We start from the raw sequence: 139641 nt of genomic DNA, 5'->3' as shown, positions 1-139641 counted from the left end.
TAATTGTCTAATGAGGAATGAAAATTGTGAGAATATTGTAAACTGCAGCTCAAAGTAAAATATATGTCTTAGAACTTTCAGACACTAGTAGGTAATAGGTAATTATCATTCAGTAAGTCACAATAAATGTAGCATGTAATTTTTAAATGAAAATACAAAATCTTCCACGTAATTTCAAATAGCCAACAGAGGCTGTGAACATAATGATAAGACTATATAGGTATTATGTAGTATTTATAATGTTTAGTTATTAGGTGCCGATCGCTTGACTATGATTTACTTCTATGGAACAAAGTTTTTCCCTATTATAAGAAAAATGGCAAGGAGGCCTACCACGAAACCGTTTTGAGACTCAAACAATCGAACGAGAATGCCGCGTCCTGTTCTAACAACGTCGATTCGCGTTTTTTAGAGCAGGACGCGGCATTCTCGTTCGATTGTTTGAGTCTCAAAACGGTTTGGTGGTACGGGCCCTGATTTGCTATGACAATTTGCTATTGGTTGATTGTCGTGTTTCGATCGAGACGAGATGAAGATGAAAACAATATTGGCATTACAAATAGCGAGATGCCGCTTGACTAACTTAACTTTTCTGAACCACGAACGTGGTGCGCTTCGAATCAAACTCGATCGTGTGTTGCATGGTCCCCCCGTACGTTATTATTATTAATTACGGTAATAATAATAATTAAGTCCGACTGACTATGTAATACACGATCGAACTTGGTTCGAAGTGAAATGCGAACCACGTTCGTGGTCCATTTAATAATATGTGGCCAAGTCCGAAACCAAGTCCGATCGTCTGTTTGTATTATTATTTTGCTTGGATGTGAGCTAACCTGTTATGTTGGACACTAATTAGAATTAATATGTAAGATATGGCTGTGTAATTGTTGTTCTTATATTAAGTAATTTTTAATGTGCATTTCAAACTATTGTGTCAAATATACAATGAGTGTCAAAATTTTCTCTTGTAATGTATAATTGAATAAAATTAAAAATTATAATTGAGTGCTTATTATTTATTTTTAACCAATCCAATCAAAAAACATCAATCATTAATCTGTGCCCAAAATCTAGCCTAAATACCAATTAATTACGTCTAATAAATTGTGTCCGTGACAGATCACAGAGTTCTTTTAAATATTACTAGCGACCCGCCCCGGCGTCGCACGGGTATAAAATATATAGCCACTGAATTTTTTTTTTAAATCGATAGCCTATGATCCTTCACGTGGTCTACTTCTTATCTGTGCCAAATAACATAAAAATTGTTCCAGTAGTTCGCGAAATAAGCCCTTTCAAATAATTTCCCCCGTTTTTTCCACATTCTCCTATTAGTCTTACTGTGATAAAATAGAGCCTATAGCCTTTCTCAATAAATGGGCTATCTAACACTGAAATAATTTTTCAACTCGGACCAGTGGTTCTTGAGATTAGCGCGTTCAAGATAGCCCCTTCAAATAATTTTCCCCGTTTTTTCCACATTTTTCTCTAATTATTCGCTCTAAAATAAAATATAGCCTAATAATAGCCGTCCTCGATAAATGGGCTATCTAACACTGAAAGATCATCAAAATCCGTTACGTAGTTTTAAAGATTAAAAGGAACAAAGGGACATGAGGGAAAAAAAAGCGACTTTGTTTTTATAATATTATGTATACTGTATAGATGTTCACTGGCGGGCCCGGCAGACCTTCTTTTGCTATATTATACGTATGTCGGATATAAAAATAGATATTGGCCGATTCATGTCGGGCGACAAGCGCACTTTCATTAAACTCGGTCGGTCCAGCTGGATGAATTTGACGAATGATGATTTAACTTTAATTTAATTAAGAATTTGACAGATAATGCATGTATCAAAATCCTCGTTAAATTACCATTAAGGTGACGCCGTGTTAAAGTAAAAAACCGTGTTGGATATGTTTTAGATTGCTTGTTTTCTATGAGAGCCCGGCCCGGCCTCTCATAGAAAACAAGAAATGGAACAGAAAGAAATGGAAAGGGCCCAATCCCCTACCCTATTCCCTTCCCTACCCTCCCCTATTCCCTTCCCTTCCCTCCCCTATTACCCTATTCCCTTTTAAAAGGCCGGCAACGCACTTGCAGCTCTTCTGATGCTGCGAGTGTCCAAGGGCGACGGAAGTTTGCTTACCATCAGGTGACCCGTTTGCTCGTTTGCCCCCTTATTTCATTAAAAAAAAAAGGTATTTTTGCATAATTATTCTGTTTTATAAAAGTTGACCAATCGTGTTATGCTATGGGTAATTCAAAGACAAAGACATAATGAATACTGACAGTTAACTTTAATTTCTTAGCTTTAGTCATTGCTGAGAAAAATCGATATCGCTACAGCCAAATTATCAAGGCATCACCTTATGTAATTAATATTCGTCTTTGAGTACGGCAGTTACTCTTACAGTGCTGTCAAAACATCAACTCCAATCATCTTTATCCGGCTATAAAATAAGTAGAGAGCTTACTAAGCTCGTAAAGTCGCCTTAACCTTTGAATAATTTATGATGCAGTGACCAACTCCCAATAAAGGTAGTGACTTCAAAATAAGGAGATTAGCAATTTAATTAAGACCCCATAGTTTGTGATTAAGTGGACCTTCAAAATATTGGAGAGACAGCAGTTCCTATAAAGATGCAAATATATATTCAGATTGATTTAGACAAAGAAATATGAAACATTTTAATATAAAAAACTACATACAAAGAAAATAAACAAAGCAAGCGAAGTCAACTGTAAAAAAAAAGTAATTTAAAAAGATAAATATGACTTCAAAATAATTGTACGTATTTGAGTATTAAAATTCCCTATCCGAAAAACTACTGAACCGATTTTGATGGTTTACGGTATACCTTAAGTTGAACAATACTTAATACAACAAAATCAATTAAAGTAAATCGGATTTATATAATTATACACGTACACTTGAAATTTGGCACATTTGTTAAGGCGCTGATATAGACTAACATATTATACGAAAACTGAGCAGTTCTGGAAATATTACATACATACAGATCGAATTGATAACCTCCTTTTTATTGAATTCGGTTAAAAACACATTTACTATTTGGATATACATAGTTTTTAGTTCCTTTACAAGTACCCAAGGAGGTATATAATCCGACCAACTAGTATGTCCGTCATCTGCCTATATTATAATACTGCCTATATAACACTATACTACTGCGCGATGGACTAGCGGTAATCGTAATTATTATTATGAACTTATGAAGTGACCATTGTGCACCGAATTTTTTTGAGATAAAATATGTTATTGTAAAAAAATTAACACCCTTTTTTTGTTTAATGGACTCCCCTAATGATACCTAAGCCCAAAAAAAAATTTGGCAGGTAGGTTAAATTGTACCCTGTATATAATTATTATGAGGAACGTATCAAGGGAAAAGTTGTTAATATTACAGATACTCCGTAAACTTGGACCATTCATGTTGGGAAACTTCCAGATTTTCAATTGTTCCCCTCAAATGCAGAAACGTTTCTGTTACGACGTCAAGGAAATTGCTTTAGCGAATGTTTCTTTATCGAATTCCATTTTGATTAATTCAAAAGTTCGTTTAGGAAAGTATTTTGAATGGATCTCGGAAGACAAAATATAGTTATTATTTATTTTAACGCATATCTTCGAAGATGTTTTTTTTATAGAATTAGGAAGCAAACTTGCAAACGGCTCACTTGATGGAAAGCAAATACGACACCCATGGCCACTCGCAAGATCAGAAGAGTTGCCGGCCATTTAAGAGGGAATACGCTCTCTCGAAGGTTTGCAAGAAATGTTCCGGAAATACTGCTGACACTTTGTGGGTACGTAGGCAGAGAAATTCGATTCTAGAATCAACATTTTTCTTACAAGTTGTAAGATGTTTCCCACGACCTCATAGAATTGATCTCGAGGCAGCCGTGCCTTTTTCCACGACTTAAAGTAGCCTATATTCTTGCCTGTAGTTTACTATATAAGTTTACCTTTATACCTTTTATCCAAAGCGGTCATTCATGAAAATGCGTAGATATTTTGCTATCAGCCCGTATAGTAGGGAGCCCAAGACGTGATTTCGCAATATTCTCGAGCGTATAAAATTAAGCCAGTATTATAGACATCCCACATGATGTCCCACATCTTTTAAGACTTTTCATGTCAGACTCAACCATTCAGTTGAGTAGTAAATGGTTTAGTACTTCTTGTTTTAAGCTTGTGATAAATTACCTGCTTGAGCATATTTTAACTATATTTTATCTTCTTTAAGGGTGGGTTGCACCAGAGGTGTGGTTAGAGTTACAGTAATAGTCAAAGTTATGGTTATAGTTAAGGCTAACTTAACTTTAACCTTAACTTTGACCACAGAATTTGACAGGTGTCTGTTGCTGGTCCCACAAGGCTTTAAATGAACATGGGCGGGGGCGCTGCTGGTAAAGGAGAACTGTCAAATATTGCTTTTTTGTATGATGGCAGCGTTAGTTCCTTTTTGCGCCACTTCAATTTAAAGCCTTGTCGAGCTCTATGGTTATCGTGTAACGATAACCAATAGAGCTCGACAATGGCGTCCATTATTGACTTAAAGATTTGACATTTTGCATTGTAGCTATAGTTAAAGTTATAGTTAAAAATAAGTTGGTGCAACCCACTCTAAGTTTTATGGGTTACCTGTAATAGCTCTTCATCTTAACTAAAATAAAAATCGCTGACAGTATTTTTTGCACCGTATGACCATCACAAATTCTGCTAGGCCCGCATAAGAGGAGTAATATAGCATTCTGGGCTCCCCTACCGATTTCCTAAAGTACCAGGGCAACACGAAAGCCAATTTCGATTTACTTTGCATGAAGGAGTCCAAACCTCTTGATTTAAAAACGCCCTCGCCACGACATAAAAACCGCCGGGTCCAAACGATCTGGAATATTGCCAATTGCATGTACACTGGCAAACTGGGCACGACTTTTTAATAGTAGCTCTGGTGGCGACACATGATTGAGTGCCCCTAAACCTCAAATCTGCCTTGACTTTTATGAAGCTGGTAGAAATTGTTGGATAAAGCGCAGCGCAGGTAAAAATAGGGAAATTGATTAATCTAAATTGCTAACGAAATAAAAAAGGGAAGGGAAAAAGGGACTGATGTTACATGTAACATATTAGATGATACCCGCAACTCCGTTGCGCCATTTATTTATCTCACAGAAACTGTACACTTTGCCGGGATCCTATGTCCTTTCACGGGACTCAAAGTATCCCCATAGCAAATTCCAACAAAATCGGTTCAGCTGTTTGGGCGTGAAGAGGTAACAGACAGACAGACGGACAGACAGATACACTTTTGCATTTATAATCAGTATGGAAGTATGGATGGAAGTGTGATATTAATGTTAGGAGTATCTTATATCTTTAAACGAGCAATTCTTGTATATATATATATATATATATATATATATATATATATATATATATATATATATATATATATATATATATATATATATATATATATATATATATATATATATATATATATATATATATATATATATAAATATATATATATATATATACAGTGTGTAACAAAAATAAGTGATAATATTTTAGGGTGTGTACGTGTTCCTTGTAGAGAGTTCACTGTGAAAGTAGCAGCGCTGAAAGACCAAAATTTTTTTTCACTTTTGTATGGGAAAACTCGCCCTTGCCCGAGCGTCACGAGTTTTCCCATATATATATAATTGGAATCTCGGAATCGGCTCCAACGATTTTCATAAAATTTAGTATATAGGGGGTTTCGGGGGCGATAAATAGATCTAGCTAGGAATCATTTCTAGGAAATGTCATTTTCATCGGATACCGAGCAGAGCTCGGTCAAACAGCTAGTTATAATAGTACGAGATAAAACCCACTTTAACGACTTTACGATATTTGACATATTTGACACATTTACATCATGATATGCACGAAATTAGAGACAACAAAATTTAACGTGGGTACCAGGCATACCTTTTGTATATTTTGTTAAGGTCCATTACCTACTATCCACTACCCTCCCCTACCCTACGTCTGAATGAACTGAGAGGATGTTTCCACGATAAGTGTTCTACTTACAAAAGCCACGAGGAACATTTTTTTTTTATGAAATAAGGGGGCAAACGATCAAACGGGTCACCTGATGGAAAGCAACTTCCGTCGCCCATGGACACTCGCAGCATCAGAAGAGCTGCAGGTGCGTTGCCGGTGCGTTTTAAGAGGGAATAGAGTAATAGTGGAGGGTAGGGATGGGAAGGGAAGGGAAGGGAATAGGCGAGGGTAGGGAAGGGAATAGGGTAGGTGATTGGGCCTCTGGTAAACACACTCACTCGACGAAACACAGCGCAAGCGCTGTTTCACGCTGGTTTTCTGTGAGAACGTGGTATTTCTCCGGTCGAGCCGGCCCATTTGTGCCGAAGCATGGCTCTCCCACGTATCTAGTCATATGAAGCAAATCCCTGTCTACAACTAATTTGAAACTCGTGTTTTATTCAGAAAAATTTGAAATGGAAATTTATGTCTATCGGAGGAGGAAATTCAAACAAGTTGAACTAAAAAACTGAGTTAATGGAAGAGAATAAAGAAGCGCGTTTAAAAGTTGTCAGATCTGTGACATTACATTCAGACCACGTAGCGCAAAGATATCTTTAATGGAGGACTTAAGTAGCGGACCGCCTGAGACTGTAAATGTTTGGGAGAATTACAGATATTAAAACTATTTTTAGAGCGGTATTTGTTCTGGAATGTTTGGAGATTCCGCGTTGCTTCTGAACAGAACTAGGTTTTATAAATTGTAACTGTAAATTGGAAAAAAATATTCTAAATTATTTGGGGTTTTAAATTCCATAATATGAATTTTTCATCTTGTTTTCAAAATTAAGTAAACATATAATACGGAAATGTTTATTACACATAATAAAAGCTAGTACTTAATATAATATTATAATTATACACTCAAACAATATACAAAATTGTACAGAGAAGGTAACGTACATACCAAGTTACCAATTCAATTCCAGCATACAATAATGATCATTAACCTAAGGGCCTGTTTCACCACTTCCTGATAGGCTATCCACCACTCAACTTGACAGCTGATAGAGCATGGAGGATCTGTCAAAAAAGTCGTAGATAGCCTATCCGGTACTTTATCAGGAAGTGGTGAAATAGGCCCTAAAAGTTATAACGCGAGGCATCAAGTGCCCACTGCACAGCAATTTGCTGGGCATACATATATTCAATTTCACTACTACAAGCATACGCTTGTAGTAGTGAAATTGAAAATTTTTCTACACAGGATGTAACAAAAGTAAGCGATATTATAGCCCTTAAATTTGACCATACATTCATTAAGAGGATACGCTAACACTGTTTTTCCATACAAACGTATTCCCCTGTTTTCTCCCTGGATAATGCGTCTAGACAATATTGGGATCTGTTAAAGCTATGCCTCTACGTTAGATTTTTCTTAATTTACTAATAAATAAAAAATATGACCCTTTAAAAATCGCAAAAAATGAATGCCCCGTACCCCGCCAATCCACCGACCATAAAACAAATTTGAAAGATCTTTAAGATAAAATAAAAACGTAAAGGCATAGACTCACTCTTCCTAAAGATATTTAAAATATAATTAGTTAGGCTCTATTCTGAAGGACGAATCAGAGGACTACGTTACCTCGATTTACTGTATCTGTCTTTTTAATAATAATAATAATAATAAAACATTTATTCAACACACATTCACACCACACTAAACTTAAATACATAAAAATATATTTGACATTAAAAAACAAAGTAAACTACAAACACAAAAAGAAAAATAATAATAATAATAATAAGGACATAAAAACTAAAATTTACCTTGCTACACTATCACTAGGTCGTAGTAGTGAAAGGCAGTGCGATGCGAATATACCGTCGAAAGGGATTCCACTCAGGCTATGATCACGGTACAGGTTATAGTCCTGCACCGTGATCCCTGGTATTCTGTGGATCCTGAGTAGTTGTCAAGCGACTGACAGACAACAAGCAGTACCTATTAGAAATAAATAAGTAAATAAATACATCTCTCTCTCTCTCTCTCTCTATGACGGCTGGCAATGGTTTCTTCATTTAAATTCTTCTGCACCCGCGTGCCCTGTTAAAAAGTGATGAAAGAGCCACTTTAACAGTGAACTTGTATAGAAAAAAAATGACATATTTACAACCTAAAGTTGTATCACGTAGTTTTGTTACTAAATAAGTGACTACTTGACGCCCGCAACTCTGTTGCGCTAAAGTTTCCGGGATTAAAAGTATCCTAGAATTATTTTTTTCCAGGACTCAAATAATCTCCCTAGTCCCTACCCAGCAAAATCGGTTCAGGGTTTGGTACGTAACGAGGTAACAGATTCTACACTGTTTCGCATTTACAATATTCAGATTTAGTTCATTGTACATCTCTTCGTATCATCTAATCTGCGGAGACTATAATATAATTGGAGAGAGCCGGCTAGTCGTTCATCAAGTGTTATTAAATTTGTCCGCTGCGGGTTACTCGACGCTAATCTCCGCCTGACCGAAGTTAGCGATTTCACTGTTCGCTACAAGTTGGCGTCCTACGATCTAGACTTGTCGGACTTAAACTTGGATTAAATTTTATTGTCCTTCTTTTATTTAGAAGTCGAACATAATATTTCTTAATGTAAAACAAGTATGAAACGTGACACAAGACTGTCTTTTGTTTTATTAGGTCTGTGAGAAAGAAAACTAGCTCATACTAGACCGTAGGACTTTCGATACATGTGCTTATAAAATGTTGCTCTATAATAATATTCGATCTTTGATTTGGTCAAAACCAAGTTTTTTTAAGCTTGGTGGGCTTTGGTAAAAGTATTGTGTATGGCAAGCTTGTTACAAAATTTTATACTGACACGTCATCACAATATGGAGTTTTGTATTTCGCCTAAAGCACAAAGCTCGGCCTAAGGCGTGATGGACTTAAAGTAGATTTAGAGGAACCTTAAACTTGGAACGTTTACAAATTATACAAGAAAGTGACAAACAAAGAATAATATTATGAGCGAAAATCCCATAGACGACTTCAGTTGATTTTAATGAAAAAGGACCATTGAGGAGTTTAGATCATAATGATTATTACAATAGTAAAAGCTAGACGAGTCTATCTCGTAATCAAGTGATTAACTTCAACCAATATAAACACTGAGAAGTTGCTGAAATTAGCCAATTCAACACTATTGGAGTGTGAAGCGAGTTAAGGAATCTGTACGCTGAGTTTAGAGTTTCCATGTTCCTTATGTCGTTGGCATTAGAGTCTTATGCCAGGTACAATAATTCTGAATCTGTATGCCGATGATAACGCTAGTCCTGCAAATCTACAAAGTTCGCCTGCGATTTGCGATTCTAATATCGATTTTGGTGCTCTTAATTACTTAATATGAATGTTTCGTTTTATGTTTACCTTCAATAAGTTTTAAGTGTCTTTTGTTTAAAAATTATTTTGTTTCAGTATACCTCCAACTAGGTGGGATGACGATCTCCGTTTAGTTGCGAGCCCACGTTGGATGCGAGTAGCATAGGTCATCTTGGCGTTCTTTGAGAGAGGCCTATGTCTGACTCTATAGTCAGTAGTAGTAGCAAAACTTCAAGTATTTCTGTTCACAAAGTTCATAAATATTTATCATGATTCCTTAATTATCATCATAATATCAGCCTATGGTGATGTGAACAGAAATACTTGACGTTTTGCTACTACTTTTTTCACGTTGGTCATCAGGGGTAGATATTGGTAGGCAGCAGTACAATATCTAATAGTAGCATTATAGTATCTACTGAATTAATATAGCGAATTCAGCACAACTAACTGCAGACATAATGTTGAGATTGCTTGATGTAATAGTATTGCTTCGGCACGAATGGGCCGGCTCGACCGTATAAATACCACGTTCTCACAGAAAACCGGCGTGAAACAGCGCTTGCGCTGTGTTTCGCCGAGTGAGTGAGTTTACCGGAGGCCCAATCCCCTAACCCCTACCCTATTCCCTTACCTTCCCTCAACTATTCCCTTCCCTTCCCTACCCTCCCCTATTACCCTTTTCCCTCTTAAAAGGTCGGCAACGCACTTGCAGCTCTTCTGGTGCTGCGAGTGTCCATGGGCGACGGAAGTTGCTTTCCATCAGGTGACCCGTTTGCTCGTTTGCCCCCTTATTTCATTAAAAAAATAATAATAATCATAGTATTTAATGTGCAATACAGGATTATTATGATATAGGATCTTGTCAATCAATTTACAACCAAACTTCAAATCATTTTGTGTCATCCCTTTCAAATCAATCTAAGAAAAAAGGGATGACACAACGATACTGTAAAACTCTGGAACGAACTATCACCAGCAGTTTTTCCGAACCTATACGACCTGCAGACCTTCAAGAAGAGAGCGTATTCCTTCTTAAAAGGCCGGCAACGCACCTGCAGCTCTTCTGATGTTGCGAGTGTCCATGGGCGACGGTAGTTGCTTTCCATCAGGTGACCCGTTTGCTCGTTTGCCCCCTTATTTTATAAAAAAAGATGTTGCCACTTTTTAATTGCCTTTCACTTTCTTGACAGGCTATAATTAGCATTAATTTTGAAAAATATTTTTTCATTAACTCCATAATATTCTGTCAAACTTCTCATTATGTTAAAGTTAGCCAATAATTAAGTATCCCTATGCACCGTTAGGCTCACCTATTCCCGAACCAAATAGTTAAGCATTGTTACAAACTTACATCAGACAAGTTACACACGCCACGAAAGTTAACCCGCGTTTAGCAGAAAACCGCACATCAAAGGAATCTTAAATGGAATTCTGCTACTCTTTTGTTCTTTTAACAAAGTTATAGTTTGCTCTTAGTTTTTATATTAAATAGCTGCCATTAGTCGGGACAATGGCTTTTGTTAAGCATTTCCGGAATTTATGCTGCTTCATATCTTACGAGGCAAATTCGTTTGTGTCACAAAGTGAGTTCCGGCATTCTCATCATTCATGGCGTTGGCTGATGTATTTAGGGTCCGAGAGATATAACGCTTTTTAGAACCAAAATTCCATGAATTGATCTTGTTATCTTGTAAAAATGTGTGTTGTTTCATAGTTGTGTATCCGGTAGTTACAAAAAAAATGTAAGTATATTATTTTTGATAATAATTAAGAAGACCACTGGTCGAGATCAAACGAAAAAAATTTTACCCATAGTTACAAAGACGTATTTACAACGACTACAAAATATCTCGTCCCTAACCCATTTAACATCGTTTGATTTTGCACTAGAATACTTTAAAATAAATTTTAATGACTGCTGGATTACGTCTTAATAACATGTAAGCCTGATTCAATGCATCAAATCGTTTATCGTATGCATTTTTTGTGTAGCACAAAATCATAACCCTGGTCAAACAAGCGCTGAATTCACGTCGTTTTAATTTGCAATATCATCAGGCAATTATTGTGATTGGCGTGCTGGCTATTTACAAGCTAAAGCAAAATTAACCCGACGGACTCAAAGACGGAAGAGCTTTCGTGCTCGGTTTAAGAGATAAAGCTCTGTGTGCTTTTATCGCCCGTATAACGGCGCTTTGAGAACTATTTGATGAACTGACGTTCAATTAAATCGCCTAAGCTCCTCCATTTGTAATGTCGAATGGAAGGTGCATTTTATTTTCTAATTAATGTTTGTTTTCGAAATCGTAATTGTAAATGATAAAAAAAAATCGTGATATGCACAAAATCTGCTCTAGTTTAGCCCTAGCTATTTATTTATCAGGGCAAGCGAAGCGAGCCCTAGTATACCCCACAACCTGCGGGGCTAAATTAATGGTCACATTTTGCAATTCCTCTAAAATCAATTCAGAAACTGAATTGATTTTAGAGGAATGACAAATAAGTACGAATCATTAGACATGAATTGCAAGCAGAGTGACCATTTTGTGATTTTTAAAAAATGAATCATATTATGATTCATAAACTGATTTTCCAAAGCGACCATTTTAGCCCTGTAAACATTAATTTGTGGTACACTTTACGGAAAAACTATCACGCCTATTGATTTGTGCTTTAACATAGTATATACAATAATAATATGTAGACGTGTTATCATCAGTCAGTCAAGGTGTGACGATGCGAGCCCTCACAAAGCTCAGCTTTTAGCTAGTTTTATTTATTTATATAACACTTTATTGTACACATGAAACATTAAAAAAATACAACACAAAGAATCTGCTTATTTCTAAAATAGTATCTCTTACAGCAGCTCTACGAAGAGATACCAAAATCCTAATGTTGTTTGCTTATTACATTTTTAACTGACTTTGAATAAGATGAGGAGGTTCTACGTACCTACGGCTGTAGATCCTGTGTAGGTCTCATGATTTATTTAAGGCGACGCCTCGATAATTTGGCTGTAGCGATGTTGATTTTTCTCAGCAATGACTAAAGCTAAGAAATTAAAGTTCATTGTCAGTATTCATCAAGTCTTTGAATTACCCATAGCATAACACGATTGGTCAACTTTTACTACACAGAATAATTAATCAAAAAAACCTCTGTAAAAAAGGGGATTCGTATTTTGCCAACAGAGGAGAATGATTTAAACTTCAAAAATGTGTACATAAATTGATTCAACCATACACTTTAATTTGCCCATAGCTTATAAGAAATTTATTTATGATTTTTAAATTACGCGACAAAAACCATTTTGTCGCTTACGCCCTTTCCATTTGTTGCTGTTCCATTGCTTGTTTTCTTTGAGAGGCCGGCCCGGCCTTTCATAGAAAACAAGCAATCTAAAACATATCCAACACGGTTTTTTTACTTTAACGCGGCGTCACCGATACGGTCGCGCTATCATTCACAAACAACTGCTTGTGACCTCGCGGTGGAGTCAAGCCGCGCGTTCGGGCGGACGCATATATAAATCCAGCTTTAGAACCAACACCAAGAATAGCGCACAAATTACCGCCATGTTCAAGCTGTGTGTGACATTAGCAATTCAATTTAATTCTAACTTGAATTACCACTGCAACATTCCCGGTCATAAACCATGTCATGACAGTTTTATCCGACTGTACCCGGTTATTGTTTACTTCAACCATATTTGGCAAAACCTATGCAACATCTGAAGGATACTGCATAATGGGATATTAAATCATTACTGCTTAGCTTTCTGCGGCTTCCTCTGTCTCTGAAGGATTTATCTTTAAATCGACGGATCTTCATGTATATTTCCATGAGAATGATCCACAAAGAGCGTTTAATTAATATAGAATTAAGTACGTAAAAAGCAAAACAACGTTTGCTGTTAAGCTAGTAATATTTAGACGCAGCCCCAAAATTACTATAAGAACACTATAGTGATATTTGCTCTCAATTTAAATATCGTGTTAGTGAAAATTAATTTGAAATAACATCCAAAGGAAAGTGAAAGCAAATTAAAAATTCTTCGAGTGAAATGCCGAAAATTGCAACCGAAATCCACAGAGCAAAGATCACAATTCCGGCGCTGCCAAATAATAATCGGAATCGAAACAAACAGAAACTGAAACGGTCTGAAATCCCAAGGCTAATAAATATTCCAATAATTCGGCATCCAATCCGACCGACTCCGGAATCTTTCCGATGGGACTACTACATTAGCATATGATATAAATCCCAATTTTTATTTGGGTTCAATTCTAATCTCTATTCCGCGGAATTAAGGAATTAAGACGCTCCTTGCGGGAACTTTCCTTGATTGGCCGAGGACAAATAATCAAAAGAACCTCCTTGAATGAGTCTCGAGGTCGGAAGTTTGCCTAAGTCGTCTTAATTTATGCTTTACGTCTTTAATTTTGTTGGGGGCTCTGAATGAGTCGGATTTGATTAAAAATGCGAAGACAATGCAGCCCCGGCGCCTTCGGAGAACTATTCCGCTTTATCTTAAGAAACAGAATACGCTTAATTAATAATTGAATTGCCTCTATTTGTGCAGAAACTTGCCTCACTGTTTTCTCTTACATTCACATAATTGCTTTAATTTAGAGGTGCAACATCGAATTTTCAAGAAGTGAGATACTTGATGATCGATAATAATCAGGTAGAATGTAATCGATAGTTATAATTATTAAGTTTGAAAACGCTTATGATTACGTTAACTTTCGATCAAAAAACGAATTCATAATCGATTCGTCTATTTTAGAGCTATTTATTGCCATCAAAACACCTTTAATACTGCTTTCACTAGAGGTTAGTGTAATATGACAAAGTCCGATATTCCATGGAATTTCTGCTAAACAATAAGGATGCTAAATTACATGAAACTACAGCACAGTAACAGAATATTTATCAACTATATTATGCGGGGCACTCTGGAAATTTTGACATCAAAGACGCTAGCGTCTAACGTATTTAAGGTTCTGAACATTCCGAGAATAAACTAAATTTAGTAAATTTTGTTGAGCTCTTGTTGTGACTAGGAAGAGTTATACGATAGTAAAACGTTAGTTATGTATGTATGTTACTATATTTAAGTATAGTAGTCGTATTTATTATAATATGTTACTCTAATTTTATTTTGAAAAAGATAAAGACGTATCCCGCTAGAAGTTGCCCGTAATTTTGGTCATGCGGGACACCTTTTCGTTTACGTTTCATGAAACGAGATTCTTCGTAATACTTGTCGCTTATAAACCATTGTTTTTAAATGTCAAGAAGAAAAGTTTTTATGAAAACACTGATGACCCGGTGATCTTCGTTTCATTTTCCTCCTAATAAGGGGTTTCCCAATAAGGACTTGACAACTTTTTTCAAAATAAAATTAAAACCATTTGAGATTTTTCAAAAATTTTAGTATCGAATTGAAGTACAATAAAAACATTTTTTAATGGAACTTGACTTCGCTCATATGGTCACTGCAGGCCCGTTTGCAGCGATGATACTTTGAACCCAATTTTGTATGACTTTGCCACACATTTCGGCTATTTTGCGTTTAATTTTGGCTCTGAGCTCTTCAGACGGCGTAGACTTATCCAACGACTTGACGCAGCCCCTAAGAAAAAATCTAGAGGCGTTAAATCGCACGAAAGAGGCGGTTAATCGACTGGTCCATATTTTGAGATAACACGCTCATCAAACTTGCTCTTCAATAAATCGATTGTAACGTGTGATGTGTGGCTTGTGGTACCGTCCTGTTGAAACCTCATGCTGTCGAAGTCCATATCTTCTAATTCGGGCCAAAATAATCCATAATCATGGCCAACCTGTCTGTCTGCTTGGGCGAGAATTACGATCGAAAATCGGAGTTAGCACTCTTAAAGTAGCGGCCACCGACTCCGAATTTCTGTAGTAAGTAAATTTTTAAGATTTGCAGACGTTGTTCGTTCGTGTACTTCACCATGATAAAAATGTTATGTCTAATGAGTAAAATGAGAGTAACAGTTCGATGTTAAATGAAAGGGTGCGTCCACAAACTAAATTCAAAATTCTCAAGTCCCTATTGGAAAACCCTTTATAAACCTTCCCTGGACTTTCACAAATATATTTTCATGAGTAATCAGTTTCAGCGGGAGTAACAAAACCTTTAATTTATTTTTATTTATTTGGATTATGTATTTCATTTTCAGAAGATTATGTTCCGTAACTTACTTAACGATTTCCTTACTTTTAGATATTTTTCCTACACTCCGCGTCACAAAGTGAAGAATGGCACTAACTTTTCTGAAGCCCGTAATGTAATTCCAATAAATATCCTTAGCAAAATGGTGGAGCATAAATGTATTTTCGGTAAAACGAAGTGCCCTAAGGCCCTTCGCCGTACTTTATCAAAAGAGCTAATGAAGTCAATATCGGGAGAAAAAATTGATGCGAAGGTGAGGGGAACTTTTATTCGGGGCCAAGAAACAATGAACAAGAATACAATTTATGTGGTTCACTCAATGCGAGCTTACAGGAAAATATATCTATTTTGGCTTAGTTTTTGACAGAATATAATATTCTTCTTATATAATTTTTGATTGGTAAAATCAATAATGGTATGTTAGATTTTAGTCGTAAAACAATCATACTAATACTATGAAAGTAATTATTTTGTAGAATGTATAACGTGTATATAGATGTTGGTGCCATAAGAGAATAAAAATAATAGTAGCAGTGTATAAAAGTTTGTAACATCTTTTAGCTCAATATACTGAATGGATTTAGACGTCTTTATATTTTTTGTGCCGAAGAAACTGTGTTTAAGATGTAGGTAAGTATAGTTTGTAAGGATACAGGATACTTTAAACTAATGAGACAAAAGGCTGATTGGACCAAAAACTTCTATTTAAAATATAATTCTTTGAATCGGACGCTATTAAGCATTTTTTAAATTACGTATTGTGTTATGGGTGCAGTATTAGCTCATTTAGAACAAGACTACATTCAAAATTTAACAAAAAGAAAGGTTTCTTCGTTAGTATACAGCTTAACAGCGACCAATTTATTAATAGGTTTTCGTAAGTAAAGGGTAATATTTAGGTATTTTCGTTAAATATTTGCAACAATATTGTATCTTATGAAAAACTCGTGTCACAACTCACAATGAACGAGAATTCGAGGGTCTTAACTGAAGTTCAAACCTAACAAAAAGTTACGTGAACTGACTTGGCAAACTTTGCACCCACTCCAACTTTATACATGATGTCTTTTCGATTACGCTAAAATATAGTTAGATGTTTTGTCAATAAATATTATTATTTAAAAATAAGTTTAAATTCTTTAGAGTTTATCAAATTTTTATTTGGCTGTAGGTTAGGTTAGATAATTATTAACTTAGTCGAGTACTTAATAATTTCTAATTGGTAACTAATATTAATATACAATATATAATTATATATACTTACATAATATTATAAAGGTCGTTTTAGATTTTTATTCATTTTTATTTTTAGATTCATTTTTAAATAAAATATCGAGTAATAATAATTACATTGAGATGTTAACAAAATTACATTATAATTATTTTATTTTGAACTATTCCACAAGAAAAGCGCCATCTAGCAAACAATACTAGAACTGGTAACGCAACTCGCCAAACTGCTAAATATTGAATGTTCGGGGTTTTGACATAAGCCCCACACATTATTATCTGTAAAACTCTTCATTTAATTGAAGTTAAATCAACATTTAAAGCATAGACATAATATATAGGTATATATTATGTCTATGATTTAAAGCATAGACATAATATATACTGTCGATTTAAAGTGTCTCTGAGTGCGGCGCGGCGGTAATTGTACAAATAATATTATACTCAATGAATACAAGATATTATATACAAGAGAGACTAGATATTATAATATCTCTCTTATCCAAAAGCGCAAATATAATATATAAACGGGAAGCTAATTATTATTCCGTCTACTTAAGGCCATCCCCTGAGCAATCGACCTTGACCATACATTTGCCGCGTCGCCGAGATCACACCAAAATCCTATTTTTTTTACATACCTTAGTTCAAAATAATTGACCTTAAAAAATTCAAACGGCAAATACATATGTAGTTAATGAAATTGTCGATCTATTGGCGTATGTTTCAAATAAACGTAATTTGTAATTTGTAAATACTAGGGAGATACTGAATGTGTGCTTAAATTTAAATAAATTGGTATTACTTTGGAAGCTGATATCATGAGCATAATAAACGAAAATAGGAAATTAATAACGGAGAAAGGAATTTTCCTATTCTGAAGATTATTGCTGTATTTTTATTATAATTTTGTAGCTTTCAAATTATGAGTAAATAAGACTCTAAAAATGGTAAATCTCCGTAGGGGGAGCGCCTTAATATCAGTTTGCGAACGCTACACAAGTGCTAAATAAACATAAACAACCTCCAACTATACAGATATATTTTGGGCTCCACGTTTATAATCGGAGCCAAGAATTTCGTCGTAATATTCCTACCCAATATTACGGGCGGCGATGTACGAAACTTTAAACAATGTTAATGGATATCCTAAGAGTAAGAGGGGTTCCGTACCCAAAGGGTAAAAATGGGACCCTATTAGTAAGACTTCGTTGTCTGTCCGTCTGTCTATCTGTCTGTCTGTCTGTTACCACTTCACGCTCAAACTGCTGAACCAATTTTGCTGAAATTTTGTATGGATATACTTTGAGTCCCGGGAAAGGACAAAGTATACTTTTTATTCCGGGAAAATGTACGGTTCTCGCGCGATAAACGATTTTTGACGCAACGGAGTTGCGTTCGTCATCTAGTATTATCATAAAATATTTAAAATATTATAAAAAGTGTGCCCTTTCCCTGTTTACTCTATCAGTATATCTGTTACTTTTAAGGACACATAGTTACATTTGTATTTTTAACCGACTTCAAAAAAAGGAGGTTATCAATTCGATGCGTATGTTTGTGATATTTCCAGAACTGCCCAGTTTTTGTATATTTATTATTTAGTCTATTTCAGTGTCTGAACAAATGTGGCCAAAAGTGTATGTATGTATATGTATGGTTTTTTATTTGTGTTCGCATATCTCCGGAACTACAAGACCGATTTCAGTAATTCTTTTTTTGTTGTACTAGGTATTGTTCAAATTAGGGAACACTATAAGTTTCATAAAAATCGTTTCAGTAGTTTTTGAGATAACACAATTTTAATTCTCAATTACGTACGATTTTAAAGTCGGTTTAATCTTTTTAAAACAAAACTGTCTAATAATCGTTTACCACATCCGATACAACTCCGTGAGCCCCTAAGTATTTTGACGTAATAGTTTCCGAGTTATCGCGCGCTGTGACAAGTTCGTGTTTAGTCGGCTCTATTATGAGCCCCTCACAATACCAGAGTAGACAGAATTATAGAGTATGCCGACTTAGAACTAATGTTGAAATTTTTAAATTTGACGTATTATGACGAAAATCGTCGCTAGGGTTGTTAGCTTGTTACCTACGAATTTAAAACTATGACATATTCGCTGGACGTGTTCCTCTTTGGTCGTATTGTTGTTTGTGTTTTGGCACATGCGATTAATATTATCAGAATCAAATTTTGAAATCTTTATTTTAAATATTTAAAAATAAATTATATCAACCAGCGCGAGGCACAATCCGGTCATAATCCTAGTGAAACCCGACGAATTTGACAGATATTGAAACCTGTCCGTTTCTTTGCAGTCGAACTACCGGTAGTTATGTCTATTGTGACAATACTTCAACTTCTATATAATCATCATCATCATCATCTTTATCAATATCATTACTATCATGCTTCTTTACTCTAAGAGTCTAAGGTGTATATTATCCATATCCACATTATTATAAAATATGCGAAAGTATGTAATATGTCTATCTATTACCTTTACGTCCAAACCGCTGAACCAATTTCGATGAAAGGTACGGTGAAACTTTGAGTCCCGGGAAAGGACATAGGAAACGCCTAAACCGAGGAACCCCCTGGGGGTTTATCGGCTTGGGCGTATAGTATATATTTGGACGTGAAGAGGTAACTGACAGACAGACACACTTTCGCATTTATAATATTATACGGATTATATACCTATATCTGAATGAGTAATGCGCAGGTTTCCATTTCCTGTGTAGTATCACAGATTCAAATATAATGCCAGTCGTTTTCCTGGTGCTCAGACACAATGTTAGAATTTAATCTAATATTATTATTCTTGTGTGTGCTTATTTATATTACTGGTAAGTACACTTCTTCAATTTTTTTAACTTTTGGCATAATAATTTTATCATCACTGATTCTCCAACTAGTAAATGTCCAATGTTAATTTTTATGTACTATCAGAGAAGTTGATTTCTAGGCAGATGGGGGACCTACGTAGTTTGGTCGCGTTATATCAACCGGACAGATCACAATTAACATTGAATTGACTTGATCCGACCAAATGACGTTGGTCTATCAACTGCCTAGGAATCAATTTCCTCGATGGTACTTACCTTACTTTTTAAGTAAACGAATCTCACTGGAACATTGTCCTCAACTTCGTTTACATGGATACCGTACATTTTTCGTCCTATTTCTCTTCCCGGGGCGCAAGGCTTTCCAATCTCCGGACGTACTTTTATTGATTTCAGTTCAGCGGCAAGTTTTAACAGACAGACATATTTTAGAACTAGACGTTCCGCGCGGCTTCGCCCGCGTAAATTAGATATTTCACATACAAATTAGTCTACAAAAAATAGCCTATGATCTTTCACGTGGTCTATTTCTTATCTGTGCCGAATAACAGAAAAATGACTTCAGTAGTTCGTGAGATAAGCCCTTTCAAATAATTTCCCCCGTTTTTTCCACATGTTCCTCTATTTCTTCGCTCCTATTAGTCTTAGCGTGATAAAATATAGCCTTTAGCCATCCTTGATAAAGGGGCTATCTAACACTGTAAGACTTTTTCAAATCGGACCTGTAGCGCCTTTAAACAAACAAACAAACTCTTCCGCTTTATAATATTAGTATAGATAGAATTGTAATCATTATTTAAATTTAGGTATATCAGCACAATTATCAGAAGAGGATTTGGCAAAGTTTATATCAGAAGCTATGCAAGTGAGTTTATTACTTTATTTTTACTGGATTTTTTAAGCCGCGTTATAACTTGTTATACCATCGAATAAATTTATTCATAGGAAGATACATTATTTTGTCGGGTTACATAAACTGACATTGAAATGCAATGTCTTAAGAATTAAGATAATAATATGTCGGCTGGGTTTGACATAACGCAACCAAATTGCGCAGGTCCGCCATCTGCCCATGAATAAATTTCTCTAATAGTGCAAGTTGTTTTAGTCAAGACAGTAGAATAAAAAAATATATTTTTTTCAAATTTATTAAGTAACAAAAATCTATAAATTTCAGAGCAACCAGACATTGGATTATGATTTTGGGAATTCCACGGAGAAACCTTGTGAGCCGTACACTCCTGTCAAACCAGTTTTCACACAAAATGCTATAAGCGAAATTAGTGAGTATATTTAAATTATTATAAATATCAAGAAATATGTTGACAAATTTTAGAGCTGACCTGAAGGGGATTCCTAGTGTAGACCCCCCCCCCCACGGTCGAATTGACAAAAGATCTCGTCCTATGTGTTTCGGACGTCAAACAAAGAACGCAACCCCCAAAATATCAAGTTTGTACGATCAGCGGCTTGCACTGTATATAAAGACCACTTTATGTCATTTAAATTTTAAAGCATATCATAGGATCTTATGTACTACGAGAGAAGTTGATTATAGGCAGATGGCGAAACTACTTAATTTGGTTGCGTTATGTCAAACCCAGCCGACAGATCACAAACAACATGGAATTGACATGATCCGACCAAATGACGTGTCTGTCAACTGCTTATGAATAAAATTTCCTCGATGGTACAAAAGGTGATTGTAAATCAAAATATTCTAGAATGTATGGAGTATATATGGGAGATGGAAAACAGAGAAAAGGAAGCACAGTGGGCAGAACGGTGTAAGTTGAAATATTATTTACCAATTAACACATTATGCGTGATTTACTAATTTTAATTATTAAACTCATTTACTTCTTTACGTTACTTATTACGTTTACGTTTTCTTGAATCTTACATGAAAATATATTGTGTTACAAATTACCTACAATAATATATTTTTTTTATAATCTAAATTAGCAAATGTAAAATCAGTACCGACTGTCCCCACGAGACAGTACAGGCAATAAGCATAACTTTTTGGATAGTTAATATTTGTATTTTATATTTTAGGCCGCACATATTTGATTATTCAGATCAAGAAAGGATATTTTCCAGAAGCGTTCTTTTTTATAAAGCCTCCTTTTATATTTGGTGGAATCGGAGCCAAGCCTAAAGAATTCCCTCATATGGTAAGACTTAAGAGCTTATATCGATTTTGCAAAATAGTAATAAGTTGTAAGAAATGTTACTTTGGGGCATAGACAAAATCAATTAATTGAAGGTTATATGTAAAAGACCAACATTTTATTGATACAGAGTGTAACGGAACTTATAGTGATACTTAAGGGTTTGTATAATGTATGTGCCCCTTAAATGGTGATACTGTGAAAGCATCAGCGCTTTATAATATTATGAGTTATTATATATAATAAGTAACATATTGATACTTTAATAATACTAGGTACAAAATGTAATAATATCACCAACAATGATTATTATTATTGGTATACTTCAATTATTGTAATAATATTTCAGGGTGCAGTTGGATGGAGAGCTAAGAACACAACACAGAAATGGGTTTACAAGTGTGGGAGCACTCTTATAAGCGATAAATTCTTGTTAACAGCCGCTCATTGCTCGAAGCTAGTTTTGAGCAGAACCAAAGATGTCGTCAACAGCGTCCCCGAAGTTGTCATGCTGGGACTGGAAAATCTGGAAACAGATGAGGTATTACTCTTTTTCTTTCAATACATCTACGTATATATTATTATAGAGAACAACTACTGTCATAATGCTGCATCGCGCTATAGAAGGTTTCTGCCCAATGCCACTTTCGAAGATTTCGTTTTCGATTGAAATGTATGCCTGTTAACTCTTCCATTATCACTTCTGCTGGAACTTTTGGATCTATCATTTTGAGATCTGTCGGTACTAACCGACAGAGGGAATTTATACCTTGCGACAGCTTTGCAAAAACCAGCAGATTTTGCATAGTATAATATGCTGTCAAACGCCTATCGTTACCTACGTCAATACTTAAAAAGAAAGAAAGAAAGAAAAAGAGAAAGGGAGAAATAAAGTAAGAAACTTTTTTCCTTCATCATCTGCTGGTTTTTCCTCCAGTTTGACATACACGGTAAACCGATCCTGCAAGAAATCGAAAGAATAATCGTCCATCCGTTGTACGCGCCGCCTAAGAAGTATAATGACATCGCTCTCATCGAGATGAAGACTGCTGTGAGATTCGCTCCAGAAGTACAACCAGCTTGTCTCTGGTCGAGAGAGGATGTGGAGGTTCCTGGACAGAACGTCACCATAACGGGATGGGGAACGACTGAATCCGGTAATTCCAAAGATTGGTAGCTACCATCTGCTTGGTTGATCTAACTTTCGTTGTTTTTTTTAAAGAAACTGTACTAGTCAAACATGGTTAAGTCTACAGTTGAAATAGGTCACAATAATTGCTTATAAATTGGAATAACTACAGATATCTAATATAATATCTCTGTTTAATATACCTTTAGTTCCTTTTCTATTATTCATAAAAAGACGTTACCCTAATACTGTGCTGACTTTAGTTTCCTCAATACACAGGTGACCAGGCTCATTTGCTGCAGAAAGCAGTAGTAGATGTGCTGGAAAATCGTCAATGTGACCAGCTGCTCCAGGACACCCGAAATCGCAACTGGCACGGACTAGTCGAGAGTCAGCTGTGTGCGGGGAAATTGGAAGGCGGTGTTGATACGTGTCAGGTACATACAAGCACTGGAGAGTTGTTTTTTAAATTTGATTTTGATTCCATTTTGATTCGATTTTTATTCGACTTAAATTTGATTTCGATCGAAGTCTTTTACTATCAATGATGCCAAAATATTATGTTGTTAGTTTTCTGTACTATGCTCTCAGGGCATAATATGCAAATAATATATGTGAAGGTGTGGGAGGGATAATATATTACTATTCCATCCCTCCCCTTTTTTTTACTAAATTGGCGGATCAAGTTAAGTAAAACATGTATCTAATTTTTTTTCTGTCCCTCTAACTTCATTCGGGGTTGCTTTCCTTGTCAGATTCTCTTATTATTTTAATTTCTAAACTCAATATTACTTAGTAAGAATGGAGCGAAAAAAAAATCACTACTTTGGAAATCATAGTCAAAATAAATAACACTTTCAGGGTGACTCCGGAGGGCCTCTCCAGACGATCATACCGACTGAAACTGAAGGCAAGATTTATAGGATAATGGGCGTCACATCCTTCGGAATTAAATGCGGTGTACAGAAGAGGCCGGGAATATACACTCGAGTGTCCACTTATGTAGACTGGATAGAGGGGATCGTGTGGGCGAAAAATAATGTAAGTGTTACATATTGTTATCGTTAAATTGTAAATATAGTTAGATTGTGATACAACAAGCTTTATTACAAATCTGTCAAAAACTCGCAAAGCTGTAGGGTAATCTACAAAGTTTGAACGAAATCTGGCCGTTTAAAGTGGGTCAAAATCGCGCCCAAAGAAGTCGGTTACAAACAAACATACAGGTGAAGCTAATAAAAAGCGTATAAAAAAATGTATTCTGCTACCAACTGCTGCACTTAGAGACGAATATTAATTACTCAACTGTAAATAAATGAAGAATTTGACAGATAATGTATGGAGGCTTATGTCACAATCCTCATTTAATTAAGTACAGTTATTTATAGATTTTTTTAAGGATATCAGATGGGACTAAGAACTAGAAATATTTACAAAATATCTAGTCAATTGCCCAACATCCTATTGCGAATCCAACTCGCACTTTTACCACATGTTTTTTTTTTGTTTCAGATTGAGGATAGGAACTTTCCAGGAGTCAGGCTGTTCAAGCTAAAAGGCACAACAAGAAGTTCAGCACCTCGATCCTTTGTAGATCATAATATATATATTTTGTTTTTATTTTTTTCTTATTGTTACTGTATAGTATAAAGTGTTTTTAATTTATTTGATTGTCTCATTCGCGAGTTTAATCTAATAACCAAAAATTTATTAAAAATTGGAACAATATATCGCCAAATCCGGAAAGCAGAATGAAAAACAACTCAATAAATTCAAATATGTAGTGGGAAATTTTGGGAACATTTTGAAAAATATCAACATGCTTAGTTGAGTGTATAATATGCTAATTTTCATTTTAACTTTGCTTAAGATTTAAAGAGAAGAAGAAGACGAAGATGATTAATAGATTACGTTTTAAAAATTAACCTCTTAATGAGATAAATACAAAATGTTTTTTTTTATTTTTGCTAATTGCCGAACATTATGTGGAGTCTGTTTATGATTTTTATGATTTAGTCGTGTCGACGAGTCTGCGCTGAAGCGCAGACCTGAAGGGAGATCGGTAAATTTTCCTTCATCAGCGTCTTCATGGACCAGTAGCTCTTCCAGGCGATTTCGATTCGACGATCGACTTCCTTCCCTTGTCTATTTTTAAAAGAAACTAGTTTCTTTTAGATGTACTCGTCGATATATTGCATTTCTTGCTCGTCTACCTCGACCCTACGCTTCGTGCTATTGGTCATTATTTTGGTTTTGGACCTATCCATTGTTAGTCCCACCTCGAGGCTTGCAGTGCTCAGGACTTAGGACCGGTAGTATTAAGTTTTATATCAGCGGTGCTATATTGGCATAAATGATTCTGAGGAGTTCTATATATTTTGGATCTATGTTTTGATTATAAAGAGAATTAAATATAGCAGGGCGTTTAATGCTGTCAAAGGCTTTGGTGCAATCAATAAAGGCTAGGTATAGAGGCTTGTTGAATTACAGTACTTTTCGAGGAGTTGGTTGGTTGGTTGGTTTTTTTCTCATATTTTAAGAAAATACTAAGTTATTGAGTTGATGTGAATATCCCAAGGAAAACGAAACATTCAGTTTTCGAGTGTTTACTAGTTGGAGTTACGTCGTTTGGCATTAGATGTGGAGTTCGATACCAACCCGGCGTCTACACACGAGTGGCGAGCTACATCGACTGGATAGAACAGCATGTTTGGAAATAGTCGACAAGCTGTCTAAAACAGCAATAGCTTCTCTAGTACTAGCTACCCTAGCTAAAAGAGTAACGGCAGCACTCAGAGACATCAATGATGATTAAATTTCAATTACTTAATGAAGAGTTCGACAGATTATGTGTGTGACTTATGTTAAAACCTTCTTTTAATTGCCGATAAGTAATTTTTTTTTATGAAATAAGGGGGCAAACGAGCAAACGGGTCACCTGATGGAAAGCAACTTCCGTCGCCCATGGACACTCGCAGCATCAGAGGAGCTGCAGGTGCGTTGCCGGCCTTTTAGAGGGAATAGGGTAATAGGGGAGGGTAGGGATGGGAAGGGAAGGGAATAGGGGAGGGAAGGAAAGGGAATAGGGTAGGGAAGGAAAGGGAATAGTGCTGGGCCTCCGGTAAACTCACTCACTCGGCGAAATACAGCGCTTGGCTGTTTCACGCCGGTTTTCTGTGAGAACGTGGTATTTCTCCGGTCGAGCCGGCCCATTCTTGCCGAAGCATGGCTCTCCCACGTATGGATTTTTTTTATTTGTCGTGCGGTCGTACAGCTCTTCGATTCTAGTTTCGGCAGCTAATAGTGATTATTGAAGCACTTGTTAGGTACAAGCTGTTTACTTAACCTAACAAACCTAACCACCGAACACAAGTTTGCCATTATAAATAAATGGCATTATTTTTTTTTATGAAGTAGGCATATTGTATTAAGTATAACCAAATTTTTTTCCCGTGGTGCTTCCCCCTTTGTTCGGACATCAATGTCATTACAATTTGGCTGTCTCCCGCTTTGCTTGGGGAGGAAAATTGGTATCTCCTACTCCTCCTACATTTCTTCTGATTAATTTCGTTGCGGGTCCCAAGACAGATTTAGCTTGTCCCTCGGGCATCCCTGAGATCATATCAAAGGGTTTTCGTGGTTGGTTACCACTGTTGATCCTGGCGACACAGGAGTTGCAGTGGTGGGAATGTGTGGTGGGCCTTTTGCCCGTTAAAAAAAAAAAGCTGTTTACTTTGAGAGGGAATAAATTTTGAAATAATAAAAGAGAATTATTATTTCAAAGTCATCTTGTATGATTAATTTATTGATTGATTTATAATATATTTATTCTTTTTTACTTGAATAATATCTTTGATATAAAAAGTCAATGCGAAAGTTTAAATCACGTTGATTGAAAATAAAAAATATAAGTCTTAAAGTATAATAGCTTGCACACTGCGTATAAAGTGTATCTACAATATGGTGACTCGTAAAAAAGGATAATAAATACACAATTTACCAACCCATGATACTATCACCCCCACGCCGGTTTCAGTGACGGTGGCCGGTTTAATTGAAACCAGGCTATAGTAGATTTATTATAGTATTATTAAAATACTGCGACATCTTAAGTCATGTCTCAGTCTGGAACTTGTTTTTAGTTCTTGTGGTTGTATAAAATGGTTAAAATAATAATAGCAGTCTTTTTAACGTTTCTCGCAGGTAGGTATTGATAAAAATATTTTTAATTTTTTTAAATACGAAAGATACCGGCCACATGTAATATTACATTTTTTACAGATGCACATTCTATAAGAACTATTTTTGAAGATATCGAAGAATATAGAATAGAACTTTTTAAGGTAAAAATCTTTAAATAATTCGTTTAAGATAACCGAAGAGCTAGCCACAGCTATTTCGTCATTTTATAAAAGCTGAAAGTCCTGTTTATGGCCCAAATAGAGGTAAGGACGATCAGCAATTATTACTAGTTCTACCTGACCTTCCGTTCAGCGTTTATAAACTGACGGAAGTCTACCTATTGCTGGCTCTTGGGTTAAGTAAAATTATCGTAATTCGAATCCCTAAAGGGCGTTATTGCTAAAAATATATGCGAAACGAAAGGACGTGTTAAATACACACATACCATAAGAGTCCGGGTGCCATCGACATTCTCATACAAACATAATACCAAGATCATTTTCCATACGAGAATATTTACCATATTTGAGTTATTATTCAGCTTAAGATAGTAATTACCTAGGTTCCTGTACAAAGATTCACTGCAAAATATTTACATACTTACCAAAAAATGTGGACGATTACAATTTAGTATGTAAATATTTTAATACTCAAATATGGTAAATATTCTCGTATGGGAAAATATGATCTTGGTATTACGTTTGTATGTGAATTTCGATGGCCCCCGGACTCTTAAGAACGCTATTTGTACCTATATCGCTTGACTGCGATAATGTGTATGAATTATGATGCGTAAGTGCATGGAAAATGGAAATACGCGCTTTTTGGTTAAGATCCCATTTATTTTGCCTATGTCAATAATAATAATAATTTAAAAAAAAAACACGGCACTATAAAGTGCTATATTTACACACAAGGGCACTACAATTAAAATTTAAAGCTGATAATATGTTTTGATTTCGGACAGCTGTGTTGTGTGGAAAGGAAAGAAAAAACTCATAGGTGTCAAAGCAGACCTGAGAATTTAAAATAAGATGATTTGTATTATAGCGGTTTCTTTTATTAATAAAAAATGTGGATAAACATAACAATAAAATATGAGAACGTAAGAGGTTGAAGTTACTAATATTTTACAAAATAGGAGCAATTATTAATTTTTCCCATGATATCTGTGATTTTTCCCCTAATATAATTTGAACAAATCTTGTAACTTACCTGGGCATTTTCAAAAAAACGTGTACCCTTGCAAAAATATGTCTATATTTTTTAAGGTCATTTATTTACCTTTTTTTGAATGTCATATACAAGGAAAAATATTGAACTAATGGAATAAGTTAAAAAGAACGCTGAAAACGTTATATTATTCTGATATTATTGAAACAAAATCGAATTTTCGACGAAACAGATTCCGTTGTGCGACTAAATGTAAAATATAATTTAATACAAAAAAATACAACAATAAATGGATTTCTTCGTTAATTTAATCTAGTGAAATGCATATTTAATTGTTTATTAAAAAAAAATTAGATAATTTCAAGGATCAACAAGAGTAGCAATTATTTTTAATCCATAGTGTGACTATGTGACCCAACCACTAGGTTATTTTTCATTTTTTTACATGAGTAAGTAATATTTAACATATTTAAAGGAGTTTTTATAACACAAAAACCTTTTATTTAAACATTTTTATTGTTGCACTACTTATAAAAGTAAAAAATTCTTTGATTTCATAGATTTAACTTCAATAATTAGAGGGACGAACATCTCATAATCATAAAGATGTGTTCACATGTCTACGAATTCCTAAGTTATTAATGACATCGGATTGTATGCACGATCAAAGTGCCGAAATATCCATGCAAATATGCACGAAAAATGGTCGAAATATGCACAGTCAAAAGTCACTTAATATTAAAATTTATTATTTTTTTGAAGACTTTTCCGGTAGTGACATTAAAAAAAGCGCCAATTTTTATAATTTCATAAAATCTAGGATTTTTAATTTCTTGAAATAAAGACTTTTTATTTATTTATTATACGCCAATAATAATTTTCTACCAACATTTTCCGATTGCAATCTTAATGCCCATGGAAGTTAAACTACCGAAATATGCACTATCAACGAAAAATTGCCAAAATATGCACTATCGTCTAAAAAGTGACATTATATGCATTTGCATATGCAAGTATGCAAATGCATATAATCTGATGTCTAGTTATTATAAATCTGCAAATATCAACGACACAAAATGATTTTCAACTTTACTGATAGAAAAGTAGTGGAAATAAAATCAAAATTAAAAAAAAAAAACTTTTAGGTACTTAAATTTTAAATATTTGTTATTGTTAAGTAAAGGCGACGCCTTGATAATTTGGCTGTAGCGATATCGATTTTTCAATGACTAAAGCTAAGAAATTAAAGTTCATTGTCAGTATTTATCATGTCTTTGTCTTTGATTTACCCATAGCATAACACGATTGGTCAACTTTTATAACACAGAATAATCAATCAAATAGACCTGTGTAAAAAAAAAGGATTCCTATTTTTCCAACAGAGGAGAGTGATTTAAGCTTCCAAATTTGTACATGGCTTGGTTCAAGCATACACTTTAATTTGCCCATAGCTTATATGAAATGTATTTATGGTTTTTAAATTACGCGACAAAACTATTTTCCATTGCTTGTTTTCTGTGAAAGGCCGGGCCGGGCTTTCATAGAAAACTAGCAATCTAAAACATATCCAAAACGGTTTTTTACTTTAACGCGGCGTCACCTTAACACATAAGTAATAAAAAATATATTTGTACGTTAATCGTACCAGTTTAAAAATCTCCAATTTTCTTAATAAAATCTGTGAATAAAAAAATAATTTATTTAAAATGTGAACTAAGCCTTATGCTTTCCGCCTGTTGTGACTTGTCCGTTCCATTATATGTGACCATACGAAAAGTCACAAGTCGGAAGTCACGTAATATTACTTTCTTTTACTTTTAAAGTGTTTGTAAATAACCGATAATAGTTATCACAATTTCATTTTTTATACTAAATACTAAGCTAATTTTGCAACGTGTCAACAGTAGAAACAGTTGGAGAAAGTATAATAATGCTTACAAAATATGGTCACTTATCTGAACAAATAAACCGTTCCTGAAGAACCATCCAACCTGCGTCCGCGTCTTGTAGCAGATTTTTAACTACTAAATTCAAATTGAAGTTTCTCGATGTACAATGAAATATAGTGCTATCATTTAGTGCCGAAAATATTTTTGTAGTATGTTTATAAAACTAAAAAAAACGGTCACTAAACCGAACATTCCAGTCGGGTTGCTTTTTCATGATTATAATTTTAATTAATTTGTAGTTAAATTATGTTAGATTTTTCAATAACAAGACATTCAATTGATACATTAAGTATTTAGGAATCTAACTTATGTTTTTTAAGTAACTTACTTTAAGAAAAAAAATAGTTATTAAAGATTTTGTTACAACTTCTGGGAAGGGGACAGGTGAATTTAATAGGTTTCGGTACTTAAAAACCCTTATAAATCTCATACTAAATAAAATTTTATACAAACGTGAATGTATTTTAATAAAAGAAAACTTGTTTATGCCCCTACATTAAAATTACAAAATGTTAGTATGTAATTTTTTACAAATAATCTGTAGCGAAGTCAAGGGACAAGGTAAAAACCAGGGGTACACATTTTTTTGAAAATGCCCACCTACATCATCATGTAGCTGATATAAATCTAGCTATTTGGTGAATCCATATTTTTTGCTAAAACCATAGAGGCTGAAAAAAAAACATTTAAATTTTTTTTAGTAAATCACAGCATCATCTATAACTGCCTTCAATTATTATAAGTGAGTATAAACTGTAGGTTAATAATTATATTTTGTTTTATTTGCAGAATGTTTCAATGCCATCGTACACGACTGACAGTTTATTAAAATTAGAAAAAGAAGATTCTTGCGCCTTATACATACCACTTGTACCAGATGTTAGGGGCTTGGAAACTGTTAGTGAAATTAGTAAGTTCTTTTTCGTTATAAAAATATGTCGAATATTTTTTTTATATCAATAAATGGTTAGAAATATATAAATGGCATACTTCATATAACTATTATCAAAGTCCAACAGCTATAATCTAATTAAAATTTAATCCTTAATTTGTTCTTTTTTAATGTAGTCACATAATACCAAGTTTATATTATTCCAATCTAGCGCAAGATTGCACTGAAATGCAATTCAGCGCATTCCAGTTTCCGGTTACATTATTCCAGAAGCATTCTAGCGCTGGATTGAAATAATGTAAACCCGTTTTAATAAATATAATATTATGTTATGCCAGTAAGTTAAGTAAGCATGCTTTACTTTATAGTAAAGCATGTACCGTTAAATTTTCAATGCATCTACTTTTTGTCTAGAATGTAAGAAATATATGTGGGATCTTAAAAACCAGTTATTGGAGGAGGATCAACGGGAAAGATGTGAGTATAGAATTTTGCAATAAGTACGTAAATTCATAAAATTCTCTTTGTTTGTACGTTTAAATAGTTCGCTTTAATTACTTCTAAAATTATAAAGTTTATACTTAATAATAATTAAAATGGTGAGTGGATGAACTAGGTAGGTAAGTAACAATTGGTAAATTTTCGTTTTTTGCATAAATGGAGGCTTTAGGGCCGGGAAAATAATACGAAATAAAAAAAAAAGTGGATTTTATGTATAACCAGATGTATGACAGATGATGAAGTGGTAGTTACAAAACAAATAACAAGGTTTGTTCAAATTATAATTGCCTGCCTAAAATTCTTAAATGTAAGTTAACCACTTATTCCACTTACTTTTCAATTCTGACGACAATACTAAGCTATGATCATATTAAGAAAACTATGATATAAAAAGTAATAATAATTGATGACAAAGAATAATATAGAAAACAAATGAATGTAGAATTTTTAGTTCACCAAGATCCTTATTCCTCGTCACGTTTGCAGGTGAAGTTCAAAAAACATTAGCAACATATATACCCGAACAACTTTATGATGGTAACACTCCTGAAAAATTTGTAGGATATGGTCGGGAAGCGCAATACGCTGAGTTCCCACACATGGTAGGTAATTTAAAAAAATCTTACAAAATGTATCATTTATAAAACATCTTATACAAATAAACCAAAACTGTTGGTGGTATTTATACTTATAAATACCACCCACAAAATATTCAACAGTTTGGATGGATGGTTTGAATGGATAAGTTCCATTCATATTAAGAAGTCTGAAATCTGAATTAAATTTTGAATCATTTATCAGGGTGCTGTCGGTTGGCGCTGTAAGGATACCGCCAAGGAATGGGTGTTCAAATGTGGCAGCAGTCTCATTAGTGACAAGTTCCTCCTGACGGCAGCACATTGTACCAAGTTGTCTCCGCGATTTGTATCTGACATTGTCAATGGCGATCCAGAAGTTGTTAAGTTGGGCGTTGAAAATATTTTAGATGATGTCGTAAGTTGTTTTACATGAATAAGGACTTAAATTTTCAAAATATATAGATTTTAATGAATTCATAATCTTACAAGAAATTGCATTTTTTTCAGGGAAACGAGGGAAGGCAACCAAAAATTGCTAAAATTGTAAATATCATCGTCCATCCAGAATACAAGTCACCTAAGAAATACAATGATATAGCATTATTAGAAGTAGATCAAGCTATAGCATTTACTGAATTCATCAAACCTGCTTGTATTTGGCCTCACAAAGATATGTCACTTGTTGGGAAAAAGGTAACCCTCACTGGATGGGGAGAGACTGAAACAGGTAAAAGAATTTATGGGCTTTAAATAATGTCACACCATTTTTTGCTCCTTTCAAATGGAACGCTTCTAAGCAAAACTTATAGAAAAGTAGTTTGTACTTTTACTATAGTGATATTAATTTTCTAGGTCAACCGGCTACAATCCTACAAGCTGGAGATGTAGAAATTCTAGATACTCACACTTGCGACAATATACTTAAACCATTCCACAATCGGAACTGGCATGGTTTTACGGACAACCAAATGTGTGCTGGTAAACCAGGAGGACGTGTTGATACCTGCAAGGTATAATTATTTTTTCTAACATTTTACAATCCACTACAAAGGTAGTACTCCTGTGTTGCCTAGGGACTACAATATGTTCAATACTAAGCGAGTCATGACCAAGAGATTTCTTGCGCTTCATGTTCCTCACCGTTCTTGCAACCTCGTTAAGTAAAATAATTACAATTTTATTATACCCAAACGGTTGGCTGTTTATTTCATTTATTATTTTTCTATCTTTAATTACTGATTTTTTTCTAATGTCCTGTAAGTAAAATGTAAATTATTATCTATGTCTGATTATTCTGACACCACTAAATATTAGATTTGGATCTTCTACTGGATTTACGCTTTTTCTCATAATTTGGCCCATCTGTAGGTTTGACAAATGCAACCTATTAATGGAATCACAGCTGTTGAGCATTACTAGACAACCATCTCACAAAAGCTTAACTGATTTGAAAATTTTAAGATCCAATGCATGTTTCCAGGGAGATTCTGGAGGTCCGTTGTCAATAAGGCTTGAGGGCTATGATTACATATCCTTACATTTGGTGGTTGGTGTTACATCGTTTGGCATTCAATGCAGTGTACGGGACCGGCCGGGCGTCTACACTCGAGTCGCAAGTTACGTCAACTGGATAGAAAAACATGTCTGGAATTACACTTCAAAATTTTAATATAAATTATTGTAGAAAAATAATATTATACTATTTTTAATATTTCTGTTAATTTTTCCTTAATATACTAATGATTATAAAGTTAATTAAATATTAGTATGTAACTAAATCTAGTTACATACTAATATTTAATTAATATTTTATCCCGCTACTATAAAGTCATTTAAAAAGCAATAATTTTATTTTAAACTTTAGAGTTTAGATTATTCTGCTTTTAACTCCTAGTTTGTACCTATAGATCAAAAGCATGTGATATAAATTATAATGTATAATGCATTACCTAGGCATTACTAACTTTTTCACAAAAGTTTTTATGTTTTTAATTTGACTCAATTTTTTTTTTTAAAACGTTGTCTATTTTAAAGTTGGTTGGTGTTCAAAGTTTGCAAACGCTTTAAAATGATTTGGAAACGTACTTGATTCATCTTTATCATCTTCATGGTATTTAGCATTTTTAATAATGCCTTGTTTATCTGTTTCTTGATGCTTAATGATTTATGTAAGGATGACTAGAACATAACTAGTTAATAATTGTATAATGTATTGGTGTGATGTCATATACACCCTATCAATTCTATACAATCTTCAAGATGATTTCATTTAATATTGTGTGTTATTTTATGTGACGTTTATAACATCCATACTATTATAACATTATAAATGCGAAAAATACTGTTTGTCTCTCTGTAACCTCTTTACGCTAAACCGCTGAACCAATTTTGATGAACTTGTGATATGGAGATACTTTGAGTTCAAGCATGTTCAAGGAAAGGACAAAGGATAATAATATTTTTTTTCCCGGAAAAATGTATTTTTTTTCATCAGTGTACCTTTTTAATTTTTTAAATTTAATTTACCCATCATGATACCATGTTAATTTCCTATATTTTGATCACGGGTAGGATATCAGGTTTATAATCCTTTTGACCTTACGTTTGGCACGTCGTCGTCGTTCAATATAATTATTCAGTCTGTAACTGGTTCCTCATGTTAGTTGTTGTATCGATTATGATTAACATTCATATTTTGGCATTGATTTTAACATACATAATCGGTAAAAGTATACTTAACTAATTTTTTAATTTTGATATGAACTATTTTTTATGGCGTGATCAGGCAATAACATCAATTTTTCGTATAAAATTCCTACTTACTGATTTAATTTAGATGCAGGGCACTTTGTTTGCAATGCAGAAACATCAAAACGAACTATATTCGACGACCTGGAAGAAGAACGTGAAAAACAAGAGGTAAGTATATTGTTTTTTATTTCAATAGGCCTTTGTCCACTTTTTACTATTTTTATTTTATTGTAATCAAAAACGCTCATAATGGTACATAATGTTATTATGTACACAAAAGTAACACCGCATCTTTGACTGCAAAGTTAACAAAATATTTTAAGAGGATACACCAAGGGCTAGAGAAATTAAAAATAGGTATTTTAAAATGTATTGCTGTCTCACCAATCTCAACTCTCCCACCACAGAGCGCGATAGAGACAACACGACAAAAGTTCTAAAAAAATCATCGATTCGTTGTCCGCTGATTTCTTCTCCAAAACTTAACCGATTTAAGTACTTTTTTCATTATGAATTGAGCTGTGTTCCTATGTTTTAGTTTTTTAGTATATTTTAGCCAGTATTGTTTTCTGGGTGGCACACAGAGGCAAATCCGGCCATTTTTTTGGGTTTTTGAACGTTCATATCTTTTTTATTAACTAAATTATGAAAGGAAAGAAAACCTTGTATTAATGGCCATAGATATTCAGGAAAAAAATTATAAATCTACCGGCATTATCCAGGAAGGAAACAGGGGACAACGTTTGTATGGAAAAACGGCGGTGTGGACTCCTCTTAATGCTAAGTACTCACATATGTTTATGCTCGATAGTTTTACTCCAAATCGAGTAATAATTTTCACTGTGTGGACCGCAAAACTGACAGCTCGAAGGCTCGCATCGAGCCGCTCGAAGGATCGATGGAACCGGATTGAGCCGGATTGATGGAATGGAATATATCGATTTAGATAAAACTATCAAGCAATGCTGAATGTGTGGACGAAAGCCGTGAGTACTTAGTATAATAACCATTTTCAGAATATCATAAATGTCTTATTTGAAGACTACGGAAAAAACGAAGACAATGATCCTTGTGAACCTTTCACACCACTTGAGCCCGATGTCTCTAAACTTACAACTTTGAGTGAAGCAAGTAAGTATACCTTATTGTTTGCATGTTGTATGGTTTTTAGGGTTTTAGGCTACGAATAATAAAAACTAAGGAAAAGTAACTCCGTCAAAAAACATACTCCACAATACTTGTCAAAAAAGTGTACCTTGGGTACACATTTCAATACATTTGCAAAATTTAGGTGACCTTGAGCGGTGCTAGGCTGACGTTACATGACAGATCAAAAGGAACCAAATTTAAAACGGTAATAGTATGGGAGTTACGATTCCTTAGTTTTTATTATTCGTAGGTTTTAGGGTATTATGATAATGATAACACAGAATGTTGAAAGGTGTATAAATAAAAATATGTAAAACCATATTATAATAATTTTGATAGCTTGTGAGTTGTGAGTCTGTCTGTCTGTCTCTTCACACATTGAACTACGCAACAAAGTTTTAGTCAAAACCTTGAAATAATATATTTTTACAATTTACACTTCAAGTAATTTTGAGTTTTGGAATTTTGACATACTGACAGAATGCAAGGAATATGTTTGGCGCCTGAAGAGTCAACAACAAAGAAACATCAAAGCATGGCACTGTAAGTTAAATTAAATTATATTATATTACAACAAAATCTTAATAACAAAACAAAATATGTGTACGTAAGTTAGTACATTGCATCAACATTTTACACCCACAGGTCACATGCAGGAACTTTTTCAGAATCCTCAAAATAATACAATGGAAATAAAAAATGGCTATTTAGCTGAATTGCCCATTATCTACGGGGGCCACGATGTTGAAATAGCTCAGTTTCCTCACATGGTAAGAACATAATATTATATTATATATACTTATAGAATCTGATGTAATATTAGAACAGTATCTTACTTCAATCTTAATTTTACTATCCGATAAAATAGTTAAACTTTGAAGTAAGACTTGTTTACATATTATTATTAGTACCTGGATGACCTAGCTTTGCTCGGTATAGCAAACACTCATTGACTTCGTGTTACTTAATAACGCCATCTGCTGGTCGTTAAAACAATTAGTTGCTAACAAACTAGTATTATTATTCGCCAATAGATGTCAGGAAGAGTCATATATATATATATAAAATTTGTAATTCTTTGCCATTTCAGGGAGCAGTCGGTTGGCGCTGTAAAGATACCGCTAAGGAATGGGTGTTCAAATGTGGTGGCAGCCTCATAAGTGACAAGTTCCTCCTGACGGCTGCACATTGTACCAAGTTGTCTCCACGATTTGTGTCTGACATTGTAAACGGGGATCCAGAAGTCGTGATGTTGGGCGTTGAAAATATTTCGAACACTGTGGTGAGTTACGACTGTATGTTTTAACATATAGCTGTTTAGACTATTAATTAAAGTATATTATTTTATTTCCAGGGAAAAAAAACTCGAAGACCAACAATAGTTAAAATAAAGAACATCATCGTACATCCAGGATACAAGGCGCCGAAGAAATTTGATGATATTGCATTATTAGAAGTCGATACTCCAATAGAATTCACGCCTTTCATAATGCCAGCCTGTGTCTGGCCTCATGCTGATCAATTGCCTAGTTCCACAAGTGAAATATCTATTACTGGGTGGGGAACTACCGAATCAGGTAATACATGAATGACGTAGTTAAAATATTCACGCAAGTTATATAGTCCATGTCACTGACTAAGTTTTTACATTCATTAAAATCGGATCACTATAACTGAAATTGTTGAAAGCTATCTTATTTATATCTTAAATGACATACTTTAGATGTTACAGTTTACAGGTTAAGCGTAGACGTAATCACCATACATATTATTACAAATAAAAATATAATTGTTATTTTGTATCATTCACCAGGTAAACCATCTTCAATTCTGCAAGCAGCTGATGTCGAATTTCTCGATACAATAATCTGTGACGCTTTGCTGAGGCCATTTTACAATCGTCACTGGAATGGTTTCACTGATAAACAGATGTGTGCTGGTAATCTGGATGGTGGAATTGACACATGTCAGGTATAATATTATTCGATACATTACCTACATGGAGTGTATCAAGGGAAGTTTGAGAAAAAAACTTAAGGAAATGTAGTACGTACTCGTATATTGCATAATATTAATATTGCTATTAACATTGACCCAGAATATTTAGTTATAGATTTTTGTGCGAGGTAATTGGGATATGTGGGAGAGCCATGCTTCGGCACGAATGGGCCGGCTCGACCGGAGAAATACCACGTTCTCACAGAAAACCGGCGTGAAACAGCGCTTGCGCTGTGTTTCGCCGAGTGAGTGAGTTTACCGGAGGCCCAATCCCCTACCGTATTCCCTTCCATACCCTCCCCTATTCCCTTCCCTTCCATTCCCTACCCTCCCCTATTACCCTATTAAAAAGCCGGTAACGCACCTGCAGCTCTTCTGATGCTGCGAGTGTCCATGGGCGACGGAAGTTGCTTTCCATCAGGTGACCCGTTTGCTCGTTTGCCCCCTTATATCATTTAAAAAAATCGTAGGCCTTGGAAATTACTTACTTGTCTCAAAAATACCCGTAAACAATAATATAGCCATAATTACGACACGACTTTAAAAGTTAAGCATGAATATAGTTATTTATTTTGCTGCGTAGTTTGTATGTCAATATAGAATTAGAACGATAGTTGCATTGGTCATGTTCATCATTTTCAGGGCGATTCCGGGGGTCCACTGCAAGTAAGACTCAATAGTGGTCAAATCGACTCGGCAATCCATATGGTGGTTGGAATCACATCATTTGGCTTCAAATGTGGTGTCAGAAATCAGCCAGGAGTATACACTAGAGTAGCGAGCTACATCGACTGGATTGAAGAGCACGTTTGGAATGGAACAATAACCCATTAGATCTTTTTAAGTTATGACTATCATGGCATGGCAATGGTTATCTACATGGCTATAGCGAAATCGGAAATAATATTCTTTGAAATATTATATTTTAACACTACAATAACTTAAGAGCCCATATGACCCTAACTTGACTACATACATTAACCTAGATCTCAAAATCTGTAAGGTCTAGAAAACTGATTTTTTGACACAAGTAACTTCAGTTCATAAAGATTAAATGCTCAAGACGAAAACACGATTACTCAAAAAATGCTCGATAGTTTCTTTTTTACAAAAAACCTTGTTTTAGACACATTTTTGCTTGGATCTTCGAAGTTTGCTGTCTTTTCTTTAATATTTTTTAATATCTAAAAAGGTATTGATAAAACCTAAATTTGCTCAAAACACTTTTTTCATAATCATTATAGTTCGTCTTTTATTCAAGTAAAACTAACTCGGCGATGATTCCGCGTCGTCCTTTTTCACCTGGCATATGAAAGACGGGCGTGAGTGTGAAGAGAGAAGGACGATGTTTGATTTGTAGACTCAGGTGAGCTCTTAAATTTGCATTTTATAGTAATAATAATAATAATAATCTTTATTTCTTATAAACAGTTACATTACTAAGATACAAGATTGAAGTCACCTAGTAGGCCTAAGCCTGTGTCAGGTAACAACGCTCTTCCATACCTAAAAAACCGCAGAAGTCACTTATTATATATTATAAACAGACTATTTAAGTTATTATTAAAACTACTTTAAGTACACAAGAAGGAAAATACTAAACAGTTAACAATTATAATACACAATTTTAGCTCAAAACTAATAAACTCATGCTTGATTGTGCAGTTATGTATTATAGCAAAGAATCCTTGTGTGTGTGTGTGTGTGTGTGTGTGTGTGTGTGTGTGTTTATGAATGTGATTTTATATGTGAAAGTACGATTAATCTACAACTTTAATGATTTAATTTTATAGTTTTATCGTGCCTATCATTTTTCTATTAATTTCTCTCTTATTTCTTAATAATAATTAATTCCTCTACATTCCAACGGTATTTTATTAAGATTTAATTAAAAAATATATACTGTTAATTTATTTTGTTTTAATTTGATTAAAAATTAAATCTTATTTCATTCCCATACAATTTGTTCGATCCAATCAATAAAGCTGGCAACTTTTATGTACACGCCAGGTATGTCCTTCCGCGCACACCCTACTCCAAACGACGTCACTCCGATGAGGTAATGAAATTTGTTCTTCGACGGAAAGTCCAGTGGTATCTCTATCTGTAGAGGTCCACCTGAATCTCCCTGCAAATAAAAATACAAATTTAATGGCTGCCATCTACGAATAATAAAAACTGAGTAAGAGTAACTGCGGGGGAAAAATATGTGTCCACGAGTCTACAAAATGTGACCCAAATACGTGCATACTTTATGCATGTATTCGGTACACAATTTTGTGCAAAAAAATATAGAAGTGACAATTAATGTCAACGGCTTTATTTCGTAAATTTGAGTGTTAGCGTTTTGTTGCTATTGCCATATATTTTTAGTGTGCGAAAAAGAACAAAATTCAAAACGGGTGAAGTATGGGAGTTACGTTTCCTTCTCAGAACAGGAAAATAAGGTTTCCTTAGTTTTTATTATTCGTAAGCTGCCATTCATAAAATATAGTTATACTTACTTTAAATCTTATCATAATAAAATCTATATAAATAGAAATGAATTTTTAATTTTGTTACTTACGCTAAAACTTGATAACGGCTGAACCAATTTGACTAATTTTAGTCTTAATGTTATATTCGTTGAAGTCCAGTGATGATTAGGAGGGAAGTGATACAAAGTAGTTGACCGGGTCATCTACCTCTAGTACATAACATTAAGCTTTGTGTCTTTCAAAAAATTTAAAATGTTTTGTATCTTGAAAATATATTATACTCACTTGGCATGCATCTACACCACCTTCTAATTTCCCAGCACATATTTGATCTTTGAGTCCACACCATAGTCTATTACAATAGCTTCCCAGTAGAGATTCACACAGACCTGAGTCTATGATATTCACATCTGCCACTTGTAGTTCATCCGATGTTTTTTTGCTTGCTAGAAATTGTTAAAAATGTTTTATTGTTACTTTTTATACATCCAAAGCTATTTATTTGTTGTGAGTTCCATTCACGACTTTGTATGGTCAATTGTTTAATTTAACAAGTAGTGTAATTTTTCCATTAATAAAAATGTTTAATTGAAGTTTACTTCAGTCATAAGGAATAATATTGTTACATCAAATACTATCTTACCTAATTCAATCACACCCCACCCAGTGAGTGTAGCTTTAGTTCCAAGTTCATTAGTATCATCTTTTGTCCATAAACAAGCTGGTTGGATAGTATCTGTAAACTTTACTGCTTCTGCCAACTCTATGATAGCTATATCATAGTACTTTTTGGGCGCTTTGTAATCTGGATGCTTAGTAAATTTTAAAATTCCTATATCTATTGGACCTTCACCGCCGAAAGCCTGTGAAAGTAATTCAGATGTTAGCATAAATATTTGCATATCTCTTGGCATTAACTAACGTAGGCCTACGTTCAGCAGTAGACGGCAATAGGCTGATGATGATGATGATGATGATGATTGGCAAATTATGCTTTGTGATTATGTTTAATTAAATCACAAACAAGTTTATTTATATTTATGTTTCTTAATGCTATTGAAATCAAAACAAAATATTTTGATAAGAATTATAGTTGATGTACCTGATGTTTGATATTTTTGTCTCCGAGCCTTACTACTTCAGGGTATATGTTATCAACACTCGTGTCTGCTGCTGACGTTTGAGAACAGTGTGCTGCGGTCACTGTAAACTTGGGACTAACCAGTGTACTCCCACACATAAATCTCCAACCAGAAGAGGTACGCCAACCGATGGCTCCCTGTTTGAGGAATGAATCAAATCAAATCAAAAGTTCTTTATTGCCAGCATAAAGCTTGTTTATATTTTAACTATAGGAATGGGAATTAATGTTCATTCCTCATTCCAAGCAGTGTAAAAATATTTTAAATTTCTTTTTCATCCCTCGTAGTAAAATTTTTATCACCGCCTAATTTTTTTTAAAATTAGCTAGTAGCTAGCCTACTAGCTACTTGGTAGCTTAGCAAGTAGCTAGTAGGCTGATTGATGCACATTGCATCCAAAAGTGGTCTTCTTTTAAGGAAAACATAACATAATATCATGAACCATACCATGTGCGGAAAGTTCCCAGCTTTAGTGGTAAATCCACCAACTACGGGAGGCAGGATATCTGCTCTTTCAGATAATGCTTCACCTATGTAAGAGATAAGACTATTATATCCAGAATTGCCACCTACTGCCTCAACTTTTACATCGAGTTTTTGTACTGACACAACTTTACATCTATTTTTTTGTACTGCCTCAACTTTTACATCTATTTATTTTTCAGACCAACTAATAAACTATTAAGATACTGATACCATATGTGGAAAATCTCCAGTGTTCGTATCATGTCCACCGATAGCACCAAGTGGAGGACCTCCGTATTCTGGATTTGATAATGCATCACCTATGCAAGAAATATTTCTTACGATTTAATCAGGTACTTTGACTTTCCGATCTCAGTCGCCAGCGACCGCGTATGACAAAAATTCAAATGAAATGCCACCTTATGACATCCATACTTCCATACTAATATTATAAATGCGAAAGTGTGTCTGTCTGTCTATCTGTCTGTCTGTTACCTCTTCACGCCCAAACTGCTGAACCGATTTTGCTGAAATTTGGTATGGAGATAATTTGAGTTCCGGGAAAGGACATAGGATACCTTTTATATTGGAAAATGTAACTACAGTTCCCGCGCGATGTACGAATTTTTTGGGGACCGTTTGGGGACGTCATCTGGTAATAATTAAAATTACTCACATTCTTCTTTTCTTCTTTCGATTATGTCTTGCACCTTTACATTCCAAATGTACTCCTGGCATTCTGAAATTGTAATAATTTTATTTACAGACTCTCACAGTTGATAATCTGTTTAGTTCTTTATAACATTACAAATTAATGCTTTGTACTCACTAGCTTCGCTTATTCTACGTCCGGATCCAAAGTTCGGCTGTAGAGGATTGTATTTAGCACAAGGGTCATTTTCTGGTGGCACTGTTGAACTGTCCGTAGGTTGCTCTATGTTTTCTTTTTCCTGGAATTTATTAATACGAAACAAAATATAGGCCTATATACATTTATTTGCATATTCACTTAGCATAAATAAACTAGTCACCTTTTCATAAAATTCATCAGGCCAAACCCAGCTTTGTTGAGTCTGCAAAAAATATTTTTATTAGAGTTCAATTAAAAATATTTTTATGTTTCCGTACTTAATTATCTATGTTTAATTTTTTTAAAAACAACACTTATTCAGAATTTGTATATATTATCTAAAAAAATCTTTGTTTCTGTAGTCAATACAAATAAAGTAAAGTTTGTCTAAATTATTATATTTGCAATTAGCATTATATAACTACATGATATACTTACTGGAACTGAAATCACTGCACCAAAATCATTGGACGCTTTTGAGAACACTCCACTGACTACAATCATGTAAAACAGACACTAATTTATATTATAAAAAAGTTAAAACAATAATACTACTAGTACATGAGCTGTTTAACAATAATTTGCACGATAATTATTAAAGTAATACAATACCTAGTAAAACAATTACTATTATTTTTAAACTATTCATTATGTACGCTTTTCACTGTGATCCAAACTCTTCTATACGTCAATGTTGTTTCCTCTTCACAAACCACTGTTGATTATATTTTGATTACTATCTTATAAGTGAACAGTTTTTTGCTTCTCAATAAACCAGTCCCACCTTGACAAAACCATATTATTATAGTCGTATGAATTATGATCGAGTTACGTGTTGCTGTAAGCTATGAGAAATCATTAAATAATTTTCCTTTTTAAATTAAGTAATTCCCAAATCATATAAAACAGACAATATTATTTCCAAACTCGCAGTAAGAAACAATGACTGATATACTGGGTGTTACAAAAAAAGTCATAATACTTTAGCGTGTAAATGAGTCCCCTGTATATTTAGATTTCACTGTGAAAGTAGCAGCGTTGAAAGTAAAGTTGAGTAACTTTTTGTAACTTTATTTTAACTTTTTAGTAAAACCAAATTCATGACAAGGTTTAAGATTAAGATTACCCGTACAAATCACAAAAAAATATTGCTATTTCAGCGCAACTACTTCACATTTCCATCTATATTATAAGGGAAACATACATATTACATACACTAAAATATTTACATTTTGTTTTGCTTCACTCTGTATAGCCACAATAGACAGAACTTACGTTCGATCTGTCTATTGTGGTATTTAAACTGTACTTAAACCAATTATTTTATCAGTTATTGGTTGCAACACAAAAGTGTATTTCAACGGTGTTTTCCTATTTCGTTTCGTTTTTTTTTTTGTTTCCTTTAATTCACAGCGGAACTCAATAATATACGAACTAGAGACCTTGCCTTGACCTTAACGTGACTTAATATACTACTCTTTAGACTTGAAAGAAATAAGAGTAGTTTTAACGATTTCTTTATTTAAAATTCAAATAATAGGGAATATAACTTAAAATGTACAAGATTGGTAGAGGGCGCTACTATCACATACAGTAAATAATCTGAACTAATTCCGACATGTTGCTCACGTCATATCAGAATATTGACAGAAACATTGCCAAACGTCGAACTAAATTTTGAGTTGGTGCTGCCTCTATCGTGAAGACATTGCTGGCAGTAATAAATTATCCTATAATAACAAAATCACTGTCGCCACACGACGCCTTCGATCCAGTCTACGAAGCTGGACACGCGTGTATATATTCCAGGCAGATTTGGTTTGGCACATCCAATCCCGAAGGACGTCACGCCGATCAAATAGTGCATATTGTACTCGGTCTCAAACGGAAATGAAATTTTCACTTGCAGCGGTCCTCCTGAGTCGCCCTGAAATGGCACATATTATTTTAATTTTTTTTGTTTGTTAAAAGTTCTAATGGAATATCATTGTAATGGCATAAAGTTGCGTAAAATTTATAAATGGCATTTTTAGACACATCCAATATGATCCTAATTTAATGGTGACGCCATTACAATGTTATTAACTGTCAGTGTCATAGGGACCAAGGTTCGCCGCGCCGAGTATAAGTATAATAAAGTATTTTTGTTCTTCTGTTGTTTTTTTATAAAAACTGTTGATTTTATTGATTACACTCCGGACAAGCCTTCGTGACTTATAGAGTATACATAATTATTATGTATATTTTAAACTATTTATGTAATTATATACTTAAATATTTTATTTATATAAAAGTATTTTCATATACTTTTGAACATACGGGTCGAATTGATAACCTCATTTTTTTCATGTTGTAAAAATCTATAATGTGATAAAAATCTATAACATAAAATTATGGTCGACTATAATTGGTCGATAGCTGCTGTGGTCTAATTTTATATTTTTATCGATATACGCCCATCCCTACACGCACACTACGGGAATTACACACAAGCATGAAATGGCCACGCGCTGGCGAGCTAAGAAGCCATCTACCTATATCCTTAATCTATGCTGTTGACGACAAAGTGACAAATTGAAAATGGATTATAGTTTTTTTTATTGAATCTTAGATACGAGTACTATTAGACAATGCTTACACGGCCAGTCTGAGATCAGCTGAGTTCCAGAGACAAGAGTTGAAAAAAATATGATGAAGTCAATATTTTTTGCAAAATATAGGTAGTAGTCCTAATGTCGTTGAAACTAAGGTCTAATATCGACCATTGGGCGAGCTCTAGTTATTTTAATTAATGCTTATTGTGCTTTTAATAAAATATAATAATATAACGTTATACAAACCCTACTCAAAATAACGAACAAATACATACTGTATGCCAAATTATTCTATTGAAATCGATTTTTCAATAGAATAATGTAAATCACAGTACATATATTTTGTTTATAGTTTATGATTATAAAGTGTAAGAAAATTGGTCAATCGAATATTACACTTACGTTGAGTAAGCAGGGTCCAAAAAACTGAGTTGAAGATTTATTTTTAACGGAATCGAATTTTAAAAAAGATTTTAAAGGTGCTAACGAATTTCGTTAACTATTATTTTACATAATAAACAAGACTTAAAAGCAGTCAATTCAATGATTGCTCAAGCACAAACGTAGGCAACAACTATTATTATATTATGTTAAACTAGCTAAATTAACTAACCTGACATGCGTCTACGCCACCTTTCAGTTTTCCCGCACAAATCTGAGTATTCTGGACTCCGCACCACAGACGGTTGCAGTAAGGCTTCAGCAACCTGTCGCAATGACTTGAATCTATAAGATCCACATCAGCTGCCTGTAGCTTTGGAGATGTGGTTTTACCAGCTGCAAAAAGATGTGATACATAGTATGAATAAATAAAAACAACTTTTAACAAAAGTTAGCACATGAAAATTTAAATTTAATAAAAATGGATTTTCAAATGTGTTAGTCTCAGTTTTTCATCGATCTGATCCATCAATCTGATTGACGAAATACTGATGGATGATCAGTCCATCAATCTGAGGGTTAGACGATCAGTTTTCTGTTAATATTTACCAGACTGATAGATCAGATTGATGAAAAACTGATCGTGTAACCTACGTCTTAAAGATTTCTTTCTTCAACAACCAACCAACCAACTTATACAATGAAAGTCAAATCAATAGCTACATCTTATCTACTGACGCTCATAATTATAGGCTATTTTTAATTTACCTGTATCTATGACTCCCCATCCGATAAGAGTTGCCTGTCTGCCAAGTGTGGCAGTATTGAAGGCAGTCCATAGACACGCGGGCTGAATCAGCTTCGTGAACCTTTCTTCTTTGGTCAGTTCTATGATAGCTATGTCGTAGTATTTGCTTGGAGCCTTATACTGTGGATGAGTTATAATCTTCTGTATTTTGGCATCTGTTGGCCCTACTCCATTGTCAAACTGTGAACAATTTTTGTGATACATATTAAGTGTTACCTTATTTTACTTAGCATAACTACAAGAAGCTATATTAGTTGTAGCTGGAGTTACCTCTTTTTTAATTTTTAGTATTTTTACTTGACGAATCCGAAGTATGGCTGCATGTTGTTCCGACTAACAATTCAAAGCTACAAACAATCAAAAGCATTTAACTTTCTTACCGAATCTATAATATTTTTATCGCCCAGCCGAACGATTTCTGGTGCTCTATTCGCCACTTCGGTGTCTGGAGGAGTTTTTGAACAGTGGGCAGCTGTTATCATAAATTTTGGGCTTATCAGCGAGGCACCACATTTAAAAATCCAGCCCCCGGAGACTCTTCTCCATCCAACTGCACCCTGTAATCATTTAGAATTGAACATTATATCTGATATTTTTTTAATATTGTGTTTTTATGAATGAATTGCTAAAACATACTTGGTAACAATGATATTCTATGTTACTAACGTAACTAGATTGGAAGTTTACGGTAGCAACGCGTTGCCACTTCGAAGATGCCTGCAGGCATATCTCACATACATAATGACATAACGAATATATGACTTGACATTGTCTTTTGAACAAAAAAGTGGTTACGCATTTCTGAGAATCTTTTGTAAGACATTGCTACTCTAGTATTTTAGAAACTCATTGCTTGGTAAAGTATCACTCCATACTCAGAATATAAACTAACAATAGTTAGTGACTAACTAACGAAAAAAATGTACAGTTTTCAAGGTTTGAAAATTAACTTTTTATAATCCTTAAAAGTATTTTTAACTACAGCATGATCATAGGTAATATAGGATATACGTGGGAGAGCCATGCTTCGGCACGAATGGGCCGGCTCGACCGGATAAATACCACGTTCTCACAGAAAACCGGCGTGAAACAGCGCTTGCGTTGTGTTTCGCCGAGTGAGTGAGTTTACCGGAGGCCCAATCCCCTAACCCCTACCCTATTCCCTTCCCTACCCTCAACTATTCCCTTCCCTTCCCTTCCCTACCCTCCCCTATTACCCTATTCCCTCTTAAAAGGTCGGCAACGCACTTGCAGCTCTTCTGATGCTGCGAGTGTCCATGGGCGATGGAAGTTGCTTTCCATCAGGTGACCCGTTTGCTCGTTTGCCCCCTTATTTCATATAAAAAAAAATTACTACAATGTTTTCACGACATTACCAGCATCTAAGACAGTAAAAAAAAATTTTTTTCGAAGTTTGATAACGTTTCTGTCAATATTCTGGGTGTTCAGTATGTTGGATTTTGGTCGGATTGTTTATTGTATCTGCTAGTAGCGCCATCTACTCCGACCTTAGCTTAATAATGTTCCATATTAAAGAAGTATCTTACCATATGTGGAAATTCTCCTATGACAGTATCTCGTCCACCTATCACCAGTGTGCGTGTAGTAAACGGTCTACATTCAGACTTTCTCTTCTTCGTATCTTCTATGTTCTTTATTGACCAGATATATTCTAAGCATTCTGTAAGCAAATTAAATTTTGTAAAGAAATAGTAAACCTTTTGAAAGCCTCTGCGTTAGATACTTAAGATACCACTATTCTGAGATAAACAGTTACTCTCAAGTTTTTACTTAATGTGACCTGTATTTCAATAAACCTCAGTCTAAAGTTAGACTCACAGATCTAGAAGATATAAAGTAAGATTTTCTAAAAAAACAACTTACATTAACAAAGTCTTAAACTTACTTTCTTCGCTGATTCTTCTTCCTGGCTTAGAAAAATTTGGCTTGACCGGTTCGACTATCGCACATGGGTCGGTCAGTTTAAAGTTTTGATTATTTGTAGGTTTTTGGGGTTTAGGCTTCTGGGTTGTAGCCTTGTAAAGAACGAACTGAAATTAGAATTTTAAGTATCTATACAGAAAGGTAGACCGTAGACATAAAATTTCCCCGCAAGACAAATGATTGCGAGTATATAATCAGAACCTACTAATATTGACTTTTTTAAGGTGGTTTGAACTTTCCTTACTTGTATTTTGTATGCTACCAAAATTTAAAATATGATTATTGTTACAATAATAATTGTGAGATAATATGTTCAGAATATTAAGGAATTGAATATAATAGACGACATTTTAAAGAATTTGCTTTGAAGAAAATATTTGTCTGAGATAAGTGAAGAAATAAGTACATAAAATATTTAGTGCACAAAATACTAAGTACATACCCTAGGAGTTGTATCTTTTGGAGGACCGGACCAAAACCATTGCTGAAAAAATTATGGTAACTTTACTCATTTTGTTTTAGACAAAATCTATATCAATTTTGAAAAAAGCTTTTATAAATGCATCGCATTGCCTCGACAAGTTGCAATGTGGACTGACTCTTCAGGCAGAATTAGACTGCTGTTAAAAGCTACGACTATGAATGTTTGATATCCATACTTCCATACTAATATTATATATTTTATAAAATATGCGAAAGTGTGTATGTCTGTTACCTCTTCACGCTCAAACGGCTGAACCGATTGGGCTGAATTTTGGTACAGAGATACTTTGAGTCCCGGGAAAGGACATAGGATACTTTTTATTCTGAAAATATGTACGGTTCCCGCGCGATAAACTAATTTTGGCGCAACAGAGTTGCGGGCGTCATCTAGTCGTTAATATACCTTAAAGACCTCCTTAAAAAAATAATGGGCAATCCTCTAACAATGCATTCCTTCCTTGCCCTTCTCATAGATCAGACATCATCCACCCGTCTTTCAACGTACAGTCTATACTACTCTGGAATGCTCTTCCTCGAGAAATCAGGCTAACCAAAACACAGTTAAGTTTGTGAGTTTTATTTGAAGCAGTTGGCAGGAAAGTATTAAGGTGACGCGGCGTCAAAGTAAAAAACCGTGTTGGATATCGACGGGTGAAAGCGGAAGTGGCGTAACTTGAATTTTGGCCAAAATAACTTTTTAATTGATTGTTGTATAAAAAAAAATTCTGCGTCGAATGGTCTATATCTCGTCTTTCTACGATAAATTCTAGTAAAGTTACGACCATGGATTTTTACCACCTTTTAGCACAGACCTTAAAACAATTTGTCGTAACTAGACGAAAAACTGCAATTTTTGGATAAAAGATAGATACGGCAATGCGTGAGAAATTAGAAAAAGATACGACACAGGTTTTTTAACGCTCGAGTTTGATTTGAATGAGTTACGACATTTCTGTCGCCTAAAATACAACATTCCCAAGGATACGACAATTTCGCTGCGGGAAATGTTGTGTACTTTTATACATACGACAATTTATTTCATACTTATTTCATAGGTATGAAAAAGTTATTACATTTTAAACACATAATTTTAATCTTAAACCTATACTTATATATAACCAACGAATATAGTTGAGTTATGTGTACTGAGATAAGTAACGCCATTTCATCTCCCTCCCGCCCCTCTATGATACCTTCGCTGGCGCTCCCTATACGCCGTTCTTAACGCCTTTTAGTTGATGCGCGAGCGTCGATTTGAGAAAACTAGTTTTTTGCTGTATTCTTAACACTATTGTATCAACGCACGTTTATTCGTGTCATAAATTAAGCTTTATCAAGTGTAGTGAAAGCAGAGTGGGCCTTTTTTTTATGGGCAGGGCAACCGATCATGGGTGCCCCGGGTTAGGGATGTGCCTCAGTTAAGCTGAAGCACCCCGGGGGTATGTGGGACTATTACCCACTAAAACCACCTGCGGCTTGTCTTCAGCCGTATACGGAGGGATGTCCTGGATCTGTCTAACACAGGACTCCCTCCACGACCGGACTTCCTCCAAAATAAGGGAACGCTTTGGCAAACTGAAGACTTCCCCTCGGCGCCGGGACTAGCTAAGCCGGTCAGGTTCCCATTCTGACCCGGAGCCCTGGATTAGACAGAAGTTTGGAGGTTCGCGTAACGACGGCTCCGTACTCCCATCCTTCACCAGCGGAGCGGAACGGAGGATGGATCATCCTCTCGCACGCAAGGACGGTTTCGCAGTAAGGGACCGCCGCCTGCTAGGCCCCATCACTCTCGAGCACGCAGCAAACCCTGCTCGAGAGCGAGAGGTCCCGCTCAAGCACCGCCAAAAATCATGGTGCTGCACGGCCCAACAAACGCACACCTCGAGGGTGTACTGGGCCGTGTCCTCCGCAGCACCGCACTCATGGCAGGCTGGCGTTGGCTCCCTCCTGGCGACATTACACAAGTACGCACTGAAACATCCGTGTCCAGTGAGTACCTGTGCAAGGCGGAAGGTGAGGGGTTTTCTCTTGCAGCGCTGCAAGAACTGGATGCAGAGCCTGAGCAGTACGTTAACTGTACTGGGCCTGTGCCAAGCCCTCACCTCACCTCCTCAACAGCCACTGCTGTCCCAGCTTTCGGACCCGCTGGAGCTCCTCCCAATGTAGGTCATCGCCCCGTGACCTCTCTGAAACGAGGAGGTGCAACTCGGTAGAGACCGTCGCAACAAGCTCCCACGCCGAGTTTTCCTCCAGGGCAGTGGCTGCCACCCAGGACCCACACCGCAAAGACCCGCTGCGCTCTTCGCAGCTGGGCCTCTCATATATTCTTACGAGCGGTGAGGGAATCTGCCCAAATTGGGGCACCGTACAGGGCTATACTCCGACAGACTCCGGAGTATAGCCGCTTGCAGGCTTTGCTGGGCCCTCCTATATTAGGCAGAGGCCGACCCAGCGCTGACGCCGCCCTTACGACCTTCGGTCCCAACTGTTGGAAATGTGGGCCGAAGGTCCACCTCCCGTCCAGGATGAGTCCAAGACATTTAAGCGTCGGACTCATCCTGACCTCCATCTCTCCGATAAGGAGTCGTGCTCCGGGTGGGGGACCTCTCCTTCCGAGTACGGACTCGGAAGGAGAGGTCCCCCACCCGGAAGAGTAGGGTTTCGGGCTTGCTTAGGCGTACCCGAAGCCCAAGCCACTCTATGCGGCTGACAATGAGGGATGCTCCCACCTCAGCCAGCCGCGCAGCCACCTAGAAGGTCTTCTCTCGGAATAAGACATAGGTGTGGTCGCAGTAACAGACGAGCACCATGCCCGAGGGAAGAGCACACCGCAGGACCCAGTTGAAGCAAGAAACATCCAGACGCGAACCTTGTGGGACACCGCACTCGACCTTCCTCCTCTCTAAGGATCCCAACCCGTCCTCGTAGAAAGCAGAGTGGGTCGGCTTCTATTGTGTTGAAAAAGTGTGCTCCAGAGTTGGCTCCGGTCTTAACACGTCTTTTTCGTTTCTCCTACGCTTCTGGCATTGTCCCGGCTTCTTGCAAGACAGCTTTGGTGTACCCGATCCCCGTTCCAACTACAGACCAATCGTTATAACCTCCGTCTTCTCGCAAATTATGGAATCCATTATCAATAGCCAGCTCTTTCGATACTTGGGCGGCTTGGGATTACTAAGCGACAAACAGAAGCGACAAAGACCCAGGAAACTTGAACCTCGGATACTTATCGTTTTGAAAAATCCTTTCTTTGAAGACCGCTTGGCGTGGACAGGGGATGGGGGCTACAGTAGGTATAGCTAAATTAATATTGGAATTTGTTGTGGACTGTTGCCAACAATAATTATTTTCACAGAATTCTTAATTATATGTGTACTTTAATAATTAATAATAAAATTAGAATAGAATCAAAATTTAAGGGGGGCTCCCATACAAAAAGAAAACTTTTGGCCTATTTTTTCTCTATAACGGTACGAAACTCTTTGTGCACGAGCCCGACTCGCACCTGGCCGATTTTATTGTAAACATGGTAATAAATTCGGGCAATCTATACAACAAAAAAATAATTTTGAAAATCTGACCACAAACAGCAAAGTAAAAATTAACTCCTCCTTTTTTGAAAGTCGGTTAAAAAAGTATCTAAGATGTCGACCAGGGATGTAAGGTATCATCATGCCAAATTTCATTGAAATCGGTCCAGCGGATTCAGAGATTAGCCTGTACAAACAGACAAACAGACAGAGAAACAAAAATTTCAAAAACAGTTAAAATGTGTTCTACTTCTGTTCTAACATGCCCCTGACTCGTTTTTTCAAGTTTTTATAATAACATACATTAATTAATGTATACCTACTAGTAATTTTAAATTATATATAGTATGATATTTAAAATAAGTTGTATTAAATTAAGAATATTTTTATTATTACATTAGTAGAGTAGTCTCGCTTTATTAAGTGAAATGCTTGCTGATGACTTCAGTTATATTTAGATTTTAGATTGCTCTTCATTTATTTATTTTTTCATCCTCTCGCACTATTGGCACCTACACAGTTTTGTTTCTGAACACCTAAAGGTTGACTGGTAGAGAATGCCATTCGGCAATAAGTCCACAGTCTACGCAGGCGGACTTATTTATACTTTATTATTTATTTATTACTTTTATATACTATTATACTTTTTGCACAATATTGGTACATACCAACATTGTGCAAAAAGTATAAATAAATAAATAAAATAATTATTCTTCTTGTGTTCAAATTTCTCATTTATGGGGGCGACTAACCCTAAATTGTCGATTTTATAATTCATTTTTATACTTGAAAAAAGCCCCGAAATGTTTCATTTTCTAAACATAGGTACCTACTACATTATTTTCTAAACATAGATACTACATTATATTTCCGAGGATGAACCAAGCGAAAACACGATATACTTATTAAAATTTTCTCGATAGTTTTTCTATCAAAATCACAAAGATGCATCTTATTTTCACGAATTTTTCATATTATAGGTATTGCCATATCCGTTTATTAAACTAAGTTAATATTTTAACACATTGTATAAAATTCTATCACTGAGAAACTGACCTAGCGGATTTTTTAAATGTTGTATAGTTATTGAGAAAAAACTAATTTGGCGATGAATCCGGGTCGTCCTTTTTCACCTGGCATATGAAAGACGTGAGTGTGAAGAGAGAAGAACGCTGTTTGGTTTTTTGCGTTAGTCGCCCTCGTTAAAATACTATGAAATTGTAAAATAATATCTTACCCTTTTATCTCTCACTCCATTGTTTTCAATAGTATTATTTTCACTACGAACTTGTGACACTGTATAAACAAAAGTAACATTAGCAAAAAAATAGGTATTAAATATCAAAATTTGTAGGTTTACCTACCGAAAATTAAAGCAAGTGGTAGGAGCAGTGAAATTTTCATTTTATTATATTAAGAAAAAATATTTAACGCGCTGTGTCCTCGAGATTTAAGAGGAAAATGTAGGAAAATAAAGTGTTATATTTATGTATGCATCGTTAAGGGACTGTACCATGATTTCATATACATACGTAAACACTGTGCACTTTGAACAAACACTTTACATTGCGTACCACACCAACTCACCGTCTTTCCCTTTAGTACCAAAACCAGCAATGATGAGCACGCTCATTGAATCAATTGTGACCTTTCAGATGTTAATTCCATGTTCTCGTTCTTGCGGTGCATTGATCTAGACTCTAGAGCAAGTTTGACAGAAAACTTGTTTTCTGTTCGCACACAATTATTATTTTATTGATGTAAGCACTTTAACCCGCGAGCACTCGCGCTGTGAGCATTTTGCTCCCAGTAAATTTAAAACACGTGCCATTTTGTGAAAATTATGTTTATGGCCATCGTTTCTCCAGTAGCTGAATTTTGTTTCGTCCCTCACCCCTGGATAAAAATAACTTCTCGCCAGGGTGCGCTATTCGCTCGTACGAGGAGGTTTGTTGCGTCGTACTCGTATACCATTATATATGCGGCATTTTGCTCATCGCGCAGGTATAGGCGTAAGTACTTTTTTCCTTATGAATAAATTATTTTTCATCGTATGGACAGTTTACTGCTAATTTTATGTAATGGTTTTAAATTACTGTTACGGAAAAAAATTATAACGTATTTCTATTACAGATGGATCGGGATCGAAAATATGAATGCATATTGGTGTGGACTGTGGTCATATCCAAAGTAGAGCACCTTGCAAACCTTGTATATTATCTACAGAAACATCGTATTTTAACCTGATTAAATATTTATTACTAGAATCTGAGTTACCAGGACAAGAAAAACCAAATAGAATCTGAGTGGTTTGCCTAAGACTCAAAAACCGGAAGACCAAAAAATGCCATTTACTGCCAAAAATTTTTATGTACCGATGCAAAGTTATAAATCTTGTTATATGTGTAAAGCTCAGAAATATAATAAAGAATAACCCTTAATTAGGCGCATCAAGAAAATCACACAAGTAGTCGCATGGGGTCTTCTTTTTTTGTTAGCCTATACTATCTCTGGGGTCTTTACTGACCCCAAATGAAATAGTGAAAATGAAGTTGAAGAAATAAATAAAATTAAAAATCAATTATGCAAATTGTTAGAGGGCTTTACTGTAATTAATATTAATAAACAAAAACCTTTCATTGCCTCTTACACCAAAAAAAAATCAATCAACTTCTTTTCCGTCTCGAAATCTCCAAAATATCACTATAGCTGAGATCTAGATGAAAAAATATATTTTTCACTCTGATAAACAGATTTATTTGCAGCACCGAAGGAATAAGATCTTGGGATAAAATTAACAAACATATTTTCCACACTTTTATAATTAGTCGCATGGAGTTAAATATAATTTGATCCCATGCGTGATGCGACTAATTAAGGGTTAACACTTCCCACATATCTAAGTTTTCTTTTTGAAAACTCTTTATTTGTGAAGTTTTTTCAATCATACCGCCTTAGGAGACTGAAAATTTTCTTGTCATGAATGTTAATGAAGATTAAAAAGATAAAATATCATAATATTAATACGCGAACGAAAAACTTTGTAACCCTTTTTACGAAAAATGGGGAAACGTAGGTGCATGAAATTTTGCACAGTTATAGTTTATATGGTGAAGGAGTGCTTTGAACTAATATTATTTTGAAATTATACTTTTATCACTCATTTTTTAACAAATAAAACATTACACACACTACAACACACACACATGAGAAATGACAGATTTTTGAGTGACAAGCCTATACATACGAATTATACTTTTTTATTTATGGTTGAAGTCTGTTGTTGTTAAGTTGAGAAATTGAAAATGGATTTAAATAGTTTTTTTTATTGAATCTAAGATACTATTAGACAGTGCTTACACGGCCAGTCTGAGATCAGCTAAGTCCCAGAGAAGAGTTGAAAAAAATGATAAAGTCAATATTTTTTTTCAAAATATAGCCGTAGTAGTCCTGTCGTTGAAACTAAGGTCGAATTTCGACCATTGGGCGATCTCTAGTGTTGAAACATTTTTAAATACTTATATACTTTTTATAATAAACAAAGTGTTCTTTATTTTTTAAAAGAATGAAAAAAAAAATTGCTTTGTATAACCTGCATTTAATGACATTTATAAACAGCAAAATGCTCTACGCGCGAGTGCTCGTGTAATTTGTAGGAGCGCGGGTGCTGGCGGGTTAAATCAGGTGTTCATGGTAAACCAGACTGATGTCATAGTAAACAGTAAAATAAGTAAAAATTGTTTTATTTCTGAGTTGAATAAAATCTGTTCAGTAAGTACCTAATTACTCATTATATATTAATAAGTATTCATTCTTCCATACTAATATTATAAATACGAAAGTGTGTCTGTCTGTCTGTTACCTCTTAGCGCGCAAACCGCTAAACCGATATTGCTGAAATTTGACATGGAGATACTTTGAGTCCCGGGAAAGGACATAGGGTATAGAGTAAAAGCCTTCGATGGCCAGACCTTCCTCCATTTTGTAAAGCTGAAAGTTTACCTGTTTGTGGCCTTTACAGAGGTAAGAACGACCAGCAACTATGGAGTTTCGGTCGCGGTTACTTTGGGAGGTATCCAGTTCTGAAGGTCCCTGACCTTCCAGAAAGAGTAAAGATCAATTTCATAGCTTATAATAATAATAATAATAATAATAATAATAATAAAACTCTTTATTGCACACCAAAATACATACACAATATGAATTATAAATAAATAAATATTATAACTTGTTGATGTACAAAAGGCGAACTTATTGCTACTAAGCAATCTCTCTTATATTCTTTGCTGTAAATGGAGGAATCTCGTCTTCCAGTGCTGGACATTTTTGACAGCTGCCAGACACCCTAACTTTTTAAAACTATTAGACTTTGAGGGTGTCTAACAGTGGGAAACAACCACAAGCAATTATGTTCTCAATTTTCGTTCTTTTGAAGTCGGTACTGGCTAAGTTCTATATCAAGTACATATCTCAGTTCGGCTGGTACCGACTTCAAACTAATGAAGATTGAGAACAGAATTGGTTGAGATTTAGTCGCATTTCGGAATGAAGAATAAGAAATATTTCATACTTTTTAGATCATATTTTTAAGAATATTATTTTATATACGTGGGAGAGCCATGCTTCGGCATGAATGGGCCGGCTCGACCGGAGAAATACCACGTTCTCACAGAATACCGGCGTGAAACAGCGCTTGCGCTGTGTTTCGTCGAGTGAGTGTGTTTACCGGAGGCCCAATCACCTACCCTATTCCCTTCCCTACCCTTCCCTATTCCCTTCCCTTCCCTTCCCATCCCTACCCTCCACTATTACTCTATTCCCTCTTAAAAGGCCGGCAATGCACCTGCAGCTCTTCTGATGCTGCGAGTGTCCATGGGCGACGGAAGTTGGTGACCCGGTGGTTGGTGGTCAGCTGACCCGTCTGCTCGTTTGCCCCCTTATTTCATAAAAAAAAGAAAAAGAATATTGTTTTTACCTTGGAAGTCGGTTTAAATTTTTTTGTTAAAAAATAATAATTTTGTTTCGGTTTATATATAGAAAAACCTACGAATAATAAAAACTAAGAAAAACCCTATAACTTTTGAACTCGTTACCTTCTCTGAACCTTTTTAACTTATAACTTTTCAAGACTTGAAAGAAATAAAAGTAGTTTTAACGATTTCTTTATTTAAAATTCAAACAATAGGGAATATAACTTAAAGGTACCATCGAGGAAATTGATTCCTAGGCAGTTGACAGACCACCGTCATTTGGTCGGATCAAGTCAATTCAATGTTAATTGTGATCTGTCCGGTTGATATAACGTGACCAAACTACGTAGTACCCCCATCTGCCTAGGAATCAACTTCTCTGATAGTAAAAGGTTTGTAGAGGGCGCTGCGCTACTAGCACATACAGTAGAATATAATCTGGACAAAATCCAACATAATATTGCAAACGTCATATATTGACAGAAACGTCGAACAAAACTCTTTGTTTACTGTCTACACTACTGCTGCCTCTAGCGTGAATACATTGCAGTGATAAATCCTAGAAATAATAAAATCACTGTTGCCACACGACGCCCTCGATCCAGTCGACGAAGCTGGACACGCGTGTATATATTCCAGGCAGATTTGGTTTGGCACATCCAATCCCGAAGGACGTCACGCCGATCAAATAGTGCATATTGTACTCAGTCTCAAACGGCAATGAAATTTTCACTTGCAGCGGTCCTCCTGAGTCGCCCTGAAATGACACAATATATTATTTTAAGAAAAGCTAATATACAAACACACAACGGTATTTGAGTACCTAAATGAATCGAATTTTCAATAGAATACTCGTAACTTGGCATACAGTGTTTTTAAATTTATAATATATATACAGTCTGTAACAAAATTAAGTGATAATACTTTAGGATGTGTACGTGTTTCTTGTAGAGAGTTCACTGTGAAAGTAGCAGTGCTGAAAGACGAAAAAAATTTTTCACTTTTGTATGGGCAAGGGCCCGAGAGTCACGAGTTTCCCCATACAAAAGTGAAAAAATTTTTTGGGCTTTCAGCGCTGTTACTTTCACAGTGAACTCTCTGCAAGGAACACGTACACACCCTAAAGTATTATCACTTATTTTGTTACACCCTGTATAAAATGTAATATCGGATATCAATCAATCAATCAATCAATATCATATGTATCAATCGAATATTACATATTTTATACTTTCACCGTTTCTTTACTTTCCATACTTTCAACCCCAATTTCACCCCCTTGGGGATAGAATTTCCAAAAACGCTTCAATACCTATCCATTCATTTTTAATCAGCAGTCCAAAAATAAACTTTCATATTTCTAACTTAAGAAATGACGGACTTTCATTTAAACTTTCAACCCCTATTTCACCCCCTCGGGGTAGAATTTCCAGAAACGCCTAAACACGTATCCAATTATTTTTAATCAGTAGCCCAAACATAAAATTTCATGATTCTAACTCAAGAAATGACGGACTTTCATTCAAACTTTCAACCCCAATTTCACCCCCTTGGAGGTAGAATTTCCAAAAACGCTTAAATACGTATCCATTCATTTTTAATCAGTAACCCAAAAATAAAGTTTCATGTTTCTAACTCAAGAAATGACGGACTTTCATTCAAACTTTCAACCCCTATTTCACCCCCTTCGGGGTAAAATTTTCAAAATTCCTTCCTTAGTGGGTGTCTACTTAATAAAACAACCCTTCTCACTAAATTTCGTGGCTGTAACTTTAACAGTTTTTGCTCAGCGATGATGAATCAGTCAGTCAGTCAGTCAGGACATGTAATTTTATAAGTATAGATTTCGCCCGTAATTCAATAAAATATATTACAGTGACTAAATAAGTATGTCACCATGGCAACGTCCATCGCTATCCCGTCGCACAAACGATGGTCGCCGTCAGTCTCGAGTTGTAATAATTTACTATTATTTATTCAACAACAAATGCAGTTATCAATATAATAAGTACCCATATACAATAATACCATACCCGATTCTCAGACCCACTGAATATGCATTTAAATTTGGTTAAAATACAGTAAAGCCGTTTCGGAGGAGTAAGCGGCCTAACACTGTGACACGAGAATTTTATATATAACGAGCTTTTGGCCGCGGCTTCGCTCGCGTTAAGAGGTATTATTATATACAAACTTTCATCCCCTATTTGAACCCCTTGGGGTTGGAATTTATTAAAATCTTTTCTTAGCGGATGCCTTTGCCTACGTCATAACATCTACCTGCATGCCAAATTTCAGCCCGATCCGTCCAGTGGTTTGGGCTGTGCGTTGATAGATCACTATGTCAATCAGTCAGTCAGTCACCTTTGAGTTTTATATAATTATATACATATAGATAAGACCTAATAGCAAAATTTTACGACTCAGTAATTGCTCAAGCAGAAACGTAGGCAACAACTAATAATATTATATTATGTTAAACTATATTGTTGCGGTGGGTTGATCGAGCCCGTTACTATGCCTAAAACCCCATGGTGTTCCACTCCCCGCAGTGGAGCACCATGGGGTTTTAGTGGGTAGTTCCTCGTCCCACATACCCCGGCCGATGTCCACAATCCGCCGAGGATGCGCAAAGCATTTCGCCATTGTAATTTTTTTTTTACTATAAACTAACCTGGCATGCGTCTACGCCACCTTTCAGCTTTCCCGCACAAATCTGAGTATTCTGGACTCCGCACCACAGACGGTTGCAGTAAGGCTTCAGCAACCTGTCGCAATGACTTGAATCTATGACATCTACATCAGCTGCCTGTAGCTCTGGAGATGTGGTTTTACCAGCTGCAAAAAGATGTGATATGTATGAATGGTAAAAACAACAAAAGCTTTTAACAAAAAGTTATTACATGAAGTAATTTAAAAATCAAAAAGAATTTTAATCGACATCTAAAAGAGGAAGAGGTTCTATGGTCAGTGGCATATATTTTATTGAGCTGTAAAACATTTTTTTTTTTCAACAATACATACCAACTTACTCATACAATGAAAGTCAAATCAATAGCCTACATCTTATCTACTGACGGTCAAAGGCTGTTTTAAATTTACCTGTATCTATGACTCCCCATCCGGTAAGTGTTGCTTGTCTGCCAAGTGTGGCAGTATTGAAGGCAGTCCATAGACACGCGGGCTGAATCAGCTTCGCAAACCTTTCTTCTTTAGTCAGTTCTATGATAGCTATGTCGTAGTATTTGTTTGGAGCCTTATACTGTGGATGAGTAATAATCTTCTGTATTTTGGCATCAATTGGCTCTACTCCATTGTCGAACTGTGAACAAATTTTTGATGATTGTATGTATTTCCTTCTAACGGTTTAAAGCTACAAACAATCATAAGCATTTAATTTTCTTACCGAATCTATAATATTTTTATCGCCCAGCCGAACGATTTCTGGTACTCTATTCGCTACTTCGGTGTCTGGAGGAGTTTTTGAACAGTGAGCAGCTGTTATCATAAATTTGGGGCTTATCAGCGAGGCACCACATTTGAAAATCCAGCCCCCGGAGACTCCTCTCCATCCAACTGCACCCTGTAATCATGCATTAAAATTACGCACCACTCTCTCGTATTTATGGTATAAAATTTCCCATTTAAGTAAACTAGTGAAGGAGTAGGATCATTTTCAGACAAACAAACTCTACCGTTAGTTATGTTACTATACTACCATTAATACACCTATTGTAACATCTACGAAATATGATGCTATAATTCTTACCATATGTGGGAATTCTCCTATGACAGTATCTCGTCCACCTATCGCCTGTGTAGTAAACAATTGAGGAATTTCCTCGCCCGCTTCAAGTTTTTTCTTGTTACCTTCGACAATAATTAATATTATAATTGGTTTATTATTACATACCGAGATTCATAAATTAATCATTCAGATAATAATATTATTAATAATGACTCAGACGCTTACCTATTAATAGCACAAAATTACAAGTAATAATCATTATTGTTTACAATTTTGTTCATCACGTGGGAACCCTAGATTTTTTCAGTATAAAAGTATCCCAGATGTCCTTTCCCGATACACAAAGTGTCTCCGTACCAAAGAAAAATCTGTGTAGTGGTTTAGGCAAGAAGAGGTAATAGACAGACACACTTTCGCATTTATAATATTAGTACCTATGAATAGACTTTTAAGTTTGAAGATATAGAAGACTAGTGATTCTGATAAACATAATATTATAGTAACAAGCAAAGTCATACTTACATTCAGCCTTTCTCTTCTTCGTATCCTCTATGTTCTTTATTGACCAGATATATTCTAAACATTCTGTAAGCAAATTAAATTTTTAACTAAATAGATTTAGTAAAGCTTTTGAAAGCCTCTGCGATTGTCTTAGGTACCGTACTTACTATGTTCTGAGATAGTCAGTTATAGCTCTCAAGTTTTTACTTGTAAGCTGTATTTCAATAAACCTTACGTCTTAAGTACTCACAGATCTAGAAGATGAGTAAGTAAATTAACGTACATTAAAAAGTAAGATTTTCTAAAAAAAAAAAACAGCTTACATTAAGAAAGTCAGATTAAACTTACTTTCTTCGCTGATTCTTCTTCCTGGCTTAGAAAAATTTGGCTTGACCGGTTCGACTATCGCACATGGGTCGGTCAGTTTAGAGTTTTGATTATTTGTAGGTTTTTGGGGTTTAGGTTTCTGGGTTGTAGCCTTGTAAAGAACGAACTGAAATTAGAATTTTTAGTATGTATAAAGAAAGTAAGGAATAAAATTACCCGCATAGCAAATGATTTCGAATATAAAATGTGAACCTACTAATATTTACTTTGAGAGGTGGTTTGAATTTTATTCAACAACTTTCTTTACTACCAAACCTACCAAAATTAAAAATATGATAATTGTTATATTAATAATTGTGAGATATGTATTATAATCAGAATATAATAGACGACATTTCAAAAAATTCGTTTTGAAGAAAAATCTTTGTCTGAGATAAGTGAAATACATAAAATATTTTGACCACAAAATATTGTGTACATACCGTAGGAGTTGTTTCTTCTGGAGGACCGGGCCAAAACCATTGCTGAAAAAATTATGGTAACTTTACTCATTTTGTTTAAAACGAAATCGATAATATCAATTTTGAAAAGCTTATATAAATGCATCGCATTGCCTCGACATATTACAATGTGGAATCCTTGAGGTAGAATCAGACTACTGTTAAAAGCAGACTATGAATGTTTGATATCGTTAATACATTATACTTAAATACGTCATTAAAACATTTAATGGGTATATTCTTCTTGTGTTCAAATTACTCTTTTAAGTAGAAATACAATGAAATTGAAAATTATCTTACCCTTTTATCTCTCACTCCATTATTTTCAATAGTACTATTTTCACTATGAACTTGTGACACTATAAACAAAAATAACATTAGCAAAAAATTAAGTACTAAGTATTAATATGTTAAATATCAAGGTTAATCCTACCGAAAATTAAAGCAAGCGGTAGGAGCAGTGAAAATTTCATTTTATTATATTATTAATAAAAAAATATTTAACGCGTTGTGTCCTCGAGAGTTAGGAGGAAAATGTGGGATAATAAACAGTTATATTTATGTATGCATCGTTAAGGGACTGTACCATGATCTCATATACATACGTAAACACTGTGCACTTTGAACAAACACTTTCCATTGCGTAACACACCAACTCACCGTCTTTCCCTTTAGTAACAAAACGAGCAATGATGAGCACGCCCATAAAATCACTTGTGACTTTTCAGATGTTACTTTCATAGTCAAGTTCTAACGGTTCATTGATCTAGAGCTAGTTTGTGAGAAAACTTGTTTTCTGTTCACACACAATTATTGTGATGCAGGGGAATCCCTTATTATTTTATTGATGTACTTAAATCAGGTCATGTTCATGGCAAACCTGACTGATGTCATAGTAAACAGTAAATAAATAAAAAGTGTTTTATTTCTGAGTTTTGAATCAAATCTTTTTAGTAAGTCCTTAGGTACTTCATTACTTATCCATACTATACTAATATTTTAAATGCGAAAGTGTATCTGTCTGTCTGTTACCTTTTCAAGCTCAAACTGCTGAACCGATCAACCGAAAGATACTTCGAGTCCCGAGAAAGGACAAAGGTTTTTTTCCCGGAAAATTGTACGGTTCCCGCGCGTTAAACTGACTGCATCTGACTGAGTTATATATATTATAACATATATATTTAATATACGGGTTAAATTCGATAAAACAGTAATTTATAGTCAATTATATAGTGCAATCAAAATATTAATATCATTTTTGTTTTGTGATTGAATTTTCAAACTAGATTATGTCAAAGAAAAGAATTCAACGACGACTCTGCTCCTATAAAAATCTTAAATTAATGTCACAAAAAAAAATACTACGAAGGATTTATTCATGTTTTTTATTTGAATAACAGAAGTCTGACATGAATCATGCAAGTTAACTTTGGTATATAAATAGATAGATAGATAACTCTTTATTGTTCACAAATTGGTACTATAATTAGTTTGACTAACATGTTTACAGTAAAATGTGGGCAAGGGCGGCCTTATCTCTATAAGCGATCTCTTCCAGGCAACCCTGCGGCTATGGAGATATTGCATAATTAAATAAGCAGGGTAATACAAAAAGTCGACAAACAATTTTAGCAGATGCTAGAGAAAAACTTAATATCTAATATATTTACATGGCACTACAGATGATTTAAGGAGTGAGCACACTGAGACGGGCCGTGCCGGGGCTCAGCGTGCCGGGGCTCATCGCAAAAATCAGCCTCCATACAATTTGTGTGGAAGCGGAAATCCGCTGCGCCCCGACACAGTGTGCGATACGCGCATCCGCTTCCATACAAATTGTATGGAGGCGGATTTTTGCGATGAGCCCCGGCACGCTGAGCCCCGGCACGGCCCGTCTCAGTGTGCTCACTCCTTTAGTGAGCGACTCTGTTTAAAATATGGTTATTGGTTATGCAGTTTTGATTTGAAAATAGCTAGTGAACTTGACTCTCAAATGTCACATGGTAAATCGTTCCGCAATTAGTGTGCAGCTCTCACAATAAAAGAACCCCTGAAATAGTCAGTTTTAGTGAAGGCCACATGGAGTCCTACTGTACCCAGAACGCACTGAACGGCTTTGGTCACTCTTTCAAATAGGGAGGACAGCGAGGATCGCACAGAACATTGTACAGTAGTCCGAGGACATGCTCATCCCGACGGAGTCTGATGGGCAGCGAACCAAGTCGTTTACGATATTCTGAGGCGTGATCGAACTTACGCAGTTCACACACGTACCTAACATTTTGAGTAGTCTCCCCAACTTATTGAGATATTCCTCATTAAGTGTTTTTAGTACATTAATAAACATTACATAAAATCGTCAAATATAAAAAGAGGTTGTTAAAATAAAGTTAATATACCTAGCGGAATAGAGAAACACAGGCCTGAGCAAGAGAGATGTCACTATCAGTAACACTGCGTGGTAAAAGGAGACGTGTGATACATGACAGCAGCACTCTTTTTTTGACGTCCAGTTGACAATTTAATCTCATAGAAATCATGTTCAATCATGCTTGTGTAAGTGTATACGTACACATATTTTTACACACAGATGAAACCAATTTCTGTTTCGTTTGACATCTCGAGATTGTTGCTCTATTCCGCTAGGTATAATAAATAACCTTATTATTGTTACAGAGCAAACGTTTCAGAAGTGAGACTTCTGTCAAAATTCGTGAAACAATATTTATTTATTATTGACGCAACCTTGAATTTTCACTCTCAGTGCGCTTAACTACGAATAATAAATAGTTTTTATTATTCGTAGGTGCTTAAAGAAGTTTCACATCAAAAGTAACATTTTAAAGTTGAGAAAGCTAAAGTTTAGAATAAGGGTGAAGCCAGACGAGCGTAATTTTGTGAGTCGTGAGTTGCAGAAATTCAGTCGCGTAAATATCTTTTTATACAAATCATGACTCCAAAATTACGCTCGTGTGAATCAAACAGGACTTTTGTATGAAACTGAATGCAGCAGAATTTCTGCCAGCCGAAACTCTGCGGCTCGCAACTCACAAATTACGCTCGTTTGGCTTCATCCTAAGCCCCTGCGATTTTGGTGGTGAGATGGGTTGAGTAGGGAGGGTTTGGGTTTGGGTTTAAATGCGAATTTCTCCAAAGCGTTAGTATTCCTGAAGGTGGGGGTGATACGGTGGTAACCCTCCTCCCTTCTCACCCTCCCAAAAATTGTCGGGTTTTAAAAAAAAATCTAAAATTTATTAATTTTACACATTTTATAAGTCATCAGGCCAAACGACACTTTCGATCCAGTCAACAAAACTGGACACTCTGGTGTAGATGCCTGGGAGATTCTCCCTCGCGCAGCTGATACCGAATGATGTTACGCCGATGACACAATGCATGGACTGATTCGTCGACGCTGGGATCGGGATTTTTACTTGTAAAGGTCCACCTGAATCACCCTGAAAAAAAAGATATAGGGAATATTATGAGTAGGCATTAGAAAGAAGAAATATCTGCGGGCATCGACCTGGCCGAGTCACATCGTGGCTCGGAGAGATCAACTTTATAGTTGGGAGCCTTAGAAGATCTCCTCTATTTAAATAGTTGTAAACAACTATTAAAGTATATAATTCAATAACCTTTCATCAGAATTGAAAAGGACTTCAGATAGGAAATATAAGGCTTTAGAGAAAGGAAAGAGAAATCATCATAATATGAATATTGCGGGCATCGGCCTAAAGAAGATCTTCTTCTAGGGGTCAATTCAGACCGCAACGCGATGCGTAGATGCATTTCTAAATTTGTACTAAATTGACAGATTTGCAAGACGTCTCATGAAATTGAAATCTGTTAATTCAGTACTAATTTAGAAATGCATATCTACGCATCGCGTTGCGGTCTGAAATGACCCTTAGGCATCCATTACACGGTAGGTTTTGCTGTCAGTTTTACCACACTCATGTTGTAACTGATAGATAACCTAGCGTGTAAGAGCGTGACAGACGGTTGCATGAAGTTGATTGACGAAAATCGGAATATTTTGATTTTTGCTTCATGCCACCATCAGTCACGAATTTTGAGTGAGTGTTGTCACATCTGACAAAATAGGAAAAAAAGTAGAAAACGTATACCGAATATTTTGACTTTGACTGACATAAAACTGAAGAGAATTGAGTGACCGTCTAATACCATTCGTCAGTCCATCAGTCACCATCAGTCAAACATAATTCATGATTGACGGAATTGACTGTCGCTTGCATGAGCGTGTAATGGACGCCTAAGGATCCCAATTATATTAACATAACTATTATTTATAATCCAATAACCTTCAATCAGAGTTGAACATTACCTAAGAAGAAATGCTTCACTTCATCTACTCTTTAATATTCATATTGTTTATTTCATTAATCTCTCATCAATTTTTTTAACTATTAACCAACCTGACAAGCATCAACTCCGCCAGCCAGCTTCCCAGCACAGACCTGGTGCTCCTGCATCCCGCACCAATGCCTGTTGCAGTGGTTCTTCAGCAGTTCGTCACACACACTCGAGTCCAGCACATCCACAACTGCCGCCTGGAGCTCAGGAGACGTTGTTTTGTTAACTACACATAAAAAACACTAACATATTGTGATATTTCAAGACTAATTATAATTATGCTAGCTACAAAAAGATGTGATAAACTAAGCGAAGTAATAAAAACAATTAATTATGAGAATTGCCAACTAAAATAATAATAAAATCAAATACTACTCAAAGGGGAAGATAACGTTTTTATTATTAGCAATCATAGGATTACTAATCGTTTCAAATACGAAGCTCAGAATACAGAACAAATCTGTACTCTGAGATACGAGGATAGTATTTTAAAACGATTAGTTATCCTAAAAAACGTCACTGAGGAGGAAATCATTGTTACTAATGTTTATTTCCATAACGATACCACAGTATTACAATAATGGAATATTGTAATACTGTGACGATACTATAATTAAACCTGTTTCAATAACTCCCCATCCAGTGAGTGTAGCCTTGCCGATGTTGGTTGTGCTGGGATTGGTCCACAAGCATGCAGGCATCATGTACTTTGTGAAGAATACCGGCTCCTCTAACTCTATTAGAGCTATATCGTAGTACTTCTTCGGGCTCTTATAAAGTGGATAATTTATTATTCTTAGAATCTTCTTGTCAAACATCTGGGCATTCAATCGAGGGGGCTGTAAGTAAAATTGATTGTCATTCAAATTGCGAAATGTCGGTTACTTATTTACAGTAGTTGTAGGCTTGCGAACATTTTTAGGCCTTGTTTTATTGTTTTAACTTTAAATAGACGACGCCCGGAACTCCGTTGTGTATTTTTTGTATTTTGTATTTTTTTTCTCCGGACTCTAACGTATCAGCATAACAAATTTTAGCAAAATTGGTTCATCGGTTTGGGAGTGCAGAGGTAACAGATAGACAGACAAACAGGATTTTGCATATATAATATTAGTATGGTTACTCACAAAATCAAGAATGTTCTTGTCCCCTAATCTTACGATTTCCGCAGTAGTACTCATAAGATTAGAGTCTGGAGGAGATTTTGAACAATGAGCAGCCGTCAACATGTACTTTTCACTTATCAAAGAGCTGCCACATTTGAAAATCCAAGTATTACTAATAGTCCTCCATCCTAAAGCACCCTGGTAAATAAAAAATATTTTCATACTATTTTTCATTGCAAGCTTGGTTAATAGTGCTGCTTTTTCTTTGACATAAGCATCTTCATAATATTAAGTGTAAAAAAAAAGTATAATTTTAATGTAGTCTAATTTCTACACTCAGAGACATTCAATTATGATTGAACTTCAATTTAATGAAAAGTTTTACAGATAATGTATGTCAAAAATTTCATTTAATTAAAGTTACATAATTTAATAATTATAAGGCCTTTGCCCAGCAGTGAGACAACATAAGCTCTTAAAAATGTTCCTGGGTGCCCCAGAAAGGCAATATAATATTACAATGTTTTATTGTTAGTTTGTGAAGATGGTATTCGCCAGCGATCGAGGTTTATTGAGACTGCAGCCCTCTTAATGCATGTAAGCAATGTTAGGAGTATACAGAAGCAATGTTGAAGCAGCGGCTACTACCATATGCGGAAATTCTCCTGGTATAGTATCTCTTCCACCAACAGCAAATGAAGGACGACGGCCTTCTGGCAGTTGTAACAAATATTCTAAACCTGCAACAGGTCATATGTCATATTTTTGATACAGAGTGCTTTAATGCATTTTTTTTTATTTAATAGTTTTCATTTAGACTATATAAAAATTCAGTTACATTTATCGTTATAAATAATAATATTGTGAAAAGTTTAGTCTAAATGCTGTATGGTGATGGCTTTCTCCAGTATTTTCCATTCGTTTACATGTCACCAGCGACCACATTTGGGTTATGTGGTCGCTGCATGTCAGTTTACATATAATATTGCTCTATGCCAGGTATAGCTGGAAAGCTACTTGCCGAAAATCATCTCATCAGTTTTCTGTCTCTCTTTGCAAGATATACGATGCTTTATTATTTAAAAAAAATGACTTACAGTCTGCACCATTCTTTTCTATAATCACCCTGGCCTTAGTATCCCATAAATATTCCATGCATTCTGAAAGTTGTAATGTTATATTTTTTTATTCAAACAGTAGTTTGCGTTTAGAAAAGGAAGTTATGTTGAATAAGGTTTACGTTTTCGGGATGACTGGTATCGAAAAGATTAATATTTGAAATGTATGATTTAGTTTGTAAAATACTATCACTTTTGTCTGTCAACGACTTAGATACCTATTATGAAAAAAGGTTGTGATAACTTACTTGTTTCACCAATTCTTCGTCCAGGCTTCTTAAAATTAGGTTTTTCAGGTGGAAGACGTGTACATGGGTTTTCTACTTCATTTGGATTCGGCTTTGTTACTTCAATAAAGGTTTGAATACCATCAGTCGAGTTTGTACTCTCCTGTGTACGATAAAAAGTATTATCATCAACAGTGTCATTGTAAAGTGTAACATTATAATAATATCTAACTTCTGTAGTTATATTCTTATTTTACCTTTTCGTCTGTTTCTTTTGGCCCTATCCATGTTTGATCGTGCTGAAAATAATAAATCTCGTGCTAAAAATAATTTAAATTATCGCATATAATACTAATCGTAATAAATTACCCTACATTTGATTTCTAAAATTGCGAAATATGATATTTTCCAAAATCATATTATATTATTATATTGATTTTTTTTTATTTTGGTAGCTTCACTAAATCTAGAGAACAGCTGGACCGATTCGGCAAATTTAAGTCTTGAAATATTCTCGAAAGTCCAGGAAAGATTTACATTAGAAGATTTACATTTATACGTGGGAGAGCCATGCTTCGGCACGAATGGGCCGGCTCGACCGGATAAATACCACGTTCTCACAGAAAACCGGCGTGAAACAGCGCTTGCGCTGTGTTTCGCCGAGTGAGTGAGTTTACCGGAGGCCCAATCCCCTAACCCCTACCCTATTCCCTTCCCTACCCTCAACTATTCCCTTCCCTTCCCTTCCTTACCCTCCCCTATTACCCTATTCCCTCTTAAAAGGTCGGCAACGCACTTGCAGCTCTTCTGATGCTGCGAGTGTCCATGGGCGACGGAAGTTGCTTTCCATCAGGTGACCCGTTTGCTCGTTTGCCCCCTTATTTCATAAAAAAAAAAGTTTACCGAATCATCTAGTTAGTTAATATAAAGAATTTGAAGTTATGTACTAACATAACAAAACAGCTTTTAGATACTTAACATACTCTTTTTAATCTCGTTGTATCTGCAATACTTGCGGCAACTGTAATGTAATAGACGACACTGATTAACTTTTGATGACTAATAAAAGTCATAATAGCTATGTCCACACTATGCGCTTTCGTCTTCAATTTTCGTCATCTTCTTTATTTCAACTTTCGTTTTGGCGCATTCAATAATTAAATTCGTCAACGAATGCAACGCCAACATTGTCATTTTTGTTTTTTGGATACGGTCAGAGGGCATGCGTGGCGGGCATGCCTCACGTTCGCTGTTGACTGCGCTATAACGCATGCCCTTGACGAACAGAAAAAGGCACAGTGTGGACAAAGGTGATGTCATGACAATATTATGTCAATTATTATTATTATCATTGATTTTTAAAATAAAATTACCTTGTGTGTTATTTTATTTACGAAAATCATTATTATTATGATTTTAAGTCGTGACATGCAAGAAGTACTTCTGATAACATTTCCGAATTTAATTAATAATATTATGCTATCAGGGTTGCAATTAAAATATAACAGAATTTGCTACTTTAGGAAATAATTTAATCTAAAATTACTCTTTGAATACTTACATATAAATGCAATTATTGTGTACGTATACATTTTTTCCTTCCTTTTTACTTCAATCAAAAAATTTGACTGAAGTAAAAACACTATAACAACATATTATTTCAAAGCACACTTATTTGTTTTAGCATATTTTATCGCGAGATAAGTGACCTGCGATACTTATTGAGAATAATATTATGTTCGGTTGAGTCATAAATAAAACCTGTTTACTGCAAAAGTATAATTATAATATTACTAGCTGTTGCCCGCGACTTCGTCTGCGTGGACTTTAGTTAATAGCGCGCGGTGTCAACAAAATTTGTGTCAAATTTAAAAACTTTTTAAACCCCTGGTAAGTGGTACCCCTCTAAGGGCCGCGCTACACCGGAATGGCAGCGCTGAAAGTGCTCGCCTCGCCGCTGCCATTCCGGTGTAGCGCGGCCCTTAATTAATCAAAATACCCAAAAACAGCTGTGCAGTGTGCACATAATCTATACTAATATTATAAATGCGAAAGTATCTCTGTTTGTCTGTCTGTCAGTCTCGCTTTCACGCCAAACGCCAAAAGTATCTCTGTCTGTCTGTATGTCTGTCAGTCTCGCTTTCACGCCAACGCCAAATTTCCGAACCGATTGTAATGAAATTTTGTATACAGATAGTCTAAAGCCTGAGAAAGGACATAGGCTACTTTTTTACTGGAAAAAAGGGTTGTAAGGGGGTGAAAATGCGTAAATTTGTTCAAATTAAGTTAGTTCCAACAATTCATAATAGATGGCGCCGTGCGTCTTCTACATCGCGCTGACGCTTGCTCAAAAGTCTTTCTATAAGACGTGGTATCATCTTACATTTAGGTTTCGATTTTTTTCGATTGTTATATCTATTCTACGATATTAAATAACTCAGTACTTTATCTGTGCAGTGACGTGACCTTAAATCTATCAATGATAAATAGTTTATGGGTAAAGTTGTGTAATTGGAGGGCTAAATAAGCTTTAAAATTTGGCATAAAATATAAAGTTTAATATAAAAAAATGAAATACTTATTGTGTGCACACTGCACAGCTGTATTGATTTAAGGGGTACCAGGGTTTTTTTATAAAAGCTTTTGACACCAATTTTGTTGACATCTCGCGCTATAAACTGAAGTCCACGCGGACGAAGTCGCGGGCAACAGCTAGTTACAAAATAAAACGCCATCTGTTTTCATATATTAGAATTAAAATGTTGATTGCATTGATATATTTTCTGGATGGAATATAGGCCAACACGGTACACTCGAACTCCTTTATTTTAGAGCGCCCTCTGTTGTCAACTTGTCACATATATTAGAAATGCAGTAGGAGTTCTATAAGATAAGATAGATTGATTATTATTATACCAAGTGATTATATTATTAAACATAATATTCTAACGTATTAAAAACTATAAACAAAAACATACTAACTAATAAGTATGATTAGTTCTATGTTACAATAAAGTAAAAAATAAAACGCCATCTGTTGAATCGTATTAGAACTAAAATGTTCATTGCATCGATATATTTCTGGATTTTTTATAATATTATACATAAAATATGTTTAAGATTTTTGAAATTTTATTTTAATACACATCCAAGACCCAGGAACATTGAAAACTTTTTGTTCCGCCTGCGGGACTCGAACCCAGGACCCCCGGGATGAGCGCTGGCCACGCGCAATGCGAATTCATTTTCATCGAAATTTTCATGGAAATAAGATATTTTCCCACATCAAAATGTAGCCTATGTCCTTTCTCAGACTCTAGAATAACTGTATACAAAATTTCATTGCAATCGGTTCAGTAGTTTTGGCGTGAAAGCAAGACAGACAGACAGACAGACAGACAGACAGACAGACAGAGATACTTTCGCATTTATAATATTAGTATGGATTTATTATACTGGTTTAGCAAAATGTCATTAACGCGCGACTGTACTAGCTTGGAGGGAACTAAAACCTAAGGCTCGATTAAGACGCCCGTGCAATCGAGCGGTTTGGCCGCTACACCACGAGATAACAAGTAATAATGTGTATTATATTAGCGCGATAATAGCTTGTGAAATGTGATCTCGTGGCGCAGCAGCCTAAGGCTGAAGTCTCGAAACCAGCGGGCAGCGGGACGAGAGCGGCGCATGACAACGTATAGAATTATATGGATAAGCCGTCTAGTACGCCACGGCCCACGCGGCGCGGGCGCACCGACCGCTCGGTTTTTCGGGCATGTCCATAAAAAATATATATATATTGTCACGCGTCGCACCGCTCCCGCCCCGCTTCCCGCTGGTTTAGAAACTTCAGCCTAACCGCTCGGTCGCAGGGGCGCGTATATGTCATTGTCAATTAGAGGTCGACAAGTATGACGCACCCTATATTAAGTATGTTATTCCCAGTGACCTTCGGGGTATTAAGTCTAGCCATTAGCCTAGCCATATTAATGTAGCCTATATATAATATGGTCTGGTACGGGAGCCCTAGAACAACTTTTTTTGATTACTATCAAGCTAATTTTTGTGAGTAGTTTCATTTTGATAAGACGAACAACATTTTTATTTGCGAAAAATCTCGAAAGAGGTAGCTAACAGAGATAAAAGGATTTCATACTTTGAATTGATGGTCCTAAAATATGGACTGTATTATTTGTAGGACAATGTTACTAACTACAAAATAGAACAATCCATATTTTTAGGAACATCAAGTCAAAGTATGAAATCCTTTCTATTTCTGTTAGCTACCACTTTCAAGATTTTTCGTAAATAAAAATGTTGTTTGTCTTATCAAAATGAAGATACTCACAAAAAAATAGCTTGATAATAATAAAAAAAAATCTAGGGCTCCCGATTACTACAATAAAGATAATACATTTTATAAATTAGCGCCTATGTAACATGTGACGCTTCCGCGCCGCTATATTAATAAATCGTTACATTGTACAATTGCTTCTAGTCTCGTTGTGTAGGTCGGATGCATAATAAAAATATACGTGGGAGAGCCATGCTTCGGCACGAATGGGCCGGCTCGACCGGAGAAATACCACGTTCTCACAGAAAACCGGCGTGAAACAGCGCTAGCGCTGTGTTGTGAGTGAGAGTGAGTTTACCGGAGGCCCAATCCCCTACCCTATTCCCTTCCCTACCCTCCCCTACCCTATTCCCTCTTAAAATGCCGGCAACGCACTTGCAGCTCTTCTGATGCTGCGAGTGTCCATGGGCGACGGAAGTTGCTTTCCATCAGGTGACCCGTTTGCTCGTTTGGGTAAATAAGGGGGTATTTCATTTAAAAAAAAATCAAGCCTTAGAAACAATTCTGTCGCACGATTATCTTATCATCAGAAGATGTAATAAAATTTGCTCTTACTAAAATATTATGTAAAAGGTTAGCAAATACTGAATGCTTGGCATTAAAGGTTGGCAAACGTTAATTTTACTCAGCCATTTAAGTATTTAAAATCACTATATCAGGGAATTGTGTTCCCATGAAATGGAATGAAATCTTTATTTCCAAATCTGATAAAACTTTTATTAAAAGTTGATGTTCTGCATGATAATCTACTGGTTTCGAAACCAGCCTGGCATGTCTAACTGCCACACTCAGAATAATATTAATTACTTACATTAACTGTAAATTAATATTTTGACATAAGCCTTAAGCGGATAACAATATCTGTCAAACTCTATGTTTCATCGTCATTAACCCTTTAGCCGCCAAGGTCGGAATAATCCGACAAATATTTTCGTGCCCATTTCGCCAAGGTCGGATATTTACGACCAGTACCACAACTCGGTTAATCTGCCTTTTTTGTTTGATAGCACTGTATTATATTAAAATAATGTTTATACTTGGTAAATAGTTAACGAAGTAATCATTTACAATTGATTACATTTTAGTTTCTTAATTAGAAGACCTAAAAATAATGTCTAAAGTTAAATAAATTACCGAAAATATTCTTAGAAAAGTGTATTGATGTCCAACGCCCGAGTCGGAAAATCCGATAGTAGGGACGGGACATAAGCAATGATTTACAGTTAATACAAAAATCCACATACTTAAATTAAAACATTTCTGTTTTTACTACCTAATCCATACTTCCATACTATAATATTATAAATGCGAAAGTGTGTCTGTCTGTCTGTCTATCTGTTACCTCGTCCCGGTAAAGGACATAGGATACTTTTCGTTCCGAAAAAATGTACGGTTCCCGCGCGATAAACGAGTTTTGGCGCAACGAAGTTGCGGGCATCATCTAGTTTATTATAAAACAAATAAAGCAATGGTTACTAAACAAATAAACGTGTTTGTTTTACTTAATTTATAATAAATATAGTATAAAAATTTCAGTGATTGAATTGACAATTCCCATCCCTATGTTAAGAAACTAATGTTGTCAGCACACCCTGCGCCACGGTCGGAAAAAGACGACGGCTTTTGACGTCATAAGCAAGTGCCGCCTTCTAGAATTTTCCACTAGTGTTGTGCTTATGATGATGCTATCGATAAATGTGATTGTAGTGGATACTTAATGTCTCTGAGTGTGGCAGTAAGTTTTAGTTTAGGTACGTATACAAAAAAATGAAACACACATATTATTGCAATTATTTGTAATAAGGCCCGATTCGACCAAACTTGAAGTTACACGAGTATAACTATCATGAGAATAATTTTACTCCTTTAATTTACTCTAGGGTATTATCGTTTGCATTTTACCAAGTTACTCAAAGAGTATGAAATAAAATGTCAATTATAGTTCACAATGACACCGACCGTGACAGTTGAACCCTGTTGTGCAACTATTCTCAGTTTAATATTTACTCCACCAAAATAGCCCGTGTAAATATTTACTCCCGTGTAATAACCTTATTCTTGGATTACACGGGAGTAAATATTTACACGGGCTATTTTGATGGAGTAAATATTAAACTGAGAATAGTTGCACAACAGGGTGTCAACTGTCACGGTCGGTGTCATTGTGAACTATAATTGTCATTTTATTTCATACTCTTCGAGTAACTTGGTAAAACGCAATCGTAGATATCCTGGAGTAAATTGAAGGAGTAAAATTATTCTCAGTATAGTCACACTCGTGTAACTTCAAGTTTGGTCGAATCGGGCCTAAGTCAGATAAATACTATAATAATATTTCTTAGAAATTGGCAAGGTAATCAAAAGGGTGTACAAATAATTACTTTCCTTATCTTATGGGTTTTGAAATTAGTGTTGAGGTATTTCTGCTAAGTCTATCAATATCTTCCTTCCAAACATTATCTTCTATCCAGTCTATAAAACTAGCTACTCTCGTATATAGTCCGGGGACATTTGGGAGGCCACAGCTATAGCCGAAAGATGTCACCCCGATCAGATAGTACATTTTGTGCTGATTATCCATCTGTACTTGCAATGGCCCACCAGAATCGCCCTGTAAAGAAAATTTCTGGTCATTTTTTGTTTTATGTTTCAAAAGATACTCTCTGGAAAATAAGGATAAGATATATTACTGCAATGTTTTCATGCTAGACCGTAGCACCAGCACTGACTAAAACCAAAAGTTTTGTTCGACGTTTGACAACGTTATATTCGTTTCTGTTATGTGTTAAATATTCTGATATGACATATTGTGCAACGTGCCAGATTTTGCTACATGGCCCCTCCATTATAATATCATCCATCCATTCATATTATTATAAAAACGCGAAAGTGTATCTGTCTGTCTGTTACCTCTTCACGCCCAAACCGCTAAACCGATTTTGCTGGATTTTGGGTTACGGAGATACTTTGAGACCCGGGACAAGATATCGTATACTTCTTATCCCAGAAAAAATCCCGCACGAGAAACGAATTTTGGCGCAACGGAGTTGCAGCCGTCATCTAACACCATCGAGGAAATTCCTAGGCAGTTGACTCCTACGTCATGTGGTCGGCTTATGTCAATTTAATGTTAGCTGTGATCGCGGATGGGTTTGACTTAACGCGACCAAATTACTTAGGTTAGGTTAGGCCGCCATCTGCCTAGGAATCAACTTCTCTGATAGTACATTACAAAAGTTGAGATTACCTGACAAGCGTCTAGTCCACCTGCTAGTTCCCCGGCACAGAGCTGATGATCAGCCAGCTTGGACCAATGTCTATTGGCGAATGGCTTGAGCAGGTGTTCACACAACTCTTCATTAATCATGAGGAGATTCACTGTACGCAGTAACGAAGATGGACTTCTTTTGTCTGAAAAGGATAAAGTAGGATATTATTATCATTTTGATTTTGGGATTTAGTATTTCTTTATCATCTTTATGTCTTGCATAAATACTTTATAACTAATTACGACTGGTAAAAGAGTACCGTTAGGCATTAGTACTTTAATAAGAGCAAGAGCCAACGACAGCCGAACTTTCATCATTTTATACAAGCTGAAAGTTTCAGTAACTGTCATAAAGATCTGACAGTAGATGACGAGATTCCTACAGGTATCCTGAATATCACTGGCTCTTAGGTTATTAGCATTATTTTTAAGGTTACACAAAATCTTGAAAAATATTTGTGTCATTCAGTCTCTTTTGTAAGCAGATATATTAATCACTTAGAATTAGTTATTAAAGTCTTACCAACATTAGTGATCCCCCAGCCTGACGCGACAACTCTTTTCCCTAATTCTTTGGTGCTTGACTTACTCCAAAGACATGCTGGTTGAATCGCAGCACCAAATTTCACTTCTTCTTGCAATTCCAATAACGCTATATCAAAGTATTTTCTGGGTGATTTGTACTTCGGATATTTCATTATTCTAGAAATATTCACATCTACAGCATCGTTGTTGGGAAAATGCTAGAAAATAAAATTTTGATTTCATAAAGAGATTGGAGTAGAATATACGATTGGAGTATAAAAAAGACCTTACAAAGTGTAAATTTGGTATTGCATGACATTTTATCAGTGGCATTGCTACTTGTAAAATTTTATATTATCAAGTCTAGGATTAATTAAAATTTCTGCAAAATGATCATGAACGTACTATTAAATATACATACATAACGTTTTTTATTGTTTCTTTATTATCAAATCAAGTTATCAATATTATCAAGTTCCAGCAATAGACCGCGAGCTTGACCCCCCTGTAGCTCAGTGTCTATTGCAAGTGCAAAGATATTTTTTTTTACTTAAAAGATAGTGTACCTTTAAATTTACGACACCAAGTCTGACAATCTCTGGGACAGTGTTCTGAAGGATCCTATGCGGCTTGGACTTAGTGCAGTGAGCGGCAGTCACCAAGAACCTTGGGCTTATGATCGTTGCACCACATTTGAACGTCCAACCACCAAATATTGTTCGCCAACCAATCGCAGCCTGAATTATAGAATCAGGAATATTAAGCAAAGTTCAGAGTAGAGGGCGCCACTAGCACATACAGTAAATATTCATACACACACGTCATATCAGAATATTGACAGAAAGTAGAAACGTAGTCAAACGTCGAACAAAAGTTTTCAACAAGTTTTTATTAGCTTAGGCTGTATACAGGCCAGTAGCTCTTAAGTTTTTACTTGTAAGCTGTATTTCAATAAACCTTACGTCTTAAGTACTCACAGATCTAGAAGATAAGTAAGAAAATAAGCGTCCATTAAAAAGTAAGATTTTGTAAAAAAAACAGCTTACATTAAGAAAGTCTTAAACTTACTTTCTTCGCTGATTCTTCTTCCTGGCTTAGAAAAATTTGGCTTGACCGGTTCGACTATCGCACATGGGTCGGTCAGTTTAGAGTTTTGATTATTTGTAGGTTTTTGGGGTTTAGGTTTCTGGGTTGTAGCCTTGTAAAGAACGAACTGAAATTAGAATTTTTAGTATGTATAAAGAAAGTAAGGAATAAAATTACCCGCATAGCAAATGATTTCGAATATAAAATGAGAACCTACTAATATTTACTTTGAGAGGTGGTTTGAATTTTATTCAACAACTTTCTTTACTACCAAACCTACCAAAATTAAAAATATGATAATTGTTATATTAATAATTGTGAGATATGTATTATAATCAGAATATAATAGACGACATTTCAAAAAATTCGTTTTGAAGAAAAATCTTTGTCTGAGATAAGTGAAATACATAAAATATTTTGACCACAAAATACTGTGTACATACCGTAGGAGTTGTTTCTTCTGGAGGACCGGGCCAAAACCATTGCTGAAAAAATTATGGTAACTTTACTCATTTTGTTTAAAACAAAATCGATAATATCAATTTTGAAAAGCTTATATAAATGCATCGCATTGCCTCGACATATTACAATGTGGAATCCTTGAGGTAGAATCAGACTACTGTTAAAAGCAGACTATGAATGTTTGATATCGTTAATACATTATACTTAAATACGTCATTAAAACATTTAATGGGTATATTCTTCTTGTGTTCAAATTACTCTTTTAAGCAGAAATACAATGAAATTGAAAATTATCTTACCCTTTTATCTCTCACTCCATTGTTTTCAATAGTACTATTTCCACTATGAACTTGTGACACTGTATAAACAAAAATAACATTAGCAAAAAATTAAGTACTAAGTATTAATATGTTAAATATCAAGGTTAATCCTACCGAAAATTAAAGCAAGCGGTAGGAGCAGTGAAAATTTCATTTTATTATATTATTAATTAAAAATATTTAACGCGTTGTGTCCTCGAGAGTTAGGAGGAAAATGTGGGATAATAAACAGTTATATTTATGTATGCATCGTTAAGGGACTGTACCATGATCTCATATACATACGTAAACACTGTGCACTTTGAACAAACACTTTCCATTGCGTACCACACCAACTCACCGTCTTTCCCTTTAGTAACAAAACGAGCAATGATGAGCACGCCCATAAAATCACTTGTGACTTTTCAGATGTTACTTTCATAGTCACGTTCTAACGGTTCATTGATCTAGAGCTAGTTTGAGAGAAAACTTGTTTTTTGTTCACACACAATTATTGTAATGCAGGGGAATCCCTTATTATTTTATTGATGTATTTAAATCAGGTCATGTTCATGGCAAACCTGACTGATGTCATAGTAAACAGTAAATTTTTTTTTTTATTTTATTTCTGAGTAAATTTGAATCAAATCTTTTTAGTAAGTCCTTAGGTACTTCATTACTTATCCATACTATACTAATATTTTAAATGCGAAAGTGTATCTGTCTGTCTGTTACCTTTTCAAGCTCAAACTGCTGAACCGACCAACCGAAAGATACTTCGAGTCCCGAGAAAGGACAAAGGTTTTTTTTCCCGGAAAATTGTACGGTTCCCGCGCGATAAACTGACTGCATCTGACTGAGTTATATATATATTATAACATATATATTTAATATACGGGTTAAATTCGATAAAACAGTAATTTATAATCATATTTCAATTAAATAGTGCAATCAAAATATTAATATCATTTTTGTTTTGTGATTGAATTTTCAAACTAGATTATGTCAAAGAAAAGAATTCAACGACGACTCTGCTCCTATAAAAATCTTAAATTAATGTCACAAAAAAAAATACTACGAAGGATTTATTCATGTTGTTTATTTGAATAACAGAAGTCTGACATGAATCATGCAAGTTAACTTTGGTATATAAATAGATAGATAGATAACTCTTTATTGTTCACAAATTGGTACTATAATTAGTTTGACTAACATGTTTACAGTAAAATGTGGGCAAGGGCGGCCTTATCTCTATAAGCGATCTCTTCCAGGCAACCCTGCGGCTATGGAGATATTGCATAATTAAATAAGCAGGGTAACACAAAAAGTCGACAAACAATTTTAGCAGATGCTAGAGAAAAACTTAATAAGTATCTAATATATTTACATGGCACTACAGATGATTTAAGGAGTGAGCACACTGAGACGGGCCGTGCCGGGGCTCAGCGTGCCGGGGCTCATCGCAAAAATCAGCCTCCATACAATTTGTGTGGAAGCGGAAATCCGCTGCGCCCCGACACAGTGTGCGATACGCGCATCCGCTTCCATACAAATTGTATGGAGGCGGATTTTTGCGATGAGCCCCGGCACGCTGAGCCCCGGCACGGCCCGTCTCAGTGTGCTCACTCCTTTAGTGAGCGACTCTGTTTAAAATATGGTTATTGGTTATGCAGTTTTGATTTGAAAATAGCTAGTGAACTTGACTCTCAAATGTCACATGGTAAATCGTTCCGCAATTAGTGTGCAGCTCTCACAATAAAAGAACCCCTGAAATAGTCAGTTTTAGTGAAGGCCACATGGAGTCCTACTACACCCAGAACGCAGTGAACGCAGGGAGGACAGCGAGGATCGCACAGAACATTGTACAGTAGTCCGAGGACATGCTCATCCCGACGGAGTCTGATGGGCAGCGAACCAAGTCGTTTACGATATTCTGAGGCGTGATCGAACTTACGCAGTTCACACACGTACCTAACATTTTGAGTAGTCTCCCCAACTTATTGAGATATTCCTCATTAAGTGTTTTTAGTACATTAATAAACATTACATAAAATCGTCAAATATAAAAAGAGGTTGTTAAAATAAAGTTAATATACCTAGCGGAATAGAGAAACACAGGCCTGAGCAAGAGAGATGTCACTATCAGTAACACTGCGTGGTAAAAGGAGACGTGTGATACATGACAGCAGCACTCTTTTTTTGACGTCCAGTTGACAATTTAATCTCATAGAAATCATGTTCAATCATGCTTGTGTAAGTGTATACGTACACATATTTTTACACACAGATGAAACCAATTTCTGTTTCGTTTGACATCTCGAGATTGTTGCTCTATTCCGCTAGGTATAATAAATAACCTTATTATTGTTACAGAGCAAACGTTTCAGAAGTGAGACTTCTGTCAAAATTCGTGAAACAATATTTATTTATTATTGACGCAACCTTGAATTTTCACTCTCAGTGCGCTTAACTACGAATAATAAATAGTTTTTATTATTCGTAGGTGCTTAAAGAAGTTTCACATCAAAAGTAACATTTTAAAGTTGAGAAAGCTAAAGTTTAGAATAAGGGTGAAGCCAGACGAGCGTAATTTTGTGAGTCGTGAGTTGCAGAATTTCAGTCGCGTAAATATATTTTTATACAAATCATGACTCCAAAATTACGCTCGTGTGAATCAAACAGGACTTTTGTATGAAACTGAATGCAGCAGAATTTCTGCCAGCCGAAATTCTGCGACTCACAACTCACAAATTACGCTCGTTTGGCTTCATCCTAAGCCCCTGCGATTTTGGTGGTGAGATGGGTTGAGTAGGGAGGGTTTGGGTTTGGGTTTAAATGCGAATTTCTCCAAAGCGTTAGTATTCCTGAAGGTGGGGGTGATACGGTGGTAACCCTCCTCCCTTCTCACCCTCCCAAAAATCGTGGGGTTTTAAAAAAATATATTAATTTTACACATTTTACAAGTCATCAGGCCAAACGACACTTTCGATCCAGTCAACAAAACTGGACACTCTGGTGTAGATGCCTGGGAGATTCTCCCTCGCGCAGCCGATACCGAATGATGTTACGCCGATGACATAATGCATGGACTGATTCGTCGACGCTGGGAGCGGGATTTTTACTTGTAAAGGTCCACCTGAATCACCCTGAAAAAAAAGATATAGGGAATATTATGAGTAGGCATTAGAAAGAAGAAATATCTGCGGGCATCGACCTGGCCGAGTCACATCGTGGCTCGGAGAGATCAACTTTATAGTTGGGAGCCTTAGAAGATCTCCTCTATTTAAATAGTTGTAAACAACTATTAAAGTATATAATTCAATAACCTTTCATCAGAATTGAAAAGGACTTCAGATAGGAAATATAAGGCTTTAGAGAAAGGAAAGAGAAATCATCATAATATGAATATTGCGGGCATCGGCCTAAAGAAGATCTTCTTCTAGGGGTCAATTCAGACCGCAACGCGATGCGTAGATGCATTTCTAAATTTGTACTAAATTGACAGATTTGCAAGACGTCTCATGAAATTGAAATCTGTTAATTCAGTACTAATTTAGAAATGCATATCTACGCATCGCGTTGCGGTCTGAAATGACCCTTAGGCATCCATTACACGGTAGGTTTTGCTGTCAGTTTTACCACACTCATGTTGTAACTGATAGATAACCTAGCGTGTAAGAGCGTGACAGACGGTTGCATGAAGTTGATTGACGAAAATCGGAATATTTTGATTTTTGCTTCATGCCACCATCAGTCACGAATTTTGAGTGAGTGTTGTCACATCTGACAAAATAGGAAAAAAAGTAGAAAACGTATACCGAATATTTTGACTTTGACTGACATAAAACTGAAGAGAATTGAGTGACCGTCTAATACCATTCGTCAGTCCATCAGTCACCATCAGTCAAACATAATTCATGATTGACGGAATTGACTGTCGCTTGCATGAGCGTGTAATGGACGCCTAAGGATCCCAATTATATTAACATAACTATTATTTATAATCCAATAACCTTCAATCAGAGTTGAACATTACCTAAGAAGAAATGCTTCACTTCATCTACTCTTTAATATTCATATTGTTTATTTCATTAATCTCTCATCAATTTTTTTAACTATTAACCAACCTGACAAGCATCAACTCCGCCAGCCAGCTTCCCAGCACAGACCTGGTGCTCCTGCATCCCGCACCAATGCCTGTTGCAGTGGTTCTTCAGCAGTTCGTCACACACACTCGAGTCCAGCACATCCACAACTGCCGCCTGGAGCTCAGGAGACGTTGTTTTGTTAACTACACATAAAAAACACTAACATATTGTGATATTTCAAGACTAATTATAATTATGCTAGCTACAAAAAGATGTGATAAACTAAGCGAAGTAATAAAAACAATTAATTATGAGAATTGCCAACTAAAATAATAATAAAATCAAATACTACTCAAAGGGGAAGATAACGTTTTTATTATTAGCAATCATAGGATTACTAATCGTTTCAAATACGAAGCTCAGAATACAGAACAAATCTGTACTCTGAGATACGAGGATAGTATTTTAAAACGATTAGTTATCCTAAAAAACGTCACTGAGGAGGAAATCATTGTTACTAATGTTTATTTCCATAACGATACCACAGTATTACAATAATGGAATATTGTAATACTGTGACGATACTATAATTAAACCTGTTTCAATAACTCCCCATCCAGTGAGTGTAGCCTTGCCGATGTTGGTTGTGCTGGGATTGGTCCACAAGCATGCAGGCATCATGTACTTTGTGAAGAATACCGGCTCCTCTAACTCTATTAGAGCTATATCGTAGTACTTCTTCGGGCTCTTATAAAGTGGATAATTTATTATTCTTAGAATCTTCTTGTCAAACATCTGGGCATTCAATCGAGGGGGCTGTAAGTAAAATTGATTGTCATTCAAATTGCGAAATGTCGGTTACTTATTTACAGTAGTTGTAGGCTTGCGAACATTTTTAGGCCTTGTTTTATTGTTTTAACTTTAAATAGACGACGCCCGGAACTCCGTTGTGTATTTTTTGTATTTTGTATTTTTTTTCTCCGGACTCTAACGTATCAGCATAACAAATTTTAGCAAAATTGGTTCATCGGTTTGGGAGTGCAGAGGTAACAGATAGACAGACAAACAGGATTTTGCATATATAATATTAGTATGGTTACTCACAAAATCAAGAATGTTCTTGTCCCCTAATCTTACGATTTCCGCAGTAGTACTCATAAGATTAGAGTCTGGAGGAGATTTTGAACAATGAGCAGCCGTCAACATGTACTTTTCACTTATCAAAGAGCTGCCACATTTGAAAATCCAAGTATTACTAATAGTCCTCCATCCTAAAGCACCCTGGTAAATAAAAAATATTTTCATACTATTTTTCATTGCAAGCTTGGTTAATAGTGCTGCTTTTTCTTTGACATAAGCATCTTCATAATATTAAGTGTAAAAAAAAAGTATAATTTTAATGTAGTCTAATTTCTACACTCAGAGACATTCAATTATGATTGAACTTCAATTTAATGAAAAGTTTTACAGATAATGTATGTCAAAAATTTCATTTAATTAAAGTTACATAATTTAATAATTATAAGGCCTTTGCCCAGCAGTGAGACAACATAAGCTCTTAAAAATGTTCCTGGGTGCCCCAGAAAGGCAATATAATATTACAATGTTTTATTGTTAGTTTGTGAAGATGGTATTCGCCAGCGATCGAGGTTTATTGAGACTGCAGCCCTCTTAATGCATGTAAGCAATGTTAGGAGTATACAGAAGCAATGTTGAAGCAGCGGCTACTACCATATGCGGAAATTCTCCTGGTATAGTATCTCTTCCACCAACAGCAAATGAAGGACGACGGCCTTCTGGCAGTTGTAACAAATATTCTAAACCTGCAACAGGTCATATGTCATATTTTTGATACAGAGTGCTTTAATGCATTTTTTTTTATTTAATAGTTTTCATTTAGACTATATAAAAATTCAGTTACATTTATCGTTATAAATAATAATATTGTGAAAAGTTTAGTCTAAATGCTGTATGGTGATGGCTTTCTCCAGTATTTTCCATTCGTTTACATGTCACCAGCGACCACATTTGGGTTATGTGGTCGCTGCATGTCAGTTTACATATAATATTGCTCTATGCCAGGTATAGCTGGAAAGCTACTTGCCGAAAATCATCTCATCAGTTTTCTGTCTCTCTTTGCAAGATATACGATGCTTTATTATTTAAAAAAAATGACTTACAGTCTGCACCATTCTTTTCTATAATCACCCTGGCCTTAGTATCCCATAAATATTCCATGCATTCTGAAAGTTGTAATGTTATATTTTTTTATTCAAACAGTAGTTTGTGTTTAGAAAAGGAAGTTATGTTGAATAAGGTTTACGTTTTCGGGATGACTGGTATCGAAAAGATTAATATTTGAAATGTATGATTTAGTTTGTAAAATACTATCACTTTTGTCTGTCAATGACTTAGATATTATAAAAACAGGTTGTGATAACTTACTTGTTTCACTGATTCTTCGTCCAGGCTTCTTAAAATTAGGTTTTTCAGGTGGAAGACGTGTACATGGGTTTTCTAGTTCATTTGGATTGGGCTTTGTTACTTCAATAAAAGTTTGAATACCATCAGTCGAGTTTGTACTCTCCTGCGTACGATAAAAAGTATTATCATCAACAGTGTCATTGTAAAGTGTAACATTATAATAATATCTAACTTCTGTAGTTATATTCTTATTTTACCTTTTCGTCTGTTTCTTTTGGCCATATCCATGTTTGATCGTGCTGAAAATAATAAATCTCGTGCTAAAAATAATTTAAATTATCGCATATAATACTAATCGTAATAAATTACCCTACATTTGATTTCTAAAATTGCGAAATATGATATTTTCCAAAATCATATTATATTATTATATTGATTTTTTTTTATTTTGGTAGCTTCACTAAATCTAGAGAACAGCTGGACCGATTCGGCAAATTTAAGTCTTGAAATATTCTCGAAAGTCCAGGAAAGATTTACATTAGAAGATTTACATTTATACGTGGGAGAGCCATGCTTCGGCACGAATGGGCCGGCTCGACCGGATAAATACCACGTTCTCACAGAAAACCGGCGTGAAACAGCGCTTGCGCTGTGTTTCGCCGAGTGAGTGAGTTTACCGGAGGCCCAATCCCCTAACCCCTACCCTATTCCCTTCCCTACCCTCAACTATTCCCTTCCCTTCCCTTCCTTACCCTCCCCTATTACCCTATTCCCTCTTAAAAGGTCGGCAACGCACTTGCAGCTCTTCTGATGCTGCGAGTGTCCATGGGCGACGGAAGTTGCTTTCCATCAGGTGACCCGTTTGCTCGTTTGCCCCCTTATTTCATAAAAAAAAAAGTTTACCGAATCATCTAGTTAGTTAATATAAAGAATTTGAAGTTATGTACTAACATAACAAAACAGCTTTTAGATACTTAACATACTCTTTTTAATCTCGTTGTATCTGCAATACTTGCGGCAACTGTAATGTAATAGACGACACTGATTAACTTTTGATGACTAATAAAAGTCATAATAGCTATGTCCACACTATGCGCTTTCGTCTTCAATTTTCGTCATCTTCTTTATTTCAACTTTCGTTTTGGCGCATTCAATAATTAAATTCGTCAACGAATGCAACGCCAACATTGTCATTTTTGTTTTTTGGATACGGTCAGAGGGCATGCGTGGCGGGCATGCCTCACGTTCGCTGTTGACTGCGCTATAACGCATGCCCTTGACGAACAGAAAAAGGCACAGTGTGGACAAAGGTGATGTCATGACAATATTATGTCAATTATTATTATTATCATTGATTTTTAAAATAAAATTACCTTGTGTGTTATTTTATTTACGAAAATCATTATTATTATGATTTTAAGTCGTGACATGCAAGAAGTACTTCTGATAACATTTCCGAATTTAATTAATAATATTATGCTATCAGGGTTGCAATTAAAATATAACAGAATTTGCTACTTTAGGAAATAATTTAATCTAAAATTACTCTTTGAATACTTACATATAAATGCAATTATTGTGTACGTATACATTTTTTCCTTCCTTTTTACTTCAATCAAAAAATTTGACTGAAGTAAAAACACTATAACAACATATTATTTCAAAGCACACTTATTTGTTTTAGCATATTTTATCGCGAGATAAGTGACCTGCGATACTTATTGAGAATAATATTATGTTCGGTTGAGTCATAAATAAAACCTGTTTACTGCAAAAGTATAATTATAATATTACTAGCTGTTGCCCGCGACTTCGTCTGCGTGGACTTTAGTTAATAGCGCGCGGTGTCAACAAAATTTGTGTCAAATTTAAAAACTTTTTAAACCCCTGGTAAGTGGTACCCCTCTAAGGGCCGCGCTACACCGGAATGGCAGCGCTGAAAGTGCTCGCCTCGCCGCTGCCATTCCGGTGTAGCGCGGCCCTTAATTAATCAAAATACCCAAAAACAGCTGTGCAGTGTGCACATAATCTATACTAATATTATAAATGCGAAAGTATCTCTGTTTGTCTGTCTGTCAGTCTCGCTTTCACGCCAAACGCCAAAAGTATCTCTGTCTGTCTGTATGTCTGTCAGTCTCGCTTTCACGCCAACGCCAAATTTCCGAACCGATTGTAATGAAATTTTGTATACAGATAGTCTAAAGCCTGAGAAAGGACATAGGCTACTTTTTTACTGGAAAAAAGGGTTGTAAGGGGGTGAAAATGCGTAAATTTGTTCAAATTAAGTTAGTTCCAACAATTCATAATAGATGGCGCCGTGCGTCTTCTACATCGCGCTGACGCTTGCTCAAAAGTCTTTCTATAAGACGTGGTATCATCTTACATTTAGGTTTCGATTTTTTTCGATTGTTATATCTATTCTACGATATTAAATAACTCAGTACTTTATCTGTGCAGTGACGTGACCTTAAATCTATCAATGATAAATAGTTTATGGGTAAAGTTGTGTAATTGGAGGGCTAAATAAGCTTTAAAATTTGGCATAAAATATAAAGTTTAATATAAAAAAATGAAATACTTATTGTGTGCACACTGCACAGCTGTATTGATTTAAGGGGTACCAGGGTTTTTTTATAAAAGCTTTTGACACCAATTTTGTTGACATCTCGCGCTATAAACTGAAGTCCACGCGGACGAAGTCGCGGGCAACAGCTAGTTACAAAATAAAACGCCATCTGTTTTCATATATTAGAATTAAAATGTTGATTGCATTGATATATTTTCTGGATGGAATATAGGCCAACACGGTACACTCGAACTCCTTTATTTTAGAGCGCCCTCTGTTGTCAACTTGTCACATATATTAGAAATGCAGTAGGAGTTCTATAAGATAAGATAGATTGATTATTATTATACCAAGTGATTATATTATTAAACATAATATTCTAACGTATTAAAAACTATAAACAAAAACATACTAACTAATAAGTATGATTAGTTCTATGTTACAATAAAGTAAAAAATAAAACGCCATCTGTTGAATCGTATTAGAACTAAAATGTTCATTGCATCGATATATTTCTGGATTTTTTATAATATTATACATAAAATATGTTTAAGATTTTTGAAATTTTATTTTAATACACATCCAAGACCCAGGAACATTGAAAACTTTTTGTTCCGCCTGCGGGACTCGAACCCAGGACCCCCGGGATGAGCGCTGGCCACGCGCAATGCGAATTCATTTTCATCGAAATTTTCATGGAAATAAGATATTTTCCCACATCAAAATGTAGCCTATGTCCTTTCTCAGACTCTAGAATAACTGTATACAAAATTTCATTGCAATCGGTTCAGTAGTTTTGGCGTGAAAGCAAGACAGACAGACAGACAGACAGACAGACAGACAGACAGAGATACTTTCGCATTTATAATATTAGTATGGATTTATTATACTGGTTTAGCAAAATGTCATTAACGCGCGACTGTACTAGCTTGGAGGGAACTAAAACCTAAGGCTCGATTTAGACGCCCGTGCGATCGAGCGGTTTGGCCGCTACACCACGAGATAACAAGTAATAATGTGTATTATATTAGCGCGATAATAGCTTGTGAAATGTGATCTCGTGGCGCAGCAGCCTAAGGCTGAAGTCTCGAAACCAGCGGGCAGCGGGACGAGAGCGGCGCATGACAACGTATAGAATTATATGGATAAGCCGTCTAGTACGCCACGGCCCACGCGGCGCGGGCGCACCGACCGCTCGGTTTTTCGGGCATGTCCATAAAAAATATATATATATTGTCACGCGTCGCACCGCTCCCGCCCCGCTTCCCGCTGGTTTAGAAACTTCAGCCTAACCGCTCGGTCGCAGGGGCGCGTATATGTCATTGTCAATTAGAGGTCGACAAGTATGACGCACCCTATATTAAGTATGTTATTCCCAGTGACCTTCGGGGTATTAAGTCTAGCCATTAGCCTAGCCATATTAATGTAGCCTATATATAATATGGTCTGGTACGGGAGCCCTAGAACAACTTTTTTTGATTACTATCAAGCTAATTTTTGTGAGTAGTTTCATTTTGATAAGACGAACAACATTTTTATTTGCGAAAAATCTCGAAAGAGGTAGCTAACAGAGATAAAAGGATTTCATACTTTGAATTGATGGTCCTAAAATATGGACTGTATTATTTGTAGGACAATGTTACTAACTACAAAATAGAACAATCCATATTTTTAGGAACATCAAGTCAAAGTATGAAATCCTTTCTATTTCTGTTAGCTACCACTTTCAAGATTTTTCGTAAATAAAAATGTTGTTTGTCTTATCAAAATGAAGATACTCACAAAAAAATAGCTTGATAATAATAAAAAAAAATCTAGGGCTCCCGATTACTACAATAAAGATAATACATTTTATAAATTAGCGCCTATGTAACATGTGACGCTTCCGCGCCGCTATATTAATAAATCGTTACATTGTACAATTGCTTCTAGTCTCGTTGTGTAGGTCGGATGCATAATAAAAATATACGTGGGAGAGCCATGCTTCGGCACGAATGGGCCGGCTCGACCGGAGAAATACCACGTTCTCACAGAAAACCGGCGTGAAACAGCGCTAGCGCTGTGTTTCGCCGAGTGAGTGAGTTTACCGGAGGCCCAATCCCCTACCCTATTCCCTTCCCTACCTTCCCCTATTCCCTTCCCTTCCCTACCCTCCCCTACCCTATTCCCTCTTAAAAGGCCGGCAACGCACTTGCAGCTCTTCTGATGCTGCGAGTGTCCATGGGCGACGGAAGTTGCTTTCCATCAGGTGACCCGTTTGCTCGTTTGCCCCCTTATTTCATTTAAAAAAAAATCAAGCCTTAGAAACAATTCTGTCGCACGATTATCTTATCATCAGAAGATGTAATAAAATTTGCTCTTACTAAAATATTATGTAAAAGGTTAGCAAATACTGAAAGGTTGGCAAACGTTAATTTTACTCAGCCATTTAAGTATTTAAAATCACTAAACCAAGGTCAGGGAATTGTGTTCCCATGAAATGGAATGAAATCTTTATTTCCAAATCTGATAAAACTTTTATTAAAAGTTGATGTTCTGCATGATAATCTACTGGTTTCGAAACCAGCCTGGCATGTCTAACTGCCACACTCAGAATAATATTAATTACTTACATTAACTGTAAATTAATATTTTGACATAAGCCTTAAGCGGATAACAATATCTGTCAAACTCTATGTTTCATCGTCATTAACCCTTTAGCCGCCAAGGTCCGCATAATCCGACAAATATTTTCGTGCCCATTTCGCCAAGGTCGCATATTTACGACCAGAACCACTACTCGGTTAATCTGCCTTTTTTGTTTGATAGCACTGTATTATATTAAAATAATGTTTATACTTGGTAAATAGTTAACGAAGTAATCATTTACAATTGATTACATTTTAGTTTCTTAATTAGAAGACCTAAAAATAATGTCTAAAGTTAAATAAATTACCGAAAATATTCTTAGAAAAGTGTATTGATGTCCAACGCCCGAGTCGGAAAATCCGACAGTAGGGACGGGACATAAGCAATGATTTACAGTTAATACAAAAATCCACATAAATTAAAACATTTCTGTTTTTACTACCTAATCCATACTTCCATACTATAATATTATAAATGCGAAAGTGTGTCTGTCTGTCTGTCTATCTGTTACCTTGTCCCGGTAAAGGACATAGGATACTTTTTGTTCCGAAAAAATGTACGGTTCCCGCGCCATAAACGAGTTTTGGCGCAACGAAGTTGCGGGCATCATCTAGTTTATTATAAAACAAATAAAGCAATGGTTACTAAACAAATAAACGTGTTTGTTTTACTTAATTTATAATAAATATAGTATAAAAATTTCAGTGATTGAATTGACAATTCCCATCCCTATGTTAAGAAACGAATGTTGTCTGTACACCCTGCGCCACGGTCGGAAAAAGACGACGGCTTTTGACGTCATAAGCGAGTGCCGCCTTCTAGAATTTTCCACTAGTGTTGTGCTTATGATGATGCTATCGATAAATGTGAGTGTAGTGGATACTTAATGTCTCTGAGTGTGGCAGTAAGTTTTAGTTTAGGTACGTATACAAAAAAATCAAACACACATATTATTGCAATTATTTGTAATAAGGCCCGATTCGACCAAACTTGAAGTTACACGAGTATAACTATCATGAGAATAATTTTACTCCTTTAATTTACTCTAGGGTATTATCGTTTGCATTTTACCAAGTTACTCAAAGAGTATGAAATAAAATGTCAATTATAGTTCACAATGACACCGACCGTGACAGTTGAACCCTGTTGTGCAACTATTCTCAGTTTAATATTTACTCCACCAAAATAGCCCGTGTAAATATTTACTCCCGTGTAATAACCTTATTCTTGGATTACACGGGAGTATATATTTCATATTTTATACTCTTCGAGTAACTTGGTAAAACGCAAACGAAGATATCCTGGAGTAAATTGAAGGAGTAAAATTATTCTCAGTATAGTCACACTCGTGTAACTTCAAGTTTGGTCGAATCGGGCCTAAGTCAGATAAATACTATAATAATATTTCTTAGAAATTGGCAAGGTAATCAAAAGGGTGTACAAATAATTACTTTCCTTATCTTATGGGTTTTGAAATTAGTGTTGAGGTATTTCTGCTAAGTCTATCAATATCTTCCTTCCAAACATTATCTTCTATCCAGTCTATAAAACTAGCTACTCTCGTATATAGTCCGGGGACATTTGGGAGGCCACAGCTATAGCCGAAAGATGTCACCCCGATCAGATAGTACATTTTGTGCTGATTATTATCCATCTGTACTTGCAATGGCCCACCAGAATCGCCCTGTAAAGAAAATTTCTGGTCATTTTTTGTTTTATGTTTCAAAAGATACTCTCTGGAAAATAAGGATAAGATATATTACTGCAATGTTTTCATGCTAGACCGTAGCACCAGCACTGACTAAAACCAAAAGTTTTGTTCGACGTTTGACAACGTTATATTCGTTTCTGTTATGTGTTAAATATTCTGATATGACATATTGTGCAACGTGCCAGATTTTGCTACATGGCCCCTCCATTATAATATCATCCATCCATTCATATTATTATAAAAACGCGAAAGTGTATCTGTCTGTCTGTTACCTCTTCACGCCCAAACCGCTAAACCGATTTTGCTGGATTTTGGGTTACGGAGATACTTTGAGACCCGGGACAAGATATCGTATACTTCTTATCCCGGAAAAAATCTCGCACGAGAAACGAATTTTGGCGCAACGGAGTTGCAGCCGTCATCTAACACCATCGAGGAAATTCCTAGGCAGTTGACTCCTACGTCATGTGGTCGGCTTATGTCAATTTAATGTTAGCTGTGATCGCGGATGGGTTTGACTTAACGCGACCAAATTACTTAGGTTAGGTTAGGCCGCCATCTGCCTAGGAATCAACTTCTCTGATAGTACATTACAAAAGTTGAGATTACCTGACAAGCGTCTAGTCCACCTGCTAGTTCCCCGGCACAGAGCTGATGATCAGCCAGCTTGGACCAATGTCTATTGGCGAATGGCTTGAGCAGGTGTTCACACAACTCTTCATTAATCATGAGGAGATTCACTGTACGCAGTAACGAAGATGGACTTCTTTTGTCTGAAAAGGATAAAGTAGGATATTATTATCATTTTGATTTTGGGATTTAGTATTTCTTTATCATCTTTATGTCTTGCATAAATACTTTATAACTAATTACGACTGGTAAAAGAGTACCGTTAGGCATTAGTACTTTAATAAGAGCAAGAGCCAACGACAGCCGAACTTTCATCATTTTATACAAGCTGAAAGTTTCAGTAACTGTCATAAAGATCTGACAGTAGATGACGAGATTCCTACAGGTATCCTGAATATCACTGGCTCTTAGGTTATTAGCATTATTTTTAAGGTTACACAAAATCTTGAAAAATATTTGTGTCATTCAGTCTCTTTTGTAAGCAGATATATTAATCACTTAGAATTAGTTATTAAAGTCTTACCAACATTAGTGATCCCCCAGCCTGACGCGACAACTCTTTTCCCTAATTCTTTGGTGCTTGACTTACTCCAAAGACATGCTGGTTGAATCGCAGCACCAAATTTCACTTCTTCTTGCAATTCCAATAACGCTATATCAAAGTATTTTCTGGGTGATTTGTACTTCGGATATTTCATTATTCTAGAAATATTCACATCTACAGCATCGTTGTTGGGAAAATGCTAGAAAATAAAATTTTGATTTCATAAAGAGATTGGAGTAGAATATACGATTGGAGTATAAAAAAGACCTTACAAAGTGTAAATTTGGTATTGCATGACATTTTATCAGTGGCATTGCTACTTGTAAAATTTTATATTATCAAGTCTAGGATTAATTATAATTTCTGAAAAATGATCATGAACGTACTATTAAATATACATACATAACGTTTTTTATTGTTTCTTTATTATCAAACCAAGTTATCAATATTATCAAGTTCCAGCAATAGACCGCGAGCTTGACCCCCCTGTAGCTCAGTGTCTATTGCAAGTGCAAAGATATTTTTTTTTTACTTAAAAGATAGTGTACCTTTAAATTTACGACACCAAGTCTGACAATCTCTGGGACAGTGTTCTGAAGGATCCTATGCGGCTTGGACTTAGTGCAGTGAGCGGCAGTCACCAAGAACCTTGGGCTTATGATCGTTGCACCACATTTGAACGTCCAACCACCAAATATTGTTTGCCAACCAATCGCAGCCTGAATTATAGAATCAGGAATATTAAGCAAAGTTCAGAGTAGAGGGCGCCACTAGCACATACAGTAAATATTCATACACACACGTCATATCAGAATATTGACAGAAAGTAGAAACGTAGTCAAACGTCGAACAAAAGTTTTCAACAAGTTTTTATTAGCTTAGGCTGTATACAGGCCAGTATCTCTTAAGTTTTTACTTGTAAGCTGTATTTCAATAAACCTTACGTCTTAAGTACTCACAGATCTAGAAGATAAGTAAGAAAATAAGCGTCCATTAAAAAGTAAGATTTTGTAAAAAAAACAGCTTACATTAAGAAAGTCTTAAACTTACTTTCTTCGCTGATTCTTCTTCCTGGCTTAGAAAAATTTGGCTTGACCGGTTCGACTATCGCACATGGGTCGGTCAGTTTAGAGTTTTGATTATTTGTAGGTTTTTGGGGTTTAGGTTTCTGGGTTGTAGCCTTGTAAAGAACGAACTGAAATTAGAATTTTTAGTATGTATAAAGAAAGTAAGGAATAAAATTACCCGCATAGCAAATGATTTCGAATATAAAATGAGAACCTACTAATATTTACTTTGAGAGGTGGTTTGAATTTTATTCAACAACTTTCTTTACTACCAAACCTACCAAAATTAAAAATATGATAATTGTTATATTAATAATTGTGAGATATGTATTATAATCAGAATATAATAGACGACATTTCAAAAAATTCGTTTTGAAGAAAAATCTTTGTCTGAGATAAGTAAAATACATAAAATATTTTGACCACAAAATACTAATAATAATAAGTTTAATAATAAGTTTATTTCTCCCAAAAAATTACATATTATGCAATTTGTGGGAGACATGGAGCCCAAACTAAGCCAAGGCCTGTATATTGGTACCCCAGGCCCCCCCTCACAAACAAAGGAGTAACAAAGTAACAACTAATAATATTATTATATTCTATAGCAATTTATTCTTACATTTAACTTAACTATGTGTGTGTGTGTGTGTGTGTGTGTGTGTGTGTGTGTGTGTGTGTGCGTGTGCGTGTGTGTGAGTGTGTAAAAAATTTTAGGGATATGAGATAATTTAACCGACATCACAAAAATGAGGTTATCAATTTGATATGTATGTAATAGCTCAACTTAGGGAATGATGCAAGTTTCACCAAAATCGGTGTAGTTTTTGAGATAGTGAATTTAAATTCTCTATTACGTACAATTTTTGAAGTCGGTTTTATCTTTTTTATGTTATTTATTTTTGTCGATATAATACATTTTCCGTGTCTTCGTAACTTAAACCTGTTAACCAAGTTATTAGTTTTAATTTACATTTTAATTTATTTTCATGATATATTGAAAGTATATTATTAATTTTATTGTATAAGAATGTACCAAGGAAGCAAAAGAATCTTTGTGCAAAAGTGGTTTTAAAGATATCAACAGGGCAAATCTTTAATTTTCGGCGATTGGCTTGTTTTAGTGACTTGTCGTAGTCTAGAGTAGTATGTTTTTTAATTATAGTTCCTAAAATAAACAACTGGCGTACGGTTAAAACTCTACATTTTTTATATAACTCAGTTGTCGGGTATAGCCTTGGCAAATTCCAACCTACTTTTAGTATACACCTCTGGGATCTTTCTAGGCGCAACAATTTGGTTTTCGGAATGCCACCCCAAATAACTATACAGTAGGAAATGAGAGATTGGACGAGAGCTAGATATATTTTTCTAATGAGAATTTCATCACAAATGTGTCTGATTCTATAAAATAAAAATGATAGTTTACGGACTTTTTTAACAATAGTGCTAATGTGGCTATCGAATGACATTTTATTGTCAATTAAAATTCCTAAATACTTAACGCTCTCAGTGCGCGCTAGAGGCAGGCATGAACAATCATATTTTGTGGATTCTCCAGAACACGAATGTACTATTAAATTTAGGCAGGGTGGGGGTTGCGTTGCTCCAGTTAGGGAAAAACAAATAAAGTTTGTCTTGTCTACGTTTAGTGTAAGGTAGTTGCTGTTAAGCCACTTTGTGACTTTATTAAGGCCTAGCTGAGCGGCGTGAAATGTTTCCTCCCATGAGTCAGTTTGAAAGAGAAGAGCTGTATCGTCGGCATAGGTGAAAATTCTTCCATGAGGTAGGGCTAATTTACAAAGATTATTAATATAAATGAGGAATAGGGTTGGGCCCAGGATACTACCCTGCGGGACACCATATTCAATGGGAAGCTCATCACTTATAGTTTCTCCAATCCTGACTCTTTGACGTCTGTTCGTGAGGTAGCTATGAAAAAGCGTAAGTTGGGTACCTCTAACTCCAATTTTATCGAGTTTCGATACTAGGATGGGTATGGAGACCGTGTCGAAAGCCTTGGCCAGATCCAAGAAGATGCCAAGAACTTTGAGTTTCTTATCTAACCCTTTCACAATAAAATCTGTTAAATCATGCACAGCATCAGTAGTCGATATACCTGCTCTAAAACCGTATTGGGATTGGGAGAGAATTTTATTTTTGTTTATAAAGCTAATGAGTCTATTGTTTAAAAGTATTTCTAAAATTTTTGACATCGCAGGAAGGATGGCTCCCACCTCTCCCACCCACTCTTGTGGATTGGGATGATTTCAGCTAACTTAAATGAATCGGGAAAGACACCATTTGAAAGGGACAAGTTAAAAATGTGGACTAGGGAGGGAATGAAAATATGTGAAAATTTTTTTAGTACAAAACTTGGTATACCATCATGTCCGGTAGCAGAGTCTGGGCGTAATGAAGATAAAATCGATTTCACTTCTTCTTCTGAGGTAGGTAACAAAAAGAGAGAATTACAGTTTGAAGGACTATCATCAATTGTGGGTTGGGGTTTTTCCTGGATTTTACTTGCTAGAGTTGCGCCTACTTGAACAAAATATGAATTAATTTTGTTAATGTCTTCCTTACTATTACTTTTAAGAAGTTCCATGGGTGCGCTCTTGTCTTTCTCGGTAAAAGTAGTTTTTCGAATCGCGTTCCATACTAGTCTATTGTTTTTACCTGCACTGTGAAATTGACTTTTATCAAACTCTTTTTTAACATTTTTTAAAATTCTATTGCAAAAGTTTCTGTACCTCATATAGGATATTTTAATTATTTCATTATTTATATCTTTTTTAAGTTTTTTATGTAGGGCATCTCTAGTTTTAATGCACCGTAACAGTCCAGGTGTCATCCAGGGTTTTATAAGATTTTTACGATTAGATATTGTTTTAATTATTGAATTGGAAGCAATGGCAGTTTTTATTATATTTTCGAAAATTGAAAGTGATTGGTTAACGTCTAGGGATTGGAAAACAGGATCAAAGTTTTGTCGTTTGAGGTCAGATTCAAGATTTTCAAAGTTTGTAACTACCTTATTTTTACGAACTTTGATTTTATGAGCACATTTTTCAATAAAAGCAATAACACTGTCGTGGTCTGTTATAGAAGTATCCGCTACGTAACATCCAGCCGGTCTCCTGGTTTTTAAAATAATGTGGTCGAGGCAAGATGTACCACCTCGTGTAGGTAGCGTGTGGCCTGGTAGCATACCGTGACTTGATAACATGTCAAGATATTCATCTGCACGGGGATCTGTGGATGAGTCTGCAATATTAATATTTATGTCGCCCACTAACAGGACGGTTTTATATGATTTTAATTTTTGTAGAATTTGGTTCAAAGAGTTAAGAAATTCCTGAATGTTGTACACAGAAGGTGAACGATACACGGCCACGATAGCTGTTTCATCCAAGGTAAGAACAAGACAGTTTGCATTTGTTAATATTGGTTCCTGTATTGCCATAGTGAGGTTTTTGTTATAATAGACTGTGACTCCATCATTTTGTAGATAATTGTGGTTGGTTGTGATACATCTATATCCTTCTAGTGAGGGAACAAACGGACATTGGGGCAAGCGACACTCAGTAAGTATTACAATATCCCATGGGATATTGGTTTTAGATAGCAGAATTTGTAATTCATTAAAGTTCGCATTGATACTTCTAATATTCTGTGTTAATAGAGATAATGAGTTTGAGTGCTTTATAAAAAGATCCCTGCAGGCCTCTATTGAGCATGTATTGGAGTCGGAAACTTTGATTCTGTCTATTTCGTTTTGTATGTTAGTGTTATTAATATTATCGAATTTTAATAAATATTACAATAACTGAACGCAAACATCATCTGAAAGTTACATAATTTTTTATTTAAATAAACTCGAGACCATCTAGTCATATTTTGCCCAAGAAGTGCCAAAAGAGTTGCGAAGGTTTGCCCATGATTAATTAATATTAAGGTTAAAAAGTGCAAGAATTTAACAATTATTATTACTAAGCTTCTTTGGTATAAACACTGTCTAATAAGATCTGAAATAGTTAGAAGTACAATTTTTGTATATTTCAATGCAACAGAAATTAGTTTGTGAAAAGTACTAACGTAGTTCAAAACAATTACATTGACAGTCGAATGCAGTATTTCATGAGGTATTAATATTAAGTGTAGAATTTTTTGTATAAATAAACTAGGTTTGTGTATAACTAGGCAGTGTATAACGAAATTTATAGCTATTATAAGCATTAAAAAAACAAATTTCATATATTTTGGTAAAACTAAAATCATTTTATATCTAAAACTTATGTAGTATAATGAATAAAGAATAGAAAACGAACTATTACATAAAAAAAGACAATTGGTGCATGCTAACCTTGCCAGTCATTTTGAGTGTGTGGAGTTAATTTTGAGGTCCGATTCTGAGTAGATTTTTAATATTTTAGCTCCTTCTGTTTCTCTTAGGTGTACGGTTCCATTTAATGTCCAGCAGAATTTATATTTATTTTTGGACGCGAAATCACGCGCCATTCTGAATAATTTTCTAGTTTTAGGAGTTAGGGATTCCGAAATGAATATACGGTTAGCAGGGCCATCTATCTGCAGGTGCTTGGTGTTCAGTCGGTTGGCCGGAAATTGATTATTAAACTTCTTCACTCCCGCCATTAACTCTTGTTTATACTTGGTGTTAACAAAATCTACAATAATTGGCATGTTGGACTGATTTTTAGTGTTAATTCTGTATATATTTTTAATTTTGTCTTGGTTTATGTCCACCCCTATCGTTGTACATATATCTTCGAAGCATTTGTGTAGTTCTTGTTTAGTTTCTAAGTCAGCGGTTTTAGGGATGCATCGTATTTCGACCTCGCATGACTTCATGTTCTTTTCCAACTGATCTATTTTATTTTCAAGAAAATTAACGTACTTCCAAATTTCTTTATTTTCGCTTTTGTAGCTATCTAGTTCTTCGCGCATTTCGTCATATTTTTTTCCCAAAAAATCAAGTGAACTGATCATCTCTTCATTTTGTTGTTTAATTTCAATGATAGAATTTTGAATAATTGTCAACTTTTTATCTTGCAATTCTGTGAAATTTTCAAACATTCTCTTCATTTGTTCCATGCATGAGGTCATAAGACTTTCCTCTTCGCTCATAAACTTGCGCTTGTTTCGCTGTGGGATGTTGTCTAGCGCGGAGTCTGATCCCGCGTGTTGAAGCGGTATAGACGGTTGGGCGAGCAAGACGCTTGAGGTGGAGGGGCTAGGAGACGGGGCTTGAGTTGCGGGCGGTGGAGTACGCTTGAGCGGCATGGTAAAAAGTACTAGGCTCACAGAACTCAATAGAAGTCTTGCAAGGGGCACGTAGCCGATGTCACGTTTCGTAGCAGACGTAGCGGATCGTAGCACAGCTGTGACTCTTCTGTAGCACAGATACACGTCGTGATTACTCCTGAGCCGTTATGCACTCCTATTATTTTGCTTTGAATTATTGGCGTAAAAATTAGATTTTACATAATATTTAAATACTTTTATTGCGAATACTATAAACGCGTGCACTCGACTTGCTGTCCGGAGGGGAAGGGGAATACTGTGTACATACCGTAGGAGTTGTTTCTTCTGGAGGACCGGGCCAAAACCATTGCTGAAAAAATTATGGTAACTTTACTCATTTTGTTTAAAACGAAATCGATAATATCAATTTTGAAAAGCTTATATAAATGCATCGCATTGCCTCGACATATTACAATGTGGAATCCTTGAGGTAGAATCAGACTACTGTTAAAAGCAGACTATGAATGTTTGATATCGTTAATACATTATACTTAAATACGTCATTAAAACATTTAATGGGTATATTCTTCTTGTGTTCAAATTACTCTTTTAAGTAGAAATATAATGAAATTGAAAATTATCTTACCCTTTTATCTCTCACTCCATTATTTTCAATAGTACTATTTTCACTATGAACTTGTGACACTATAAACAAAAATAACATTAGCAAAAAATTAAGTACTAAGTATTAATATGTTAAATATCAAGGTTAATCCTACCGAAAATTAAAGCAAGCGGTAGGAGCAGTGAAAATTTCATTTTATTATATTATTAATTAAAAATATTTAACGCGTTGTGTCCTCGAGAGTTAGGAGGAAAATGTGGGATAATAAACAGTTATATTTATGTATGCATCGTTAAGGGACTGTACCATGATCTCATATACATACGTAAACACTGTGCACTTTGAACAAACACTTTCCATTGCGTACCACACCAACTCACCGTCTTTCCCTTTAGTAACAAAACGAGCAATGATGAGCACGCCCATAAAATCACTTGTGACTTTTCAGATGTTACTTTCATAGTCACGTTCTAACGGTTCATTGATCTAGAGCTAGTTTGAGAGAAAACTTGTTTTTTGTTCACACACAATTATTGTAATGCAGGGGAATCCCTTATTATTTTATTGATGTATTTAAATCAGGTCATGTTCATGGCAAACCTGACTGATGTCATAGTAAACAGTAAATATATTTTTTTATTTTATTTCTGAGTAAAGGAGACTGAAACTGGTGGGCCCAAATGTAATAAGTTCAGAGTTGGTTTAAAAAATTAGTTATTTTTTTTTGTATGAAATACCAAAAATCTACATAAATTCTCAATCTACAAGCGGAGAAATATGCAAATAATTGTTTTTGTGAAATAATCGATTAACGATTAATCGAATTAAAAATGATATTTCAATTATTTATTTACAGAATAAAAACTTCACACTAGGTATTAAACTTATAGAAAATATATTAAACTACACCATATATGTCTACAATTCAATAAAACATAACGTATAATATAAGTATATTTTATTTAAAAACATCCCTTTCGATTATCGATTTCATATCGATCAAAATCATTTAGAATCTAGTCTGTGGCAACATGAAATTGACAATTGCTTTTGCCGTTATCTGGGTCTTACTTGTTTCGTGTTTTTCGATGCGTTTTGAGTGCTTTTCCGAATATTTTATGTTTTCAACGACCACTGCTTTGTTTCTTACGGACTCCGAACCCGTCTACGTTGTACGACCCTTGCTTTCATATTGGACACCGAAGATTGCCTGCAAGTTTGACTTGGAACTGTTAATTTGGATTTTGTCGCTAGCTTGTGGATTGGATATTGTTGAAACGATGGATCGCTGTGTGAATTGCGGGATAGTAACTAGTCACTGCAATACATTAGGGCGACGACCATTAAATGATGAAAATATTCTATCAGTGATTCGGCAATGGCTTGCACCTCAGTCTGTAAGTAAATATAAACTCACCTATGTAGGTACTACCTTGATAGACTTATTAATACATTCAGCTACAAGGCATATGCAGATTATTTACGATTAAAGCAAAGAAAATTCTAAAGACTGCATAGTCATTGTACTATATAATGAGATATTCATTTTAGGATAGGTATCATTAAAGTGACTGAATACTAAAATGTATGTAATATTTTTTCCTTTTTTTAGGTAAGTAGTAATGACCATGTTTGTCAAGCGTGTTGGGATTTGGCTCAAAACCCACGGGCTCTTAACCAGGGAAGACTACTAGGACACCGCAACATTTGTCTCCGCTGCGGACGCTCTCTAGCTGCACGAGTTAGTCATGCACTTCACACCAACTCAATTCGTGAATCTAGAATTTATAATGTCATAAAAGAATGGATTATTCCTCGAACTGTAAGTAAATAAATTAACATATTCTTTACTGCAATCAAAACAAAAGTATTTATGGCCTGCCTCATTACATTGTACAGGTTGATGCCCTATCATATAATTAGGTAGGCCATGATGTACCTAAGCATATAGTGAAGTCCTGCTATATTTTTATGACCATTCTTAGGTTCAAGTACATTGGGAATATTATAAAAAGTAGCATTTCACTTGGCTATTACTAATTATGTATGTCTCTTGCAGATTCAAGCAACAAGTCACATATGTCATACATGTTGGGTGGCTGCAGACAGAGCTTCTGTCCACATGACCTCAGGCCCATCAACATCATCCCGACAAGACACTCTTCAAATAGTAGACCCACAACAACCAGATCTTCCTAATGTGTCTCCAAATGTAGGAGTTAGCAGCAACCAACCAGTACCTTCTATTGTTTTGTCCGAGTACATGAGAGCCGTTGAAACTGAAAGAAGGTGCTTCATTGAAGGATGCCAAAGAACAGAGAGATACAGAGTACCACTTACTACTCGTAAAATGTTGTTCAATGAATATAAATATTACATCCCTGAAAATAACCGTCTTTGTGATCAACATTTGGTTATCGAAGCATGGGATTTTCTGGATAGTTTGAGATCCAATTATGTTCAGACATTTACTGAGAGACATATATATGATATGATGTCTCTAAAAGAAGTTGAAAGTACTTCACTACTTCAATTCGAAAATATTGGTGAAATGGAGGACCATGTTGTTCACATATGGACTGGGTTAAATAAAGAGCAGTTTAACCAGATGTTTGCTGAAGTTCCTGAATTATCAGAAATCTCAAAAGCAGCCGTAGCTCTGGCCGCTTATCTCATGAAGCTTAGAACTGGAGATTCAAATGAAAGGTTGGCAAGTTTATTAAAAGTATCTAGGACAACTCTTGAAAAGTGGATTTATCAAGTAAGAGAACTACTTACTGAGCATTTTGTACCCAGAAATCTTGGTTTAAACCACCAGAACAGACAACAATTGGTACAGAAAAATCTCGCAATACCTAAGGCTTTGTTTGGAAGCTTTGAGGGAGTTGACACCCCAATAGCAATTTTTGATGGAACATATTGCTATGTCGAAAAGAGTTCCAATTACTTATACCAAAAAAAAACATACAGCCTGCATAAGTACAGGAATCTTATGAAACCATTCTTGATAGTGTGTACGGATGGATATATAATAGATGTTTTGGGTCCATACCCAGCCACAACATCCGATGCTGACATAATGAAGAAAGAATTTCAACATGGAAGGCCTCTACGTGAATATTTCCAGGAAGGTGATGCCTTTATATTAGATAGAGGGTTCCGTGACTCGATTTCTTTATTGAACCAGTGTGGTTATAGAACTTACGTGCCTGCTTCATTGGAGGAGGGTGAAACGCAATTGTCAACTATTGAGGCAAATAAATCAAGAGCAGTCACCATATGCCGTTGGGTTGTTGAAGTTGTGAATGGCAGATTCAAAAGAGATTTTAAATTGTTACGGCAAAATTATTTTAATATAGCCAGTAAAAGTTTCATGAAAGATTTTGAGGTGGCTGCTTGTCTCTTAAATAAGTTTCACCCACCTATATTTGATCGTGAAGATGCTCAAGAAATAATACAAGAAATAGAAAGGTACATGAATACAGAAAATGAGTTAGCCAGTTTTATTATTAGTAATAATTATAATAGGCGTCGGGCTAATTTTGAAACAATAACTGTACATAGTGATAATTTAAACGATTTTCCTCAGCTTTCTGAAAGCGAACTTATATTAATTTCATTAGGTACATACCAAATTAAGCAGGCACGATCATATTACGGAGAACATATGAGACAAAATGACGGTTTTGTTATTGAAGTGTGCAGGGAGGTTGCCAATAGCCTACTTCGAGAGTTGTCGGCTTCTAACACATCTTGGCTACTCAGGGGTCGTATATTATCACGACATATAAGTCGGAAAACATATTATATTTATATTTTAGTCGACAGCTCTCGTAGAGGAAGAGAAGCCATTGTACAGCATTATTGCAACTGTATTGTAGGTAGACGAACAGTAGGCTGCTGTGCTCACATAATGTCCATTATATGGTACCTTAGCTGGGCAAGGTACCGCAATATTGTACCCCCTGCACAATTCTTAGACGACATTTTAATTATTATTGAAGAGGAATAAAATAGGTATTCTAATAAAATAATTGGTTTTATTTTACAACTTTTATTCCATAGTTCACTCCTCCTGGTCCTCTACAATTCCATACTTGTCACCTACCTATGTCTTTGTTTGAGTCTTCATCGACTTCTGATCAGACATTATCTACTAGATGTAATAAATATTTTTCACATAGAAAGAAAGAAGAAGAAAGAAAGAAAAAAAAAATTATTTTCAGCACACACAAGACACAATTATAATATAAGCAGTACAGGAGCAGACAAACTAGTATAATTATTTAACGAATTGTGCCTAGATGTGTCCAAAAAGGGTTCAGTTCAGCTTAGGCCATGTACCTATGTAGGACACATGACACCGGTTTTCAACTGAACCGCTAAGTGAAATACGGAGGTAAATACCTGACTAAACATAATATTAGTTTATCTAGGGTACTATTTTAATTAAATATGTGGCGGTATTAGTTCACAAACACATATTTTACATGTATTCATCTGAAACTTAAAGATTTCAACATAACCTCACTTTTACTAAACCTCGAATATCTCAGCTTTCAGATTGTCAATATCTATAGAATTTTCAGCAAGGATCTCTTAATTTTGAACCTTTTAATTCACACCATTTTCATGTCTTTACATACAAGGCCCAGAATTGTATGTAATTGTTTCGATCTCCTTTGAATCAAATCTTTTTAGTAAGTCCTTAGGTACTTCATTACTTATCCATACTATACTAATATTTTAAATGCGAAAGTGTATCTGTCTGTCTGTTACCTTTTCAAGCTCAAACTGCTGAACCGACCAACCGAAAGATACTTCGAGTCCCGAGAAAGGACAAAGGTTTTTTTTCCCGGAAAATTGTACGGTTCCCGCGCGATAAACTGACTGCATCTGACTGAGTTATATATATATTATAACATATATATTTAATATACGGGTTAAATTCGATAAAACAGTAATTTATAATCATATTTCAATTATTAAATAGTGCAATCAAAATATTAATATCATTTTTGTTTTGTAATTGAATTTTCAAACTAGATTATGTCAAAGAAAAGAATTCAACGACGACTCTGCTCCTATAAAAATCTTAAATTAATGTCACAAAAAAAATACTACGTAGGATTTATTCATGTTGTTTATTTGATGAACAGAAGTCTGACATGAATCATGCAAGTTAACTTTGGTATATAAATAGATAGATAGATAACTCTTTATTGCTCACAAATTGGTACTATAATTAGTTTGACTAACATGTTCACAGTAAAATGTGGGCAAGGGCGGCCTTATCTCTATAAGCGATCTCTTCCAGGCAACCCTGCGGCTATGGAGATATTGCATAATTAAATAAGCAGGGTAATACAAAAAGTTGACAAACAATTTTAGCAGATGCTAGAGAAAAACTTATTATCTAATATATTTACATGGCACTACAGATGATTTAAGGAGTGAGCACACTGAGACGGGCCGTGCACGCTGAGCCCCGCTCAGCGTGCCGGGGCTCATCGCAAAAATCAGCCTCCGTACAATTTGTGTGGAAGCGGAAATCCGCTGCGCCCCGACACAGTGTGCGATACGCGCATCCGCTTCCATACAAATTGTATGGAGGCGGATTTTTGCGATGAGCCCCGGCACGCTAAGCCCAGGCACGGCCCGTCTCAGTGTGCTCACTCCTTTAGTGAGCGACTCTGTTTAAAAGATGGTTATTGGTTATGCAGTTTTGATTTGAAAATAGCTAGTGAACTTGACTCTCAAATGTCACATGGTAAATCGTTCCGCAATTAGTGTGCAGCTCTCACAATAAAAGAACCCCTGAAATAGTCAGTTTTAGTGAAGGCCACATGGAGTCCTACTGTACCCAGAACGCACTGAACGGCTTTGGTCACTCTTTCAAATAGGGAGGACAGCGAGGATCGCACAGAACATTGTACAGTAGTCCGAGGACATGCTCATCCCGACGGAGTCTGATGGGCAGCGAACCAAGTCGTTTACCATATTCTGAGGCGTGGTCGAACTTGCGCAGTCCACACACGTACCTAACATTTTGAGTAGTCTCCCCAACTTATTGAGATATTCCTCATTAAGAGTTTTTAGTACATTAATAAACATCACATAAAATCGTCAAATATATAAAGAGGTTGTTAAAATAAAGTTAATATACCTAGCGGAATAGAGAAACACAGGCCTGAGCAAGAGAGATGTCACTATCAGTAACACTGCGTGGTAAAAGGAGACGTGTGATACATGACAGCGGCACTCTTTTTTTGACGTCCAGTCGGCACGTGCCGCACGTTGACAATTTAATCTCATAGAAATCATGTTCAATCATGCTTGTGTAAGTGTATACGTACACATATTTTTACACACAGATGAAACCAATTTCTGTTTCGTTTGACATCTCGAGATTGTTGCTCTATTCCGCTAGGTATAATAAATAACCTTATTATTGTTACAGAGCAAACGTTTCAGAAGTGAGACTTCTGTCAAAATTCGTGAAACAATATTTATTTATTATTGACGCAACCTTGAATTTTCACTCTCAGTGCGCTTAACTACGAATAATAAATAGTTTTTATTATTCGTAGGTGCTTAAAGAAGTTTCACATCAAAAGTAACATTTTAAAGTTGAGAAAGCTAAAGTTTAGAATAAGGGTGAAGCCAGACGAGCGTAATTTTGTGAGTCGTGAGTTGCAGAATTTCAGTCGCGTAAATATCTTTTTATACAAATCATGACTCCAAAATTACGCTCGTGTGAATCAAACAGGACTTTTGTATGAAACTGAATGCAGCAGAATTTCTGCCAGCCGAAATTCTGCGGCTCGCAACTCACAAATTACGCTCGTTTGGCTTCATCCTAAGCCCCTGCGATTTTGGTGGTGAGATGGGTTGAGTAGGGAGGGTTTGGGTTTGGGTTTAAATGCGAATTTCTCCAAAGCGTTAGTATTCCTGAAGGTGGGGGTGATACGGTGGTAACCCTCCTCCCTTCTCACCCTCCCAAAAATCGTGGGGTTTTAAAAAAAATATATTAATTTTACACATTTTACAAGTCATCAGGCCAAACGACACTTTCGATCCAGTCAACAAAACTGGACACTCTGGTGTAGATGCCTGGGAGATTCTCCCTCGCGCAGCTGATACCGAATGATGTTACGCCGATGACATAATGCATGGACTGATTCGTCGACGCTGGGAGCGGGATTTTTACTTGTAAAGGTCCACCTGAATCACCCTGAAAAAAAAGATATAGGGAATATTATGAGTAGGCATTAGAAAGAAGAAATATCTGCGGGCATCGACCTGGCCGAGTCACATCGTGGCTCGGAGAGATCAACTTTATAGTTGGGAGCCTTAGAAGATCTCCTCTATTTAAATAGTTGTAAACAACTATTAAAGTATATAATTCAATAACCTTTCATCAGAATTGAAAAGGACTTCAGATAGGAAATATAAGGCTTTAGAGAAAGGAAAGAGAAATCATCATAATATGAATATTGCGGGCATCGGCCTTAAGAAGATCTTCTTCTAGGGGTCAATTCAGACCGCAACGCGATGCGTAGATGCATTTCTAAATTTGTACTAAATTGACAGATTTGCAAGACGTCTCATGAAATTGAAATCTGTCAATTCAGTACTAATTTAGAAATGCATATCTACGCATCGCGTTGCGGTCTGAAATGACCCTTAGGCATCCATTACACGGTAGGTTTTGCTGTCAGTTTTACCACACTCATGTTGTAACTGATAGATAACCTAGCGTGTAAGAGCGTGACAGACGGTTGCATGAAGTTGATTGACGAAAATCGGAATATTTTGATTTTTGCTTCATGCCACCATCAGTCACGAATTTTGAGTGAGTGTTGTCACATCTGACAAAATAGGAAAAAAAGTAGAAAACGTATACCGAATATTTTGACTTTGACTGACATAAAACTGAAGAGAATTGAGTGACCGTCTAATACCATTCGTCAGTCCATCAGTCACCATCAGTCAAACATAATTCATGATTGACGGAATTGACTGTCGCTTGCATGAGCGTGTAATGGACGCCTGAGACTCCCAATTATATTAACACAACTATTATTTATAATCCAATAACCTTCAATCAGAGTTGAACATTACCTAAGAAGAAATGCTTCACTTCATCTACTCTTTAATATTCATATTGTTTATTTCATTAATCTCTCATCAATTTTTTTAACTATTAACCAACCTGACAAGCATCAACTCCGCCAGCCAGCTTCCCAGCACAGACCTGGTGCTCCTGCATCCCGCACCAATGCCTGTTGCAGTGGTTCTTCAGCAGTTCGTCACACACACTCGAGTCCAGCACATCCACAACTGCCGCCTGGAGCTCAGGAGACGTTGTTTTGTTAACTACACATAAAAAACACTAACATATTGTGATATTTCAAGACTAATTATAATTATGCTAGCTACAAAAAGATGTGATAAACTAAGCGAAGTAATAAAAACAATTAATTATGAGAATTGCCAACTAAAATAATAACAAAATCAAATACTACTCAAAGGGGAAGATAACGTTTTTATTATTAGCAATCATAGGATTACTAATCGTTTCAAATACGAAGCTCAGAATACAGAACAAATCTGTACTCTGAGATACGAGGATAGTATTTTAAAACGATTAGTTATCCTAAAAAACGTCACTGAGGAGGAAATCATTGTTACTAATGTTTATTTCCATAACGATACCACAGTATTACAATAATGGAATATTGTAATACTGTGACGATACTATAATTAAACCTGTTTCAATAACTCCCCATCCAGTGAGTGTAGCCTTGCCGATGTTGGTTGTGCTGGGATTGGTCCACAAGCACGCAGGCATCATGTACTTTGTGAAAAACACCGGCTCCTCTAGCTCTATGAGAGCTATATCGTAGTACTTCTTCGGGCTCTTATAAAGTGGATAATTTATTATTCTTAGAATCTTCTTGTCAAATATCTGGGCATTCAATCGAGGGGGCTGTAAGTAAAATTGATTGTCGTTCAAATTGCGAAATGTCGGTTACTTATTTACAGTAGTTGTAGGCTTGCGAACATTTTTAGGCCGTGTTTTATTGTTTTAACTTTAAATAGACAACGCCCGGAACTCCGTTGTGCCAAAATTCGTTTATCGTAAACCGTACCATTTTTCCAGGATAAAAAGTATCCTATGTCCTTTCCCGGACTTGAACGTATCCCCATAACAAATTTTAGCAAAATTGGTGCATCGGTTTGGGAGTGCAGAGGTAACAGATAGACAGACAAACAGGATTTTGCATATATAATATTAGTATGGTTACTCACAAAATCAAGAATGTTCTTGTCCCCTAATCTTACGATTTCCGCAGTAGTACTCATAAGATTTGAGTCTGGTGGAGATTTTGAACAATGAGCAGCCGTCAACATGTACTTTTCACTTATCAAAGAGCTGCCACATTTGAAAATCCAAGTATTACTAACAGTCCTCCATCCTAAAGCACCCTGGTAAATAAAAATTATTTTCATACTATTTTTCATTGCAAGCTTGGTTAATAGTGCTGCTTTTTCTTTGGCATAAGCATCTTCATAATATTATGTGTAAAAAAAAGTATAATTGAAACGTAGTCTAATTGCCACACTCAGAGACATTCAATTATGATTAAACTTCAATTTAATGAAAAGTTTTACAGATAATGTATGTCAAAAATTTCATTTAATTACAGTTACATAATTTAATAATTATAAGGCCTTTGCCCAGCAGTGAGACAACATAAGCTCTTAAAAATGTTCCTGGGTGCCGCAGAAAGGCAATATAATATTACAATGTTTTATTGTTAGTTTGTGAAGATGGTATTCGTCAGCGATCGAGGTTTATTGAGACTGCAGCCCTCTTAATGCATGTAAGCAATGTTAGGAGTATACAGAAGCAATGTTGAAGCAGCGGCTACTACCATATGCGGAAATTCTCCTGGTATAGTATCTCTTCCACCAACAGCAGATAAAGGACGACGGCCTTCTGGCAGTTGTAACAAATATTCTAAACCTGCAATAGGTCATATGTCATATTTTTGATACAGAGTGCTTTAATAGTTTTCATTTAGACTATATAAAAATTCAGTTACATTTATCGTTACAAATAAAAATATCGTGAAAAGTTTAGTCTAAATGCCTTATTGTGATGGCTTTCTCCGGTATTTTCCATTCGTTTACATATCAGTTTACATAATATCGACGGGTCCCAAGAACAAAATCGTATGTATGAAAATATTGGTTTACGGTATGAGGTTTTCAAGTTCTGTGTAAATATAATTATAAATTGTTGAAGCAAATACACATTTTTTGAGAAAAAAAATTGCAAAAGCTATTGAAGAGCTTAATTCCTTTATTGTCATATTTTTTTATAGATTTAAATTGTTATTTTCGAATAAAATGAATTCTTATAATACAATAAGGTTTTGTTTTCCGGAACGATCTAGTGCATATGTTAATATACGACGTTGTTCTTTGGAACAATCTAGTATATATCTTTATTTAAGACTTTGTTTTAGGGAATTGATGTTTCGGTTTCATGTCTTAAAAGAAAATTAAGCCCTAATGTTCGAATTGATATTCAAAATAACAATGTAATTATCAAAACTTTAATTAAATAAATAAATTCAAAACATTTTGATCTCAAAAATAATATTAAAAAGTAGTTTTTAACCTTCTTTTTGAATTAACACCAATGTCAAACGTGTATGTTACAAAGGTTCTATTTCAGTAGTAATTATTATAAAAACGTGTAAGTAATAATAAGCTGTATTTATTTTGGTAAGTGCACCTATAGAAAAAGTAATTAAAAAAAATAGTGAGCTAAATATTTAACAAAAATAAATTTTACTCTTTTTCTCACCTAGCATTACAACAGTAGACATGGAAAAGAATCGACATACTGATAGATTTTATCGAAAAATGGCGGATTTCCAATTTTCCATTGTCTAACTGTCACTTTGTCTATTCTTCCGTAAAGAAACCGTTTCTATGGTGACCATGATATGCCTAAATTTAAATCAAATCAGTTTTTATTCGAATTATCTACCAGCTGGCCGATTCTGTATGGAAAGTCTCACTTTTGTATGCTAGTGAGACTTTCCGTTACTCACTCCGCCGTTTCGTTACTAACTCAGTAATTAACTCACAAAATATACGATACAAAATCGGCCAGCTGATATTTGGCATTGCATTGTTTGAATTTATGACGCCAGAATCGCACATACTTATTAAATATTTATTTTTGTTAGCTTTAATAGTGACGAATAAGCATTTTCTGATACAGGCACTGCAGTCTCTATTTCCTAGCTTCCAAAATCGATTAAAATATTCAAGTCTTTGTTCTTCTGTCTGAATTTTGTCTCCACACGTCTTATACTTACAACTACACGGTTTTTCTATCATTTTGTCACTAACAAATCTACCTCTTCTTGAAACGTAACTCTTTCCAAGATTTTCCGGGTTTTTCGTTTCGCGTTCAACCAGTCTTGTCGACGTACCAAACGTTTCTTTGACTTTCGCTTCGGGGCAGTTTCAGGCGTTAAGTTTGATGTGCTATTATTTAGGGATTCGACTGAATCAATCCAACCACTATTATCGGCACAAAAAATATCTTTCCATTTTTTGTGTACATTAACTGAGGAAGGCATAAGTGTAGCTATAATACCATGTTATGTGAATGTGTGATGGGCCTTATCTCCTACTCCTCCTACCTTTCTTCTGATTAATGTCGTTGCGGGTCTTAAGACAGATTTAGCTTGTCCCTCGGGCACCCCTGAGATCATATCAAAGAGTTTTCGTGGTTACTACTGTTGATCCTGGCGACACAGGAGTTGCAGTGGTGGGAATATGTGGTAGACCTAATACCATTATGTGATGATGATGGTGTGGTAGAAATTGCAGGTTCTTCAAACTCTTCAATAATATAATAATATATTATATTGCTGGTGAGTTACCTCAATGGAGTAAATACTTCATCTGTAGGCGCTAAGCGGTGCTGGTGGCTAATACATAGGCGGTGAAGTAATTTGATCGCAGGTATCATAATAGGTATCTAGGTTATGGATATTATGAGAATCTGATTTCTCCCTCAATCTATCATTTTCATTATTTTCATCAAAAATATCATGCCAAACTTCTGTCATATCGGCCAATATTCTCGGCTCCAGCGAGCTGATGTTGGTGTAGCGTTGGCATCCAGTTTCTAACAGAAAGCAAATAAGAAGGTATATGTTATAGTAGTATATATAACTAAAATCTTATTACTTACAAAAAATGGTACTGTTTTATTCAAAAAAATATTGAATAAAATACTTTTGTGTGAAACAAACACGCATGTTAAAAAGGTTTACAGAGAACAAAATTGTTTATTTATATACGACAATTTTTTTTATTAATAATTTGTAGAACAAAATCGTATCTGCTCAAGCGATAATTGACTTGAAATTGTTTTTTACCGAACAGCGACTTATGTTAAAATAATAAGCTACAAAATAAATATGTCTAATAACAGTCTCATTGTATAGTCTATGAATATAAAAGTAAAATAGGTTTTACATTAATTTATTTATAAGTTACTGATGGACTTATTTATATTTTTAAAGAACAATATCGTATATGACGTTGCGACGCTGCGCGCTCGGTGCGAGTTGCAAAGAACAAGCGCCTACATGTCATTACATGTTTGTTCGTGGGTATATATTTCTAATAAGATATTGTTCGATTGATTATTCCAATAAATAAGAGGATATAAAATAAAAAAATATATGGTGCCATATAGTTTTTAGTATGTAGAATCCAAAAACGCAATAAAATACATTTCGTCTTATTTTTCCATAAGATTTTGTTCTTGGGACCCGTCGATATAATGTTGCTCTATGCCAGGTATATCTGGAAAGCTACTTGCCAAAAATCATTCATCTCATCAATTTTCAGTATCTCTTTGCCAGATATACGATGCTTTATTATTAAAAAAAAATACTTACAGTCTGCTCTATTCTTTCCTATAATCACCCTGGCCTTAGTATCCCATAAATATTCCATGCATTCTGAAAGTTGTAATGTTATATTTTTTTTATTCAAACAGTAGTTTGCGTTTAGAAAAGGAAGTTATGTTGAATAAGGTTTACGTTTTCGGGATGACTGGTATCGAAAAGATTAATATTTGAAATGTATGATTTAGTTTGTAAAATACTATCACTTTTGTCTGTCAATGACTTAGATATTATAAAAACAGGTTGTGATAACTTACTTGTTTCACTGATTCTTCGTCCAGGCTTCTTAAAATTAGGTGTTTCAGGTGGAAGACGTGTACATGGGTTTTCTACTTCATTTGGATTCGGCTTTGTTACTTCAATAAAGGTTTGAATACCATCAGTCGAGTTTGTACTCTCCTGTGTACGATAAAAAGTATTATCATCAACAGTGTCATTGTAAAGTGTAACATTATAATAATATCTAACTTCTGTAGTTATATTCTTATTTTACCTTTTCGTCTGTTTCTTTTGGCCCTATCCATGTTTGATCGTGCTGAAAATAATAAATCTCGTGCTAAAAATAATTTAAATTATCGCATATAATACTAATCGTAATAAATTACCCTACATTTGATTTCTAAAATTGCGAAATATGATATTTTCCAAAATCATATTATATTATTATATTGATTTTTTTTTATTTTGGTAGCTTCACTAAATCTAGAGAACAGCTGGACCGATTCGGCAAATTTAAGTCTTGAAATATTCTCGAAAGTCCAGGAAAGATTTACATTAGAAGATTTACATTTATACGTGGGAGAGCCATGCTTCGGCACGAATGGGCCGGCTCGACCGGATAAATACCACGTTCTCACAGAAAACCGGCGTGAAACAGCGCTTGCGCTGTGTTTCGCCGAGTGAGTGAGTTTACCGGAGGCCCAATCCCCTAACCCCTACCCTATTCCCTTCCCTACCCTCAACTATTCCCTTCCCTTCCCTTCCTTACCCTCCCCTATTACCCTATTCCCTCTTAAAAGGTCGGCAACGCACTTGCAGCTCTTCTGATGCTGCGAGTGTCCATGGGCGACGGAAGTTGCTTTCCATCAGGTGACCCGTTTGCTCGTTTGCCCCCTTATTTCATAAAAAAAAAGTTTACCGAATCATCTAGTTAGTTAATATAAAGAATTTGAAGTTATGTACTAACATAACAAAACAGCTTTTAGATACTTAACATACTCTTTTTAATCTCGTTGTATCTGCAATACTTGCGGCAACTGTAATGTAATAGACGACACTGATTAACTTTTGATGACTAATAAAAGTCATAATAGCTATGTCCACACTATGCGCTTTCGTCTTCAATTTTCGTCATCTTCTTTATTTCAACTTTCGTTTTGGCGCATTCAATAATTAAATTCGTCAACGAATGCAACGCCAACATTCTCATTTTTGTTTTTTGGATACGGTCAGAGGGCATGCGTCGCGGGCATGCCTCACGTTCGCTATTAACTGCGCTATAACGCATGCCCTTGACGAACAGAAAAAGGCACAGTGTGGACAAAGGTGATGTCATGACAATATTATGTCAATTATTATTATTATCATTGATTTTTAAAATGAAATTACCTTCTGTGTTATTTTATTTACGAACATCATTATTATTATGATTTTAAGTCGTGACATGCAAGAAGTACTTCTGATAACATTTCCGAATTTAATTAATAATATTATGCTATCAGGGTTGCAATTAAAACATAACAGAATTTGCTACTTTAGGAAATAATTTAATCTAAAATTACTCTTTGAATACTTACATATAAATGCAATTATTGTGTACGTATACATTTTTTCCTTCCTTTTTACTTCAATCAAAAAATTATAACACTATAACAACATATTATTTCAAAGCACACTTATTTGTTTTAGCATATTTTATCGCGAGATAAGTGACCTGCGCTCACACAGACATACTTATGAATAATAATACTTATTGAGAATAATATTATGTTCGGTTGAGTCATAAATAAAACCTGTTTACTGCAAAAGTATAATCATAATATTATTTATTATATTAGCGCGATAATAGCTTGTGAATTGTGATCTCATGGCGCAGCAGCCTAAGGCTGAAGTCTCGAAACCAGCGGGCAGCGGGGCGAGAGCGGCGCATGACAACGTATAGAATTATATGGATAAGCCGTCTAGTACGCCACGGCCCACGCGGCGCGGCGCACCGACCGCTCGGTTTTTCGGTTTTTCGGGCATGTCCATATAAATATATATATATATATATATATATATATATATATATATATATACAGGGTGTAACAAAAATAAGTGATAATACTTTAGGGTGTGTACGTGTTCCTAGTAGAGAGTTCACTGTGAAAGTAGCAGCGCTGAAAGACCAAAATTTTTTTTCACTTTTGTAAGGGGAAACTCGTGACGCTTGGGCCCTTGCCCATATATATATATATATACAGGGTGTCAAAAGACCGCAGGGTGCAAGAAATTTTCATGTAATCGCCAGTTTTTTAAATAGTCAAAAATTTTAACACGCAATGTATAATGCGTGCAGTTAATGCGCGATAATATCGCCCGCCGCCGATGAATGAAACCCCGGGCCGGCCCCCCCGCGCCGCCCGCGCCGAATACCGCGCGCGCGGCTATGCGCTAGTCATGACTCATGAGTTAAGACAAAACAGCTGATCGTGGTGTGCCCTATACCCTAGCCCGTAGGTAGTGAATAAACCACCAATATTGTAATGATTATTAAATTACAATAGTTTTCACGATTTAACAAAATGTTACAATTTATTAATTTCCGTTTCTCAGGTTTTTACTCAGTTTTTACTTCCGGCCAAAAAGGAAAAGAAATCATAATTCACATCCGATCATCATCCGATTTACACATCTGTAAAAATACATACACAGTTACCTACTGCACCTATCAATACCTATCAATGGAAAACATACGTGATAATATGTTTACTGACCTGTGATCAGCTGTCTGCTTTTATGAAATGCAGTTCGAACTGTGCTCCATGATCCATCTAACTCGATGTAGATTGCAGAGTTATTCAACACTTAACAAAAGTAATTACAGGAGACATTCCAATTCTTTAAACACTTTTTATTGCACTGTTTAAACCGCACTATCGTCTATCGACGTTTAAGGAACAGCATCGCACATTCATCGGACGTATCTTGTCACGGCCCGTTATTAATTACAAACATAAAGAAAATAGTACTACACAAAACAAGCAATATGACAACATCTAAACGTAAAATTACAAAACTTAAACAAAAACGTCACAGTACCTACACCAGCACGGCGCGTGTTAGACAGCCGACTGAACAAAATTGAAGAAAAAAATTGTAAAATAATAGGGATGTATCCCTGTGCAATGTGAATATTTTGAGTAATCGATATTTTTTTTATCGATAAATCGTATTAATTGTTTTACATACGAGTACGTATTGATTACTGTCAAACTAAAAATAAACAAATACATACTCAATATTAAGAAAAGCGACAATAATTAAAAGTTATTTAATTAATTAGGTAAGTATTATTAAAGTATTTTCATTGGTACGTAGACGCTTATACGCGCATACGTAGACGCGCATAACGCGTACCACGGTATAACAATCACTTTATCACGGTAATGTAGGTATCGAATTTAAAAAATGAGATGAGATCTACTAAATAATAGTTATAATTTTTATTATTTAATGGTAATTTAAATATCGACTAAATAGTATTGAATTTATAGGGTACAACACTTAGATTGTCCTTGAAATGGATTAGCGACACGTGCGTCGTGCACCTGCAGAGCGGCGCGCTTTGTCGGCGCCGCGATCAAAGCAAGCCGCCGTTCGGTGTCTTTTGACTACTTCCGAAAGTCGATACACGACGAACATTATTTCAAAAATTAAATAGATTTTTTAATTTAGTAGCCATTTGAGCATTGAGGTAATAGGTTGTTAGAGTTGTTAGGAGATAAGTTTGATTTTTTAACAATTACTTCAAGTATCAAAACGTGGTAGTATTGTGTAAAGTGTTAATAATTGATTATTATTTCAGTTGTAATAAAATACTTTGTGGTGTGATACATTTCGTTAACGAGAAGTGTTTTTGACGTTCTTGGTGGTGACTCGTCTTATTACTTGGTGTTAAGGACTATTTTCAAAATGCATAAAGAAGTAAGAACACTTGAACTCAACATTTTTCACGTAAGTTAATTGCCAGTTTTATGTATGAGGTTTTTTCGTGTATCATCTGTTATTTCGATAGATAAGTGACGATTGCGGATAAACAGTTCATCCGCATAGGTTTCGTTACTTACGATAAACTTTTTAACTAGTCTAATAATCTTACAAGTTTGCCATACTGTCGTAAGTTGTTACACATGCACAGACAGTTACTTACAGTTTGAGCTACCATTAAAGTCTTAACACTGCAAGTAGCTTAGATGAGAGCTGTCAGAGGTCAGAGTTCTAATTTCCACGTCATGGTGACCGTCACGGATTTGAAATTGAAAAGACACCACATACATTAGGGTTTCTGTGTGTTCTGTCGTAAGTCGTAACTCGTAGTGTATCGTCATTCGTCGCATACGACCTTTCGACTTAGCGTGCGTAGGGCGGAGCTAACAGCTGATTAACGCGGTCAACGTTCTCGGGTTTGTACTCGGAACACGAGAACGTTGACCGCGCGCTTGCAAATGCTTATTGGGGTAAAAGTAATAAAATTAAAAAAAATATTTTAAAATATTTTTCTATGTGGTTTATTATCATGTTTAAAGGGTTTTAATTATAAAAAAATAAAGAATAAAAAATAAATAAAAAAAAATACATATTTGTAATCAGAAAATGTAGTATAATCATACCCCAAAGTTATCGGAAGTGGCCTTATTACACCCTGTATATATACAGGGTGTAACAAAAATAAGTGATAATACTTTAGGGTGTGTACATATATATATATATATATATATATATATATATATATATATATATATATATATATATATATATATATATATATATATATATTGTCACGCGTCGTACCGCTCCCGCTCCGCTTCCCGCTGGTTTAGAAACTTCAGCCTAACCACTCGGTCGCAGGGGCGCGTATATTATGTCATTGTCAATTAGAGGTCGACAAGTATAGTCGACAAGTAGTAAGTAACGCACCCTATATCTAAGTATGTTATTCCCAGTGACCTTCGGGGTATTAAGTCTATTTAAGCCATTAGCCTAGCCATATTAATGTAGCCTATATATAATATATTACGGGAGCCCTAGAACAACTTTTTTTGATTACTATCAAGCTAATTTTTGTGAGTAGCTTCATTTTGATAAGACGAACAACATTTTTATTTGCGAAAAATCTCGAAAGAGGTAGCTAACAGAGATAAAAGGATTTCATACTTTGAATTGATGGTCCTAAAATATGGACTGTTTTATTTGTAGGACAATGTCACTAACTACAAAATAGAACAATCCATATTTTTAGGAACATCAAGTCAAAGTATGAAATCCTTTCTATTTCTGTTAGCTACCTCTTTCGAGATTTTTCGCAAATAAAAATGTTGTTCGTCTTATCAAAATGAAGATACTCACAAAAAATTAGCTTGATAGTAATAAAAAAAAATCTAGGGCTCCCGATTACTTATTAAGTAATGGGCATTGTCCAAAAAAAATCACATGTACTTTTTATATTTTTTTTTCGTTAAAATAGGGTATTTTAAGAATATAAATTAAATAATTTTGAAATTCATTGGCTAGTTTTTTCTCAATAAATTTTTAAAGTTTCGCTCTGACGTCATCATCGGCGGCCAATTGACCTCTGCAGTATGTTTTAAATATCCTTTCAATCTTATTTATAATGGCTGGTTCGTCAAATGCAAGTTCTCATTATGTGAAAGCTGATACGAGAAGCTTACCAAAAGTTCGAAATGTAATGTTGGTCGAATTTATTGCTTATTTAACGCCATTGAAGGTCAAACTAAGGTTAAACATATTAGTTCAAAAATATAGGTAACTAATGGGTATTTTTTTCTTTTACATACCGAAAAATGATCACTGACCTTATTCCCCGAAATGTTTTTGTAATGAGCAAAATTAAAAAAATGGACAATCCCCATTACAATAAAGATAATACATTTTATAAATTAGCGCCTATGTAACATGTGACGCTTCCGCGCCGCTATATTAATAAATCGTTACATTGTACAATTGCTTCTAGTCTCGTTGTGTAGGTCGGATGCATAATAAAAATATACGTGGGAGAGCCATGCTTCGGCACGAATGGGCCGGCTCGATCGGAGAAATACCACGTTCTCACAGAAAACCGGCGTGAAACAGCGCTAGCGCTGTGTTGTGAGTGAGAGTGAGTTTACCGGAGGCCCAATCCCCTACCCTATTCCCTTCCCTACCCTCCCCTACCCTATTCCCTCTTAAAAGGCCGGCAACGCACTTGCAGCTCTTCTGATGCTGCGAGTGTCCATGGGCGACGGAAGTTGCTTTCCATCAGGTGACCCGTATGCTCGTTTGCCCCCTTATTTCATTAAAAAAAATCAAGCCTTAGAAACAATTCTGTCGCACGATTATCTTATCATCAGAAGATGTAATAAAATTTGCTCTTACTAAAATATTATGTAAAAGGTTAGCAAATACTGAATGCTTGGCATTAAAGGTTGCAAACGTTAATTTTACTTAGCCATTTAAGTATTTAAAATCACTAAACCAAGGTCAGGGAATTGTGTTCCCATGAAATGGAATGAAATCTTTATTTCCAAATCTGATAAAACTTTTATTAAAAGTTGATGTTCTGCATGATAATCTACTGGTTTCGAAACCAGCCTGGCATGTCTAACTGCCACACTCAGAATAATATTAATTACTTACATTAACTGTAAATTAATATTTTGACATAAGCCTTAAGCGGATAACAATATCTGTCAAACTCTATGTTTCATCGTCATTAACCCTTTAGCCGCCAAGGTCCGCATAATCCGACAAATATTTTCGTGCCCATTTCGCCAAGGTCGGATATTTACGACCAGTACCACTACTCGGTTAATCTGCCTTTTTTGTTTGATAGCAATGTATTATATTAAAATAATGTTTATACTTGGTAAATAGTTAACGAAGTAATCATTAACAATTGATTACATTTTAGTTTCTTAATTAGAAGACCTAAAAATAATGTCTAAAATTAAATAAATTACCGAAAATATTCTTAGAAAAGTGTATTGATGTCGGAAAATCCGACAGTAGGGACGGGACATAAGCAATGATTTACAGTTAATACAAAAATCCACACAAATTAAAACATTTCTGTTTTTACTACCTAATCCATACTTCCATACTATAATATTATAAATGCGAAAGTGTGTCTGTCTGTCTGTCTATCTGTTACCTCTTCACGCCCAAACCGCTGAACCGATTTTGCTGAAATTTGGCATGGAGATACTTAGAGTCCCGGTAAAGGACATAGGATACTTTTTGTTCCGAAGAAATGTACGGTTCCCGCGCGATAAACGAGTTTTGGCACAACGAAGTTGCGGGCATCATCTAGTTTATTATAAAACAAATAAAGCAATGGTTACTAAACAAATAAACGTGTTTGTTTTACTTAATTTATAATAAATATAGTATAAAAATTTCAGTGATTGAATTGACGATTCCCATCCCTATGTTAAGAAACGAATGTTGTCAGCACACCCTGCGCCACGGTCGGAAAAAGACGACCGCTTCTGACGTCATAAGCGAGTGCCGCCTTCTAGAATTTTCCACAAGTGTTGTGCTTATGATGATGCTATCGATAAATGTGATTGTAGTGGATACTTAAATTAGAAATAAAATTACAATAAATTACAAAGTAACGCTTTCCTATCTGCCTGTCTGCTACGACTTTTAGATGAAATTGTATGCGTGTAAAGGGGATGGGATATCGATCTACTATTGAAAATCTATATTTGTAGTAGGTTATATATTTAAACAACTCAATTATTTAATCCGTGGAAACTATGAAATTAATATTATTTGAAGTGTAATAACAAATATCGGGAATTATGTCACTTCACTATTCAAGCTGTTTTTATCTAATGTTTTTGCCAGCGTTGTATATTTACTAACAACATTATGGATTCAAATGCTAGATATCAGTTTATACTTTATATAAATTATAAATTAAGAAATAAATTATCGACATCGAAAAAGATAAGTATTGCACATCACTATCTGTTGTAGGTATAAATTTTTCGATTTATGGTGCCGGCGCTAGAGACACGACAATTGATTTTAAGCTCGGCGGTTAAAGGGTTAATGTCTCTGAGTGTGGCAGTAAATTTTAGTTTAGGTACGTATACAAAAAAATCAAACACACATAATATTGCAATTATTTGTAATAAGGCCCGATTCGACCAAACTTGAAGTTACACGAGTATAACTATCATGAGAATAATTTTACTCCTTTAATTTACTCTAGGGTATTATTATCGTTTGCATTTTACCAAGTTACTCAAAGAGTATGAAATAAAATGACAATTATAGTTCACAATGACACCGACCGTGACAGTTGACACCCTGTTGTGCAAATATTCTCAGTTTAATATTTACTCCACCAAAATAGCCCGTGTAAATATTTACTCCCGTGTAATAAACTTATTCTTGGATTACACGGGAGTAAATATTTACACGGGCTATTTTGATGGAGTAAATATTAAACTGAGAATAGTTGCACAACAGGGTGTCAACTGTCACGGTCGGTGTCATTGTGAACTATATTTCATACTCTTCGAGTAACTTGGTAAAACGCAAACGAAGATATCCTGGAGTAAATTGAAGGAGTAAAATTATTCTCAGTATAGTCACACTCGTGTAACTTCAAGTTTGGTCGAATCGGGCCTAAGTCAGATAAATACTATAATAATATTTCTTAGAAATTGGCAAGGTAGTCAAAAGGGTGTACAAATAATTACTTTCCTTATCTTATGGGTTTTGAAATTAGTGTTGAGGTATTTCTGCTAAGTCTATCAATATCTTCCTTCCAAACATTATCTTCTATCCAGTCTATAAAACTAGCTACTCTCGTATATAGTCCGGGGACATTTGGGAGGCCACAGCTATAGCCGAAAGATGTCACCCCGATCAGATAGTACATTTTGTGCTGATTATCCATCTGTACTTGCAATGGCCCACCAGAATCGCCCTGTAAAGAAAATTTCTGGTCGTTTTTTGTTTTATGTTTCAAAAGATACTCTCTGGAAAATAAGAATAAGATTATTTTCCAGAGAGCTGCAATGTTTTCATGCTAGACCGTAGCACCAGCACTGACTGAAACCAAAAGTTTTGTTCGACGTTTGACAACGTTAACGTCTGTGCACGTCCTATCTGATATTTCCCATCACATTTCTCTCCGTAGGACTGCTGGAAGAAATTTCTGTTAGAGATAAGCAGTTCCTGTTGTGTCGTTTTTCTTCTGTGTATATTTCGTGTTAAAAATGTATGTGTGCAATAAATAGTAAATAAATAAATAAATAAACGTTATATTCGTTTCTGTTATGTGTTAAATATTCTGATATGACATATTGTGCAACGTGCCAGATTCTACTACATGGCCCCTCCATTATAATATCATCCATCCATTCATATTATTATAAAAACGCGAAAGTGTATCTGTCTGTCTGTTACCTCTTCACGCTCAAACCGCTAAACCGATTTTGCTGGATTTTGGGTACGGAGATACTATGAGACCCGGGACAAGACATCGTATACTTCTTATCCCAGAAAATGTGAAGTCCCGCACGAGAAACGAATTTTGGCGCAACGGAGTTGCAGGCGTCATCTAACACCATCGAGGAAATTCCTAGGCAGTTGACTCCTACGTCATGTGGTCGGCTTATGTCAACTCAATGTTAGCTGTGATCGCGGATGGGTTTGACTTAACGCGACCAAATTACTTAGGTTAGGTTAGGCCGCCATCTGCCTAGGAATCAACTTCTCTGATAGTACATTACAAAAGTTGAGATTACCTGACAAGCGTCTAGTCCACCTGCTAGTTCCCCGGCACAGAGCTGATGATCAGCCAGCTTGGACCAATGTCTATTGGCGAATGGCTTGAGCAGGTGTTCACACAACTCTTCATTAATCATGAGGAGATTCACTGCACGCAGTAACGAAGATGGACTTCTTTTGTCTGAAAAGGATAAAGTAGGATATTATTATCATTTTGATCTTGGGATTTAGTATTTCTTTATCATCTTTATGTTTTGCATAAATACTTTTTAACTAATTACGACTGGTAAAGGAGTACCGTTAGGCATTAGTACTTAAATAAGAGCAGGAGCCAACGACAGCCTAACTTGCATCATTTTATACAAGCTGAAAGTTTCTGTAACTGTCATAAAGATCTGACAGTAGATGACGAGATTCGTACAGGTATCCCGAATATCACTGGCTCTTAGGTTATTAGCATTATTTTTAACGTTACACAAAATCTTGAAAAATATTTGTGTCATTCAGTCTCTTTTGTAAGCAGATATATTAATCACTTAGAAGTAGTTATTAAAGTCTTACCAACATTAGTGATCCCCCAGCCTGACGCGACAACTCTTTTCCCTAATTCTTTGGTGCTTGACTTACTCCAAAGACATGCTGGTTGAATCGCAGCACCAAATTTCACTTCTTCTTGCAATTCCAATAACGCTATATCAAAGTATTTTCTGGGTGATTTGTACTTCGGATATTTCATTATTCTAGAAATATTCACATCTACAGCATCGTTGTTGGGAAAATGCTAGAAAATAAAATTTTGATTTCATAAAGAGATTGGAGTAGAATATACGATTGGAGTATAAAAAAGACCTTACAAAGTGTAAATTTGGTATTGCATGACATTTTATCAGTGGCATTGCTACTTGTAAAATTTTATATTATCAAGTCTAGGATTAATTAAAATTTCTGCAAAATGATCATGAACGTACTATTACATACATAACGTTTTTTATTGTTTCTTTATTATCAAATCAAGTTATCAATATTATCAAGTTCCAGCAATAGACCGCGAGCTTGACCCCCCTGTAGCTCAGTGTCTATTGCAAGTGCAAAGATATTTTTTTTTACTTAAAAGATAGTGTACCTTTAAATTTACGACACCAAGTCTGACAATCTCTGGGACAGTGTTCTGAAGGATCCTATGCGGCTTGGACTTAGTACAGTGAGCGGCAGTCACCAAGAACCTTGGGCTTATGATTGTTGCACCACATTTGAACGTCCAACCACCAAATATTGTTCGCCAACCAATCGCAGCCTGAATTATAGAATTAGGAATATTAAGCAAAGTTCAGAGCAGAGGGCGCCACTAGCACATACAGTAAATATTCATACCCACACGTCATATCAGAATATTGACAGAAAGTAAAAACGTAGTCAAAGACGTCGAACAAAATTTTTCAACACGTTTTTATTAGCTTGGGCTGTATACAGGTTGCAATTAAACCTTCCTGCCAATTTTTTTCGGAATGATCGGGGGTAACGCGGGGGGAGGCGCGTGCGTGGGGGCACGTCACGCGCGGCCGACGCATCGTGTCCATTAATTGTAGTGTTTTTTAGGATAACTTTCGGAAGCTATTTCTCAACATTTTAGTACTGAGTGATTACTAAAGAAAAAATACGTGTATAAATTTTTTAACAAGAATCAATATATCAAAATTTGGCAGGAAGGTTTAATTGCGCCCTGTATGTATGTATGTAACAGAATCTTTGAACACGACTTTTACCTACCCCCAGTAGTCTAATTCATCCTAAACTTTGTATGTACATATTAAGAGCCAAACGGCAATATATACAATGTGTCCCGACACCAGTGTCCGATCCCTTAATGTCATGATCTATGGCATATTTTATCGACAAATTGGCTCTCAAATTTTTTCTCGCTCTCACGGTTGTAAAATGGCAGCCATTTTAGTTTTTTCCAGACTTTCACACTAATCCGACCACTACTTCTCATGTAAATATCCTATGAAGATAAAAAAGGTCTCATTTGATAGCTAAACTTGTGGACTACGCTTACTTACAGGCAATATGTTATAAATTTCGTGGAATTAAACATAAAAATTATCAAAGTTACAGAAAAAAAATTGTGTATTTTTTAATTTATGGATTTTTGTGAAAAATATAGCACATTAAAGTAGTTCTTTTTTATTTTAAAAAGATGGAAGAGGTTTTCATCTATTACACATATAAATAAAATTGGAGTGTCTGTTTGTAATATTGAAATAACCGTTTTTTACCACATACATATGAATATTTAGATGGTACAGGTCTCACTAAAATAACAATTTTTAGAATTTTTGTCTGTCTGTATGTCTGTCTGTTTGTTCCGGCTAATCTTCGAAATGGCTGGACCGATTTTGACGGGACTTTTATTGGCAGATAGCGGATGTAATAAGGAGTAACTTAGGCTACTTTTTAACCGACTTCCGAAAAGGAGGAGGATATATTTCACTTTTTCTATAAAGGAACCTTTTTAAAAGGGGATTTTTATCTCTTTTTTAATATCTTTGTTATCACATTTTGCTGACGCGGACGAAGTCGCGGGCAACAGCTAGTCTTACATAAATTCTTTATTTCAATGCTCTAAGTCAGATAGTTTTGAAGTTATAACGATTTTCCTATGAAGTATAGGTCAGATTAGTATGAAGTCAGCGAAAATTTTTTTTTTCAAAAGTTGGAGAAAAAAAATTTGAACTCATGATTTATGGCATATTTAAGTGACAAATTGGCTTTCAAATATTTTTTTTCTCCAACTTTTGAAAAAAAGAATATTTCTCTGGCTTCATACTAATCTGACCTATACTTCATAGGAAAATCGTTATAACTTCTAAACTATCTGACTTAGAGCATTGAAGTAAAGAATTTATTTAAGATGAAAACCTCCTCTATTTTTCTTAAATAAAAAAGAATCAGTTTAATGTGCTAGATTTTTTACAAAAAGCCGTTAATTAAAAAATGCACAATTTTTTTTCTTAAGCTTTGGTTTTTCTATGTTTGATTTCACGAAATTTAGAACATATTGCCTGTGTAAGCGTAGTCCACAAGTTTAGCTATCAAATGAGATCTTTTTTATCTTCATAGCATATTTACATGAGAAGTAGTGGTCGGATTAGTGTGAAAGCCCGAGAAAAACTAAAATGGCTGCCATTTTACAACCGTGAGAGAGAGAAAAAATTTGAGAGCTAATTTGTCGATAAAATATGCCATAGATCATGACATTAAAGGATCGGACACCGGTGTCGCGACACATTGTATAACAATGCAATTATTTGTTAAATTTTTTAAAAATTAAAAAAATGTTTTTTTTTTACTATTATGATTGTTGCCACTAGCATGAAAAAATTGCAGTAATATATTTACTTCCTTGAAACTGTCATATTTAATTTAATTAATGTTTAAGTGTACATTATTTTAAGAACTGGAAAAGCCAGAAAAACATGTTGAAGTAACGTCTGGGGGCCTACCATGAGCTCTTAAAGCAGTATTACTTTAATATTACTTTTGAATTTCGCATAAACAAACATGATCTTTATTTATATAAACATAGCTATGTTTTTTGTTTGTGCGAAATCTGAAAGTAATATTAAAGTAATACTGCTATAAGATGTCATGGTAGGGGGGCTGAGGTCAATTACTTTCACCACAGAAAATACAATCGCATAGATTATAATTATAATAGACAGCGAAGACCCTGTTAATTGAAATAAGTAACATGAGATGCCTTTTCAATTTTAGTAATTTTCAATAACTAAGTTTAGTAATGAGTGAAAGATTTCATTTTTTTACTTACCATATGAGGAAAATCGCCAGGCATAGCTTCATATCCTCCTATTATACCGTATACGTGTTTCTTATGATATTTCTCACCTGAAAAAGGCAATAATTTACATAAAATAAACTTAAATTTTCATAAATAAGTAAGATACATTATATACTTAATATAATATGGCTTAACAGGGTTTGTAACTTACATTTTTCAAACTGCCTTCTTTTCCAAACATACTCTAAGCATTCTGCAAAATAAACGTGTAAAATTGTAGATATGTATTTAAAATCCAAAAACATAATGGTATTATCAATAAGGACTCTATAATATTGTAATTTTTATACATTATTAATAATAAGTATATTAATAATAAAATCATCAGAGAAATTATTCATAGGCAAATGACGGACCAACGTTTAATGGTTAGGTTATCACAAACCCAGCTGAGAGGTCATGACTTATGAGTCATGAGTTCATGACTAATAATATAAACTTGACATAACCCCACCAGGGAGATAAAAGATAGGTAATTATTTCAATTTCAATTTATTTATTTGTTACCCACCACAACAATACATTTAAAAACAAAGTTACAGTCAAGATTAATGTAGAATTAATAGCACACTAGACTTATCTTAATAACATGACAATTATTTGCGAAATAAAACATTGTACAGGATTTATCTGTGGACCCCAAACTCGGCAAAGCCTGTATCTTGGTGGTCCTAGTATTATACACAATCAATTTCACAAACAACTATTAGACGCGCTTTCGGACAAAGGACAGAAATCGAAGTTTCATCTACAATTAAACAAAGCATTTAGACTAAATACATACAACCAATTTAACATGCAATTTTGGGAAGTTACCAATTATTATTATTATTATTTATGAGTACAATAGTGGATAGGATAGAAAATTGTCAAAGTGTATTTAAAATTACAATTAGTTACATACTTACTTTTTTCGCTTATTCGTCCTTTTTGTAGGTAAGTTGGTTCTTTTTCATCTTCGCATGCCTTGGAGTATACAATTTGACTGATACGTGGTTTTATTATATGAACTCTCTGTCAAACAAGACATAAACAAGTTTTTATATATTTAATGTATAACTTATATTGAATCACGATTGATCATATTTTAGTTATGATTAATTTTTGCCACCAGTTATTAATCTAACCATTTTTTACAAGCGATCTGATGCAACTTCATGAGATATAAGAACTACAACTATCAATAATTTATTTAACACAATTACCTTTCCTCTCAATTCCTTTACACTATCGTTATAATAGTATCTGTATACCAATATATCTAGTAGAAGAAATAGGAAAACTGAAAACAACAAGAAAATAAATGAATTAACCTCCTTTGGTGGTACTGGGTGGAAAAGAATTACAAATTACAATTAACTTTTAAAATATCCACTTTCTTTATTCGGCTTTCTTATCAATGATATTAATAAGATAACCCGGTGAACTTTATATAAGTTCCCTCCTAGTACAAACCTTAACTGATTTCAAGATTTAAATTAGCCAATTTGGTTACGCCGTTGTCGAGTTTCAGCAAGACTAACAAAATTTAAAAATCAGTTTTCTATAGACAAGAAGCACATACCTGAAGCTAAAACTTTCGATTTCAATCCCATTATCACCACACTTTTAATAAAGCGTCAAACGCACCAATAATATTATGAACTCCATGAGTCTTTAGTCAATCATTATATTTGTTTTAATTTACACTTAGACAATACTGCATGACAATGCATGGTATTATCCTCAACGTCATTTTGTTAAAACCCACATTATTATACTGAGCTAAAATTATTCAGCATTCACGTATTATTGTTGTTATCAATGTTCCTTATAGAGCTATGTATGTTTCGTTACATTTTGATCTAAACGTGAATGAAGCTATAATGCTACTAATTCTAATATGGCGTATTAATAAATGGCAATGAGGAAATAGAGTGGCACGTTAATATGGTCAAGTTTTAGTCTTTGATTCCGTTTAGTTGAATGAATTGAAATGCTAGTGAGTTGTGACTTGTGATATTTTTCAAACATGTGATCTAATAATGACTTTACATTTGGTAGCCATTACTTAATACCTATCACGTCACAGCCGCGTCATCGTGACACCTTTTTCGTGTCACGTATTCAGAAAATATTTTAGGTTCGATTTATATTATATGTCCGCGCGAATGCGCGGTTTTACGGCTACACCGCGAAATCACAAGCTATTGTATGTAAAGACCGCTGCGACCACGCCGTTGTTTAAATAAACTGTTACATCTAATAGATTGTGACCTCGCGGTGTAGCGGTGAAATCGCTAGTTCGCGCGGACGCTTCTAAATCAAGCTTTATAGGTAAATTATCTGTAATTATGTGTTACACTTCAAATATGGCAGATATACTATTGCCTGCAGTAAAATATTATTTTACTTCGTCTACATCATCAACATTATCAGAATCGGAATCATCATGATGATTGAAAATGATGAAATGAGCAAATAATCATTTGTCAGTTGATGTATTACTTACATCAACTGACCGTAAACATTCGTTAGGAAAAATAAAATAAAAAGTTATTTCAATTAAAATACAATTATTTATTAGAAATGCCATGTAAGTGTTACATTTAACAGTAAATTGAATGAGTCCAATCCCTCTATGCTCCATTCGGCCAGACAATTGGCTCTATCCAGTCCAAAAAGCTGGATATTCTGGAGTAGATTCCTGGAGTGTTTTGTCGAGCGCAGCCGAAACCAACTGATGTCACACCAAGTAGGTAGTACATCTTTCCCTTTAGTCTTGGATCCAGATTTATTCTGGATTGCAAAGGTCCTCCCGAATCACCCTGTAATAGTAATTACACACAAGTATAAAAATATGTCACCAAAATTGTGAACTCTTTTTACCCCGTGACCTTCGATCACTAATATACAAGATACACAGTCTCATTACAAAACCTCTCGAAAATCTGTCGCCGAGTAATAGAGTTTAAAAAAGTATGCATTTATCTAAAATCAACCTTAATCATAGTTATTAAAGATCTTTTTATAAAACAATGTAAATATGTGTTCACAAAGCAATAAATTTTTACGAACGACGCACGCTTCAAACCAAATTCAACCATCCGCGTATATGTCTTAAAGTTTAAATTATTACAATGCCAAAAAAGTACTTCAATTTTACGGCCGCACTTCGCCGCTGGAACAGGGCGAAGTGAAGTATGAGTGGAGTCGAAACTGTTCAACATTTTTTGTTGATTGTAATAATTTTAATAGTCCATTTTTTAATTTTTCCGAAGTTTAATGTATAAAGTGAGGAGTAATTATTTTTTACTTGTAATATTATGTTGTTCTAATATGTTTAATTTTATAATTAACTAAAATATACGTGTATAAGTACATCTATACTAATATTATAAATGCGAAAGTATCTCTGTCTGTCTGTCTATCTGTCTCGCTTTCACGCCAAAACTACTGAACCGATTGTAATGAAATTTTGTACACAGATAGTCTAAAGCCTGAGAAAGGACATAGGCTACTTTTTTACTGGAAAAAGGGGTTGTAAGGGGGTGAAAATGCGTAAATTTGGTCAAATTAAGTTAGTTCCAAAAACTCAAAATAGATGGTGCCAAGAGTCCCCTAGATCGCGCTATTGCTTGCTCATGCGTATTTCTATAAGAGGTGGTACCATGTTAAGCTAGATTTTCGATTCTTTCGATTGTTATACATATTCTATAATAATATTATAAATGCGAAAGTATCTCTGTCTGTCTGTCTGTCTCGCTTTCACGCCAAAACTACTGAACCGATTGTAATGAAATTTTGTACACAGATAGTCTAAAGCCTGAGAATGGACATAGGCTACTTTTTAACTGGAAAAGGGTAAGGGGGTGAAAATGCGTAAATTTGGTCAAATTAAGTTAGTTCCAAAAACTCAAAATAGATGGCACCAAGAGTCCCCTAGATCGCTTGCTTGCTCATGCGTATTTCTATAAGAGGTGGTACCATGTTAAGCTAGGTTTTTCGATTCTTTCGATTGTTATACACGTTATTAACTAAGAACTCACCTACCAACTTAGATTAGATATCAAATTCAAAAACAACAGCGCCAAAACTACTGAACCGATTGTAATGAAATTTTGTACACAGATAGTCTAAAGCCTGAGAAAGGACATAGGCTACTTCTTACTGGAAAAAGGGGTTGTAAGGGGGTGTTTATGCGTAAATTTGTTCAAATTAAGTTAGTTCCAAAAACTGGAACAGATGGCGCCAAGAGTCGCCTAGATCACGCTATCGCTTGCTCATAAGTATTTCTATAAGAGGTGGTACCATATTTAGTTAATATTTCGATTCTTTCGATTGTTATACATGTTATTAAATAACTCACGTACCAACATAGAAATCAGAAACAACAGTCTACCAATAATAAATACTAAATAGTTTATGGCCTATGGGTATTGGCTATTGGGCAAAGCTAAAGTTGTGTAATGCATTATGCAGCTAAGTTGTGTACCGCTAAATAAGCTTTAAAAGGTATAAAAAAGTTTAATTTAAAAAAATCATATTATGTGCACACTACACGGCTGTTTTGGGTATTTTGATTTAAGGGGTACCAGGGTTTTAAAAAGCTTTTGACACCAATTTTATTGACACCGCGCGCTATAAACTGAAGTCCACGCAGACGAAGTCGCGGGCAACAGCTAGTATTATATAATAATTATGTATCATAATAATATTACAAAAATCTTAAATATATTTTATGTATAATGTTGTAAAAAATCCAGAAATATATCGATGCAATGAACATATTTTTAGTTCTAATATATGACAAAGATGGCGTTTTATTTTTTACTTCATTGTAACATAGAACTAATCATACTTATTATGTTTTTGTTTATAGTTTTTAATACGTTAGAATATTATGTTTAATAATATTATCACTTGGTATAATAATAATCAATCTATCTTATCTTATAGAATTCCTACTGCATTTCTTATTATGTGACAAGTTGACAACAGAAGGCGCTCTAAAATAAAGGATGTTCGAGTGTACCGTGTTGGCCTATATTCCATCCAGAAAATATATCAATGCAATGAACATTTTAATTCTAATATATGAAAACAGATGGCGTTTTATATTTTACTTCATTGTAACAGATTACAGAACTAATCATACCTACTTTATTATATTGTTTTTATTCATAGCTAGCTGTTGCCCGTGACTTCGTCCGCGTGGACTTTAGTTTATAGCGCGCGGTGTCAACAAAATTTGTGTCAAATTTAAAAACTTTTTAAAACCCTGGTTAGTGGTACCCCTAGGGCCGCGCTACACCGGAATGGCAGCGCTGAAAGTGCTCGCTTCGCCGCGCCGCTGCCATACAGGTGTAGCGCGGCGTGAGCGCGGCCCTTAATTAATCAAAATACCCAAAAACAGCGGTGCAGTGTGCACATAATCTATACTAATATTATAAATGCGAAAGTATCTCTGTCTGTCTGTCTGTCTGTCTCGCTTTCACGCCAAACGCCAAAACTACCGAACTGATTATAATGATATTTTATATACAGATAGTCTAAAGCCTGAGAAAGGACATAGGCTACTTTTTTACTGGAAAAAAGGGTTGTAAGGGGGTGAAAATGCGTAAATTTGTTCAAATTAAGTTAGTTCCAAAAGTCATAATAGATGGCGCCGTGCGTCTTCTACATCGCGCTGACGCTTCCTCAAAAGTCTTTCTATAAGAGGTGGTATCATCTTACATCCAAGTTTCGATTTTTTTCGATTGTCATATCTATTCTACGTTATTAAATAACTCAGTACTTTATCTATGCAGTGACGTAACCTTAAATCTATCAATCAAAGAGAATATAATCACTACGTTTTATTATCAATGATAAATAGTTTATGGGTAAAGTTATTGCTGGGCTAAATAAGCTTTGAAATTTGGCATAAAATATGAAGTTTAATATAAAAAAATGAAATACTTATTGTGTGCACACTGCACAGCTGTTTTGATTTAAGGGGTACCAGGGTTTTTTTTTATAAAAGCTTTTGACACCAATTTTGACAACGCGCGCTATAAACTGAAATCCACGCGGACGAAGTCGCGGGCAACAGCTAGTTGAATATAAATGCTTAGAACATACAACGCTCGCTAAAGTCGGCTTGAAAAATTCTACGCATCTTTGCCGTGCTATAACTGATATTCAATCTCCACATCTATCGGATCTCGAGGAAACCTAAAAAAAATATATTCCTCAATAAAATAAGTAATAATTAATAGCGACTCCACCAAATGGAACAGAAACACAGTGTATAATCCGAACATTTCAAGTGAGCATGATAAACTACGATCAGTACCTTTAGTATGAGTATTCGCAATTGAGATGGTTTATACCTCGTGTTGATTTATTTACAACTTAATTTTAAAACTGTTTTTTGTTGATTTCTTAACGAAATGCCAATATTAACAATACAATTGTATGAAATATATTAGGATAAAATTAACACTTTCTGGAAATATGAAATTCCATCCTTTTTTTGCGTTTTGAACGTATGATTTTACAATTGTTGAACGAGCACTGGGACATGTTTCCCAGCGGAGCGTTCGAGCACTACTAAATCGAAAGTCCACCAGAATGTTGCGTTTGGTGCTCTTTTAGTGAGGTCATTTTTTGCCGCGGACTGTGTATCTTGTATATTAGTGATCGAAGCCCGTGACCAATAAAATCAAACAAGAAATTTTGTAATACATCATATTATTTAACACTAATAGAACAATTAATTATAAAATACTGCAAAGATAGAAAGAGAACTAAAAAAAACAAAAACCGAAAGATAACACAAGGCAATGAAGAAAATTTTGCCAGAATGAATATGCCATGATGAAAGGCATATTTCATAGGATCGGACTCCGGTGTTGGGACACATTGTATATGTCGGAGGAAGTCATGATTCTGGTTGTTTTCTGATTGCTGGAATTTAGAGGAAGTCATGAATAGTCATGAGTGTAGTTATTTTTATGATTCTTAAATGTCAGAGGAAGTCATGAGTAGTCATGAGTCTAGTTATTTTCTGATTGTTTGAAGTGTTGATTCTTCACGATTATATTGCTTTAAAAATGATTGTAAAATTCAGTGATAATTGTAAAATTCTTAGTTAAATTTAATTTAGTTTGTCATATTTTTACTAGCTCCAAATATCTTGGTTTGAATTAAATTGTAATTATTTGATTAATGACCAATCAGAGCAGAGGGCGCGTGCGCCTTGAGTGGGGTCGAGGCGCCATCTTTACTTTGGAGGGATTGACAGTCTGGGGAGCACATTCGAGTGTGAGCAGTCGATCGAGTTGGATCGTGACTAGTTCTGGTGTTGTGCTAACTACAGTAAGATCGGTGCCCCGAACTCACTGCTCGTTTTGGAATTTGTGATTATAGAATTCTAGTAAACTAGTAAATTGTGTGAAAGCGTTATAATAGTGTCTATAATAAATTTGTGAATACAAATTGTGATTTGTGCCCACATTTACCCAAAATGACGCCCACTAGAATTCCTAACGCTGGCAGAAATGATGACCAGAATAATGATTCTCCGACATATAAATACTTTTAATAATAATCAACCACCTTTAATATCAATCATCAAGTTTATTGCTTCCAAGATACTTTAAAATTACCTGGCAAGCATCAACACCTCCGGCCAACTTGCCAGCACACATCTGATGTTCCTGCAGCCCGCACCAATAACGATTGCACTTGGGTCTCAGAAGCTGGTCACAGTAGTTGTCGTCGATTACGTCCAAATCACCAACTTGCAGTTCAGTAGTAGTAGTTTTACCTCCTAAAGAATTAATTTAGAAAGTTTCATTATTTGGGTATTAGTATTTTGGAAATAGGAAAAATTTTGTTTCAACTTGTTTGGTCATGAATAAAAATAACATTGCTTAATGCTTAATCTAAAACCCAGATGTAGATGCAGAAGTGCATTTTTCTACGTACTTTCTCTACGTTCATAATATGCTAAAGTTTGCCTGTCTATTGATTCGTCTTCCCGCCTAAGCTATTCAATAAATTTAAGATGGTTAGACGCATCAAAATGTACTGCCATCTGCCGCTCGCGATAACTTCTGTTTAATAGAAAATGGTAAATTATTTTTAGTTTCTCACCGATTTCAGTAACTCCCCAGCCAGAAGCTGAAACTGCAGCCCCTAAGTTGCCGATGTCTCGAGCACCCCAAAGGCAGGCTGGTTGAACGTTGGTGTCAAAGACAACTTCTATATCCAATTCAACAAGCGCAATGTCTGAGTATTGCCTCGGTGATTTGTAATTTGGATGATTTGTTATTTTAACAATCTTTACATCCCTTGGGTAAAATTGGTTAATACCTTTAAACAACCCTTTCTGTAACGATTAAAACTTCTTAAATTGTTTTCTTAGTAGCACTATCAGCTTTAAAGTTAAAACTATCAAGAATTATAATTTCAATAATATCGTCATATCAAAGAAAAAACTTACAGCCAAATTTTTAGCACCAATACGAATAATTTCAGGTACTTGGTTGGATACTTTCGGATCTTTAGGAGACCTGGAGCAGTGAGCAGCTGTGACCACAAACTTGGGGCTGATGAGGGACCCTCCGCATTTGAAGATATAATCACCTTCCACAGCCTTCCAGCCAAGAGCAACCTAAAACATTATTTCATAAAAAATTGGCAAAAACTTTAAATATTATTATAATATTTCATTGTATATTATTAGCGGTAGTTCATGCATTTCATACCATGTGAGGAAATTCTCCTGGTTCCGTAGTGCGTCCCCCAATAAATGGATATTCAGTAATGTTTAAATATTCACGGCGATATTTGGAACCTGCAAAAAGAAATTATATTTAGGGTCGTGAGACTGAAGCTTCCCTTTTACTTCTAATTCTTACAGCAACGTTTTTAAGCCACTCACATTCAGCGCCTCTGATATTACTATCTTCCCTAAACTTTATCTGCCAAATATAATCCAAGCATTCTGAAACAATATTTAAAATTGGTAACAAATACATTTCTGTATGTTACTTTATTTCTTATAATTTATTTTAATTTTACACTTACTCTCTTCGCTTACTCTTCTGCCTGGTCTTTTGAAATCTGGTTTAACGATTTCTCTCGTGCATGGGTTGTGGGTTTTATTGTACATTGGCGCTGCTTGAAGTGCTTGTTGGTTTGGATCTGCCTAAAATAAAATAAGGCCATGTCACTTAATTAAATAAAATTGTTGTCTATATTTTCTTATTTTTCTTTTTTCTAAGATACTTACAGCTCGATCATTGGCAAAGACTTCTGCAGTATTTAGCTGTTGGCTTGGCTAAAAAATATACATTTATTAAATTACTGTTACTGGGAATTTTTATTATAAAATTATATCTACACGAATGCAACTTACTTGTACTTGCCAATTATTATTTCCGTTGGACCAATTGGGATTCTGCTGGTTGGGCTATAAAAATCAAATTAGGGTGACGCCAAACGAGCGTAATTTGTGAGTTGAGACTGCTGCATTCAGTTTCATACAAAAGTGATGTTTGATTCACACGAGCGTAATTTTGTGAGTCATGACTCATGATTTATATGAAAAAATATTTACGTGACCAAAATTCTGCGACTCATGACTCACAAAATTACGCTCGTTTGGCCTCACCCTTAAAGTCACTTTTTTTTAACTAACTTCAAAAAAAGAGGTTTTAATTTGACCCATATGTATGCAATATTATTATATTTACAGAACTGCCCAGTTATTATATGTTTCAACAAATGTGCCAAATATCAAAAGTGTATATGTATGTATGTATGTTTTTTATTTGTGTTCGCATATCTCAGGAACTACAAGTCCGATTTAATTTTTTTTTTTGTTGTACTACTTCTGTTATTGTTCGACTTAGGGAATACTGCAAGTTTCATCAAAATCAGTTCAGTAGTTTTTGAGATAGAATATTTTAATTCTGCAACACAATACTTACATAATTATTTATATTCGGTTGATTATAATCACTCCACTGATATGGCTGAAAAATACATTAAAACCATTGGTACTTAAAAAATAAAATTAATAAATTACACTCTGCACATTGCAGGTCCTATTTTATTATCCTTAAATTAAAGTACAGCCACTAGACAGCCACGTAAATTTATATTTAAAAAATATATAAAATATTAAAATTGTACTTACGATATTTTGATAGTTTTCATGGGACCAGTTAGGTTGTGGCTGTAAAACATTACTATGCTCTAAAATCAAAGAGTATTTTCAAAACTAGTTTTTTTAAGAACAGTCGAAAACTGTAAACATTGTACTTACGATATTTTGATAATTTACATGAGACCAGTAATTGGGTTGGGTGTGTGGCTGTAGAAAAAGAAATTTAATTGGGACTTAATAAAATTATAACCTGACTGTGAATATGGACCGGTATTTTTGAACATCCTGTTTAGGTACGCATCCTGTTTACGTTAAACAGAATGTTTAAAAAGCCAAAACGTATTTTATTGATCATAAATGTTTTTATACTATTTTTTTTTATTTGGTAAAGTAGATACTCACATAATAGTTGTTTTGTTGATTATTATTGTTCCAATATTGTGGATTCTAAAATGAATAACGTTATTTAAAAAAAATCCGTACAAAAAATTGAAAAAGTATAGCCTAGAAAGAAGAAATCATAATAAAAAAATTGGCCAAGTGCGAGTCGGTCTCACGCACGAAGGGTTCCGTACCGTTATTGATCGAAAGGCGGCAAAAAATTGTGTTTTTTATATGGGAGGCCTACTTAGGTATTTATTTTATTAATTAATTATTAAAGTACAAATATAATTAAGAATATTGTGAGTGTTTCAAGTGCCTACCTGCTACCATTACTGATTAGGAGCAGAAAAGGCCAAAAAAATCACGTTTGTTTGTTTGTTATTATAGCGGCAATAGAAATACACAATTTGTAAAAATTTCAGAAGTCTAGCTGTAGCGGTCCTTGAGGTACAGCATGGAGACAGACAGACAGAAAGACATCGAAGTCTCAGTAATAGGGTCCCGTTTTTACACTTTGGGTACGGAACTCTAAAAAAGGAATGAATCAATAAAAAATTGGGGTTCACTCACAAAAATCTAATAAGAAATTCTCAGGTAACTGAATTTTGAGAAACTGAAATCTTACGAATAAGTACGTATATAATATCTAAATCGACATGTGGTCTGTGACTTACTGGAATAGCTTGTTGATAATTATTATTGTGCCCTTGCCATGCGTACTCGCTCTAAAAAATAACACGAATAATAACTTTACTTAACAAAAAACCAATAAATCTGCAATTCGGAGGCCCAATCCCCTACCCTTTTCCCTTCCCTACCCTCCCATATTTCCTTCCCTACCCTCCCCTATTCCCTTTCCTATTACCCTATTCCCTCTTAAAAGGCCGGCAACGCACCTGCAGCACTTCTGATGCTGCGAGTGTCCATGGG

The 139641-nt window shown here is 35.2% G+C and overlaps 12 protein-coding genes and 2 long non-coding RNA genes across 14 annotated transcripts in view; 3 read left to right on the top strand and 11 right to left on the bottom strand.

The window, feature by feature from the left end:
- The first annotated feature begins 19679 nt into the window (after positions 1-19679).
- On the top strand, positions 19680-25085 carry LOC121734432 (serine protease snake-like). Its single transcript, XM_042125043.1, has 11 exons — positions 19680-19746; positions 20550-20608; positions 20921-21026; positions 21468-21530; positions 21802-21920; positions 22267-22458; positions 22855-23074; positions 23326-23483; positions 23908-24087; positions 24559-24679; positions 25063-25085. Exons 1-11 carry the CDS (start codon positions 19692-19694, stop codon positions 25083-25085), a joined length of 1296 nt encoding a protein of 431 aa, XP_041980977.1. The 5' UTR covers positions 19680-19691.
- Positions 25086-27157: 2072 nt separating this feature from the next.
- On the top strand, positions 27158-39076 carry LOC121734431. Its single transcript, XM_042125042.1, has 18 exons — positions 27158-27249; positions 27328-27389; positions 31140-31260; positions 31657-31719; positions 32230-32345; positions 32545-32736; positions 32829-33048; positions 33174-33331; positions 33802-33987; positions 34918-35044; positions 35158-35240; positions 36089-36203; positions 36702-36764; positions 36867-36991; positions 37312-37503; positions 37576-37798; positions 38035-38192; positions 38862-39076. The coding sequence occupies exons 1-18, from the start codon at positions 27207-27209 to the stop codon at positions 39051-39053; spliced, it is 2439 nt and encodes an 812-aa protein (XP_041980976.1). The 5' UTR covers positions 27158-27206; the 3' UTR covers positions 39054-39076.
- Positions 39077-40106: 1030 nt separating this feature from the next.
- LOC121734430 (serine protease snake-like) lies at positions 40107-43657 on the bottom strand. The gene is made up of 9 exons (XM_042125040.1): positions 43592-43657; positions 43335-43376; positions 43133-43253; positions 42980-43042; positions 42535-42623; positions 41799-41975; positions 41340-41559; positions 40982-41142; positions 40107-40347 (listed from the first exon to the last, which is right to left on the bottom strand). Exons 1-9 carry the CDS (start codon positions 43655-43657, stop codon positions 40168-40170), a joined length of 1119 nt encoding a protein of 372 aa, XP_041980974.1. The 3' UTR covers positions 40107-40167.
- A 1044-nt stretch (positions 43658-44701) lies between these two features.
- On the bottom strand, positions 44702-54338 carry LOC121734334 (serine protease snake-like). Its single transcript, XM_042124867.1, has 9 exons — positions 54255-54338; positions 54128-54186; positions 49323-49364; positions 48843-48987; positions 48484-48617; positions 47317-47493; positions 46897-47116; positions 46361-46524; positions 44702-45080 (listed from the first exon to the last, which is right to left on the bottom strand). The coding sequence occupies exons 1-9, from the start codon at positions 54292-54294 to the stop codon at positions 44898-44900; spliced, it is 1164 nt and encodes a 387-aa protein (XP_041980801.1). The 5' UTR covers positions 54295-54338; the 3' UTR covers positions 44702-44897.
- Positions 54339-58235: 3897 nt separating this feature from the next.
- On the bottom strand, positions 58236-63457 carry LOC121734333 (venom protease-like). The gene is made up of 10 exons (XM_042124866.1): positions 63370-63457; positions 63237-63295; positions 62919-62960; positions 62458-62602; positions 62131-62193; positions 61630-61730; positions 61267-61443; positions 60963-61182; positions 60535-60698; positions 58236-58617 (listed from the first exon to the last, which is right to left on the bottom strand). The coding sequence occupies exons 1-10, from the start codon at positions 63407-63409 to the stop codon at positions 58435-58437; spliced, it is 1194 nt and encodes a 397-aa protein (XP_041980800.1). The 5' UTR covers positions 63410-63457; the 3' UTR covers positions 58236-58434.
- A 2598-nt stretch (positions 63458-66055) lies between these two features.
- Positions 66056-69612, bottom strand: LOC121734337 (serine protease snake-like). Its single transcript, XM_042124871.1, has 6 exons — positions 69517-69612; positions 69068-69159; positions 68441-68617; positions 67933-68152; positions 67376-67539; positions 66056-66394 (listed from the first exon to the last, which is right to left on the bottom strand). Exons 1-6 carry the CDS (start codon positions 69572-69574, stop codon positions 66206-66208), a joined length of 900 nt encoding a protein of 299 aa, XP_041980805.1. The 5' UTR covers positions 69575-69612; the 3' UTR covers positions 66056-66205.
- A 304-nt stretch (positions 69613-69916) lies between these two features.
- On the bottom strand, positions 69917-71387 carry LOC121734338. The gene is made up of 4 exons (XR_006036702.1): positions 71326-71387; positions 70748-70785; positions 70022-70063; positions 69917-69927 (listed from the first exon to the last, which is right to left on the bottom strand). It is a non-coding gene; the product is annotated as an uncharacterized LOC121734338 (long non-coding RNA).
- A 5096-nt stretch (positions 71388-76483) lies between these two features.
- LOC121734429 (trypsin-1-like) lies at positions 76484-80123 on the bottom strand. Its single transcript, XM_042125039.1, has 8 exons — positions 79894-80123; positions 79759-79817; positions 79441-79482; positions 78958-79124; positions 78478-78673; positions 77910-78129; positions 77366-77529; positions 76484-76729 (listed from the first exon to the last, which is right to left on the bottom strand). Exons 1-8 carry the CDS (start codon positions 79931-79933, stop codon positions 76505-76507), a joined length of 1113 nt encoding a protein of 370 aa, XP_041980973.1. The 5' UTR covers positions 79934-80123; the 3' UTR covers positions 76484-76504.
- A 2590-nt stretch (positions 80124-82713) lies between these two features.
- LOC121734335 (serine protease snake-like) lies at positions 82714-87887 on the bottom strand. The gene is made up of 10 exons (XM_042124868.1): positions 87832-87887; positions 87254-87291; positions 86528-86569; positions 86292-86433; positions 86027-86089; positions 85578-85669; positions 84951-85127; positions 84443-84662; positions 83886-84049; positions 82714-82904 (listed from the first exon to the last, which is right to left on the bottom strand). The coding sequence occupies exons 1-10, from the start codon at positions 87860-87862 to the stop codon at positions 82716-82718; spliced, it is 1158 nt and encodes a 385-aa protein (XP_041980802.1). The 5' UTR covers positions 87863-87887; the 3' UTR covers positions 82714-82715.
- A 5012-nt stretch (positions 87888-92899) lies between these two features.
- LOC121734428 (serine protease Hayan-like) lies at positions 92900-101904 on the bottom strand. Its single transcript, XM_042125038.1, has 9 exons — positions 101461-101904; positions 101328-101386; positions 101010-101051; positions 95378-95544; positions 95309-95312; positions 94898-95068; positions 94329-94548; positions 93785-93948; positions 92900-93148 (listed from the first exon to the last, which is right to left on the bottom strand). The coding sequence occupies exons 1-9, from the start codon at positions 101498-101500 to the stop codon at positions 92921-92923; spliced, it is 1095 nt and encodes a 364-aa protein (XP_041980972.1). The 5' UTR covers positions 101501-101904; the 3' UTR covers positions 92900-92920.
- A 488-nt stretch (positions 101905-102392) lies between these two features.
- Positions 102393-105319, top strand: LOC121734332. The gene is made up of 3 exons (XM_042124865.1): positions 102393-102703; positions 102919-103128; positions 103366-105319. The coding sequence occupies exons 1-3, from the start codon at positions 102395-102397 to the stop codon at positions 105316-105318; spliced, it is 2472 nt and encodes an 823-aa protein (XP_041980799.1). The 5' UTR covers positions 102393-102394; the 3' UTR covers position 105319.
- Positions 105320-108349: 3030 nt separating this feature from the next.
- On the bottom strand, positions 108350-114667 carry LOC121734336 (serine protease snake-like). Its single transcript, XM_042124870.1, has 7 exons — positions 114577-114667; positions 114311-114373; positions 111248-111339; positions 110622-110798; positions 110079-110298; positions 109522-109685; positions 108350-108540 (listed from the first exon to the last, which is right to left on the bottom strand). The coding sequence occupies exons 2-7, from the start codon at positions 114366-114368 to the stop codon at positions 108352-108354; spliced, it is 900 nt and encodes a 299-aa protein (XP_041980804.1). The 5' UTR covers positions 114369-114373; positions 114577-114667; the 3' UTR covers positions 108350-108351.
- A 40-nt stretch (positions 114668-114707) lies between these two features.
- Positions 114708-116318, bottom strand: LOC121734310. Its single transcript, XR_006036699.1, has 4 exons — positions 116116-116318; positions 115538-115575; positions 114813-114854; positions 114708-114718 (listed from the first exon to the last, which is right to left on the bottom strand). It is a non-coding gene; the product is annotated as an uncharacterized LOC121734310 (long non-coding RNA).
- Positions 116319-123256: 6938 nt separating this feature from the next.
- The window catches only part of LOC121734426, a 16970-nt gene continuing 585 nt past the window's right edge, over positions 123257-139641 (bottom strand). The window contains exons 3-25 of the mRNA XM_042125037.1: positions 139386-139436; positions 138730-138774; positions 138487-138534; positions 138358-138396; positions 138149-138193; positions 137575-137628; positions 137449-137496; positions 137244-137364; positions 137098-137160; positions 136922-137010; positions 136657-136827; positions 136308-136542; positions 135818-135981; positions 130811-130993; positions 129751-129802; positions 129392-129468; positions 129095-129200; positions 128338-128379; positions 128157-128233; positions 125451-125621; positions 124889-125108; positions 124345-124508; positions 123257-123521 (exon numbers count right to left, since the gene is read on the bottom strand). Coding sequence (XP_041980971.1) covers positions 123297-123521; positions 124345-124508; positions 124889-125108; positions 125451-125621; positions 128157-128233; positions 128338-128379; positions 129095-129200; positions 129392-129468; positions 129751-129802; positions 130811-130993; positions 135818-135981; positions 136308-136542; positions 136657-136827; positions 136922-137010; positions 137098-137160; positions 137244-137364; positions 137449-137496; positions 137575-137628; positions 138149-138193; positions 138358-138396; positions 138487-138534; positions 138730-138774; positions 139386-139436 — 2490 coding nt within the window. The 3' untranslated portion in view covers positions 123257-123296. The remainder of the gene's footprint in view (positions 123522-124344; positions 124509-124888; positions 125109-125450; positions 125622-128156; positions 128234-128337; positions 128380-129094; positions 129201-129391; positions 129469-129750; positions 129803-130810; positions 130994-135817; positions 135982-136307; positions 136543-136656; positions 136828-136921; positions 137011-137097; positions 137161-137243; positions 137365-137448; positions 137497-137574; positions 137629-138148; positions 138194-138357; positions 138397-138486; positions 138535-138729; positions 138775-139385; positions 139437-139641) is intronic.

This window comes from Aricia agestis, chromosome 15, assembly GCF_905147365.1.
Source record: "Aricia agestis chromosome 15, ilAriAges1.1, whole genome shotgun sequence".
NCBI classification, from domain to species: domain Eukaryota; kingdom Metazoa; phylum Arthropoda; class Insecta; order Lepidoptera; family Lycaenidae; genus Aricia; species Aricia agestis.
This window is presented reverse-complemented; position numbering and strand designations above follow the sequence as displayed.

Bases quoted from the DNA above. Each gene is read 5' to 3' on its own strand.
- LOC121734432 (XM_042125043.1), top strand. From the start codon at position 19,692: ATGTTAGAATTTAATCTAATATTATTATTCTTGTGTGTGCTTATTTAT. The intron at 21,027-21,467 runs GTGAGTATATTT...AAAATATTCTAG, and splicing joins AAATGCTATAAGCGAAATTA to AATGTATGGAGTATATATGG. The intron at 23,075-23,325 runs GTAATTCCAAAG...CTCAATACACAG, and splicing joins ATGGGGAACGACTGAATCCG to GTGACCAGGCTCATTTGCTG.
- LOC121734431 (XM_042125042.1), top strand. From the start codon at position 27,207: ATGGTTAAAATAATAATAGCAGTCTTTTTAACGTTTCTCGCAG. The intron at 36,765-36,866 runs GTAAGTTAAATT...TTACACCCACAG, and splicing joins AAACATCAAAGCATGGCACT to GTCACATGCAGGAACTTTTT. The intron at 37,504-37,575 runs GTGAGTTACGAC...TTTTATTTCCAG, and splicing joins AAAATATTTCGAACACTGTG to GGAAAAAAAACTCGAAGACC.
- LOC121734430 (XM_042125040.1), bottom strand. From the start codon at position 43,657: ATGATTGTAGTCAGTGGAGTGTTCTCAAAAGCGTCCAATGATTTTGGT. The intron at 43,377-43,591 runs GTAAGTATATCA...TATTTTTTGCAG, and splicing joins GTGCAGTGATTTCAGTTCCA to ACTCAACAAAGCTGGGTTTG. The intron at 41,560-41,798 runs GTACATCAACTA...TTACTTTCACAG, and splicing joins ACAAAAATATCAAACATCAG to GCTTTCGGCGGTGAAGGTCC.
- LOC121734334 (XM_042124867.1), bottom strand. From the start codon at position 54,294: ATGAAAATTTCACTGCTCCTACCACTTGCTTTAATTTTCG. The intron at 49,365-54,127 runs GTAAGATATTAT...TAATTTTTTCAG, and splicing joins ATGGAGTGAGAGATAAAAGG to CAATGGTTTTGGTCCGGTCC. The intron at 47,494-48,483 runs GTAAGATACTTC...AAATGATTACAG, and splicing joins TAGGAGAATTTCCACATATG to GGTGCAGTTGGATGGAGAAG.
- LOC121734333 (XM_042124866.1), bottom strand. From the start codon at position 63,409: ATGAAATTTTCACTGCTCCTACCGCTTGCTTTAATTTTCG. The intron at 62,961-63,236 runs GTAAGATAATTT...TAATTTTTTCAG, and splicing joins ATGGAGTGAGAGATAAAAGG to CAATGGTTTTGGCCCGGTCC. The intron at 61,731-62,130 runs GTAAGTATGACT...TTATTGTCGAAG, and splicing joins GAAGAAGAGAAAGGCTGAAT to GTAACAAGAAAAAACTTGAA.
- LOC121734337 (XM_042124871.1), bottom strand. From the start codon at position 69,574: ATGGAATATTTATGGGATACTAAGGCCAGGGTGATTATAGAAAAGAAT. The intron at 69,160-69,516 runs GTAAGTCATTTT...GACCTGTTGCAG, and splicing joins AGAAAAGAATGGTGCAGACT to GTTTAGAATATTTGTTACAA. The intron at 67,540-67,932 runs GTTTAATTATAG...TTTTATGTGTAG, and splicing joins ATGGGGAGTTATTGAAACAG to TTAACAAAACAACGTCTCCT.
- LOC121734429 (XM_042125039.1), bottom strand. From the start codon at position 79,933: ATGAAATTTTCACTGCTCCTACCGCTTGCTTTAATTTTCG. The intron at 79,125-79,440 runs GTATGTACACAG...TTCTAATTTCAG, and splicing joins CAGAAGAAACAACTCCTACG to TTCGTTCTTTACAAGGCTAC. The intron at 78,130-78,477 runs GTACACTATCTT...TTTATTTTCTAG, and splicing joins TTGGTGTCGTAAATTTAAAG to CATTTTCCCAACAACGATGC.
- LOC121734335 (XM_042124868.1), bottom strand. From the start codon at position 87,862: ATGTATACGTACACAATAATTGCATTTATAT. The intron at 87,292-87,831 runs GTAAGTATTCAA...ATTACATTACAG, and splicing joins CACAATAATTGCATTTATAT to TTGCCGCAAGTATTGCAGAT. The intron at 84,663-84,950 runs GTGAGTAACCAT...TTTTACTTACAG, and splicing joins ACAAGAACATTCTTGATTTT to CCCCCTCGATTGAATGCCCA.
- LOC121734428 (XM_042125038.1), bottom strand. From the start codon at position 101,500: ATGAAATTTTCACTGCTCCTACCGCTTGCTTTAATTTTCG. The intron at 101,052-101,327 runs GTAAGATAATTT...TAATTTTTTCAG, and splicing joins ATGGAGTGAGAGATAAAAGG to CAATGGTTTTGGCCCGGTCC. The intron at 93,149-93,784 runs GTAATCTCAACT...TTTTCTTTACAG, and splicing joins GTGGACTAGACGCTTGTCAG to GGCGATTCTGGTGGGCCATT.
- LOC121734332 (XM_042124865.1), top strand. From the start codon at position 102,395: ATGCGTTTTGAGTGCTTTTCCGAATATTTTATGTTTTCAACGACCACT. The intron at 102,704-102,918 runs GTAAGTAAATAT...TCCTTTTTTTAG, and splicing joins AATGGCTTGCACCTCAGTCT to GTAAGTAGTAATGACCATGT. The intron at 103,129-103,365 runs GTAAGTAAATAA...TGTCTCTTGCAG, and splicing joins AATGGATTATTCCTCGAACT to ATTCAAGCAACAAGTCACAT.
- LOC121734336 (XM_042124870.1), bottom strand. From the start codon at position 114,368: ATGGAATATTTATGGGATACTAAGGCCAGGGTGATTATAGGAAAGAAT. The intron at 111,340-114,310 runs GTAAGTATTTTT...GACCTATTGCAG, and splicing joins AGGAAAGAATAGAGCAGACT to GTTTAGAATATTTGTTACAA. The intron at 108,541-109,521 runs GTTGGTTAATAG...CTTTTTTTTCAG, and splicing joins GCGGAGTTGATGCTTGTCAG to GGTGATTCAGGTGGACCTTT.